The sequence below is a fragment of the Macrotis lagotis genome, chromosome X (genome assembly GCF_037893015.1).
Source record: "Macrotis lagotis isolate mMagLag1 chromosome X, bilby.v1.9.chrom.fasta, whole genome shotgun sequence".
Classification (NCBI taxonomy): Eukaryota; Metazoa; Chordata; class Mammalia; order Peramelemorphia; family Peramelidae; genus Macrotis; species Macrotis lagotis.
The window spans coordinates 47,322,024-47,444,055 of record NC_133666.1 but is presented as its reverse complement, the minus strand read 5'-3'; the positions used below and the strand labels follow the sequence as shown (position 1 = coordinate 47,444,055).

At 47.8% G+C, this 122,032-nt stretch overlaps 1 protein-coding gene across 1 annotated transcript; it reads right to left on the bottom strand.

Moving 5' to 3' along the window:
• Positions 1–11,948: 11,948 nt before the first annotated feature.
• On the bottom strand, positions 11,949–112,841 carry SLC16A2 (solute carrier family 16 member 2). Its single transcript, XM_074208619.1, has 6 exons — positions 112,517–112,841; positions 33,919–34,063; positions 29,238–29,685; positions 28,355–28,507; positions 21,713–21,941; positions 11,949–18,108 (listed from the first exon to the last, which is right to left on the bottom strand). The coding sequence occupies exons 1-6, from the start codon at positions 112,839–112,841 to the stop codon at positions 17,888–17,890; spliced, it is 1,521 nt and encodes a 506-aa protein (XP_074064720.1). The 3' UTR covers positions 11,949–17,887.
• Between the last annotated feature and the right edge of the window lie 9,191 nt (positions 112,842–122,032).

The following is a 122,032-nucleotide window of genomic DNA, read 5'->3' as shown; positions in this document are numbered from 1 at the left end:
CGCCATATCTATTTTCTTACTTGAGCCTTGACTCTGGGAGGTAGGCGATTCTCTTCCCATTTTACAGATGTCAAAAGTGAAGCCAGTAGAGATTTTGACTTAACTCAGTACAACACAGCTACTAAATGTCTGAAATGAAACTTGAACTGACTCCCAAGTCCAATACTGCAGCCGCAACTACACACAGTTCTTTGCAGTTCTCATGCTGTAAAATGAGGTGATCTTTGACATATGGAAATTGTCCCCAGAATGCATTTCTGGGTCTTAGGAGAAACTTAGTCTTATGATTTCAGAGTTTTGTTCTTAACCAGAAATCTTGATTGATCCCTTGTTTGATACAAGTGGCTCCAAATAGTCTTTTGGCCGTTTGCAAAAAATGAAATTCACCTTCAAAAGATAAACATTTACCACCACAGAGGACATTTAAAGTAGGCTTTGGCCTTTGAAGGCAATTCCCAAAGAAGAGTTTCAAATAAGAGAAGTTTCCTTCTAATTCAAATAAGGAATATTTGGATAAATATTTACCCTCACAAGGTGACTGATTTAATTTAAGAGATGCTCCTTAGATGTATCAAATGGGACTTACTTTTTTAAAAATCTGCCTCTATATTAAGGTCATATGATACCATTGAATAATGGTCCAAAATTAAAGCATGCTTAGAAGAGGGTCCTTAATTAAGAAATATAGAATTTCAGTTCACTTTGGACTGACAGGGGAGGTAGGGGTGTTGGTAATTAAATCAGGGTCAGATGAGGTGGGGGAGGGAGTATTTAGACCCAAATAGCTTTAGGAGTTTTGTTTACAGTTTCCAGCTTTTTTTCCCCCCTCACAGCAAATAAAACACAAAAAAGGTTTCAATCACATTAAGATACTAAGGATTTTTCCCTATAAGATGAGTACAAACAACTTGTCCCTCATTATAACTATTTGGTTCCAAAAGCTCGTCTTTTCTAACTTTGGTTCGTCCATGAACACAACAGCATGCAGCTTGGTTCATGTCTGCTGGGCCAGAAGGGTAAATTGAAAGGGAGAAACAATGAAAGGACCAACCCGAAGATATTGTTCTAAGAAGAGACTTCCATCTCCGGGATCCATGTCCATATTCCCAGCCCCATGCAGGGCAGATTTTCCCATGGGAACATTGAAATGTTTTGTGACATTTTGAAGGGAGGGTGACTCATAATAACAGGCTAATCCAGAGCCCTCTTCTGACCAGATTTAAGAATGGCTGCTAGCCATTCCCCCAGTTGGTAATCCAGGCTTTGTAGAATTGGCGAAAACCTTTTACGTGGGAGGTAGCTGACATGTGGTTATGCTAACTGTTAGGTAAGCTTGTTGACAAATGTCCCATCCTTCAGCAGGATGAAGGAAGAAAGCCAGCCTAGCTTCTGGGGGCACTTAAGTGGCTCAGTAGATCGAGTGTCAGGCCTGGACAGGAAGACTCATCTTCGAGTTTAAAATCTAACCTCAGACACTTATTAACTGGGTGACCTTGGGTAAGTCATTTCATCTTGTTTACCTCAGCTTCCTCATCTGTAAAATGAGCTGGAGAAGGAAATGGCAAACTACTCCTGAGATCTTTGCCAAGAAAATTCAAAATGGGGTCACAAAGAATCAAACAACTGAAAAGTGACTGAACAAAAAAACACCCATAGGTTGCTGATCCCTGACTTGAGATGGTAAGATTTTGTCACTCCTGGTGATAAAATAAGAGGGTTTTCATATTCATAAAATGACAGTTTGGTCAGGAAGCAGTTTAAATTGAGTATTTGAGGGATGAGGAGGTAGTTGGTTATTCTAAGCAATAGGGAATGGACCCTTTTGTGTGGAGAGGTGTTAGTGTTGATGGCAATTAACCATAGGGTTGTGGTTTTATGAAGTTGGAGATGGTTCCCAACAAGATAGTTCTCCCTAATGATAATAATCAACCTTTATATAGCACTTGGAAGTTTGCAAAATGCTTTCCAAAGTATTATTTGACTCTTATAACCACCCCAGGAGGTAGGATAAAATGTGTAAAACCCCATTTTACAGATGAGGAAGCTGAGGCTGACAGACACTGAGACTTGCCCATGGTCCCACAGCTAGTAAGTGTCTGAGGAAGGATTTAAACTCAGGCCTTCCTGACTCCACATCCAGGACTGTATTCACTAGGACTTGTCCTTGGCTCACTTGAGAAAGCTTGAGGCATTAGAGTGTTAGATGTGAAAGGACATCCTCATTGGAGGAACAGCGACTTGCTGAAGATCTCTAATGAAATAGTTAATGAAATAGAACTTGGATTCCAACCTAAATATGGTTCAGTCCAGTGATCCTTCCACTGTACGGCCTCGGATTCTTGGGCGTAAGTCCTCTGGGTCAAGGCTGAGGATGCAAGGAGCTCCATACCGCTGCCACCCGAACTCTGAAGCTCTTCCACTTGCAGGGCTGTAACATCTGGGCCTCCACTGCTTGAGGATGGGAAGTGCGGCCACAGAGCACCTCGAGGGTCTGACCTTGGGACTCCACCACCTTAATCATAGGGAGATCCAGCAACATTGCAAGTAGTGCTATTGTAGGTGAATTCCCACCCACTAAAGCCCTCTTAGCTTCCAGCTCCCTTGCAGGTTTATTTAGCAGCCAGTCAGCACCTACCTGGTGATGAACACAACTCTGCTCCCGAATACACTGTCCCACAGGGCCAAGGAAGTTTGTGACCCCTTGCCCACTTTGGATTGATGCCAAGCTCCCATTAGGAAATTTGAGAGGCTACTCTTCCTATTTGGCTAGACCTGCCAGACTTACTCTCCACTGTAAACAAACCTTTGATCTCAGGCTTTATTTCCTACCCAAATATCACTAAAGCTTGCTGAGGCTAGCACTAGAAACCCGAGAGAGTCCAGTGTTTTATTTCTATCCTGTATCCTTGGGAATAGCTCAGATCCCAAGAAAACTACATAAGTTTGGAGAACTGACTTCTAGTTCTACCCTCACCCCAAATTTGTTGTGTGGTCACTGCTCTTTGTTGATCATGGTTCTTCACATTTGATTCATACAGGTAATCTCAGTAGTCCCTTAAAACACTACTCTCTGCCTCAGTGTATCTTTTTTTTAAGTTTTTTTTTTTTTTACAAGGCAATGGGTTTAAGTGGCTTGCCCAAGGCCACACAACCAGGTCATTATGAAGTGTCTAGGGTCAGATTTGAACTCAGGTCCTCCTGACTCCAGGGCCGGTGCTTTATTCACTGCACCACCTAGCTGCCCCTGCCTCAGTGTATCTTAAGCTTCCTTTCTTTTCTGCTATCTTTCTGTAATTCATTCTAAAATGTGACATTTTGGGCGGCTAGGTGGCGCAGTGGATAGAGCACCAGCCCTGGACTCAGGGAGGACCTGAGTTCAAATGTGACCTCAGATACTTAACAATTACGTGGCTGTGTGGCCTTGGGCAAGCCACTTAACCCCATCGCCTTGGAAAAAACCTAAAAAAACCAAAACCCCAAACCAAAAAAATAAATAGAATGTGACATTTTGTTGCTATGAGCAGCCAAAGAAGTGGAAACCATGTGCTAAAGTAGAGGTTTAGGACTGAAGTAGCCTCTAGCCCATGGCATGGCTGGCTGCCTTTCCTCTCAGCGCTCACTAGAGGGCACTGTTGTCTAGAAAATAGATCAAAAGGCCCAGAAAACACCCCACTCGATTTTTTCAGGGGGGGTTATTCTGTTGATTCTGAGATCCAACTCCCAGTGCTGGGCCCTTTCCATTTCCAAGTCTAGGATTTTCTCACCAGGGGGATAGCAACTTTTCACCTTTCCTAGGATGCCTTCCAGTGAAGGGATGATCGGAGATCTGGGTTCAAGGTACAACTGAGACGATTTTCAAACATGGGACTTGATGCAAGTCTTCTCTGGGTCTCCTTTCTCTACAAAATGAGGTTTGACTAGATAAACTCTATAAACTCAGCTCTAAAAGTCATTAATTTTCTTGAATTTTTGGAGGTTATTCATTGCATAATTAGTTTTATATAGGATTTATCGTTTATTAAGCGTTTTTACAGATGTCATTTTAACTGTTACCACAACCGCTGTGGACAGTTCTTATTCCCATTTTACAGATGATGAAACTGAATCTTAAAGAGAAGGGACTTGTCCAAGGTCACACTTAAACTGAGCTTATAAATTCAAGATTCAGTTCCTAAAATTGTTGGGTCATGGGAGGAAACTTTTAGCTCTCATTTAGGCAAGGGTTCTTAACATACTGTCTATGGGATCTGTGGAGAGATATCAGGGGACCTGTGAATTTGGATAAGAGCATCATTTTCTTTTTTTAGAAATTGAATGTTCATTGTTTCAATATAATTGATTTTTCTTTACAACCCTGTGTATTATATACATTAAAAGACATTATTATGAGAAAGGGGCCAGAGATTTCATGAGACTGCCCCAGGGATCCATGTTATAAAGTTAAGAACTTCTGAAATGAAAAGTCTAATCCTTTCATTTAAAATTTTACTGACTTTTTTAGTTTTTTAAAAACAACTTTAATCCCCCAATATATCCCTTTTCATTAGCCTCCTCTTCTCTCTCCAGGAAAGCATACTTTGGAGCAAAGAATTAAAACAGGAAATTTTAAAAGAAGAAAAGGCAATTCAGCCAAGTTAACCAACACAGCAACTGAGTTTGACATTCTAAGGGTTCTGAATCCATAGGGGAAGAGAAGCCCCTTGGCAAAAGGAAGGAAGTACTTTTTCTCATATCTGGGGTCAGGCTTGATCACAATTTGTAGTGTTTTGGTGCTTTCCATATATGTTGTTGGCATTATCGTGTATATTATTTTCTTGCTTCTGTTTACTTCACTCTTTATCTGGATGTACAAATCTTCTCATGCTTCTCTGAATCCTCTGGGTTAATTTCTTACAGTACCATACTATTTTGTTATATCTAAGCCATAATAATAATAATAATAATAATAATAATAACTTTCATACACTTTATGATTTTCAAATTGCTTTACAAAGATCTTACTTTATTCTTGAAACAACCCTGATTTTATTGGCCCCATTTTATGGATGAGAAAAATTGAGGCAGATGTCGGTTAAGTGACTTACCCAGATGGACAGCTAGGTGGCACAGTGGATAGAGCACTGGCCCTGGAGTCAGGAGTACCTGAGTTCAAATCCGGCCTCAGACACTTAATAATTACTAGCTGTGTGGCCTTGGGCAAGCCACTTAACCTCATTGCCCTGCAAACCCCCCCCCCCCCAAAAGTGACTTGTCCAGAGTCATACAGCCAGTGTCTCAGGCTGAATTTGAACTCAGGTTTTCCTGACTGCAGGCTTGATACTCTACCCACTGTAATATTTCCCAAAAGATAACTACACCTTCATTTTACAAGATAGTAAACTGAGACACAGAGAGATTAAGTGAGTTGTAATCATTTGTAGGTAGTAAATAGAGCTAGGATCTGAACCCAGGTATTCTAACTCTAAATCTAGTGCTCTTTGTACTGTATACAGTTTCAGGAAATAGACCCAAGGAAGTTAAATGACTTATCCAAGGTCATATAGGTAGTAAAACTCAGAGGTGAGAGTTGAAAGCAAAAGTACAGTAGGATTAATGAAAGGTGTTGTTCAGGAGTAGGGAGAACTGAACATAATTAAGCTGGAATAAGTCCAGAGGCAGACCACCAGAATGGTGAAAGGCCTTCAATTGGTGCCATAGGCTGTTTTGCCTGGGGAATAGAAAGCATAGAGGGAACATGAGCATTTTTAATCCTCTGAAAAACTGTCAACTTCTTGGGCGCTGGACTTCAAGTCTGGAAATAATTCCTAACAACTCAAGCAATCCAGAAGTGGAATGCCTACTTCTGGTGGGTAATGAGCTCCCTGTAACTTGACATCTTCAAGAAAAAACTGGATGCACACTGGCTGGGTATGTTCAATCAAAACTTATTTTGGTTCTGTACTATGTCCCATGATTAGAAATCATCTGAGTCTTCAGTCTGGCTTCCCCACAGCTGTACTTTGAACTGTGAGAGCTGAATCATCTGGCTTCCTGACAGGTAGTAGAAATGGGGGAGCCCCACTTTGGTATTATGTGGCCTCTGGGCCCTGTCTTCTTTTATCATAACACTCATTAGAAGAAAGCACTTTTTCCTTGATGGACGTGACCTTGACTTGAAGACCACCTTCCAAGCCAGCCCCTTCACTCTGTTAAGTTTTCTTAGGTTGTATTTCTTATGGCAAGCTGTCATCTTCCCTTTTACCACTTGCAGAAGGCCCATCCCTTTAGCATGCAAGAAAGGCTTCTTCATTCCCCTCTGAAAATGGGCCCAGATGAGACTGTGGTCCTCTAGATGTTCTCTGAGCAGTCATGCTACCAGTCTTGGGCAGCACGTCTTTGCTCCCATGTGTCCTGTCGACTCACGTGGAGATTTCAATCCACTCAAACTGCCCAAGTTTTCTCAGACACACTCCTGTCTAGTTGTACCTCTCCCATCTTGTCCTTCTTACAGTAATTTTGGAGTCTCAGGTGCTAACTTTGCTTGTGGGTGTGTGTCCATCTGTGTCTTTTTGGGTGTGCGTCTGTATGTCTGTGTGTTTCCTTGTGTGTGTCTATGTGTCTGTATGTCTCTGTATGTCTCCTTATGTCTGTGTGTATCCTTGTGTGTGTCTGTATGTCTCTGTTTCTCCTTGTGTTTGTGTATCTGTGTCTGTGTGTATCTGTCTCCTTGTGTGTGTCTGTGTGTCTGTCTGTATATCTCTTTCTGCGTGTCCGTCTGTGTGTGTCTCTCTATGTGTGTGTTTGTGTGTATCTACCCAATAAGAGTCCTTTTTTTGGGGGGCTATTATAAAGAATTGTTTAGCAAATAAGGCATCCAGTTGAGTCCAGTCCTGTTGTAAGCGATTTACCCAAGCAAAAACCCTCTCTGGCTACTAGTGCTCACACAGATCTCGTTTTACTTGCCTCCCAAAGGAGTGGGTTCACCTTGAGGTCAGGCTAAATTGCAAAAGAAGTGCTTGGAATAGAGGCGATGTGCCCCCAAGTTAGAAGGACCCTAACGGAGATCCGCAATCCAATCCTGATTTTATAGCTAAGCAAACTGACACCCAGTTTGCCTTGTAAGCTGAGATTTGAACCCAGGTCTTTTGGGACCAAATGCAGTCCACTCTCCTTTCCACCATTGTTTCTCTGCTTGCTGTGTTCCCTGGAGTTGTGTCTTCGGAGGTTCTGAAGGAAACCTGGGGTCTCATGCTTAATAAATACAACTCAGTCGAGAGAGTTGGATGAAGCCAGTCAGTGGCCAGAGGAATCCCCTGACGTCAGATGTTCTACCAGGCAGCACCCCTGTTCCTCAGGGGTTGAGGAATCAGTACCCTGAACTGTGAGACCCTTTCAAAACGTGACTTCCCTTGGTCAGCAGGGGGAGCCTGCTAGGTTTGTGAGGAATGAATCCCCAAGGCAGACCCCTTCGGCCCTCTGAGGCCGGACAGAGCTTGTAGTCTGACAACTGAATAATCCCCATTTGATGAGGGCCCAAAGTGAGACCAAAAACCAGGAAGCATCCAATCAATGAAACGGAGATTTGTTACTATGGCAACACTTTTGGTTCATCCTAACCGCAATCAGGTCTGGTAGGGGAGATAATTAGATATAGCAGGTGCAAATAAAATAATCCTGCCAGTAACACTGGCTAATTGGCAAAGAGGCCTGTTAAGGCAGCCTTTGAAAAACCTGTGAATGTCTCGGCAGAGACTCCCCACAAACTGATTTCTTCAAATGAAGGCCCTTCTAGTCCGAAGGAGAAGAAGCAAGTTGGGGGGGAGTCACAAAAGTTGAGGAAAATGTTGATGGGAACCTGGCGAATCACCTCATCTCCCTCCTCCCCCACTTTCCTCTTCCCTTGGGCCCCCCCACGCTTTGGTGACCCTTTGACTGGAGTGGCAGTCACCAGTATCTAGCCTGTGGCAGTCAGCCAGTGGTTCATTTTCTAGACCTTGAGTATCAAATTCCCAGAAGGCCCTGGAGTCGAAGCTGAGAAGTGAGCTGACAAAACCTAAAGGGGCAATCACTGCAGAGAGCCCCCCTGCTCAGCGGTCACCACCTTGTCGAGAGGACGCTTACCTTTGATCACATCATGGTAGAGAAAGAACACTGAAGTGGGATTTGGGCAACCTGGCTATGGGAACCACGTCATCGTGGGTGAGTCGCTTCTTTCTCCTCTTGGAAATAAGGAGGCTTTATCGGCTCAAATACAAACTGGACATAAGGATCCGTGGCAGGCCCCACACGCTGCTGACTTAGCTGTATACTGTAATGTTCTGGGGATTTTGTTTGGTTTTTGACGTATTTTGGTGACTCGCCAGTGACATTTTAATCTGGGTCAGAGGTTCTGGCAGCACCTCTGGGCCCCCTAGCCTGAAGCTCCCTTCCAGTTGGCCTAGGGCCACTGAAGACCCAAACTGACTTGGGGAGGACAATCAAGGTGAGCTTGCTTGAAGCCCGGGAGCTTGGTCAGCAGATGTCCAAGTGCTTTTGGATTCTGCTGCTTACAGCTGTTTAAAGAACCACTGAACTAGAAAGGATCCTGTGTACAACTTGGAAGTGGTCAGCCCTTCCCCCAGCAAGCACCCCAGGGTGGGGGAGGGATGGAGCCACAGAAGCCCCTACTGCAGCAGCAGCTTCCACCAGCTGCACCCAAAGCCCAGCCTCTCGGCCTTGGGCTAGCCCTCTCGTCATTCCTGCAGTGTTGAAGGAGGATGTGGCTCTCAGGGACAGAGGCTTTGGCTGGCTGCACCCCCCCCCCATGGGGGATGCTGGGAATACCCTCATCAATGATCAGAGCCAGAAGCACCCTCCCCCCAATCTAGAGGCCCCTCCCCCAATCTAGTGGCCCCTCCCCAATCCAGTGGCCCCCTCCCCAATCTAGTGACCCTCTCCCCCAATCTAGTGGCCCCCTCCCCCATTTAGTGGCCCCTCCCCCAATCGAGTGACCCCCTCCCTCAATTGAGTGGACGCCTTCCAATCTAGTGACTTAGGTCAAGTGCCCCAGATCCCTGGAGCAGTCTGGTGAAGGCAACCGAACTCTTCTCAGAATTGTGTCTTTCAATGCACAAAATAAAATACGGAGGAGTACAAAAGAAACACATTCTATAGAAATTGTTACTGCAATAGTTAAAAAAAAGTTCACAGACCCTAGGTAAGAGCTCTTATCCAATCTCCTCATTTTTCAGAGGGAGAAACTGAGGCTCAGGGTGGTGGGGATTTTATTAAAAGCCGTATTACCTGGCTTCAAGTTCAGCTGACTGCTCTTTTCTTTTGACATGGACAAGTTCTGGAGTATTCCTGGCTTCAGTTTGCCCGCCTAAGAGGAAAGATGGCAGCCTAGAATGGAGGCTGAGATTGTTCCCTCTGTTGCATGCTTTCATATTGACCACCTACTGTGTGCAATGACCATTCCTTGGTCTGGCTTTTGTCAAAGAGAGAGTGGAGGGGGCATGTCAGAAGCAACCCTGTCCTGGCTGCCATTATGTAAACACTCCCAGAATGTCAGTGTTGGCAGGGTCCTTGGAGCTGTTCTAGAATCCCCAAGGAGTGGGCCCAGCTCACTACCCAGCAGCCACCTCCCTCATCTTGTACTTGTGAAAGTGAGTTTTTTACAGCCAAATATAAGCCTTCTGCATTTGTCTCTGTGTTCATCCTCATGTCATTAGATGTGCTCCGGGCCTTCCAACCCCAGATCCACTGGAGGGCCAGTAGTTGTCTCCAACAAGATGACCTCCTGGGATCTCAAACCTGTGCCATTCACTGGCAGAAGCCAGGTGGAGGTCCCCTTCTCCCGAACTCTTATTTCCAAGGTGTGTTCTGGATGTAGCATCCTTTCTGCAGCTATGTCTACCCACATTCTTTGCTCAAGTCTTACCCTCGCTGCTAGCCAATCAGAAGGAAAGCTCCTTAAATTCCTAGTTTTCTTTTTTCTTAAAGAACCTCCATTTGTCCTTTCCTTGAATCTAACAGTTCTTGCTTCTTTCCTGCTCCCCACAGTTATTACCACCCACTCCCAAGCCTAAACCTGACCCAGAGGCCCACTAATTTCTGTGGTTTGTCAAGACAGCTCCCTCCCCTCTGGCTTCATGTGGGAGGCCTCAGAGCCTGGAAGGAAAGCTTGGCAAGCACCTCCTGAGCCTATCCTGGGGCCTCTCTTCCCTTGCTATTTTCCTCAGGAGTGGGAGATCTTGACTCCCTCTGGAATAGGCTAAATGACAGGACTCTGGACAGGAAACAGATGCAATGGTTTATACTCGTGGAGAGCAGAATATGTCTAAGCTGGTGGGGGAGGGAGCAGATGGTAGAGAAGGAGATGACTCCCATGTAGCTGAGCCCTTGGCTTCTTGGTGATATTACCGGTTGTTACATACCATTGGAAGAGGATTCAAAGAATGGGGCTATCTTTTGGCAAAGGTTGCTGGGTCTTACCCAGGTGATAGTATCTGCTTTACCTTGTTTTCCCTCTCAGCGGCTGAATCAAAGAGTCAGCCCACCCCCACTCCACCCCACCCTTGATGCCAAACTTTGATGGGATGGCATTGCCCTGAAGTGACAGCAGCCTTGTTGCCTCACTGTTGCGGGGTTTTGCCCCTCTTTTCACATCTCCTGAAGACTAGGCTAGGCCTCCTCCCTTGGCAGGTGCTGCTTTCCCTGTCCATTCAATGGGCCTTTCCCCAGCTATCCTGGATGCCAGAACTCAGGATGGTACAGAGGAAAGGATACTCTGGATTTGGAGCCAGAGGCCCTGGATTCAAATTAAAGCTCCACTTCAATGACTTTACTACTGTGGGCCTCGGTTTCCTCCCCTGTAAAGTGACAGGGTGAGATCAGATGACCTCAAAAGTCCCTCTTGGTTCTGAATCTGTGTTCCTGTGATCCAACCAAGGAATAGTATCATCTGTAGTAAGCCAGTGGAGGCTGATGGGGAAGTGGTAGGGAAGCATGTTGGAGTGATACATAATGGGGGAGGGGATAAAAGTCAAGATGGGGGGCACCCATGGAGTGAGAGGTGCCGACTTGGGTTGTATTTGAAATTGGAGTGGCAGCGAGAGAAGGATGGGCTGGGAGCCTTCCCACCTCAGCGCCCAGGCCCCCAGAATGTGGAAGAGTCCTTGGAGGTCATCATGACCAGCACGTCCCCTTTTGTCTTTGGCCCAGTTGGTATACCTAGTCATTGACTGGACTAGGCCATTCACCTCTATCTTCTGCCTCCCAGGCCAGTGGACCTTCTGCCATATGGATTTCCCATCGCCACTCCCAGACATAGAGGGGACCAGGTGCATGCTGAGGGGCCTGCTCTCAGCATGACTCTCCTCCACCAGCCAAATAGGTCTTTCTCACTGCTCACTGAATCTGACCATGTACCCCCAAGAGCAGTGTAGTCTGACACCTTGAGCATGTTATCTCCCTAAGGGATAGGGAAGGAAAAAAAAAACTCTGGGGGCTGGGGACCAGGGTGGGGTAGGAGTGAGTCATGACCCCTCTGCTTCCTAGCTATGTGACCTTGAACAAAAGTTAGCTAATGCAGTGGAGAGAGAGAGAGAGAGAGAGCTGGGTCTGGAGACAGGAAGACATGAATTCAATTCCAGCTGCAGACACTTCCTAGCTGTGTGACCCCGGGCAAGTCCCTTCACCTGTGTGTGCCTCAGTTTTCCTTCTCTGAAAAATGGAGTTGGGTCCTATGGCTATTTTCTTGTGATTCTTGGTGACTGCCCTTCTGTGTAACCTATGGAGTTGGGATGGCAACATGGAGGGAGGGTGGGAATTGGCCCTTTCCAGCTCAGAATATTCTGGCTCTAGTAAGGAGAGGAGGCTTTGCTCAGCAGCTGTGGTCTGACAGACTTTCTCATGGTCATCCCAGCAGCTGGGTGGGGTGGGGTGGGCTGGGCTAGGGGTCCCTGACCCTGGCCCAGATAAAAGAGTCGAAACTCTTCCATTTATATCCCCTTGAGGCTTGGGCCTCAGCTTCTACGCCCATTCTTCCCAGGCCCAGGTGACTTGGGTCTGAGCCCATCTCAACAGCTGTAAGAAGGGACAAATGTTGCCCATGTCCCTCAACCACCCCCATGGTGGATAGAGAATCCCTTAGATAGTTGCCACCATCTAGGCCTGTTCTGCTGGGTGATGACCCCCTGAGCCTGATCTGCACTCAGGACCTCTTTACTCTTGGTGAGTTGAGGCAGCTCCCTGGCCCCCCCATGGTCATCCATCCCGAACCCCACAAAGTTCAGAGCACCAGGAGAAGGATTGTCACCTTTTAATACAATACTTGAGAGGTGCAGATATAATCTCAGACTCTTCTGAAGGGCAGCTCTTGGCTGGGGGTCAATTTGTGAGCAGTTGAGTTTCACGAACAATGTCAGAGAAAAGCTCAGCAAATTGGAAAAGCGAATCGAAGAAAAAGGAGGAACATACATGTGGATACAGAAGGCTGTTTCCAGGAAGGCCAGGCGAGAGAGCATATGGGGCAGACCTTGCCTCAATGACGTGAGAGCTTCCTCATTTAGTCCTGCTTGGGAGAGCAGGCAACTCACTCTCCGAGGGGATGACCCAGGATGAAGGGCCCAGGAGGGCTGTTGTTGGGAAGGCTGTGGTCTGACCCTTCCTGAAATGAAGGCCGGGCTGGCATTCTAGGGGAGCCGAGCAGGGGCCCAGGTGGTCCTCTGAGTGGGGCCTGCCCAACGGCCTCAGGTTGGATGAGAGGCAGAGAGGGATTTCTAGGGCCACTGGCATCTTTCTTGCCAGGCTTTGCTGCTGGAGCAAAAGCAGACAGGGAGGAACCCCGGGGCCTCATTAGAAGGCAACCTGCTATGGGAGAAGGTCAGACTAGGAAGCCAGCAGCATGATACCAGTGGGAAGCCCATTGGTAATTCCAGAGGCTGAAGTGAGCAGACCAAGGGCGGGCAGGTTTGCAAGCTGTCTTGGGTCAAGACATGCAGAGATTAGCCGTGCCCAGAAGAATCTGGGCTCTCATCCCCCTCCCAGGGATGTCCACCAGCCAGAAGAGATCTATCTTCTAAGGTGCCAAGCCTCAACCCAAAGGCACCGTTTAACCCCATGAGTGCCGGCACCTTTCTTACAGTTCTCGATGGAGCCAGCCAAGTGAGGTTACCGTGTGAGGGAGGCAGGTCTTCTGCCTTCCCAGAGATGAAAGGGAGGAGAGAAAATGCTCATAAAAATTATGGGATTCGCTAGCTTTGAAATCTAATGATTTGGGGTGATCAAACACAGACTGAGGCCTGGGGGCTTGTGAAGGGCCAAGGTGGGGGTGGAGGTGAGTGCTTGGGATTGGGGGAAGGCCAGGAAGCAGCCTATGACCTTGGGTGGTAGCTAGGAGTTGGGTGTTGAGGCTGAGTAATGAGCCCTAGCAGGCAGAGCTGGGGGGGGGGGGCAGAATTAGTCTGGCACCAGGGTCAGACAAGAAACCACATTAGCCTGCAGGGAAAATGAATTGGAAAAACCTCCCAAGGCTTTGCTTTTTTCTCAGCAGGTACAGGTAGCAGGGAGATGAGGCGTCTCCCACTTTCAATAAACTTCATCTCTATTCTCTGTGCTGCTTGGAAGAAGGGATGGGGATGGTGGTGATCTCCTCAGCCCAACCAGAGCCCCCTGTTTCAGAGCTAATCCTTCATGGTGGGGAGGGAGTATAAATGTTAGCACTGAAACAGACCTTAGTGGCCATCTTGCAGAAGGGGAAACTGAGGCCCAGAGATGACTTGCCCAAAGTCATATAACCAGGAAGTGGAAGAGATGGTATTCAAACCCAGGTCTCCTGACTCCCTGTCCTGTGCTGTAATACACAAGGTATGATCTATGGTTTGTTGTAAAGCCTACCTCCCCCATGTCATTCTCCCTCCAAGTGCCTAAAACTCCTCCATTGGCAAATCCTTCTGGAAACATCACCCCCTCCCTATATCTGGGGGCAATATATTCCATACTTAACAGCTTTCAATGAGGGTAGAGGGGGAGGCAAAAGAGAAGATAATTGCTTGTTAGTTGAAAATTTTTTTAAAAAGTTAAAAAACATTCTTAACTGAACTGAAGGTGGACCCTGTTTTTAGCCATATGAAGGGCTCTCTTTAGACCCTCCCTTTTCAGGACCTTCCAAGTAATGGCCATTGGGGGGCGCTGAGCCTCAGGGTTCAGTTGTGGGGGCACCAAGATTCAGACCCACTCTTGCTATTACTCAATCCCAACACTAGGCAGGAGGAGAGAGGACCCTCCTGACCACCTTGTGGCCCCTCACGCCCCTACCTGGCCAGAGGAATGATGCTAGGGTAGCTGCCCCAGAAGTTTCCATTTTTGAAAAGAATCACTTTTTTCCACTTGAGCTGAGAAGAAAGAATCCAATCCAAAGCAGCCCAACCCAGCCTCCTGCACGGCTCCATTTCCAATTTCCGCCCTGGCAGAGAATACAGATTTGGGGATTTCAAACAAGACTGTGGCCTCCTTGGTCCCAAAGCCAAACTTCCTGCTGTTCACAGGGTCAAGCCTGTTGCACCCTGGGAGCCAGTGCACATACCAAGGCAAAGTTTGCACATTTGTTTATTTGTCCCAAACTCCTCCAGGATTTCAGTGTCCACAGCCCGAGCAGCAGGCAGTGAGATCGGCTTCGACTTTCTGCTGAACGAGGCTCTAAAAGGCCATTTCAGGAATTCCTCTAGCCCTCCACGGCCCCTGGGACGTCTAACCCATTCTGCTGCTTCTAACCCATTCTCCTGGTCCAGCCTTCATGTGAGATCCTGGCCACTCACTAGACTCAAAAGGAATATCTTGCTTCTATGGTCAACTTTCCCCCAAGACCCAGGCCGCACATACAGATTTGGGAAGCAAAGAGGCCCCTTCCCTCACGTGACTTTGGCTGATACTGGGCAACGGGGTTCAGCCCTTCTGGGGTTCATCCAGACAGGAAGGGGAGGTTAGTCAACCACTTGCAACAGGAGAAACTGACCAAGAGCTACATTTCCCATCAACTGGGCCACTGTTGGACCAGCAGAAAGGCCAAGGGGGTCAGCCCTTTTTGTGGATGAGAGGTCAGGGTAAGACAGGTGGAGGTTGACAATCTGGGCCTAGGAGTGATCAGAGAGCCCTGATGGGTAAGTTCCTGGGTATCATAGGGATCAGGAAGTCTGCCTTCTTCCCAGGCATGCCCTTGGCAGGAAGGAAGACTGAGCATTCAAAACAAAACCTCCGTCTCTCGTTCTCTCGCTCCTTCCCTGTCCACCCTTCAGGGTCAATGAGGCCTAACAGGTCTTAGGCCTGGAATGTCTCAGTTGCTACAGATTAGAGCTAGAAAGGGACCTTTGAGATTATCTTCTGTTAAAGATGAGAAAACTGAGGCCTAGAGAGGGGAAGGGATTCTCTAAAGGTCACCCAGTGACAAAGCTGGGATTCAGAGGCAGTTTTTTTGGACTCCAAATCCAGTGTTCTTTCCATGATACCACGCTACCGGAAAAGGGGTGGGGGAGGGGGTACCTAGCCAAAGGGGCCCAGGCCCCTGGACTGGGAAGAAGTTAGGCGCCAACCCTTGTCCTGGCCAAGGCCCTCCTGGCTGCCAGTTTGTAAAGTAAAACTTCATGGTTTGGAAAACAACCTCAGTGTGGGATTGTCTCTTTCCCATGTTTGGTTGAGTGGTTTTGTTTCAGACAAGCCAGGGGCCAGAAGGAAAACTGGGGGGCCCCAAGACCCTTCCCTGCCCTCATGGCCCTAGAGGGCAGAAGGGGTAAAGGCCCCAGGGGCCCTCATTCACTGCCACACTAATGATGTCTCAGAGCACCAGCCAGCGTGGGGACACAGAGACACACACATTAAGATACAAAGCCAGAGGCCAGAGGCCCAAATGGAGAGAGGTCTGGAAGGGGCCTTGGCATGGTGTTCCAAGCCTAATGAGCAAGTCTTCAAGTGGCCCTGATGGTTCCCTTTGTTCTCCGACCAGGGGCTGCTGCCCAGGACCCGGGCAGAGGCAAGAAGCTGGCATCTGCTTCACAGAGAGAGGCCTGGGCCAGAGCTGTCTATTCCTGGCAGCTTTTGTGCCTGCATTAGCTAGGGTCAACCTCCCGCCTGGGTGCCCCTTGCTGCTGGGGAAATGCCAGCTCCCTTCTTCCACCTCCTAAGAGAAGCGGCCCAGAGAGCCCCAGGGTGGCAGTGGGGCCAAGATGGAGCCAAATGAATGTCCCCCTAAACAACCGAAGGGTAGAACAAAAGGAGTCTCCCGCCCATCTCCCTTACAGGTGGCTAGGCCAATGGGAAGTCTTTTCCCCAGAAGACTGAGGCCTAGACAGGGCTGAGAAACACTCCATGAGTTCATCTGGTTCCATGTCCCCTTTTTACAAGAGGAAACTCTTGTAAAGGGACTTGTCCATGGTTGGATTAGCTGACAAATGACCATGGGTTTAGATTGGGGATTCTTAATGGAGTTCAGTCAACTATGCCCACAGGTCTTCTTGTAGAACCAAAAGGAGAAAGTAAGAGGACCCGAGGCAGAGTTCTGAGGTCAACTTAGATTACAGAAGTTCAATTGTCTCCTTGGCAATGATCTCAATTAACTCTAGATTTCCCTCTTCATGTTTACGGAATGGGTCCAGCCAGGGGATGAAATAAATGATGGCCACAGCATCGCCTGTTTCTGAATAAGGATAGCAGAGGCCTAGGCCTGTGTTCCCCTTGTGAAGGCCAATGTGAAACAGTTTGGAACAGCTAGGCTCCCCTCACTTGCTGAGCACCCCAAGGGCAGCAGGTGATGGGTCCCCACCAGGTCCAAGCATCGTTGAGCTGGAGAAGAGAGGCAGAGGAGGTCTTCCCAGAAGACTGTCCTCTCCCCCTGCCCCTCCCCACTTCAGATCAAACTGTGGGATCCAAAGGGTCTGTGAGGATCCACAGTCAGAGAGTAGAAACAATGCCTGTCCCCAGCTCACCCCATTCTCACCCCTGGAAAATGTGGTTTGAGGAATTCAAAGATTTAGAACTATATAAAATCTCAGAGATACAAGGAAGGCCAAACCCTGCCACCCCACCCTCCCACCCCATTCTGTGTAAGGGGAAAACAACCAAAGGGATTGTGGCTAATCTTGGTCCATACAGAACCATGGGTGCCACTGAGTGGATTTGGTGCTGGTGGGGTGGGATGGGGTGAGACAGGGCAGAGCAGGATGGCCCACCCCGTACCTTTAAGGCCTAGCACCTAGCATGGTTTCTGACTTTTAAGAGATGCTTTTTAGTTGGCTGGATCATTCCTCTGTCCCAGCCCCCTGTAACAAGAAGAAACAGAGGAAGAAGGGTGGGGAAAAGTGGAGTAATAGAAGGAAGAAGCCAGAGCCTCCGAGGGAAAGGGGACAGAAAGAGAGCGAGCTAGCCAGCCATCCAAGCTCTCCCAATGCTGTGGGCAGAACCACTTAGAAGGGACTCCCAATAGCTTGATGAGAGGTGGCACTCAGGATCATGGGATACCCTAAGTATTCAATGACAATTGAATTTGCCTCCTCCCCACTACTCCCAAAGATAGATGGACAGTGTGGCTGATTTGACTTGTCAGCACTGGGGGCCCTGGATGTGCCCCAAAGGCTCCTGGGATCAAAGGGTAATTTCCACTCTTGGCCTCCAAACTGGGGTCAGAATGTTCTAACACCTCTCTGACCTCAGGGAGAAATTAGAAAAACCCTGGGGAGAGTCCAAAAGGCAAGAGCAAAGCACCATAGATGATTTCCATCTCGTGGCGCTGGAAAAGAACAAGGCGTTGAATGGGGAGGACTGTCTAAGGGACACGGAGCACCTGAAGGGGTACAGGAAATGCCTGTGGCCGGGTCACAGGAGAGGGACTGGAGACCAGAGGGCAAATGCCAAGGGGAGGTAGCAACAGGACAGGAGGTTAGATGTGAGCCTCTGTGGCAGGGGCCCCGGGCAGTAGCTCTCCATTCATGATGGTGTCTGAGGCAAGCATCTTGTCCTTGCTGGAGTCCATCTCCTGCTTCTTGGGCATTTTCCGATGAAACAGTGGGACAAAGAAGAGGATGATGCCTCCGATGATGGGGGGCACACCGGCAAAGTAGAAGGCCACGTGGTAGTTCTCAAAACAGTTGTAGAGGAGACCTGCAAGATCCACCAGAGATAGGGTTTTTGGCCTCCCAGGTGCCCAGAGAGCCCTCCATCTCCTCCCTGTAGGAACCACATCATTTGTTCAGATGCCACATGGACCAGAGCCTCAGCAGGAGGTTTGACTTGGGGCGGGGCACATGGGATTTAGAGAATCCAGACTGGCAGAGCTAGAAGAAAATGTCAGAGCTGGGAGGGGTCCTAGAACAGGGAATGTCAGAGGGGAGAGCAACTTCAGAACACAGAGCCTACATTAGATCGTCAGAGCTAGAAAGGAGCTTAAAAGGGGGCAGTGCAGTATAGTGGTTAGGAAGTTAGACTTGGTTTCAGGAAGATCTGGGTTTAAATCCCACTGTAGACCCGGGCTAAATGACCCTGGGCAAATCAGTCAATCTCTCTGTTGTGTCTCTGGTTCCTTATTTGTAAAATGAGCAGAGCAAAGCCTGGAGCAAGGAAGGACCTAGGCAATTTGGGGACTACCTGGAAAAGCTCGGGTCAATCAGCCCAGACAAAAAGGAACTGAAAAGGGGAAACGCTTTCCTAGAGGGGAGGTTGATGATGATGCCAAACTCCAGTCTATAATGGAATAAGGTTGTGGCCTTGGGTCAATCCCAGGGCCTCAGTCTCCCCTCTGTGGTCTCTGGGGAGCAGGCCTTCCTCTAGCTCCCATGCACCTCTTCCCCTTTTCTCCATTTATGAAAGAGGAGACAGCACACCCAGCTTCCAGGTCTTAAAGGGAAGGGCTGCCAGGATTGGCTGGGGAGCTAGCAAGTGGTCACGTGATCACTTGTCATTTCCATCCCCCTCCAGCCTGATGTGGCCTCTGGAGGCCTGACCGCCCCACTCCCACTCCCACCCCCACCTGCTGTCACTTGTCTACAGGTAACAAAATGTTCTGTTCTAAGATGACTGGGGAGCAGTTGAAGACCAGATCCCAGCAGCTTATTAGCTGAGAGCTGATTACATTCACACCTCTGATACGGTTTCTGTAGGGATTCCTGGAATTCTCTGACTCACTGTCTCCCCTTCAGTACATGAGTAGCCTCTGGCAGCTTGTGGTCAGCTGTGGACACCCATCACTAACGAGAACATCTCTTTATATCCTCCCTTGTCACCCCCCCCCCATTTCCAGGGCCCAAAGAGTTGATCTCCCCTTTCTGACCCAAGTTCAGATCTGACTGCAGGCCCTTCCTAACTGTGCAGCTCTGGGTAAATCACTTAACTTCTGTCTGCCTCAGTTTCCTCAACTGTAGAATGGAGATAAAAGCAGGGTTGCTGTGTGCATTGGATGCAACATCTTTGGAAAATACTGAGCACAGTATCTAAAACATAGTCAACTCTTACTAAAGTGCTCAGCTCCTTCCTTTCTTAGGAGAGTGGCAATGGCCTAAGTAGGACCAGATTAGACAGGATGGCTGAAAGCAGAGGCTGCCGTGAAGAAGAAACTGGATCCTGGCTTCTTGCCATCTTTCAGGGCTTATACCCTTTCCTGATACTACTCAAGAGACCACATGTATTAACTCTGGGTCCTCATTTCAAGTGAAAACTCTTAGCATGTAACGGGAGGGAGTGAAGTGAGCCAGGAAAACCTGGGCTCTCCCAAGTCTAGAGCTCTAACCACTACCCCATACCATCTAAGTCAGGGCTGTCCAACCTTACTTTTACAAGTTTTTATTGAAGCAATAAACAGTATACTTTGATTTGCCATTTTAATGAGAGCTCTGCAATAGCTCAGCTTCGTTTACTAAAACATTTAATAAACCCACAGGTGGCTGCATAAAATTGTCCTGCAGGCAATATTTTGGGCAGTCCTGCTCTATGTGATAGCATCCTTCCTGGCTCTGACAATCTCTGCTCTCTATTCTAAGGTCTCACCCAGCTCAGGTAGTCTGTCTTGGGAATGGGTAGTTAAAAAAATCAGCATTCAAAAACTTTTCTTGGGAAAATCTCTTTCCCTCTCTGGACCCCAAACTCTTTCCTCTGTAAAATAAGACTAAATGATCCTATCCAGGACACCTGTGACTGCCTGGATCCTAATGGCCCTCCCAGTTTACACATTCCATTTCCTAAAATCCTTGGAATGGGCTCTGCTTTTGTGTATGAGGTCAGTGAGAGGGTTGAATAAGACTGTCCCTATGGTCCCTTCTGCCAGGGTGCTTTGAAGAAGGTGTTCTGTTTTTGTCTCCTACCAGGTGTTCTCCACTGCAGGATTTCCCATGCAATGAATGCCTTTCTGGGCCTTAGTGTTATAGGGAAATTCTGGAATATCACTGTACCCCTTTTCCTAATACGACTCAAGAAATCACCTGCATTAGGCCTGGTTCATGGCCTGCCCCAATGAGGCAGCTTCACAAGCCCTATCCAAAGACCCAAGGCTGTGGCTTGTTCCACATCTCTCTACATTAGCTGTGTCTATGACTACATACATTATGAAATCAGTGGATACCAGACCTATGAATGGACTCGTTCCAAAGGCATTCCCTTCTTCTATCCCCCCCATATACCTAAAAACTAGAAAGAGTCTCAGAAGACTCTTCAAAATGTAAAGGATCTGTGATTTCATCTGGGTGGCCATACCATCTACCCATGCATGCCATAACCCATCTACACCTTCACAAATACAGCCCCAAATATTGGAAATGGACATATACCCATGTTAAATTGCTTGCCCAGCCCCTTTTCAACCCTTTCCTCAACAACGCTCTCTGATAAGGAGCCTTATCAGCAATCATCTCTTCCTGCTCCAGAATCTCTTCCTCTACCTCCCCCACCCCTGAATCAAGGCCATGGTTTAGGCTTCTTGCCCCAAGTACAAAAACTGTTGAGTACAGTTCTGCTGGGCCCACAGTTGGTGACTGGGCAGTCATTCCAGCAAGGCAGACTTGAGACCAAGTGTATCTGGTCCTGTTTCCTCTCTGGCCACTATTGAGTAATTAGGACATACAACCAGCTTCTGCTTTCTCCCCCTCCCCTTTCTGCTATTCTGCTATTTCTGCTATTGAATAACCAGATTTTTCTGGCCCTCTTTATATTCTATCTATTCAATAGTTAAATGTAACCCCAGGTTTCCTCTGGGGCCCTGCTGCTATATAGTCAGACCTTCAAGAAGCAGGGAGTTATCTGGGTGGGGGCTCCCTACCTCCCTTTGCCAGTACAGATCTCCAGGCGGCCCTGCCTGAGGAGGTGATTGGAGGGGTTGGAAGGAACCCCAAACACAGGACCCTTGGGGGGCAGTTTTCTCAAGCTGAGCTGGACCTGGTTCTCCCATGCATCCCCTACAGTTCAGCCTAAACTGGGCAGGAGTAGATGGCCTGGCCCTTGGGTTTTGGCCCAGCTCTGGAGATCTACGGTCACCCTTGGACTGGGACGAGGTGTTGGAGGAGGGTTTTAGGTGATCAAAATCCACATCCTTCAGCCTGCCTTCTAAGAATTCTGATATGGTTTAGCTATAAATGGCAGGATTGCGAAGGGCTTCCCAGCATGTGCCAGCATGGCTGAGAACACGTAGTAGGGTAAGAAAGGGCAATAGATCCTAGGCAGAATCAACCAGATGGGCCCGAAAACTACCCCACAAGCACCCTCTCTGTGTGGGCTACCTCACCTGCTAGGGGTGGCCCAGCGGTCATGGGCAGTGCCATCATGCCTAGGAGGTAGCCAATGGCCTGAGATGCCTGCATGGGCCCAACCAGTTCAAAGGCAACAGGCGCCATGATGGTGGTGAAGAAGCCATCACACAGACCAAGGAAGAGGCAGACGACGATGAGGCCACCAAATCCCTTGCACAGAGGGATCATCATACACATTAGGCCCAGGAGCATAAAGGCGATGACCTGGAGAAAGAAGGAAAGAACTGGGTCAGGCAGCACAGGTAGCTAAGAGTCAGGGGGTCAGCTTTAGTTCCCGACAAATTATCAGAAGCCTCCAAGACCTTCCTCCCTCTGAAATCCTTCTAGTCCTAAAATTCCACTGGCCTTGACTTTCCAGTGCTTTCTAAAGGTCCTTCCCATTCTATAGGTCTATGAGTGTATCTTTTGAATGCTAAATGAGGAGGAGAGGGAAGGAAGAAACGAGCATTTCTTCATCTAGCATGTGCCAGTCACTGTGTTAATTGCTTTACATACAGGATCTCATTTGACTATGATGGCTATTTTAAAAAACGGCTGAAAGATATTTAAGGTGGGGCTCTAGTCTGTGTTATATCTGGTCATTTTTTCCACGAGATCTCTGGGCTGACTCTCATGGCTTCTAGAAAAGAATTGATGAAGTGCCAGGGCCCCCCCCCCAAAGCTTCTGCCACCTTTGGACCTTGACAAGTGCATTGTCTGGCTCAGCAGGCATTTTGGGTCCAGAAACACCCTGGCCAGAGCTTGGCACTTCTGGAACTATCTTGGGAAGTTGGGTGGGACCCTCTCCTTCTGGTTTTGGTGGAGGCCAGGAGTCTCCTATGAAAACTGGTAACCAGAGAGAGCTGATGGGAGTTCTGAATCACTCAAAGGAAGCAAGAGCAAAGTCAGCTGGTCAGTCTGACATTGCTCTTGGGCTGGACAGAATGTCCCTGGAGCAAAATCCAAGATGGCGGTGGCCATGGTTAGACAGTACTTTCTGTGGAAAATACTTGCAGGGTATTAGTGCACTAAGTGTTAGTCCAGAAGAGATGCAACTGCCAAAAATCATGAACTCTCTCTTAGGTTACATGAATATAATGAAGCATAATGGAGAGAGACACAGACAAAGACAGAGGGACAGAGACAGACAGAGATAGAGAGACAGAGACAGAGTGAGAGACACACAGAGATACAGACACGCAGAGAGAGACAGAGACATAGAAAGCAGAGAGACACACAGAGACAGACACAAAGAAAGAGATGAGTAGAGAAACAGACAAGACAGAAGGGTGAGAGAGAGAGAGAGACAGAGAGAGACAGAGACAGAGAGACAGAGACAGAGAGACAAAGAGAGACAGGCAGAGGCTTGCTCTTTGCCCAAGTCAGATCGCATCTACTATCACGTGGCCCACTCTGGTCGCCTTCTTCATTGGCCAGCTAGAGTCTGTTTAGAAGAAGGCATTAAGACCAGGGAGAGGAAGAGCCCATGGCATAGCTTTGGTTGGATTAACTAGACATGTGTAACCTGGCAAAGAGGGAACTTGAGAGGGGTGACCTAGATGAAGTAGGAACCTGAAAGAAAACTTGTTTTTGGCTTCTGAGGGCAGAGATGGGAGCAATGAGCTCGAGTTTTAAGGTCCCATTGTATAGGGGAGAGAACTGGCCTTAGAGTCAGGAAGAATGGCATTCAAATCCCACCTCAGACACTCCCTTGCTGTGTGATCCTGGGTGATTCACTTAACCTCTTTGTGCCTCAGTTTCCTCATCTCTAAAGTGAAGGAGATGGCAGTTGTTTCCAGATCGGAGTCTTTAAGAGGAGGATTCTAAGTTAATATAGATGAACAAGCTCTGGAGAATCCCAGGTGCCCCATCCTGGAATGAGGAGCCTCTTAAAGAGGAGTGAGCTTTCTGTCCTTGGAAGTACTCAAGCGTAGGCTTTCAATTTCAAACCTTTTCAATTCAAGCATTTCACCAAGCCCGGCCCTTGTCAGACACCCTAGTAGACTAGAAAACAGACAAAATAGGAAACAACCCCTGCCCTCAGGGAGCTGCTGTTCTACCATTTTATTTTTTTTTTAGGTTTTTGCAAGGCAAATGGAGTTAAGTGGCTTGCCCAAGGCCACAAAGCTAGGTCATTATTAAGTGTCTGAGGCTGGATTTGAACTCAGGTCCTCCTGACTCCAGGGCTGGTGCTCTATCCACTATGCCACCTAGCCACCCTACCATTTCCTTTTCAGGGATGCTTTAGAAGCAGGGCAGTGCAGCAAATAGAGCCCCCAACTGGAATTCAGACCCAGTCTCAGACGCTACCTATGGAATCCTGAGGAAGTGACTTAACCTTTGCCTATGTCAGGCTACTCACGTGTAACCTGATGGAAATGATAATACCACTTACCTCAGGATTTTTGGGAGGAGAAATGTGATGGCATTGGTACTTTGCCAAACTTAAATGCTAAGTGCTATTACTATGACCGCCACTACTATCATTTCTTCTGCTCCTACTACCATTACTACCACCGGTACTATTACTACCACTACTAGCAGTACCGCTACCACCATTATTAGATCCACTTCCACTCCTCCACTACCAACTACTACAAGTACAACTCCAACTCCAACTCCTCCTCCTACCAATATTACTACTACTACTACTACTACTACTACTACTACTACTACTACTACTACTACTGTAGTTGGCTGCTGGTAGTTAAGCTGAATGAGCTGTGAAGTTCCTTCCTGCAGTGAGATGCTTTTGCTCCTAATTGCCTGTCTACCTCTTAATAAGGACATAAAGTGCATGTGGGTGTGGTTGTCATTCATGGCCAATCTGCCCTTGGGAGGAAGGCTCCCCAGTGTTCTCCCCCAAGAGGGCTGCCTCACACTAGTTTCTTAAGGGAGAATAAAAACCATTTTCATCTCAGGTCTTTGGGTCAGCCTGGATAGCAGAGAAACTGAGGTTAAACTACCAAGTCATCAGGGCTGGCTAAGAGTCTTTTCTTTCTTTCTTTCTTTCTTTCTTTCTTTCTTTCTTTCTTTCTTTCTTTCTTTCTTTCTTTCTTTCTTTCTTTCTTTCTTTCTTTCTTTCTTTCTTTCTTTCTTTCTTCCTTCCTTCCTTCCTTCCTTCCTTCCTTCCTTCCTTTCTTTCTTTCTTTCTTTCTTTCTTTCTTTCTTTCTTCCTCTCTCTCTCTCTCCCTCTCCCCTTCCTTCCTTCCTTCCTTCCTTCCTTCCTTCCCTCCTTCCTTCCTTCTTTCCTTCTTTCCTTCCTTGCCTCCTTCCTTCCCTCCTTCCTTTGGAGTTAAGTGACTTACCAAGGGTCACATAGCTAGTAAGTGAGGTCAAATTTGAACTCAGGTCCTCCTGACTCCAAGGACAGTACTCTGTTCACTGTGTCTCCTAGCTGTCCCTAAGATCATTCCTTTAAGCCTGGGATGAGTACCTGACTTTTCTGGGCAGCACAGTGACTTGCCCAAGGACACAAAAGTCAGTCAGCAAGCATTTATTAAAAGGCAGGCACTAGACTTGGGCTAAGCATCCAGGTTCATTTGGGTGCCCCCAAGGAGATGGAAAGGGGAGGTAATGATCTCTAGGAAGATCCCTCCTCATGCCCAGGGGCATCCTCTCTTCCCAAGGCTCTAAACTCTGGAGGGGCTTCTTGGGTGAGAGTGTTGGGAAGGGAACTCAGGCAGGCCCACCTCCCAGCAAGGAGACAGGTGAGAAAAGAAGAGACATGCCTATCAGCCAAGCCCATTAGGTCAATTAAGAGTTAATATCATTATATAACACAAAAGGCCTCATTAACTGACTTTAAAGAGTGTAATTACTGGCCCATTGTGTTTGGCTGCCTCTTAACATCCTCTGAGAGGCCTTGCCAAGGTTCTGAGATGAAACATCCCTCTTGGAACAGAGTGAGGCCTCAGCTCCAGCCGACCCTGAGGATCCTCCCAGGCGGCACACATGTGGTACAGGGCTGGCCCCAGGCTGGGCATCCCTGGGGGACCCCTCCCCCAAGGCGGAGGAGCCCAGCACTCCCCATCCCCCAGCTGCTGCAAAGGGCATGGAGCCTCCCTCAGTAAGGCCTCACTTGGAAGAAAGAAGGTTCAGGCAGTGGGTCTGGTCTAATTGGGCCAATCTGATATCATAGGAAAGCCACTAGATGGGGAGACCCTGGCTCTGCTACCTACTGGCTGTGTGACCATGGCCAGGCAACTGTCCTCCAGGCCTCCATTTCATCATATGTAAAATGAGAATACTGTTTCCTGAACACCCTATCTCCTAGGATGCCTATGAGGCCAACATTCTGCCAACCAGAAGTACCACAGGGATTGTTTTGATGGGATTTTGGGGGGACTATGATTTCGTCAGTTAAGAGGACCTTCTGTTGTAGAGTCCCTCTACCAATGCTTTTTTTGCAACTATTTTGCAAATTATAAGGCTTAGATGCAAAGGTTCTTCATTTGAGGTTCACAAGCTTAAAAAAATTATTTTACTATATTTGGCTTCTTTCATAACCTTGTCTATTTTATTTTATACATTTAAAAACATAATTCTGAGATGGGATAGGCCTCCACAGGCTGCCAAAAGGGGTCCAGAACTCCAAAAAGGGGAAGAATCTTTGGGAATCCTGTAACTGAAAGGATAAGTGATCTGGAATCTCTGATCTCTGATCTCCCATGATCCTAAAAACTAGAATGGGCTAAGGGCAAGGCTTGAGCTCATCTTTGTAGCTTCAAGGACAGGGGGGCCTCTACCCTCTATGTTATGCTGCCTCCCTAATATTGTTAATGAAATCCTCTAATTCTAACAATTTTGCTAATATAATTAATTCATACTTATAAAATGGGGCCAGCAGTACTTGAACTAGCACATGGGGTCATGTAATAGAAGGCAAGGCACGTATAACTTGATTTCCTTTCCAGCATAATGGAGTGGGGATTAAGAGTTTAGTAATGATGATGATGACAGTAATCAATGTCTTGCCATCCTCAGCAGGGTTATGAGAATCTAAAGAGACACAGTTGGATTTCATTGTATTCTGTGATAGATATGACCTCACAGGGAGCTCTCTTGTTTTAAGGGGTCATTATTTATTTATTTATTATTTAAGGGATTATTTCTCCAGGCAAATGTCTATTTGCCTAATATTTTATATCTGTTCTCTTGGTTGTTTCTCAGAACAGCCCATAAGATTTTGGATAGGTCCTTCTCCAGCTCTCTAACCCAGGGCTATTCCAGCTTTGGCATTCCAATCAAGTCTCCCCGGGGAGACTGGGGGACCACATCTTTTTCTGGAGATCTTTCAACATTTGATTTGAGTTCAGAGGAAATAGCTCCCAGGGACATTGACGCCAGACTCCTCTGACCTAGCAGGTTTCCCGGAGAGAGAGAGTTGGAGGCCTGGGCATCTGGCATCTATATCCCAAGAGGTAAACTTTGGGGATGGGGAGGACATTAATGCATAACCAAGAATTACAACTAAGGGCAAATAGGGAAAACACAGGTGAGCAATGGAAAGGAATGAACTGGACTGGACTCCTGCGTCCAGCTCAATATGCCAGTGGGGGTCCCGTAAGCAATGACATTCAATGCTTTCTCTTCCAAAGCCCCCTTTAGCCCTGATAATGCATTTTTAAGGCTCCTATCTGACATTCTAAGGTTTCAGCTATGACATTCCATGTCCCAGTGGTCCTCCTAATCCTGTCTTTCCTTATTCTAAGGCCCCTCCCAACCCTGACATTCCATGTCCCAAGGGTCCTTCTACCCCTGACTTTCCACATTCTAAAGCCCCTCCTTATTCCATGTCCCAAAGGTCTTTTGGCCCTGTCTTTCCATGTTCTAAGGTCCAAGGTCCCATCCCAGCCATGACATTCTCTGTTCAGTCTGACCTTCCCAATATTAAACTCTTGCCAGTTCTTAAACTGTTCAAAGATTCCTCTCACCTCTGACTTTTCATGTTCTAAGGACCACCTCACCCCCAAGCCCTGACATTTTCAGTTCTAATAACAGTTTTGTTTGAAATTTATCTAACAAACACTTGAAGATTTACAAAAATTCACATAGATTGTGTTATTTGAACCTCCACCAAATCCTGTTGGGTGAGTACTGCAGAGATTTTACTCCTGTTTTACAAATTAAGAAACTGAGGCTTTTTGAGGGAATGTGACTTGCCTACAATCACAGGGATAGAAAGATCTGAGCTGGGATTTGAGTTTCCTGCCTCCAAGTGAGGCTCCTGATCACTGGGGAGTCAAGACAACTCTGATCCTTGTGTCATCAGATGGAGAGACTGATAATAGGAATTATTAACAAGAAGTTTCTTTGAAAGAGTGCATGGAGGCTTATTTCATTTTTATACTCTCCTGGGAGGTAGGGAGAGATAGCAATCATTGTCTCCACTGAATAGCCCAGACACCTGAGGCCTCCAGAGATGGAAACCATTGTCTAAGATTCCACAGAACCTCCTGCTGTTTGGCTGAGAGAGGAGCTCTAATTGCTTAGCTACACAGCCTCTCCTTGTAATAGCTGGGAATCTCCAAAGAGAGTCATACAGAGTCTGTGTGTGTGTGTGTGTGGGGGGGTACTTTCCTCCCTTCCCCACTCCTGTTCTTCCCAGCCTGCCCCAATTCCTCCTTGGTGGGCACCTGTAGGTAGATCTTCTTCAGACCAGGAATGGAGTCACTGATGCGGCCAGACACCAAGCGTCCGATGCCCGAGGTAGCCCCGATGCACACTAAGAGGACCCAGGTGTCCTTGATCATCTTCTCCCCGGTGAACTGCTTGTCCACGTACTTCATCTGAAATGCACAGCCCAGCCCCCAGCCCCAAGAGGAAGAGAGAAACTAGATGAAGCCACGGTGGACTGATGGACGTGGCTCCCACCTAGCTTTCTGGGGCAGACATCCTAATTCCTGGCCTGCACTTTGGGGAAAATGGCCTTGTTACAGGACAGGGAGCACATTCTGGGAAGCCCTCCCTCATCCCCACCCTATCCGGCCCAGCTCCCACCTCTGGTTTTTTGGCCACCCTTGTGGGAATTGACCCTTGGGTTCATTTTAAGACTTGCACAGGAGAAGGGAATTGTGACTGATGCTGAAGGTGGGGAGTCCTCTAATTATTCCTTCCAGTCTCCTCCAGCCTTAGCCCTGGCTCCTTTTTCTCTATGAATCTCAAAACCAGTTGCCCCTCAGATGACATCTGGTACAACTTGTACCCGAAGGGGAGTGCCCTTGAATGCATCTAGCCTCACCCTGAAGATGGTGAGAAAGGACCTCCTAACTTCCAAAGGCAACTCCTTGGCCTGGGGACCAGATGGAGGTGGTTGGTGCTTCTAGCTCCAATTCTTGGGCCCACTAGGACAAATTTCCTCCTTTTCCTTTTTAGTTCCAAATCCCAGGAGACCAAGATCATGCCCTTCCCTAAATCTCCACTTGGCCCCCCAACCCTGACTCCTTCCCTTTGGCCCAACCTGAGACAGCAGCCTGGTTCTGCCAGCCCCGAGAGGCAAGTTGGAAGGAGATGGCTCACCAAGTGAACGTAGGGGATGAAATAGCCCAGGGCCGCTGTGGCGATCCCGAAGGCCCAGATGCGATAGGTCCTGTGATAGAAGACCCTCATGTTGCAGTAGCTGCTCAAGTGGCCCAGGCACTGCTGCCGGAGGCTCCGACCCAGTTTGGCCCGGGGGTTGTGGGTTGTGGGCAGGAGGGGTCGATAGGTCAGTGACAGGAACATGAGGATGAGCATGAAGATGCTGAGCACCTGGAGGGTGTGGGCCAGCTTGATCTTGTCCCCCAGGATCTTCATCAGGAAAGGGAAGGACATAGAGAAGAGACTGCTGGCGGCAGCGACCACCCCATTGGCCAGGCCCAGGCGCCGCTGGAAGTAGTGGCCCAGGATGACCAGAGAAGGCTGGAAAGCAAAGGAACTCCCACAGCCAAACAGGATGCCGTAGGTGAAGAAGCGGGCCTCCAGGGAGCTGTGGAGGAAAAAAGATGGGCCTCTCTAGGTCTAGGTATCTGGGACTTCTCTGGCTCTGAGGCAATAGGTGGCCTTCCCTTATTCTTCTCTTTCTGCCCTCTGGCCTTCCCCTCCCCCTTTTCTTCACTCCCCACTCGGAATCCAAGGGGCCACTGGCTGTCTACCTCTCTGCTCCCACCCTCATGCTGAACATAGCCAGTTCAAGGAGGGACAGATAGATGGGAGTAGGGACAGCCTTCCTTTTTAGGGCCAGAGACCATGACTGTTTGTGGCCTTGACTTGGCTCTTCTACTGCTTCGCTATGTGACTTGGACTAAGAAATGTGAACTTTCTGGATAGTTCACTTTTGTCCTTCTTAAAAATGAGAAGCCACATTGAGCAGGTAAGGCCACACACAGTTCCAACAAGATTGGAAAAGTACTACCCTGCAGAAGGGCCAAGGGGTAGTCCTGAGGGTAGCTGGGAAGACAGTCATGATTGGAGGCAGAAGGGGTGAGACATCTAATTGCCAGGAACTAAAGAACAGGAACTTACAGATGTACAACTAGAAGACCATTGAATTCAGTTCCATTTTATGGCTAAAGAAACTGAGGCCCCAGGAGGTTAAGTGCCTTACCCAAAGTCCTATGGCTAATGTTTGAGGTGGGATTTGAATCCAAGTCTTCCTTACTACAAGTCCAGTGCTTTAGTTGCTACAGTGTACCGCCTCTCACAGAGCTGGGGTTATGGTGAGTTGGGGTCTTTTGTGTTCAGGTCATCGGAGATCTACTTAGCAGAAGCCATTCCATTCCCATGACTTAGGGGCAGCTCAAAGCTCTCCTCTATTCCCCAAACCATTGTTCTTCCCACTACAGCCCATTGTGGAGGTCAACTTGGTCAACCCTTTGCCTCTAGATAGACCTTACCCACTCAGATAACTTGTCTGGGTTTTTTTCAGGCCATCTAGAGATGATTGAGCCACCCTTCTGGACTGCTGACTGTTGGAAATGGAGTCTCCACCATAGCACTGAAGTGGAAAGGACCTTAGTATTGGCCAGTACTGGAAAGGGGGCAGAGGAACTAACTACTAGCATTTTCATGGCAATCATCACCATAGCGCCCCATCCATCTCCAAGCATTCCCAGGACAAGACTGTTGATGCAGGCCAAGTGTGAGAATGAGATAAATCTAAATGTCACTGGACCCCGTAGATACTGCCAGAGTGGACATGGCAGGAACCCTTAAGATAGTGCCAAGTCAGCAAGTTAAAAGCCCAGATTTCTGGGACTCAGTTTGCTCTGTGTGTCCTCTGAGGAAAAGTTTGGGGCCCCTGAGCAGTGATCATGGTTGGGGAAGGTATCTAGAACATACCCACCTGCATCCCCAGCCCTGAGAGAATCAGCCCTGGAGGTCACCATTCAATAAACTTAGAGGTTGGATAACCTGGATGAGAACTCCCAAGTTCATCTAGATCTGTCCCTGACTTAGAGAACTTTTCACACCCCTTCCACTATTCACCCCACTTCCGTGCCATATGAAATGACTCAAAAGCTTGAGTGACACAACAGGAAGGATGGACTTGGGCCTCTTGCCAAGCAGCTAAAACCATTTTTTCATGGACAGTAAAGCCAAATAATCTGGCCATTGGTGTAAAGGAAAGAACACTAGTTTTGAACCAAGAGAACCTGGGTTCAAATCTCACTCTGTTATTTGTTGCCCATAAAGTGAGGGAGTTGTATTACCTGGCATCGGACATCCCATGATTTCTGGCTTTGATGACAAATGTGTTCATAAGAAAAGCCAAATCGTGGGGCCTTGGGACAAGACCCCTCCAATCCCCAGTTCTTGCAGGGGGCAGCAAGAGGAAAACAATCCCTGTCACTGTACCCCACCCCTATTATTGAGCTCATGTGGACTGGAAGGGAAATGGGATCCTTATGTGCTTAATTTGTTTATACTTTGCTCAGTCTTACAAAACAGTTCAAAGCCCCTCCTCCATTCTGCTGATGCCCCAGGCCTGACATTCCACTAGGGGCACAAGAGGCTGGCTGCTATGGGGGACCCAAGAGGGCTCCAGGCAGCTGCCCATCCCCAGGGCAGGCCCCACAGGGTTTTCCCCTTTTTTCTGTCCCAATCTGATGGGATGGTGCCAAATCCTGAGTCTGAGCTTTGCTGGCATGTCGGGTGGGAGTTCGGGTGGGTGGCCGGAAATGGTGGACTCATAAAAAAACTTGGCTCACCCTCAGAGGGCCCAGGACCAGAAAATAAATGTGTGTGTGTGTGTGTGTGTGTGTGTGTGTGTGTGTGTGTGTGTGTGTGTGTTTTCTTAAGAAACAATGACTATTCTTGAGGCTTTCTTGAGGAAGGAGATTGGTTGGGATGGAGAGATGAAAGACAGTATGGTACAGTGGCAAAAATATTGGAGTCCAAGAGAACTGAGTTCAAATCTTGCCTGCTTCTTCCTATCTGTGTGATCTTGGACAAATCCTCTCCCTAGTCTGGGCCTCATTTTTAACTATGAAAACAAATGGGTTTGGATTATGTGAACTATTTGGTTCCTTCTGACTGTGATGTCTACCACCATATGACCTCTCTCATTGGCTCTTGGGTATTCAGCTCTGCCCACCTTTCTCTTAAATCATTGCCACCATTCCCTCCATGTCCAAGCAGGCTGAGTCTTACATCTGCCCAGACTGATGGAGGGTGATGGATGCCTACATAGAATCCCACAGACAACCCAAGGAAAGACCTATTGACTTGACTTCTCTATCAGGTATACCTCTGAACAGGGAAGGCTTTGTGAGCCAGGAAGCCTCTATCTACTGCTCAGGGATGACTTGGGGTAGGGGTGGGCCATTGTTCCTACAGGAGAAGGACAAATCGGGATGGTAATGGACTGCCATAAAATGATAGAAATCAGGTTTTGTCATTTTATTTGTTCCTGGGGGCTAGCAGAAGCTAGTTCTAAGGGAAACCTTCTGTCCAGTGGGAGCACTTAAATAGTGGCGAGGCCTCCCTCCTTGCCTGGTGTGTTCAGCAGAGATTTGTGTTCCTGTGGGAGTGGGGCAGATGGGTTCTGGGGCTGATCCCAGTGGGTGATCCTGTTCAATATTCCTGTCCCTTCCTCTTTCCTGCTGAAAACATCTGGCTCTCACGTCATCCACGCACGTAGGTGGCAATTTGAGAGGCCTGTCAGAGAGCCAGGGAAATGAGAGAGCCTTGAGGTGAGTTCACCTCTTCCCAGGGCTGACCTGCCCTTGAGAACTGACTCAGAGGCAGAGAAACTGGGTTCCAATGGTGGCTCTGTTACTTCTGGCCTGTGCGGTCTTGTGAGTCCCCATTTCCTCTAGGAAGAGTCTTCTGGCCTTCTCGCTCATAGGAGCTTTATGATGACATGGAATGAGGTCCTAGAGGAGGCGGTATGGCCCACTGGAGCAAATCCTGGTTCCGGAATTTAAATTCTGGCCTTGCTCTGGCCTGGCTGGACAAGTCATCTTATTCAGCAGGTTCTCGGGACTTATACAAACTAAAGGATTTGGACTAGAATTGGGAGACTTTAATCTAGAAATATAAGTAACTGCATTTCGATGCAATCAGTTTCCTTCATTGTTGTTTATTTTATGCATTTCCAATGGTCTCTGGGAAGGGAGTCCAGAGGGGTCACTAAACCACCCGAAGGGTCTGTTACATAAAGAAAGTTAAGAACCCCTGGAATAGAAAAATCCCCTAAGGTTCTTTTTGACCCTAAACCTCCACGAGCCTGTGAGTCTGCCTTCTGTCTCCTGTCTCTCACCAACTGACTGCTTGGGCACTCCCAGTAATGCCTATGGTGGCAGGAAAGGGGAGGTGCCACCTTGGGTTGTGTATGAGAAGGGCTTTCAGCCTTTCCTCCCATGTGTCTTGTCCTCTCCATTGTGGCTTCTCTCTTCCTAGCCATCAGTATGGGCTTTGAGTGTCAGTATGGTGATTTAATCTCTCTGTGTCTCAGTTTTCTAATCTGTAAAATGGAAACAATAATACTTGTACTAGCTACCTCCCAGGACCAGGTTATACTAAACCTTAAAACACCAGAGAAATGGATTATTTGACAGCTATAGAAAAGTCAGAGTTCATGGGAGAACCAAAGACAGGGAAGAGGGGCACCCCAATTTAAGCCAAAGCTACTCTTACTCCCAGGACTGGCCAGGGAGAGGGATGGAGGGGGTGGGGAAGGGAAGGGACAGGGATTGAACTTGTTCAGTTGTGGTCTTACTTGGTAAAGGAACTGGTGAGGAGGCCGATGAAGGCGACAGCTGCCCCGGCCGTCGCTGGGATTCTGCAGCCCATCCGGTCAGTGAAGATGCTCACGATGGGGGAACACAAGAAGATCATTCCCATAGCCAGGGCTCCAACCCATGCTGCACAGAGACACCAAGGAATAAGGACCCCTTGGATTGGCTGAGCACCTACTGATCGGCCACAATTCTGAGAACATCCTCCATAGCACCCAGGCCATCCCTCCTCCTCCAGCCTTCTTATAGTGGAGGATGCCAAAAGCCCTGAGAGAACCACCCAAGGCCTCAAAAACCCCAAGAGGCCTACCAAAGGCCACATGGCAACTTAGTGGCAGAGATGGAGCTGGGACCCTGGCCTTCTAGATGCCAGTGAGTGAGAAGCCAAACTATCAGCATATTCCATCCAAGATCTTTCGCCCTGGTACTTTAGGGGAAGGAAAAGTTGCTACAGGATAACAAACTCAGAACTAGAGTCTGAACTCTTGTTCCAACACTTGATCAGTTTTGAGGTTGTGAGAAAATCACGGGGCCATAGGATTTGGAACTGGAAGGAACCTGAGAAATCATCCACATTCGGTGTCGTAACTCTAAAAGTAGAGGGTTGGCCAGATGATCCCTAAGGTTCCCTCGAGCTCAGAAACCTCTTCTCCTCAGACCGTTAGCAGCTCGCCTCTTTCTGTTCTCTCTTCTCCAGGCTACATAATCTCCGTTCCTTTAACTTTTCCTCCTCGGTTAATTGCCAGCCCTATAATTATCTTCCCACTTTCCTCTGAATGCATTCCAAGTTTGCAGTAGCAGCAGCAACAACAACAAGAAACACTACTCAGCGTCTGTTACCTGAGCGGGATTGATCTGGAAATTATGAGGCCGGGTGCAGGAGTTGGGTTAAGACTGACCGAAACACAATGAAATAGCGGGATTACTTCCTGGTCCCTCAAAGCTCTGTTCCTCCTTGTGGCCTCCCTAGGATTATGCTCAGTTTACCCAATGGTTAGCTCATGCTTCAGATGTGAATGAGGCCAGTCTTAAGCTGGAGCCCCACGAGGGCCAGTTTCTTTGGCTCTGCTCCCTGGCTACCCCTTGTTGGTTCTTGTTCTTCATTATTGAAGAAGACCAAAATGATATCGCTATGTTGGAGACATGTTATGGTGTCTCCGACTGTGGCTGATCAGCCCAATAAGAGCTCGGAATGCTCTAGCACAGTTGGGGCACAGAAAGGCCATGTGAATGATGGATTCGCTAAATTTTGTGCTTCTTTTGAGCTACTATAATTCTGCTTTGCTTAGAGTATACAGCACCTTCTCTGATGTGGGTATGACATGCTGGGGGGTCCTTTGCCAGTGTCTCCCAAGCCTGGCTATCTTGCCAATATAAGGACAGTAGGCCCCTGGAGAGACTAGGTGAAAGAAAGAATGGGCAGGCTATTTGGTTTAATGGAAAGTTCACTGTATTTGTATTTCAGCTTTGATATTTCCTAAACAAGTGGTCTTGGGTAAATCACTTTCTCTTAAGAGGGTCTTAATTTCTTTGTCTACAAAAATGAGAGGATTGGACTAAAGAATATTTACAGAAGTTTCCAGTCTATATCTATGATTCGATGATTATCAGATCCATCACGATTGGCAAAAACAGTCCCTGATAATATTTTTTTTCATGGTTTTCCCATCATTCACTCCAAATTCAGAGAAGAGCAACTAAGCAACCCTGCAGGATGCCGACTGAGGAGTCTCCAGGTGCTAACACCCTCAATTCTAGAGATACGTTGTAATTATTTTTCTGCTTGTGTTGTTTCCCAGTAATCAAATGTAAACTCCCTGAGGAAAGGAATTGTGCTTTCTTGGTCTTTGTATTCTCAGCAGCTAGCACACCCTAGGTGTTTATGGTTACTGAACAAATGACACAAAGGATGGTGAGACAGCACAAAACTCCCAGAGTCCTAGAGTATTACAGCTGGAAGGAGCATTATTGATGGTCTTCTCCAATCCTTCTGCCTCCTAAGCCCCTATCTTACAACTCCTTGAAGTATGAATGTGGGGGTCCAAGTAATAGGTATGAGAAAGCTGAGGGAAAGTTCCCTTGTGGAAAGAGAGGAAGGATCAGAGAAAGCTTCTTGGAAGAAGTGACGTCTGAGTTGGGTTTTGTAAGCTCTTCAACAGGTGGAGACATGGTAGGGTGAGTCCTACTGGGGACCATGTGAGTAAACTAATGGCTACAACTGGAGATGGAGAACAGACCAACCTGGCCAGAACCTTTAATATGGGAAGTAAGAGCTAGGTAGAGTAGAATTAGATTGTGAAGGGCCTTGAATACCAAGAATAAGAAATGATGTTTTAATAAACGATGGGCACCCTTTGAAGGATCCATATTTCCAAAGCTTTCCTTGACAGTTAACTCTGAAATGACCCATGTATTTTCAATGGGAAGATTTAGTGGGTAGAGGAGCATCTTGAAAAAAATTCTCCTGCATGTTAGAGTGCAAAGGTCATTGGCCTCAGGGTCAGAGACCTAGAGTTTGAGACTGGAGTTTGAATCCCAACTTTGTGACTTAATAACTGATGCAGAGCAAATAGATGGTTTCCCTCCTCTGAGTCTCAGCTTCTTTATTTCTTCCACCATCAAATGGAAGGAGCAATCTAGATTCTGATCCTTAAGGTTCCAAATCTCATGATCCTTGGGTACTTCCAGCCCCCCTTCCCCAACTGATTCCTGAGTGAGGGCCTCATTCTTGCCCTATAGAATTCTTCCCCCCACTTTCCCTGCCCCCTTAGTTCTTGAAGATGGGCTATAAATTATTTTCCCACATGGACACTCTGGTGCTCTTTCGTCCAAGTCCTTCAGAAGAGACCCTTCTCCCTGGCCCATCGGGTCCTGGAATAAGGTTCTCTGAGGGTTGGCAGGGAAGAAGGGGGAACCTGGCTGGAGCTATTCCAATGTCTGCATTCCAGAGCCAGCCCCGGAGAACATTCACCATGGGGGCCTGCCTGGCCTACTGGTTCTGCCTTAGGCCCCTGGCCTGGGGAGAGACTCGCAAAGTCTTTGCACTCCAGTGTTCAGTGTCTTACTCAGGGGCTCCTTCACACACACAGACACAGACAGACAGATCCACTCTCTCTGTCTCTGATTCTCTGTTGTTCTGTGTCTCTGTCTCTATCTCTCTGTCACTGTCTCTCAGTCTCTCTGTCTCTGTCTGTCTGTCTGTCTGTCTGTCTGTCTCTGTCTCTGATTTTCTGTTGCTCTCTGTGCCTCTGTCTCTCTGACTACCTCTGTCTTTCTGTTGTTCTGTGTCTCTGTCTCTATCTCTCTGTCACTGTCTCTCCGTCTGTCTCTCTCTCTGACTCTGTGTGTCTGTCTGTGTGTCTGTCTCTCTCTCTCTCTCTCTGTCTCTCTCTCTCTCTGTCTCTCTCTGTCTTTCTCTGTCTGTCTCCATCTCTCCTTCCTCAGGCCAAAGGCAGCACCTTTGAAGTTTCTGGGGAGACCCTCTGAAAAGAACCCAGGGATGCAGGAGGAGCAAGATAAACTTCCCTCCTCCACCTCCCCACTCCGCTGCCACCAAAGGACCACTCCAACTTAGAGAGGGTTTCAGGCCTCAACTATTCAAAAGCATTCCTCTCCTGGGGGGGTGGGGGGTGGGCAGGGGCTGATGCTTAGTCTCACTTAAAGGAATAATGGAGCAAGGCCAAAGAAAGATAAGGGAGACAGCCTGGAGGGGGAGGGGGGAGAACCAGGGAAGGAAGGAGAGAGGGAGAAAAATAGAAATGGGGGGAGAAAGGGAGGGGAAAGAGGAAAAAAGGAAAGAACAGCAAGGGATGGAGGGAGAAAAAAGAGCAAATGGAGAGAGGCAGAAAGAGAGAGAGAGGAAGGAGGGAGAGGGTCGGAGCCAAGGGCAGAAAGGAAGGAGGGTGCTGTCTGAAGGCCTGGCCTTAGGAACAAGGTGCAAGCAGGCCCCAAAGAACAGCTAATAGGATTAAGTGGGCTGGCACCAAGTGCAGCCATCCAGAACAGTGGTGCCCCCCCCACCCCGTGCTGCCCAGGAAAGTGGATATTATGTATCCAGTGGTGCTTGCCCCCCTGCCCCCCCCAGTGCCGCCCTGGAAAGTGGATACTGTGTATCCAGCAGTGTTTCCCGACTGCCCCCAGCTCCACCCCTAGAGGCCTGGCGGGCCACACGGGGAGAGATTACTAAAAGTGGAGGTGAAGGTGGGAATGGAGGGGCCAGGGCACCTCTGCCCAGAGGAGGGTCCTCCACCCTCACACCCTCCGCCCCAACCAGGCGCTGACCATTGGATCTGAGGAAGCCAGCAGGGACCTCTCTGGGGGCCCAGAAATAATTAGTGGGGGACCTTGAAAGCACCTGTGGGAACACTCCCTGGGGGACAGGGAGTCAGCCTGTGGCCCTGAAGAGGCCAAGCAGACACCCATGGGCTTCTAGGGGCTATGACATCAGTGTTTTGTTTGTGCTTCACTCTCCCTTGGGACCCTGAGTTGGGGAGAAGTCTTGGGATGGGGTCTAGTGGAGAATGAATGAGTTGGGTGTCATAGGTCCTGAGTGTGAAGACTTCCTCTTCCTCACTTTCCCTTTCTTGGCCTCAGTTTCCTCCAGTGAAGAGTTGGACCACAAGGTCTTTGGGAACTTTAGAGTAGGCAAGGTCCTTAGAGACCCCTTTTTTCCCTTTCCCCCCTTTTTTGTTTTGTTTTGGGTCTTTGGTTTTTGCAAGGCAATGCCCCCAAGATCACACAGCTAGGTAATTTTTAAATGTCTGAAGTCAGATTTGAACTCAGGTCCTCCTGGCTCCAGGGTGGGTACTCTATCCATTGCAACACCTAGCTGCCCTGGCCCCTTCTTTCTCTAAAGGAAAAAATGAAGCTCAGAGGCTAAGTGATTTGTCCCAAGTCACAGTTCAAGGAACCAGACAAGATTCTAGGTCTGGGGACAAATAGGCTAGACTCTAGGCTAGAGGAGAACGCTTCTGGGACTCCTTCCCTTTTAATTCTACCTTATGGGAAGAGCTGGAAAGAGTCCAGGAAGGCAGAGAGAGCATGGAATGTTCCTGAGATGACAGAGGGTTTTGGGGGTCTCTAGAAAAGAGCAGAAGGCCCTAGACTTGCCTCCTCTAGCTGTCTGCTCCCTACTCTCTCACCCCACCCTCATATTGCCCTAACTCACTCTGCCAGCAGCTACTGGCTCCATATTCAAACCTGGGGTACCAGGAGGAGGGGTCCTGACCCAGAGCCAAGCATGCTTTCATCTAGAGATCTTGGAGTTGAGTCTCCTCTCTTGGCTCAAGGACTAAGGGATTGAGTCATTCCAAAGTGGAATGAGCAGCAGCAAGTTCCTCATGTCAGCAACAGTGTCTTGAGCAAGTGCCCTACAATTGGAGTTTTGTTTTTCCCCAGTGGATGAGCACATTGATCTTGAATGGCCCTCCTCAACCTTCCATAGCTCCCCATTAAGACAGGCATTGAGGCTTCTGCCCCTCTTCTCCACCAGTCTGGTTCTACTGCTTTGTCTTCCACCACTCCCTCTGCTTCATCCAGATCAGTCTCCTCATTGACTCTGAGCACAGCCTGGCCTCTGAGTTTTGTTCATTTTCCCTTGCCTCCTGTTCATCCACAGCCCAGCCACTCTCCACGGCTCAGCTGACATCAAACTTCCTTCAGCAAACAGTGTGGTGGAGTGTTCACTACCAGGCTACCAAGATGTTTCTCCAATCTCCTTTTTTACTTCTCCCAGCCTTTTGCCACAGTTTACCACCATCTCCTCCAACTGAGATACTCGCTCCTTAACTGACTTCCATTTTGCTTTGGCTCCTACTGGATCCTCAGTCTCCTTTGCTGGATCCTCCTCTTTTTTCCTGCCTCCTAAGTATGGATGTCCCCCAAGGGTCTGCCTTCAGCCCTCCTCTCCCCTCTTTCCACTTGGTGATCTCATCAGTTTCCAAGAGTTTCGTTATCATCTCTAGGCGGATGACTTTGAGATCAATTCGTCTACTTCTCTGTGTAGACCCAGTCTTTCTCCTGAGCTCCAATCACATAGCACATATCACTTGGACATCTTGTAGGCATATCGAGTCCAACGTGTTCCAAGGGAGAATCACAATCTTTCCTCCCAAATCCATTCCTTCTCTAAACCTATCCAGTATCGCTGATGGCGCCACCACACTTCCAGTCACTCGGGTTCAAAACCCTGTAATCATTCTTGATTTTGTATGAATGATTTTTTCACTATCTGTTCACCTCATAGGAGCTTTAGCTTCTTTCAGAACCCAGCTCAGATGCCACTTCCTACAGGAGGCAAGGCCCAATCCTCACCTGCAAATACTGGCACCCACTCTCCCTCTTGAAATTATTTTGTATATGCTTTTTGTTTAACATACATTCAGTACATACACAAGGAAGCTTCCTGAGGGCAGGGACTGTTTCATTTTTGTCTTTGCATTTCCACTGCCCTGCCTATGGCTTTAACAGACAATTGTAAAATTGAATTAATGCAAATCAAATAAGTGTGGGGAAAGAACAGTGGGATGGGAAGAGAAAATATCTGGATTTTCATTACAATCACTAAACTATAATACATTTTATAATAAAATTTATGAAGAGCCTACTATGTGCCAGATCCTATGCTAAGCATTTCTGTTCGTGCTTCAGTTTCTTCATTTGTAAAAATGGAAGTGTTAGAAGACATGATTTCTAATGTTCCAAAGGTTTTTTTTTTCCCACTTTCATTTCATTTCAGCTCCCACATTCTCCACTCTCTGTTCCAAGTTCCCTTCAGTTCTCCAAAGTAGGTGTGAGGGAGAAACTATACAGGAGCACAACAAATTTCAGAGTTGGGGGGCCCTCTAAGGCATCTGATGCCCATAGAGGCATCCCCCACTGTAACATACTAGACAAATGTTCATCTAGCCTCTAACTGGCTACAGCCAGGGAGGAGAATTCATTTCCTCCCAATAGTGACCTGTTCTCTACTCTTGGACAGCTCCTGTTAGATTTTCTCAAGAGGATGCAAAACGATCGTTTCTATACCTTCCACCCATTATCCTCTAGGGCCAAGGAAAAGAAAACTAATTCCTTGTCTAAAAGATGAAATTTCAGATAGTTAAAGAAAATTCCATCTCCTACCGCTTCCCTGTGCTGATAGGTACCACCTCCTTCCAACACCTCTCTAGGGTTGAAATTTTATCTGTAGCCTCCCTAGTTTGTCTTCAGGCTCTGTCCCCTATGCCTGAATCTCACCTAACCCAACAGACCTGGGAGGAACAAAGGAGTTTCCAGTGACTCGTTCAAGGTCTTTCAGCACAGCCAGGATAGAATGCTTTGGTCTTTTTTCCAGACTGTTGTCCCTAGATGAGAACGAAGGGACAGTTTGACTCAAAGGAGGAAGAGTTCAATGGGTCTAGAAAGGCAATTGGGAGCCAGATTGTAGAGGGCCTTAAATGCCAGCTTAAGGAGCTTGTCTTGTGTCCAACCACAACGGGGAGCCACTGAAGGTTGTAAGTAGAAGAGTGATGTTGTCACACTTAAACATTTGTATAATATTTGGGCAGCTATGTGAGGGATGAACTGAAGAGGGAAGAGACTAGTGTCCAACAGAAGGTTATTCCCATAGATCAAAGGAGAGGTAAGAAGGCTCTGAATGAGGTAGCGAGGAGATGAATATATATATATATCATGTAAGGAAGCTGACAGATTAATTCCAGTGAATTAATCATGCCGTCTTCAGATTCCTCTTTAAAAACGGCAAGGCTAACCCTTTAGCTGGGAAAGAGTTTTTCATCTGTATTGCTCCCTGGCAAAAAGAATAGACTTGCCGGAGAAGCCTGTAGCAAAATAGAGAGAAAGGTCTCCAAGAGGGGAGCTAGGGACTCGAAGACAAACCTTATTCCTCTCACATCAGGGGAGCTGTCAGACATGGGAGATCCAGGCCTGTAACACTCAGACTAGGTCTAGGGCCTTCTCTGGGCAAAAGGGAAGAGTGAGGCTGAGCAAACAATCTCACTTCTCTGCGCCTCAGTTTCTTCCTCTGCAAAATGGCTAAAGAAGCCTCATCCCATGCAGTCCTAAGGATGGTGGTGAACGACGCTTTGGGTAAACCTTAAGGAGTCTCGGCAGAGTGCCCATCATACAATTAGGCCCAAGTTCTTGGGGGCTGGACGATGTCAGTGCTTTCAGCCAGAGAAAAATCAGAGTGAATTTACCTTTGGATTCCCTCCCACACCCCTCTGGCCCCTGGTGCATACCTTGCCTTGCCCTCCTGGTTACATAATTGAAAATTATCCTGAAATGATTCTTTTCTAGGAAAGGAGACAAAGAAAACTGAATAGTTTTAAGAGAAGGCCTCCACATTTCCCATACTGTTTTCATTGTTTTCAAGATTCTCAGAAAGCGGAGTTAAAGACTTTATCCACTTTAAAGTGGATTAGCCCCAGTGCCTGCATCCTAGCCAAGGCCTGTTCTGCCTTTCCCACCCCCACCCCTGCCTGGTCCTCTCCTGCCTGGTTTCCTCCTGCCTGGCCCCCTCTTGCCTGGCCCCATCCTGCCTGACCTTCACCTACCTGATGCCCTCCTGCCTGGCCCCCTCCTACCTGGTTTCTTGGCAGCCTGGGAACAGTTAGGGCTTGGAACAGAATCTGGGGCCTGGGCACTTTTTTGTGTTGAGGGGGAGAATGGGCCTGAGCTCTCCTTCCTGATTTTTTCAGACACCCCCCAAGGATTCCTCATAGGGTATTGTATCCCTCACTGCACTGGACCCCGTTCTCTTCCCCCTCCTCCCCCTTTCTTTTTTCCCCCACATCCCCTTGCCCATCCCCACCCTCTCCCAGCAAGAATCAATTCTCTGATCAGCTCCATCTCTTAGATCAGGGTTTTTAACCCTGGGGTCTGTGAATTTAAAAATATTTTGATAACTGTGTTTCAGCATGACTGGTTTTCTTTGTAATCCTCTGTATTTAGTTTCATGCATTTAAAAACATGACTGAGAAGGAGACCATAGGCTGACTCAGCTGCTTCAAAGGCTCCGTGGAAGGGAATAAACATTTCTAGACCACCTCCGATGCAACAAGCACTTGCTACAAATATGATCTCATGGGATCCTCACAGCCCTTCGAGGGAAGTGCTATTATTATCCCCATTTTACAGTTGGGGAAACTGAGGCAAATCACAATGATTATTTTTTTCAAGTGAATTGCCCAGGGTCACCCAGCTAGTCAGAGTATGAGGCTGGATTTGAACTAAGATCTCTCTGTCTCTGGACCCAGGGCTCTATCCAGGGCACCACCAGCTCCCTCAGAGATATACAAAAAGGTTAAGAACCTCTGTCTTAGATTGTGCTCCCATATTTTAATCCTTCATGAAGTCCTAAAATTGACTTTGACCCACTACACAGATAGAGACAGGTCTGCATTTGTTATGAGAGAAGAGGAGGGTCTGAACTACAGAGGTGGGTTTGAATAGAGAGGAAGGGATTCTTCCCTAGTCTATCCATGGAAACTGTGGGGCAGGGGGCCTCTTTCCAAATTCCAGCAAACCCCTTTTCCCTACCCCAGGGGGTAAGCCTAGAGAAGAGATCTGGGAATACAAGAAAGATCTGGCAAGGCAGAGTCCCTAGTCTCCCAGAAGGCATCTAAAGGCAAGAAATCTGGACAATTTTCAGGGACATTTTCCCAGGAGGCTGCCCTCTTCTCCTGGCTGAAACTGTAACTATCACCCTCCAAATTAGGATTAATGTCAAATCACACCAATGAATCCCTCAGGGGTAATGAAGTGAACAGAAAAGGTTAGATGGGTCTTTATGATAATATGTAGTCTCTTCCATATCAGAATGCAAACTTCTGGAAAGCAGGATCCCCTTAATAAATAAATGCCTTTTCATCCATCCATCCATCCATCCATCCATCCATCCATCCATCCATCCATGACATCTGTGGATCCCACAAAAATCTTGAGTGCACAGATTGTTATCTCCATTTTACAGATGTGGAAACTAAGACCACATGGCTAGTCACCAGTAAGCTCTGGTCTTCCAGTTCCAAATTCAATTTTTTTCCCACTAGATCACTCAGAGGAGTAGCTAGGTGGTGCAGAGCACTGGCCTTGGAGTCAGGAGGATGGGAGTTCGAATCCAACCTCAGACACTTGCCACTTACTAGCTGTGTGACCTTGGGCTAGTCACTTCACCCTGATTGCCTCCCATCCAGGCCCATCTCCAGGCATCCTGATTCCTATCTGCTCACTGGAGCCAGATGACTCTGGAGGAGCAAGTAAAGCTGGAGACTTAGCACAGCCCCCACTCCCCCAAGTCCAATTCACTTGCTTATCATCACATCCCCTCCCTGGTGTAATGGTCTTCCATAACGAAGGCTGAACATCATCATCCTGTCACACAGAACACTGGACCAGCAGTCACAGGATTTTAGAGCTGAAAGGGGCCTCAGGAGAATGCCAACCAAGTGGTCATCCAGGTGCTGCTTGAATACTTCTTCTAGAAATAGGGAACTCCTCACCTTCCCCCTGAGCCCCCCAATCTGTTTCACTTTTGGATAGCCGTGATTCTTCCTTGCTTGGTTTCCTGCTCAGCCCCCTGCTTTGCTCTTGGTTCTGCCCTCTGGGGCCAAGTCACTCTTCCAGGAAATAGTCCTTCAGACCCATCTCTAAGCTGTCTCTGTCCAAGGCCACCCACCCACCATGTAGCCTGCATTGGGATGGCTGCCTTTGGGCCTGTTAAAACCCACTTGAGGGGGTTAGGAGTGGGAGAGTTTCCTTAAGAAGTCTCTCGATTTCTGGGACCATACCAGGGCCAGCTGGGAAATGGCAGCAACAGATGGGCTCTGGGAATTCAGAGTGGGTGGGAGCGGGGGCGATTTCTCAAGCGTCAGCCTGCCATCAGCAATGGTGCTGTCTGCCAGGCTGGGAGGTAGAAACAGCAACACTAAGAGACCCGCCTCCTCAGTGCTCCCTTCCCCCCTCTCTCCCCCCCCTTTTACCATCCACAGCAGCTGCATGTGTGATGAGTAGGCCCCTCCTTCCCCCATGGGAGGGGATGGACAGGCCTTGTCTGCTCTTCCCAGACTCCCACATCCAACACCAGCAGCTTGACAGCATCAAAGGATTGTGTGGTTTGGAGCTGGGAGGGACCTTAGGGATCACTTACACTGACTCCATTTTACCCAGGAAGGACTGGAGGTCCTGAGGGAGCATAATGATGGGCCCAGGCATATCCCCAAGCTTCCCATGCTCCCACAGTTACCTCCCTCCCAAAATCCCAATAGCCATCCCCCTGGCTCCAGGCCTTCCTTTCCTGTCTTTCCCACAATAGTATTTACCGTTTCTACTATTTCTATGGCACTAATGGAATGATTAGTGTCACCAAGAGGCAGCATGGTCTTGTAGAAAGAACATTGGCTTCAGGGACTTTGGGCAAGCCTCTTCTCATTTAGGATACCCATCTATAAAATGGACTCCATGATCTTTCTAGCTCTAGGTCATATTCTCCTTGTGTTGCAGCTGGGGAGCATGAATTAACTCTCTATGGGTGGTGGGGAGCTTCTCACAGGGGGGTCCTGAGTCTCCTCCATGAGATCCATAATCAGTCAAAAAGAGGCCACTCCATTATCCACACCAACTGGATGAAGAAGGCCGAGCGTAGTGGCTCTTAACATTTTTGGCCCAGGACCAGCAGACCATACATGTGTCTGAACTTGCCTGTCTTTATGAGTGGAAGCTCCATAGAGTGAGTGGCATACCCTATGAAAGGAAGCTGAAATGGGGGCCCATTGAATTAGCCAGCCTTGCATCTACTGGGGACAAAGACTTCAAACAGGCAATGAGCCAGGACCTGAATGGAACAGAAGAGAATGAGTCCGGTTGCCTTGGGAAAATTACACAAACTCTTGGCCTTTTTGGTGACTGCTTTTTAAAAAAATTTTTTATTTCTTTAAGGCAATGGAATCAAGTGACTTGCCCAAGGTCACACAGGGCAATTATTAAATGTCTGAAGTCATATTTGAACTCAGGTCCTCCTGACTCCAGGGGCAGTGCTCTATCCACTAGCCGCCCCAGGTGACTTCTTGATACCTTTCTAAACCCAATGTTCTCTCATCTTTGGGTGGTAGTGAGTCTGGGAATGCCAGCAAAATCCAAAAGATTAACAGTGCTGTTAGATTGACTCATGTTGACTGGAAGGAATGCAGGAGCCCATCACCAATGATGAATCTGGGGTAAGCAGATGGCAAATATTTAAGGATGAGTGTAATTGGACAAAGAGGTGGATTGGTCATCTAGCAAGAATGATTGGTTACAGATGGCTAACTGGAACGCTGCCTTTAGGAGAGATGAATGTACTGGTGAGGAAGGCAAGGAGGGCAGTCTATGGAGGATTTCCTGGGGCATGGGCAAGAATCACATAGGATGAAGAGAGGATGGTGTGCAATCTGTGCTGGTGAAGGGATCCTAAATCCAAGAGTGAGAAGGGATTTCTCAGGCCATCTGGCCCAACCAATAACTGACTGAAGGCCACATTTACAATTTCCCAAAGAGTTGGCATTTAGTCTGAGCTTGAAGACCTCTAGTCTCTGCAGGGTCTCAAGGTAACTTTTCTACTTTGGGTCACCTCATCATTAGAAGGTTTTGGGGGGACACTATCAAATTGACCTCTTTGCAAATAGATGAAGCCACAAATGACTTCTCCCAAGGTCACTCAGGTAATAAGTGGCAGAACTGGGGATGAGGCTGCTCCTCAGCCCCAAGGTCATGAGATGGTCTATGTTAGACACGAGTCCTTCTTGAAAGAACTCTTAGCTCTCTCACATTTATCATCTCTTGATCCTCCCAGAAGCCTTCATTTAATAGACCCAGAAGTCCTATTTTCATCCTCCCACACTCTCCATCAGAACCCAGGCCTGTTCCAATTGGTTACCTAACTTCTTTCTGTCATTTCCACAATAGCTTTCAAAACCCTAAGCCCCAAGGAATAACGGAGACTGCCAGAGGGCAACTGTCCCACTGCAAACACTCTGGTCCTCCATTTTCTTTTTACTTGGTCTGCTAATAAAAATAAAACCAATTCCCATTTCTAGGCCTCTGAGAGGTTTACAAAAGGTTTTCCTTCACCAGAGCCATGGGAAAGAGCCCATACAAACTTGATTATCCTCAACTTTCAGAAGAAAATGAAGCTCAGAACAGAACAACAGTTTGCTCTGGTTTCCACAAGTAGCAAAGCTAGAAATCAAACTCAGATCTGATCTACCAATAAAGTGCTCCTTCTCCTCTGATTCCCTCCTTTACTCCCCTTTCCTTATTTGTCAGCCCCTGGAAAGTTAGGGTTTCTCTTGGAAGTTGTTCCCCAAATTCTTCACACTTTTTTGCTTTTCTAACTTACATTGATTTTCTCCCAGGGCCCAGGAACCAGCCCTGCCATTTATTAGCTGGGGGACTTTTGTTAAGTCACTGAACCCCCTTGTGTAGCAAGTAAACTAGTGTCTGAAGTATCTTCAGCCTCTATTGTCCTGTGATTCCAAGTCCAAGAATGAGCCTCCAGCCTGTTCTCCCACTGCCCTGAGCCTTGGTTTCTCATGTGCTGTAAAGTGGAGATAATATTACCCAAAATATCTACCTCACAATAATGTTATGCATCTTGTAGACCTTAGAGGGTCAAATATATGTTAGGCATCACTATTCTTTTTTCTTTCTTAAGTTTTGACTGTAGGCCTACCTTCTGTTTTGGGGGTTACCTGAGGAATGTTGCAAACATTCTGGGAGTCTGTGAATTCTCTACCCTCTGTAGGCCACCATTGGCCAGACACACCCTGCACTCCCTGTAAATCCCTGAGCTCTATGGGCTCTCGAGGCCTTTGGGAGTGGCTGAGCTCATTGGGTCAAGGACTGGGGCAGCCCAAGACGGACCTACAGACAACCCGACTTGGGAAAGAAGAAAGGACTCCAAGGGCATTGGTTCTCAGCTTTCCTGGGAGAAGTCCTCTGTCAGTGGGTATAGATTCCACTACCAGTCTCAGTCTCCCTATAGAGCCACAGAGAAAGAACTGGGCCTACACAAAGAGAAAAGCCTAGATCCTTTCCCCTTAACTTAGTCATGTTCAAGGCTGACAAGGGCACCTTAATCAGCAAGGAAGAATTTCTTTGACCGTTAGCCCTTCTTAAAGGGCTTCAATTAGGCCCTGCATCATATTAGAAAAGCCATAGGCTGTATAGCTGAAAGGGCCCTCAGTGATCTGGCCCAATCACCTCATCTTACAAATAAAAAACCCAGAAGACCCTCCCATTGGCTACAACTTGGGCCTAGCACATCGGGAGTTTGTTGACTGACTGACTGACTGGGCAAGGATCAGTTTCCATTTTCAAGATTCAGGTTATGTAAATATTGATGGAAAGCAGAATTTCCAAGCCTCTTGTCGTGGGCCCATTTCTGCATATGGATAACAAAGGGCCTATGGTATTGTTCAATGCCTTAGGTCTTCTTTTAGACTCTAAAACGCAACCAGCCTCATAACAGGGAGCAGCTGCCATTCAGATACTTCCCAGGGTGCTTGGAGTTCACATATTGCAGCCACATGGGAACCCAGCAGCTCATCTCCCAGGCTGAGTCCCTCATTGATTGATTAGGTCATTATAGTCAGTGACCAAAATTTGACAAATCTGGCCCACAGAGGTGGGGGTAGGGGTGGGGTTGTTTCCTTTGTGTGGCAGGGATCTTAGAAGTTAGCTAGTCTATACACTCATCCTACACAGGAAGAAAGTGAGCCTGTAGCCAGAGGCAGAAGACCCAAGTTTCAACCTCTTAGCATGTGCGTGATCTTGGGCAAATCACTTCCCCCTCAAAGACCCTCAATTTCCTCATCTGTTAGGAAGATGGGGACAATCATCTTTGCACTGCCCAACTCACTGGGGTGTTGAAGGAAAGGAATTTGTAAACTACAACGCCCTATGGAAATATCAGCTACAATAGCCATGACGAGGGTAATGGCCTGGATTCATATAGCACCTTAAAAAAATTCTTTTTATCATGGACTTAAATATCAACAAACATGAACATTTCCATATACAACAAAGACAAGAACAGAGGATTGTATTCACTTGGCATCCTTCTTCAAAGAAGCTCAAGTATTTTCATGTCTATTATCTCACATTCTCTCAACAAAAGTAGCCATCCCATGTTACAGATGAGGAAATTGAGGCCCAGAGAGGTGACATCCAAGATCACACAACAAAGTTAATGGTAGAGCCAGGAGTGAGATTCGGTTTCCTGGTTCCCATTACAAAGTTTTATGAGCTAGATCATACAGCTTCCTGTTTCCGGAAGTCTGTCTTATAAATGGAGGGCGGCTCAAAGCCTTGTTGCAGGCTACATATACAGAATAAAGGTGGGAACTTGGGACAAAGGGTTGAGGTAGATGGAGATAAGGCATTGCCTAGGAAGGACTCCATCTGAGATTTTTTTTTAATTTACAATTTTTTTTTTCAGATAACAAGTATTTATTTTCTCTCCCTTCCACCTCCTTCCCCTACATTGAAGGAAAAAAAAAGCTACCTGGGATTTTGTTCTTGCTCTCCCTCATTTGCTTGGAAAACAAAAGGATCTCAAAGAGTTGAAAAAAACGGAGTTGCCTCAGATCCAGATAATTCTTGTGGCGTTTCTTTGGCAGTGATCTCCCTGAAATAAGTTTGGGGGCATAAGATTCCAAAAGAGGAATTAATTGGGAGTTGTGAGGAATTTCTAATTCTAAATCAGATAGATGTCCGGCATAATATATTCCAACTTGGTTCTGGATCCAATAATTTCAAAGACAAATGAAACCCCTTAGCTGACTGACTAGATGTTCAGAGTTTCAAAAGCGCTAATCCTTGAAGGAAAATCTCTCCTTCCAGAGGGGGAAAAAAAGGCAACCACAGCTAAGATTCTGGAAATTCATAGATCTCCCTCTTTTTAGGAGAAAATAGCTGAGCTTCCCCCCCCCCCCCAGTCTGTTACTAGTATGTAAAAGACCTACCTGCTTCATTTAAAAAAAATGGAACTTAGACTTCCGTGTTCTACGCTAAAAAAAAAAGAGATGGTACAGTATAACTTCTTATGGTGAGGAAGTATCACCTCAGTAGAGTTCCCCAGTCAAAGCCAGAAGGTAGAAAAGAGATAACCCCACAAATCCTAACTCAACAGAGGGACATCAAGCAGTCACATCTCCATATAAACAGCATTACACAGATACAGTCTCAGAAGAGAAGGCATTGTAGCTCCAAGATCAGAATTGGGGAGACTGAGGAAAGGCCTCCTGTAGAAGGTGGTATTTGAGCAGAATCTTGAAGAAAACCAGAAGAACAAGAGTCAGAGGTGTGGAGGAGAGCAATCCATGCCTGAGCAAAGGCCTGGAGATGAGAGACATAGGGCCCTGTGTAAAGAATAGTTAAGTAGACTAGTGTAGCTGGATTGTAGAGGACACAGAGGACAGCAAAATATAAAACTAAAAACGGAAAAGCTCAGCCTCTGAAGGGCCTTATCAAACAGGGGACTTTATGTTTAATCCTAGGGGTATTATTAATTAAGGAGTCACAGTTTATTGAATAGTGGGGAAGACATGTTCAAGTGAAAGCAGTAGGAAAATCAGTAGAGGATGGATCGTAGTAGGGAGAGACTTAAGGCAGGAACACCAACCAGCAGCTATTGTGACAGACCAGGTGTGAGGTGATGAAGGCTTCTAAGTAGGGTCGCAGCCCTAGGAGTGATGTGAAGGGGCTGCACACACATATCTGGAGATACATATTCACATCTACATATATATATATATATATATATATATATATATATATATATATATATATATATATATATTAGTTACAAAAGCTGAATGATAGGCCTTGGTAATAGTTTAGAAATGGAGGGGGTTTGTGTAAGACACCTAGATTTTGAGCTTTTTTGTGGTTGGGAAGATGGTGTTGCCCCAACAGTTCTAGAGAAATTAAGAACATGAGAGGGTTGAGGGGAAAGAGAATAAGTTTTATTTTGGGCATGCTGACTTTGAGATGACTGGATTATCCAGTTAAAGATGTTATAAAGGCAGCTGGTGGTGTGAGACTGGAGCTCAAAAAAGAGGTTAGGTTTGGATTGTCTAGATTAGGGAATCATTTGTGTAGAGATGATCACTGAACCCATGGTGGCTGATGAGATCACCAAGTGAGAGAAGTATAGAAGCCAAAAGCAGAAGGCCCAGGCTAGAGCCTTGGAGACACCAAGGAGAATGCTCAGTGGAAACAGGGTGAGGGCATCACCAGAATCTTTGGCAACTCTAAAGCATCAGAGAAATAAGTTGCTCCTCAATTACACATGTTCTCCATTCATGTGCTGTCCTATGTATGAATACTGCCCATATATGGCACATAGATATGGAAACTGGAAAGGCCCTCAGAAACCAGCTCATCTAACTCCCTCATTTTACAGGTGAGGAAACACATTCCCAGAGAAATCAAGAGACTTGCCCAAGACCACACGGGGAGTTAGTGTTAAGTCCTGAACACATATATTTCTGAAGTATGTCCTTCATGTATGTGATAGTATATTATAATGAAAAAGGCCTTAGAATATATCATGTTAAACCTCAAAGAGACCTGAAACACAGAACAAGTAATGTCAGAGCTGGAAAGGATCTTAGACTATAGAATGTGAGTGAATGGAGTTTAAGAACATCTTTTGGGGTTAGGAGAGATCTTGGAACATAGACCTCAAGGAAACATTAGTGTATAGAATAGAGAATATCAGAGCTGGAAGAGACCTTAGAACCTAGACTATAGATCAGAAAGCTGGAGAATGTCTGGTCCAGAGGCCCCATTCTTTAGAGGAGTAAACTGAGTCCCAGAGGTATTCCTTCTACTATATTACAAATCTGTCATATAGACCAAATCAACAACTCCTCTTCTTCCCCTTCCTCAATCCTAACCAATTTAGAAATGAACATAATACACAAATGAAGAAGAATAGCCAATATTTATATAGTCCTGATATATGCTAATGCTCTAAAACTATTATCTCATTCAATCCTCACGTTAATTCCCATTTTATAGATGAGCAAACTGAGATTAAGTGACTTGCCAGTTGTTAAATATTTACTAGCCTGTTGTTGGCTGGTTGGGGTTGACCCCAATCTAAGGCTTTTTGCTCAGGGATTCTAAGACATATATCATCAAGGCCAAGACAAGGATCCATTATGGGGTAGGGTCAGGACAGGAAAGAGTGTCTCTCCTTGAGCTGAATTCCTCACCTCATGTCTGACGAGGACCAACTGGTTTGTGCCACCAGCTCCATCCTGTCTGACCCTGTCTTCATCACCCAGCAGAAGAGCCTGCTATAGGTTAGTCATTGTCCCCGGGAGGGTAGGTAAGGAGAGGTCATAACCTGACCAAGGCAGTCATATGATATGAACTCCTCCACCCTCCCCACTTCCTTCAGCCCTTCATAAACACACCTTCTCCCAATAGTTCACTGTTGCTGAATGGTCATTACACAATTGTTGGTTCTGTCCTGAGTGTTAATGATTACATAAAGAGGAGGGATTCACTGCAGCCTGTGGCATCTGGAATGCCCCCCCCCCAACAGCAAAGTGTCCTGTATGACCCAGACAGATCTCAGGTCCTTCAAGGACCAAGACAGGACTAGGTCTAAGCTCAGTGTACTCCTTCTAGATAGGGCATATCAGGGCATGGGAGCCTGTAGAGGGGAAGAAGTGGAAACAGGAGCATCTGTAGCTAAGCCCACCCATATCTAGTTCCTCTTTCGGGGCACTTGCTAAGAACAAGACAAATGTCTTTCTCCAATACAAACTCCAGACTTCTACTTTTGTAATTTTCCTGTATTACTCTAACTATGCTATTCTCTATTCAGAATCCTTCCATAGCTCCCTAGTACTTCCTTAAGTAATCTAGAAACAGGTCAGCTGGGTCTAGAGCACTGGGTTTAGAGTCGGGAAAACCTGACATCAAATCTGGCACTTCCTAGCTGTGTGACCCTGGGCAAGTCACTTAACCCCATTTGCCTCAGTTTTCTCATCTGTAAAATGAGGTAGAGAAGCAAGTGATAAACCATTCCAGTGTCTTTGCCCCTTAAGGCCTACACAGTGCTTTCCTCACCAGAAACTTGAGTAGGAGACACAACTGAAAACCAACAACTAAACAAAACCTAGAAACCCTTAACTCTGGCATTCAAGACCCTCCACAATCTAGCTCCAGCCTACCTATGCACACTTATTTCCTAACCCTTTCCTGCACAACTTCCATGTTCCCATCAAGCTGTAGACTCTCACACTCTCTCTCCAACCTCTGCTTTTGTTCACATGGTTCCCTGTGCTTGGAACAGACTCCCTATCATGCCCTGCTAAGCTTAACTCATATGTCCATGAATCCTTCCTTGTTTGGTATCAGTTGAAAAAGCTGACCCTCCTCTCATGGCACTTTGGACTTGAATGAATGAATGAATGAATGCATAAAAAGCATTATTAATCACTTATTGTGCTAATCACCAAGAATCCTAAGAGAAAAGTAGGCCCAGTCTTTGCCCTCAATGACCTTCCATTCTAATGGAACCAAACACAACACGTAGGAAGACTCCACTGCAGGGAGGATGGAAAGGCCCCATGGTCTTTAGGGTAACAACAGCAAAGCAGATGCTCAGGCCTAGTCTTTCAGGCCTTTTCCACTGATAAAACTCTCTCAGTTTCTGATGCTGAACCACTGGGTGATGCTAAAGTCTTGGGGACTTCTTTTGCCCTTGAATCAAGGTAGGACAGCTTGTATAACTTGCCACATAAATGGAATTGAATTGAGGAGGGCCCAGAAGAGAGTGCATTAGGCCCTTGTAGGAGTCAGAGGCAGAGGGTTGGGCCTAGAAGCTCCCCAGGAGCTGGGGCTCCCAGTCTCCTCGGGATCCGAGTGCGATGTGCGTGGTCATTCCCCATACATCAGCTCTACATTAATACTAATAACTAATCTTTCCGTGACATTAAAGAAGAGGCCTTACCAGCTACTTTTCCTCTGTATCCTGCAGTCCAAAGGACTCTAGCATTTGCTTTGCAGCTGGAATAGCTTTTATATGTGTCCTCTATCCTATTCTAAATAGGAGTTCCCCAGAGCAGGGATGGTCTCAGTTTTCGCTCTGTATCCCCAGTGAGCTTTTGGTATGATGCCTCCTTTGCCCACAGTAAGTAAATAAATGCTTTTTCATTCACTCATTGCCCCTAAGGCTTACAAAGTGCTCTCCTCACCAGAGCCCTGTGGTGGGGAGGAAAGATTGCCTCATTTTTCAGAAGAGGAAACCAAGGGGAAAAGGTGTGATGTTCCACAGCTATTAAATGGGGACTCAGGTCATCTTCCATTACATCCGGCTACTTTGGTACATCAGAGCTAAAGAATTTCCTAGAGGACGCAGCCAAAGCCCAATGGGGAGGAACATCTTGCTGGAGGTCCCCAGCAGGGCAATGGCAGGGCCAGGCTCTTCCTACTGCACTTCCCTGCCTTCCTGATACATTCTGTTCCTCTGCAATTCTGGGCCACAAGCCTTAAGACGTTTCAGGAGGGTAAACTCTAAGGACACACTCTAAGAGCCAGCTCTATTTCAGAGAGATTACTCTGTCGGGATCTGCAGATGAGGTAAACGGCAGGGCTCCCCTGTGTACCTGTTGTAAAGAAATTCCTAGACATTCTACACTCTCAGGCCTGGGCTTGTTTTGCTTAGGTAGTCTTGCCAATATGTTCAGGGCCCCAAAGAAATCAGGAGGTAACATTAAAAAACATCCCAGAAATCCTTATACTCTTCCTGCTGAGAACCCTAGAGTCCAAGGGCCAGCACATGTAATTTTAGAGGTGAAAGGGCCCTGGGAACATAGAGGTAGCAGGTTCTTGCCTTGCCTGATCTAGGAGGGGAAGTCACAGAGGCAAGACTCTGGCTCCTATGGGACATGAAGAAAGGAGATGGAGAGGAAAAGGGGGATCTGATATTTGAAGATGAGCCTCATAGCATGTACCTGATGAGAAGGGGAAGGCCCTGAAGTTAGGGCAGGGACACTGGTGGGAAGTGGTGAGGGTGGGTGATGACCGTGAGATGGATTCCAGAGGAATCACAAAGGCTGAATGGCCAGGGTCTAGAGACTCCAAGATGGGGAAGAGGGGGGAAGGAGTGGAGGCCACCTGGGAAGTTCTGATCCTAGAACCAGAGCCCCAAACCCTGGGTCCAGTAGTTTCTATCTCCTCTGGACTCTTCTAGATACTGCCAACTTTCCCACCTCAGTCTATGCTGAGGCTGAGGGACAAAACAACTGTGCTATGGATACCCTCTGTAGAGCATCCTTAAACTGAGGGCAGTTCAAGAGGGAGGTAACAGCTGCTGCCAGTGGCCCCAGCGTTGGCATCGGCCTCTCTCCTACTCCAAGGCTGCAGATCTAATCAGGGTGAGTTGAGGCCTGGTTTCTCAAACTGACCCTCATCCTGTGGCTGTTTACAGGTGGGAGGTCCCTTCTAGACACTGTCTCAAAGAGTAGACTAGACCTAGGAAGTTTGGAGCTTTCCCAGTGATCTTCATCAGTGTTCCTCAAGGTTCTGTGTATCCTTGGGGAGAGAGTACATCAAAGGACTAAAAGGAATGACTATAAACTTTGCATCTTTGTCTGAGGCGTATGTAAGAGAGAGAGGGAGAGAATCAGAGATAATGGGATCCTGGTGGTCAACGGCATCCCATCACTAACATCACTCTACTCTGGCCATGGAGGCGAGGCAACGGACAACCTCAAGGCTCAAGACTGATGATGCCTGGTGCTGGGAATCTTTGGCCAGAGTAGCAGGTACTTGGAGGGAGACTTGTTCTCTTCCTCTCAGTGTGTGGCATTCCCTGGAAGGGGGTAGGGAGGGAGGCATCCAAAGCTCTGGGGAAGGAGAGCAGAGAGAAGCAAAGCAGACGCCGTCTGTTGAGACATGTGCTTTTTGGAGGGGGCGTCCTCAGCCTCGCCAAGGCAAACTCCTTCAGAAAGAAACATTTGACATAAAAGATTAATTACGGGTTGAGCCTCGGTGTTTAGTGGGAAGGAAACTGGGCTGGATTCAAGTGGAACTTTCAGAGTGGAGCGCCAGGCTGTAACAGGACTGGGGCAGAAATGTGGCATCGTGGGAGGTGGGCACCAAGCCCCATGACCTCCTCTCCTTGCCCCTTTGGCTGGGAAGCTTTATTTACCTTTAAGAGAGGAGAGGTGTTTTTTCCAAAGGGGGCATGGGTACTGTTTGATTTCCTGAGTATTCAAACCTCCAGACCCTGGACCAAAGTTCTTTCAATCAAGAGGAGGAGAACATGCCCGGAGGGGCTAGAGGGAGATGGGGGCAAAGATGGGCACAACTGATGGAGTATCAGGTACTCACCACCATAGGGACCCTTCCTAACTCTACCTTCATAGTACCTATGCTCGTCTGACTCTCAGTGCTGTTGTCATGGGTACAGATTAGTTCTGAACAGATTGTATTATCCTCTAGTCTGCCCATTTGCTAGCCCACCCCCATCTTGTCCTGATGCTATCTGCCTTGCTGAGCCAAGATCTCCAACTGAAGATGAGTAGGAGGTCCAAGAGTACCTCTGAAGGGTCCAAGGAGCCTCTGGCTTATCCCTACTTAGGGTCATTGGAGAGAGTCTATGGGGAGATAAGATTGAAGTGGCTTGCTCTATGAGGATAGCTTCAGTTCAAGCATCCCTTAACATTGCTCACCTCCCAAAGGTTAAAGGCATGGCTTACAGAGTATCCTCTTCACACCATTTCACTCAAGTACTTGGCAACGAGCATGATGCAGTAGGAAGAGTGCTGGAGTCAGAAGTTCTGGGTTTAGATCTTACCCATGTTGTTGGTGGTGGTGCTGGTAGTGGGGGGACCTTGATTTGTGAAGAGTACTAATGATATCAAGGGGGTGATGTGTTGATTTGCTTGGGAATTGGATTTAAGTGAGGCAGACTTGGGTGAAGTTGTCAGCCTCCCTCACTCTTCCAGAGTCATTGAATTCCAGGGGCAAGATAAAAGTCTTGACCTTGGATACAGTGAATGACCTTGGGGTCTTCAGTGTCTGACCAAGCTCTAAATATAGCACCTGCTTCAGTTGCTTTCAGGGCCTTGGACAAATTCTTCCCATTTGCTCATTCCACCAAGGGGAAGTTTTCACCTGCTCACTGAAGGATCTGAGGCCCTCAGTTGATCTCCACCTACATGGTTTTATTGGTCTGTGACCACAGCTTCTTGGAGTCACAGGTGAGAGTTTGGTGACAGGTGGACACCAAAGGCGGATGAACAGCCCACTTATCATCACCTCTGTTATCTGTTAGCCATGTGACCTTGAGCATAGTGAGGTTGGGTCTCGTTTTCCTCATTTATATAAAAGAAGGACTTAGGATACATAGTTTCTAAGGTGCTTTATAAATTGAAATTCCATGATCCTAGAGGATCATGATCACAGGATCACGGAGGAATCTAGAGAGCATTTAGTCCAAACTTCCATTTCTTTTAAAGAGAAAAGGCAATTGAGGTCCAGAAAAATGGATGTGATTAGCTTAAGGTCACCCATCCAGAGATGGATCCTCTTCTCAAAAATGTGAAAAATTCCCAACTAGCTTCTCAACTAACCTATACCCCAGCTGGCCTAAGAAACAGCTGGAGACAGATGCAGAACAACTGGAAAATCACAGGGCTAGAATGAGGTACTTCCTGCCTTCTTGTAGATTTTCTTTGGAGACCTTGATATGTTTTCTAATCTAAGCAATGGGGGATGCTTCTTTGGGACTTTACCTCCTACACACATACAAACGAAAGGTGTGGCCCAGGGAAAGCAATATTATTGGCCAGTGACCATGTTGTTAATCCCCAAGGCCACTTTAAACTGGATTACAAACACAGGCCCTGAGGAAGGAAATGCTTGGCCCTCAGCAGAGAAAGAGACTACCACGAGCTAGAGGCCTTGTTGAATTCTCAGATGGTCCCAATTCTAGGCCAGCCAAGACACATGAATGAGGCCCATACTGTGCCGGACACTGTGCAGATGCAAAGATGCCCCAAAGCATGCACATGCTCTGGCCCCCGTCCTCCAGGAGTTTCCATTGTATTTTGAGGGAATACAACATGGAAACAGATAAATGTATGCATGAGTATTCCGGGGGGTGGGGGTGGAGAAGGCTAATTAGAAGGCCTTGGAAAGGCTTCACTTCTGATGTGGCTCCAGACATGAAACGTCAAAGCAGCTAAGAACCGTAAGAGCCCCATCTTAGGAGGCAAGGCATTCCAACACACCATGTTAGCTTGGGCAAAGCTATGGAGGATGGAGATTGAATACTAGAGAGAAAGAACAGGGACCGGGTTAGTTTTGTTTAAATATCTAGTATGTGAAGAGAGATCATATGCTATAGGCCTGGAATTACCGGTATGGTGAAGAGAGAGATGATGAAAGACTTCACCTGTCAAATGGAACAGGAGAATGACAGGGTCAAGTTTGTGATTTGGGCTGTGGTTAGACCAAGGATAGTTAGGAGAGGAGAGAGACTAAGGCAAAGTTCAATTAGGAGGTGGGAGGCAGTGGAGTAAGAGTGTGGGGAGAGAGAATGGGTTAGATATAAGAGGGGTTGAAACATAATTGTCAAGATTTGCCAAGTGATTGGCCACGGGAGAGGCAGAGAGAGAAAGAGAAGACTCTAGTATGAATGCTAGGTTGAAAATCTGATGGTTAGGAAAATGGCAGTGCCCACACCAGAAGTACAATTGGATTGGAGTGAAGGGGGGCTGTGCTAAGTCACCAGACTCCCTTTCTTCTTCAGAGCCATCTGAAGAGCAGATATGAATCAAGAGAACTGGAGATGGCCCTAGATGTGACACAGGTAAGTGACTTGCCCAAGGTCACACAGCTAGTAACTGTCAAGTGTCTGAGGCTGGATTTGAACTCCTGATCTCTTGTCTCCAGACAAGAGCTCTATTTATTCCAGTTGTCCTGATCCATATCTTCTGACTGACCCAGGTGGCTCTGGGGGAGAAAGAAAGCCCTTCCTCCCCTTACTCAAATTCAATTGACATGCATGTCATGGCATCACTTCTCCTGATGTCACGGTCTTTTTCAAGAATGAAGGACAAAAAACCATCAAAACAGAAGTAGAAATGTGGAGGAGGTTTAGAAACAGATCATGAGCTCTGTTTTGGATCTGTCTGATTTTGAGATGCCCACAGGGTATAGGTGAAGCTGTCCAGGAGGAAGAGAAGGTGACTGGTTGGATAGATCTAGGAGTCATTTTCCTAAAGATGCTAATGAAACCTGAGGAGATTGTCAAGAGAGATGGTGTAGAAAAGAAGGGAGGAGGACTCAGGATGTCCTATCTAAAAAAGGATACAGCATTTGAATTCAAGACTCTGACCCCTCGCCCTGAGGGTTCTCCTGTTCCTTAATGCCTCTGAGCCCCAGGTCTGCTGGGGGAAAGAAGAAAACCCCTGAGCTTTCTATCTTCACTATCATTCACTTTGCCTGGCCTTTAGGCTAGTTCGATTCTTCTAGCTTTTCATGGTGAAGTTAAAAGATCACTGAAATGAGAGTCAGAGGTCCACTCTTTGAATCCAGGCTCTGCCCTTTGTCAGCTAGGTGACTCTGGACAAATAATTTCCTATCGCTGGGCTTCCGTTTCCTCTACAATGGTGAAAATAGCTGTACCACCTGCCTCTTGGGATTATTTTGTGGTTGTGAACAGCTTGGAACTATCCAAATGGGAGATGTTATTGGTTCCTCTCCTAGACCTGAAGAGTTGGGGAAATTCCTCTATGAGCTTCAGTTCCTTATTTGTGCTGTGCTGTGTGCGTGTGTGTGTGTGTGTGTGTGTGTGTGTGTGTGTGCATGTGTGTGCGTGTGTGCGTGTGTGTGTGTGTGTGTGTGTGTGTGTGTGTTGGGAGTGGGGATGGTAATGAAAGGTTATACCAAGTGAGTTTTTTTAGGATCCTCTTCATCTTTAATAGTCTAATTCCTCACTGAGCCCAATAACTTGCTTCTAAGTGACAGATAACTAAGTGACCCCTTAAAGGGTTAGTCCTAATGGAAAAGAAATAGGAGACTGGGGTGACCCATGGGGATGCTGGCTTATTTAGAGGAAGGGGTGTGCTGAAGCCCCTTCCATGACTCGAATGTCAAATTTTTGGAACATTTCCGACACCTTGGAAATTTGCAAATCAGAGTTTGATTTACTGTTTTGTTCATTGTCTAGACTTCAGTAAGTGATGGAGAAATTGTTCATGATTTCAGTTTAACCTTGGAAATGTATCATGGGGATATTCCCTTCACTCTTCTCCTCTAGTGCCAGTTGTTAAACATTTTACTAGCAGCCCCCTTTCAGGGAGAAGTCATGCAGGTGAAATGGACAGGGGAGTAGACAATACCTTCCACTCCTCCAGGCAAACAGCCAGTCCCTTCCATTCTTACTGCAGAATGGAGAATGCTGAAGTGCATTGGGGATGAAGGGAGTGGAGGGCTAGGAGGGACCCCAGAGGATATTTGGTCCCACATGTACCTGAACAGCAATGACATGGAGTATTTAGACACTTGAAGAGAGGAAACTGGTAGAAACCATCTCTGGAGCATGCCCCATAAATTGTTCATGCAGCCTCTGCTTGAATACCTCCAGTGAGGGGACGCTCACTACTTCCTAAGGCAGCCTTGTCCACCTTAAGATCTACTCTTAGGTAGAGTTTGGGGGTTTTAAGGTACCCGGAGTTGAAATTCACCTTTCTGCAATTTTGTTTTTTTTTCTCCACCCAAGCAGAGTCAACTTAAACCCTTTTGCACATGGTGGCTGTTTTAGGAGACAACTCTCACACCCTGGCTCCCATGCCCCACCAGGCTCAACGTCCTTCATTCCTATGAATGATCTTGAATCCCCTGATGGCTGAGTCTCTAGGCCCCTCATGATACTGACTCCTTTCCTCTGGACCATGGCCCTCTTCATTTTTTGGATTTCGACATGACTAGACCAGGTGACAAGAAAGAGGTAGGCCTGAGGAGAACCTGGGAAGCTGAGAAGGGAGTGGGGAAGGCAAGGAGGAAAAGAGAGTATGAGGACTGGGCTTGGCTAGGCTGACAGCTGTGCTAGCATGATGCTGAAATTACATTTCCAAGTCATTAAAATGAGTAATGGGGGGAAGGGGAGAGTAGGGAGATGAGGGTCATATTTCCAAACAGTCATGAAACTGGAAGGTCTAAAATATGTTTGTGGAGGGGGAAAAGTACAGTTGTGATGTCTACCCTGGGGCCCAGGACACACTGGCCAGAGGGCAGTGGGGCAGATGTGTGGGTGGGGAGCCAGTCTTGGCTGCCATTGCTCTCCATATTGATAGCCTGCTGTCCACTGTATCTTCACAGCAGGGACAGTAATAAATGTCTGAATGGCTCCACCCACATTGGGGAGAAAAGAGCCAGAATTCTTTTCTTTCCTCTTTCCTTGAGGTATCACAGGGCCTCAACCAGAGCTAGAACCCCAGCTTCAAGTCCTTTGTCTACTAGTAACTCACCCGGACCAAGTCCTTTCCTTTCTCTGAGCCTCAGTTTCCTCATCTGTAAAATGTGGATATTTGCACAGATGACTTCCCTGAGATGTTTTTTTAAAGCAAAATACTCCATAAACTATCATCCTATATTCAGCAATAGTTGAATTTACAGCTTGGCTCTGTCCCTGGGTCAGATGGTGAGAAAACCACAAAAATGAATTGATATAGTATATTCACACAAGGAGTTCATAAATGAGTCTCAGTTTCCCTGCCTGTAAAATGAAGGTCTTGGAATAAATGATCTCAAAGATCTCTTCTGACTCTAAAGACAACAATCCCAGGCCATGTTCACAGATAACGATTATGAAAATTGAGAGTACAGAGGGGACATAAGAAGGCTTTCAACTGATCTGTGATCAGAGGAGGGAGGGATCACTTCTAACTAGGGGAAGAAAGAGACTCCCTTCCTCAGGCCAGCTAAATTCAGCCCAATATGACAATTATCCCTTCTCTTTCACTGAATATATATACTTCTTTTTGCTTTGGAGCAGTCACTATCTGGGTCTCCCTTGCCTTCTGGTGGGGGGGCAGATACTCCACTTAGTGCTGTCAGAGATCCCATTCTTCCCCTGGCATCCTTCTCTGATGCTTCATTCGGATGCCCTGAAGCCTGCAAGTCTATGGCTGTGGGGCACAAACCAGAGAGGTCTGGACTACAAACCGGAAGAGCCAGACCTAGTGTGGTTTAACAAGGGCTTTGCTTAAGGCACCACAGCTGGGCAAGCACTCCTGCTTTCTCTCCTGAGGGTAAGGACTTCATACACCCTTGTCTGCCACCCCCAGTGGCCATCACGACTCCCTCTTAGTAAATTCAGCCTTACTTTTCCTTTGTCCCCCCAATCACCCTCTTCTTCCCTTTCTAATGGACTCTCTGGAACTTTCCTCTATTATGAAACTGCCCATTATCCTTGATCTCTTCCCCTCACATTCCTTCTTTCTTCAAATGCTTCTAGTTTTCTCTCAAAGAAAACGATATCTCTTGCCATCACAATGAAAACTGGAGGATCCTTCCTTCAAACAGTCTCTGACTCCACCCCTCCCCTGGCCAAGATAAGAAGTTGGGATCTCCTTGTTCCCTCTGGCACTCTCCCTCTTCCCCAAAACTTCAGTCTCTGGCTCATGACCTTCCCTTCCTCAACCCTTAACCATCCTGCCTCCCAATTTCCTCAGTCTCCTTAACTTCCCTGGCCTCTGTCTTCAGTCTATCACAAGATACAGAGGGGACTGCTGACCACCCCCCTGACCTCAGTCCCTCCAGTCTCAGAATCCTTAGTTATAGCTCTGGGGCCTAGGGGCTGACAGGGTCTACCTTCAAGGACCAGTCTTTAGCCAAGAGAGGCCATTCAGGAATCAACGTCCAAAGGCATCGAGGGGAAGGAGACCTCACACAGATGACATCAATTATGAGACATGGAATACAAAGTTCATGGTAGTTTTTTCCCTCCATCAGTGACGAGTCCTTCCCCGCCCCCCCCCCCCAAACAGGATCAGAGCCATGTTGTGGCCAAGCCACAGAGTAGCTGGAGGCTGGGCCTTCTTTTTCTGATGAATTCTGTTAGCTTCACCCACCTTACAAGAAAAGCCCAGCTTCATGACTGCCTGCCCAAGCCAGGGGGCATGGAAGACCCTCCTAGGCCAAGGCTCCAACCTGGCAGAGAAACCAGTCTTGGGCCTGATAGAGCTTACATGTAGAGGTTACTGTATAACCTGCCCCCCACTTCTTCCCGTACAATGACTATTCAATGACCTTGAACATTTTCAAAGGCTTCATTCAATCCACTTCTCAGGATCTGGCCCACTGGGCCAAGCTCTAGAGTGCCCAGCAAGATCTGGCACCTGACCCAAATTCCCGGAGGAATGTTGGGACCTCCCTGGGCCTGGGATCCTGGGGGGTGGGAGGACATGAAGGCGAGGCTCCAGTTCATTACCCAGTGAGTGCTCTTCTGTAGACTGGCACTGGAGGGGCCATGCTCAGTTGGAAGAGTTCCAGAGGCCAGATGTCCCAGAGGCCCCAATGACCCAGGGTCCATACAGCCTTGGGCTACACAGAGCAGTGTCATCACAGATGATTTGAAGCAGGGAAAGAAGGGACCTCAGATCAGCTAGTCCCACCTCTTCACATTATAGAGGAGGAAACTGAGGCCTAGAGAGGGTGAGGGACATGTCAAAGTTATCTGGGGGGCGGGGAAGCTGAGCCAAGTGGTGTAGTCCTGAGAGATCGTCAGTGATGAACCTCCTGTCTCACTTTCAGTTTAAGTGTCCAGGGCCTACTGTGTACCAAACCTTGTGAAATCTCCTCAGCCCTCAGCATCAGGGAAGAAGACATGGGTTCCAATAAAGCTCATTAATTGTGTCACTGCCATTCTACTTAAATGTTCTGAGCATGGGGTGGTCAGCCAGAAGGAAGAAGGGGCACCTGAGCAAAACCATGAGGGGAAGACTTCAATGGGCATAGATAAGTCTGAGTCTCTAGGATCTAGGCCTATGCAAACCCAGGGAGTATGAGACGGGGATGAAAGGGAGCCACCAGCAAAGCCATCCACACATGACCAGAGCTGGTCCTGAGCCTTGGCATCTGCAAGGCTCTGTATCCCTAGGCAGAAAGACCAGAGCCCCCAGACTCTCAGAATGGGAAGCCCCAGGAAACAGTATAGCTTTAGAGAGAACTCAAATAAACCCAAGGGTTCCAAGGTCCCCAGCACTTTGACCTGAGACACTACAAAGGGCCCTGAAGAACCAGCTCTCTGACTCTCAAAGACTGAGGTGGGGCTTATTCTGGGAGGTGGAGATCAGCACAAGAAGCCAGGAAACTGAGTGAGACCAGACAGGGCTGGTTGCCCCATCCAAAACTCCACCCAGGGCAAAGCCTGGGCCATACACAAAACCCCAATTCAGAAACTAAAGTTGGAGAGATGAGGAAATCAATGAAAATATCAACCAGTATTAAACATTCTTGTAAATCTGGAGGTCCCCCAAAGAAGACACAATTAACTCTATAACAAATGCAATCATATACTCAAAAGAGAAAGTGAATTTTTCACAAGGGTGACATGAATATCTAGCAGAAATTATACAAAAGATAAATGTGATGTAAGTTCTGAAGGAAAGAATTGGAAAGAGTAAATAGCTTTGAAGAGAAAATGGAAAACCTTATTCAAGTAAACTTGGATACCTGGAAAATGAAACCAGAGCATAGAAATCAATGACTCTGTGAGACAGCAAGAAATATTAGATCAAAATTAAATGATAGAAAAAAAACAGAAGAAAATATAAGAGACTGGGTGTAAAAAGCAACTGACCTAGAAAATGAGTCAAGGATAGGTAATTTAAGGACTCCATGAAGGCTGTGATTTAAAAAAACCCAACCACACAACAAAAATGAAAAGTATCAGAACAGAGGACCAAGTGAAGATAGAAAGAAGTCATTGATCATCTCCTGAAAGGAACTCTAAGAGGAGAAATGTCTGTAATATCTTATCCCAATCCAGAGCTTCCCTGCTTCTTTCATCAAAGAAAAAGTACTATAAACATCTAGAAAAGTCATGGAGAGAGTCAGAAAACTGTGGTTCTGCTCTCAGCTCTGCCATAGGACTAGCCCTAGAAACTAATATCTAACACTCTTAGAGTCAGTTGCTTTTTCATGAAATGAGACAATGAGGAGCTTCGTGGCATCGGGGAAAGAGTTCTGGATTTAGGGTCAGGAGCCCTGAGTTCAAATCTTGACTCTGCTTCTTATTACCTCTAGTAGTATAGTAGTATAAAAGTCAAATTCTGACTCTGTTTCCTTCTTCCTATGGTAGTATAAAGGTATAGATCTTTAAGCAACATTTCTTTCTGGACCTCAATCTCTCCATCTGTAAAATAAAGGGGATGCACTAGATGACCCAGAGTAACTTCCAGTTCACAGTCTGAGCCTATGACCATACTAAGCCAGTAAAAGATGAGCCCAAGCCTCTCTTCACCTCAGGCCAATCTGATCATCCAATTACCAGCAGGAGTTAGTTTAGTTAACAGTTTCCCAGGGATTCCCATGGGGGAACCAGGAAAGTTTGCTTTTCTCTCCTGAGATTACAACTGAGCTCCAGTGAGACTGGGGGCAGGGTTGAAGTGCTCAAAGCATCCCTCGGTTGAACTTCAGCCTGGGAGCAACTGGGACATAAGTTCACCCAAGTCAGCCATGGGAGGGAGGGGACTCTCCCGTGGCTGAACATCCGCCCCTTGGAGTGCTCCACTTTGGAATCAGTAATGTACTTCCTGTTTTGAAACACTCTCTAGGCCCCCGAATCTCAGGAGAGCACATCCTCATATTGTTTCTGTCAGGATGGGGACCCCACAGGAAGCTTTACCTTTTATTAACAACCCGAACAGTCTGTTCTGAGGCAGCCTGCTGTCCAAGTGGGACACAGCCCAGAAGGCACACCCAAGGCTCATCCTTCACTAGACATCTTGACTTAGATGATGATTCGAATGGGAGAATCACAGTCGAATTTCCATATGCTGTAGAGACTGCCAGCATAGTCTACCTTCTATCCACCCATCATCCCACAAGGAAGACAATGAACCTTCCAAGCCACATGGTGGGGAGCAGGCAAAGAGATAGACATTGCTTTGTGCATAGGCTAGCTGCTAAGTTATGAACCCTCCTAGGCTGCACAGACACTGTCTACAATGGAGCTGTCACTAAAAATCTTGAAGAATGCAGAGCTATCTATACTTTTCACCCCCCCCCATCCTCCAGGAGGGGCCAATGTAGACCCAGAGAAGAGAAGTGATTTGTCCAAGGTCACACAAAATTTGAATACAGGTCCTTATGCTCTTCACTATAGACCAACCAACAGGCTCTTGCAATAGTCTAGGCAAAAAGTAATGAGGACTTGAGTTAGGCTGCTGGTTGTTTGAGTGCAGAAAAGGAGCCATATATCCAAGGCATATATAGATAATGAGATAGATATAGATAGATAGATAGATAGATAGATAGATAGATAGATAGATAGATAGATGTAGCCATAGATGTAGATAGAGACATAGATGTATAGAAATGACCAGACTTGACAGTAGCTCAGATATGTGGAGTGAGTGTGAGTGAGGAGATGAGGATGATACTGAGGCTGGGATGACTCAGAAGATGGCAGTAATAAGTAATAAGATAAGTTGCGGAAGCAGGAGGATTGAGGAGGAGATAATGAGTTAAGATTTCTTTAGGAAAATTCCATTGGTAACTAAGTGAAAGAACTGATCTGGGGAGGGACTTGGGACAGGGAGACCAACCAACAGACTATTGGAATTTTCTGGATGAAGGCCAATGAGGCCCTGATCTTGGGTGGTGGCTGTGTGAGTAGTGAGATGGTGATCACTATTTCCCCATATGTCAAATGAGGTGGTTGGATCCAATGGCAGAGGCATAACCAAAGCAGGGCAATTGGAGTTCTTAGCCCTGTTCTCCCTCGTTCATCACTTCTTAATGACAGCTTTGGTCTTTGATTCCTTCCAGAACTGAGAGTATATATGAGCCTCTGAAATGGCAATCTAGAGACCACAAAGCAGTGGGAAGTGGCCACTCTGGAGTGGGAAGAGGGGGCATGGAATACCCCAAGTAGTTGCAAAGGGAAACAGATGAACTGCCCCGATGAAAGACAGAGCCTGAATGCTGTAAGGCAAACCCAGGGCCCCCCAGACACTGGCCACCCCTGAGTGGGGTCAGTCCATCAGAAGGGGCTGCCGGGTGTGGTGGGTACTCTCTGTGCCGAGCCTGGGGAGACCCTCAAGGAGCCTACATTCTAACTGGAAGCCAATATGCACATAATGATGTGCATATCGAGTAGATAAAGTATAAATAGGTCATCTGAGAAGGGAAGGGAGGCCTCCAGGATCAGGTGAGATTGGAGCTAAGTTTTGAAGGACTTCTCGGGGAAACTGAGATGCTCAGATGTCAGGTACAAGAACATTCTGGGTATGAGATACAGCCAGTGCAAAGACAGAGTGGGGAGATCAAGTCAGGGGAATGAGACAGGCTGGGCAAGAACTCACTGGGAGTGCAGCTAGTTGGGGGTGGAGTGGGGAAGAGAAGCTAGCACATTATCTAGATACTTCCTCTTTAATCATTCTTTCTGACTAGATGGGAAGTAAGCTAAGTTACTTGTTGGTGAAGGACTCTGAGTATTCATGGTGGCCTTGACATGTGGGTGCCCTGGAGCAAAACCTTGCTCTCCCCAAGCCCTAGACAGAGGGGGCGTGGTTGATTGCAAACAAGGCTTGGCTTGGCATCCCAGCCCCATCACTTACTACCTGTGTGGTCTTGGGCAGGTATCTTTTCCTTGCTGGGCCTCGATGTCTCTTCTGTAACATAAGGGGGTTGGACTAACTAGATGGTCTCTGAGGTCCCTTCAAGCTCAAAGTCATATTTCTAAATCCTCAAGTGGGCAATGGGATGTAAGGCAGAAAGACAGGCCCCAATTGATCTCTGCCTCATTCCTTTTCACTTAAGTCCAGCAAAGTTCACTGCTAACTTCCCTGACCCAGCATTTGTTGACTCTAACATTCCATGAACACTGATCACGGATCGACCTATACTGCTATCTTTTCATGGATTTGTGAACTCCCCCATTAGAATGGAAACTCCTTGAAGGTAGGGATTGCTTTTTCTTTTTCTTTATATCCCTACAGTCTGGTATGCAGTAGTCACTTCCTCCTTGCTAAGATCATTTTCTATCTATCTATCTATGTATCCTTTTACATACAGGTTTCCTTGCAGCTCCTTGAGGAATGGAATTGATTTTTGTCTTTCTTTTGAATCCCCTCCCTTAGCACACAGTGTTTGCTCAATAAATGGCTGTTGATTGATTTTTTTTAATGTTTATATATTTATTATCTCTCCATCTGCCCAAAAGCTCCTTGAGGACAGGGCCATAGGATTTCAGAGGGAGAAAGGAATTTGGTGATCTAATACCTTAATTTTCCCCATGAGGAAACTGGGGTGCAGAAAAGAGAAGTGACTTGCTCCAGGTCGCACAGTTATTTAAGCGTAGAGATGGTGCTAGCATTTTTCAGATGCTTTTTATATACTACATCGACTCCCATATGTTCTAGTTCCTTGTACCCCAGTCCCACCTTCTGCCATGGAAATAGGTGTTCAAGAAATGCTTGAAGATGAAGGTGGTGATGACCATTTCAACTTTTGGGGGTCCTGGTCACGAGGAGATGACACCAAGAGTCTTAGGTTCCACTACTTGTTAGCTATGTGGTCCTTTCTCCGAACCTCAGCTTTCTCATCTGTCACGTGGGAATAATGACCTTATCTCACAGGGCTGTTTTCGTAAACTTTAACTTTGGAAAAATGAAAGTTGTCCTTGTCCTTGCCCTTGTCAACTAGTCCTCCAGTGCATAACCTACCCCTACTACTATAAAATGCACAGTTCCTCTCGGAGAGTCCTTCCAGCTCCAACATCCAGTCCTGTCAGGGCAATCATGCTGCTGGTGTGCTAGCAGTCAGATCCATCATCACACTATCATGATAATGGGTAGCTGGCAACCGAAGCCATTCCTTGTCTTTGGAGAGAACTTGAAGAATGTTTAAAGCATTCTGCCATTTCATTCTCCCTATTTTTCCCAGGTCAACTATTCCATCTGTATAATGGAAGGTAGAGGGTCCATAGTAGAGGGGCATTCTACTGGGGACGGCTCAGGGTCTGCCTCCATCCTTCCTAAGCAGGGAATCAGGAAACTTAGCCTGAGGGGGTAGGAAGGGGGAGGAATCTGTGTCTTACAGAGCTATGGAGTGTGTCTATGGGGTTGGCCGGGGTGGGGGGGGCGGGGGATGATAAGACTTTGAAAAGTCTTTAAACAGAGAATGTCAGAGTTGGAATTGGCCCTAGATTAGAGAACTCCATTTCACTTTAAGTGGTGAGCAAATTTGCTCACAGAGGGATTCAACGGTGACCATGAAGAGCAGCTATGTGGCCTTTAAGATTTGCGAAGGTTTGCATCCATTGTTCGGCATCCATGATCTCATTTGATCCTCACAACATATCTGGGAGGAAGGTTCTGCAGGAAAGTGACTTAGTGGGGGTCATATGAAAACAATGAAACCAGATCAGAGCAGGGTTAGTGACCCAAATCACAGTCAAAGCAGTCCCCCACCATCCCATTCTTGGGACTATTCCAGTTTGTTCTTGTTGGTTTTCAACTGTGTCTGATTCCCCATGACCCTATTTGGGGTTTTCTTGGCAGAGCTACCTGAGTAATTTACCATTTCCACCTCTGGCTCATTTCGTAAATGAGGAAACTGAGGCAAACAGGGTAAAGGGTCACACAGCTAGTAAGGGTCTGAGGCTGCATTTGAATTCAAGTCTTCCTGACTCAGGTCTACCCACTAAGCCATCTAGCTGACCCCCACAGGCACTAGACAGCCCCAAATAGAAGGTGAGATGAAGTGAGAGAGATGGGGAGTTGTGTATTTGGGATTGGAGAGAGATGCTATGTTGAACTCAGGGCATGTTTTGCTTTCATTTCTTTTTAAGCGACTATTCTTGATAAAGCTCACAAAGGTGATAAAAGGTTGGAAGCAGTTTCTCCTGGTGGCACCTGGGCTCTGCTGCCCCTTGATCTCTCAAGTCAGACCCACCTGGGTGTGGTTGATCTTCCCAAGGGTCTATCCCTAACCCTTTGGGAGAGCAAGCCAGAGCGCCCCTGAACCAGACGAGGATGTCCGGTTATTTCTGGTCAAGAGGACCTAAATAGTTCTCATTCCCAAAGGGTTGGGAGGGACCTGGCGAGGGGAAATTCCGATGTTTGTAGGTTTCTCGGATTGTGCCTTCCCACCCCTGTCTCCCACCTCAGGTCCCCATTCCTGTCTAGAAGAAACCTTAAGAACTCAGTAGAGGATCAAAGAATTAGAGCAGGAAAGGCCCTTAGGTCACTTAGTTGCAACAGTCTTATCTGACGGATGGGGAAACTGAGGCCTAGAGCAGGCAAGTAACTTGTTTTATATAACCAGTAAAGTCACAGAAGCAGGATGCAAACCCAGTTCCCTTTAACTGCAAGCCCAGGGTTCTTCTGACTGTACCCTACTGCCCCAATACTAGCCCTGTGCTCTATTCGTGAAGAGAAGGTTCCATTACTCAGAGAAGGGCTCAGATCTGCTGTGCCTAGTCCTAACCAAACTCCAACACTATTGAGACTGCTGACTCTAAGTTCTGCAAGAAAACTAATACATTAGCCCTCATCTCGGCATGTGAGTCCATTTCTAAATTTCTCATGAAAGACTTGGAAAGTCAAGATCTCCCAAACCCCTTTCATCAACAACCCCCCCCCCCCCAGCTACTTTTACCCTACGCCTTCTTCTGCAAGTCCAAACCTCACTGTGGGCTGGACACTGGCCGCAGTTAAACCCCCTGCTGTTGACATCTCCCTTGACTCAAGAATGGTGCAATAAACATGGAACGCACTGTACTGTAATCCATTCCCCACCCACCACCCCTCACTAGCATATTCATAGTCTTCATACAACATCAGAGTGGGAGGAACCCTAGAACCCAGAGTGTCAGGAAGTCCTCAGAAGGAGCCCTAGAACCCAGAGGGTCAGGAGGTCCTCAGAAGGAACCCTAGAACCCAGAGTGTCAGGAAGTCCTCAGAAGAGGGGATGTTGGATCTGGGAGGAACCCTAGAACCCATAGTGTCAGGAGGTCCTCAGAAGAGGGGATGTCAGAGCTGGGAGAAACCAGAGAACCCAGAGTGTCAGGAGGTCCTCAGAAGGAACTTTAGAACCCAGAGTGTCAGGAAATTCTCAGAAGAGAGAATGTTGGAGCTAAGAGGAACCCTAGAATCCATAGCATCAGGAGGTCCTCAGAAGAGAGGATGTTGGAACTGGGAGAAATCCGAGAACCCAGAGAGTCAGAAGAGCAAATGTCAGAGCTGGGAGGACCCCGAGAACTCAGTGTTAGATCTAGGAGAGACTGAGTAGTATAGGACCTTAAAATAGAGAATGCCATGGAATGGAAAAGCAAGAGGAGGGCAAAGAATGACTGAGCTCAGAGGGCCCAAGGAAGTGTTGGAAGGCAGACAGAATACAAGTCAGAAGACCTGTGTTTAAGTATTTGTCCTGATACTTACTCTCTAGCTATGTTACTTTGGACAAGTCACCTCCCTTCTCTGGACCTCAGGTTCCTCCTCTGTAAAATGGAGGCATTGAACTAGCCAATATCTAAGGTCTCCAACATTCCTCATTTTCCAGGAGAGGCCCAAAGAAGTGGAGGGAGGGGGCAGCCCTTGAGCAAGTTATGATGGGAACAGTAGAGCCAGACCCTGGGACCTAGCTCTTGTTTCTTCCAGCCTGGAGCCCTTTCTGCTACGTCTCCCCCCTTCTCCCCCAACCCCATGTTTCCTTTCACTCTGGCTAGAGTCCCTTCTCTCCACACCAGTGGGAGGGAGGGTTTCCGCTCAATGCCTCCTGGGGAGGGGGCAGGAGAGATGGCGAATCCAGCCCCAGGGTGGTCTGGGACACTAAGAGCCAAGGCTTTGAATCATATCAAGCTTTTCCATCTCTTTATTTTGTTCAAGATTCTGAGACTCCAAAGCCCCGGCAGGATGTTTGTGCTCCTCAGTGGTAACTGAGCCTGGGCAAGAGGCAAGAGGGAGCCGGGGATCAGAAAATTACCTCTTTGCAAAAGTAGGTCACCATGTGCATGGCTTAGCTCTGCATGTGAAGGGCCCGCCAAGCCTGTCCCAGCACCAGTGACCTCTTTCAGCCTGCCCCAGTAGAAAGGAGGATGGCATTGGAGGCAGAGGCTGTGGGTGATAATCCTGACTGCTACCTGTAGGGCTTTGACCAAGTCACTGCACGTTGCTAGGCCTCAGTTTCCTCAATTATAAAACAGGGAAGGGATCCCTTGGACCTCTAACTCTGTGGTCCCAAGTTTTATGGTTGTTGGATCACCAGCCTAGCTTTCTTCTGACTCCCCCTCTCTCAGTGGAAGCCCCTAGTTGGTAATAACTTGGCCCCTCCAACCTCATCCAATCTTTTGCCTTATACTTCTCTGATGGACTTACCACATATGCTATCTCTGTGAATCTATCAGCTCCAGGAGGGCGGAGAACCAGACTTAGCTAAGCTTTCTGTGGGTAGCTGGGTGGCACTACAGTAGATAGAGTGCCAGGTCTGGAGGCAGGAAGACGAGAGTTTAGATCTAACCTCAGACGCTTACTAGCCATGTGACACCCTGGGCAAGTCACTTCATTTGGTCTGCCTCCATTTCCTCATCTGTAAAATGAGCCGGGGAAGGAAATGGCCAACCACTCCAGTATCTTTGCCAAGAAAACCCCAAATGGGGTCAACAAAGAGTCAAATACCACTGAAAAACAACTCAACAACATCAAGCTTTCTATCGCTGCCACTGTCTAGCGCAGTGTTCTGTATACAGTAGGAGCCTAATGCCATTTTGTTATGTATTTCTATTTAAGAGTGAGCACTGGAATCCTGATCTTTAACTGCTGTCAGCCTTGGTTCCGCCTTACTCCTTGGCTGCCCACTTGGCTTCTAGATGTTGGCCTTGCTCTGGCCTACAGCAGAACAAGCTGGCCCCGTCTTAATAGACTCACTCTTTCCATCCTGATATCTGTCCAGCTCTCTCCTGGTCCTGGTTCCCATAAGTAAGAGATCCTGTCCTGCCCTAGTCCAGAGTCCTGACATTCTTCCTCCTCTGGCTGGCCCCGGGGAGTGCTGGCCATCAATGTATCTTGTCCCTGCCCCGTAGTTGAAGTTCTAAGACTGCTGAAAGGGAATGGGGATGGGAAGGGTTGAAAAGGGTGGGGGAAGGGGAGAGGGTGGTAGGAAGGGCACTTCCTTGGGACTCCAACCTTAATTTCAAATTCCAGCTCTTTCTGGGTTTTGGTTGGCAAGTCCTCCTGGGTCTCAGTATCCCTCAATGTAAAATGAAGGGTTTGGTTCATTAAATTCTAAGCACCTTAAAATCCTATGGCTGGAGATCTGGTAATCCTAGGAGGAGTCTTTAATGCTTAAACAAAAGGGGAAAAATTCATGGAGGGCATAGACCAATCGACTAAAAGGCTCTCCCTTCGCAGGAGTATACTCACAAGAACAACAAAACCAGGTAATATTGACTTCCCCTAAAAGTCCAACCCACTTTGCCATCAGCATCTTGCCTCTTGGAAGCACCATAGGCTGCTGACATTAGAGGCAGAAGAGATCTGAGAGATCACCTAGAACAATGGCCTTGTTTTCCAGGTGAGGAAACTGAGGCCCACAAAGGGGGACAGGACTTGCTAAGAAGTAGCCAAGCCGGAGATTTGAAGTCATCTCCTTTGTTTCTATCAGCCCTGGGCTCTTTCTACCATACTGCTCTTGAGAACTTCCCTCCAGGGCTGACCTCAGTTCTGGGTAATCCCTCATCAGGATCCAGGGAAGGATCTCACGGGGCCATCAAATGGAGGAGTCGGGGGAAGAGAAAGCCCAGATGGAGAGGGATAACAAGAACCCAGGCCCAGGTCCCCAGCCTGGCTTCCTTCCCCCATCCCGTTCCCCAACAGAAGGATCCCTGCAACATTCTCCCAGGCTTCTAGCTTTTTCAAGTTTTGATTTCACATGAAAAACCACACATGTACCAGTCGGGGAGACTTAACAAGCACATTCTTGGGCGCTGACTCACAGGTTGGGGTGGCAGAGGCAGCAGGGGGTGGAGGGGGGTAGTGTTGGAAATTTGAAAATACCAGCAAATAAATGGAGGCCAATAGGAGACTACTTGATGGGAAGAGAAGACACATCATCAGCTTTGTGCTTCCAAGGGAACACCTGGCTATAGACCCAGAGCCAAAAAGAAACCAGGTAGTGAGTGGACTGAAAGGACATTGGGTTCTTGCTACACACTGCCCTCCAGACTCCCACCTGGCCCCCCCAAAGCCATGCCGTGTGTCCTACAGAGGCCTAAAGATGCTTGCATACCTCAAGAGTGGTAGACTTGGACATGGGAGAGTTGCCCTCCCACCCAGGAAGACTCTACCAGAAAAAGTTCTGCCAGGTTCTACTGAGTCAAAGACTTCCAGAACAATGGTGGTGACTCTGTTGTCTGGGGCCCAGTCGAGGTAGGACAGGTTAGTTCATCACCAAGAAATGGGTCCATCAGCAGTAGAATGTCTACTTCATAAGAAATTCTTTGATACTAATTGCCAGCCCATGAAACAAATGAACAAAAAGTTATTTAAAGTTAAAATATGAGCTGTTCCAAGGGCTTTTCTGGATCAGAGGTTTGACATCTTTCATTCTAAGGACTCATCCTGCTTGGGTGTTCTCAACAGTCTTGTTGGACTTGGAGTTAGGAGCGATCTGGGTCCAAATCCTGCCTCTGAGGCTTACTAACTGGCTGACCATGAATATGTCTCTTCAATTTCCCCAAGACTCAGTTTCCTCATCTGTAAAAGAGGGGATGAGTCTAGCACGCCTGTCTCTCACATGGCTGTTGATATAGAAAGCTCTGCTATGAACCTAAAAATACTATGTAGATATTGGTACCAGTCACGAGGGTCATGATGATGATAAAAAAGATGTTCTGAGGCATGTCTGTGCTCACCCTTGGGAGTCTTTGTGCAAGGCGGCTCTTCCCTCAGGGGCCTCAAGGAGGAGGAAGAGACTAAGGCAGCCAAAAGCTGAGCCCAGAGATAAGATGGGATGAGGGCGGCTAGAGGGGATGGAGTAAGGTGGGGAGAAGCTGGGGGAGGCAGGAAGAGAATTGGACTGAGAGGCAGTAGGACCCAGGAGGGAAGCAGTAACCTCATGAATCAGACTTCTAGGCCTACTGGCCCACAATGCTGAGGAAACCTTGCAAAATCCATTGCTGCCTCATGTACGACCAGGTTGAAAGCGAAGTGTATGTGTGTGTTGGGCGGGGGAAGGATAGGGGTGGCTGGGAGCCAGAGATGATGGCTGGGGAGTGTTGTACAGAGGGGAGCCTTCTCTGTTCAGACAGCTGCTGGGCTCGGCCTCCTGCCAGCTGGGAAGAGGCCCACAGGCACGGGAGGTAAAGGCTCTTTTCTAGCTTTCCTTCTCTAGGCTAAGGGTGGCAATGAGTGCCAACAGAGCCACAAAGCAACTTGAGAAGAGATGAGATGGAAACTGTAGACCTGCCTCAAAGTCTACCACTCAAGAAACTGCCACGGCTCCCTATTGTCTTTAGGATCAAGTATGAATTCTCATGTTTGGCTTTGAAAAACTCTTCATCACCTGGTTCCCAGACTACATTTTTAGCCCCGTTAGGCACAAATCCCCTTCCTGCACTTACTGGTCCAGTCACGCCTGCCTTCTTGTTCTTCCTCTTGCACCATCTCTCATCACCCATCTCTGGCCAATGAACACCCTCCTCACTTCCACCACTTAGAATCCCTTGCTCTCTTCCAAACTCAGAAGGTGGGGCATGAGTAGACTCTTCCTTGCTACTGGGGCTGTCCCCTCGATTTGTTATGAAGAGACATACATATAAGATATACGGGCCATCTCTCACACACTGGCCATGGGATCCTAAAAGGAGCGAGGAAGGTGTCCCCCTACATTGGTAAAAGGGATTGGCAGTGGACTTCATCAATTACATCACAGGGCCAGGAAACAAGTACACGGATCACGTGTCTCTGGATTGTGTCTTCCATGATAGAATGTAACCTCCTTGGGATCAGGGACAGTTTCATTTGTGGATCTGTATCACCATGGCCTAGCTCAGAGGTGGTCCTGAATGGGTCCTTAATATGTGACTATTGATTCATGGAGTTCTAGTAAGGTGGGTGGATGTAGCAAGGAGCTAGGCTTGGGAGTTGACTCCTGAGTCTTTGGATACATCTCTTTCCTTCTCTAGGCCTCAACTTCCTTGTCTGTAAAACCAAGTCTTGGACTAGATGATCTTGGAAGCCCCAGTTTTAATGGACCTATGGTCCTATGATCATGCTCCCTCCCAGTTTTTACATTCCATATTGTAAGGACCCTCCCAGCTTTGGGGTTCAATGTTCTAAGGTCCTGATTCGTCAGGAACATGTTATGAACTGGTGTTTCTTTCAATTCCCAACATTCTCTATTCTGTGTTTGAAGGTTCCTCCAAGCCCTGACATTGAACATGGTGGAGACTGTTGGGGGGCAGGTAGGGGGTAGAGCGGGCATGGGCTTTGGGACCATTGTACACGTTGAGCTTGTCCTACATAGGGAGCAAGAGAATACTGCTCTCCAGGAGCCCTCCCATGGGTTGCCCTGGCCTTTGGGGATTGGGTGTAACCCCCAGACCCAGAACAGAAGGAGAAGAAAATCTTTTTCCACTCTCTTTTCAGGCAGCTAGCTGGGGAGAGTGGGTGAACCCCTGTGGTCAGCCTTTGCTGAGAGCAGGCCCGGGTATGGGCTCTCATGTTCCTTATTGTTCATAATTATACTAATTATAATTTGACATCCAACCTTCCCGATCCATAATCATGATGACCTGAATTTATCAAAGGTCGTGTGCCAAGGACCTCCAAGCATCTCACCCACGTTGTCTCATCTGAAGCCATTATCTTCTGTCTTACAGACTGAAGGGACACTGGGTGACTGGGTGCAAGACTCACTTTGATTGATAGAAGTTGAGTCTTTCAGACTTCCATCGTGGGCCAGGATCTCTGACCCCTCTGTTGCCCTGGAAGTGTGAGGATAAGGGTGCACCACTTGGATTTGCCAGGACATCTAGCCTAGGCTAGTTAGGAGAAGCAGTATAAGGGAAAAGAGACACACAGAAGGGAAGTGACTTGTCCAAGCTCACTGCCTCCCTTCTCCTTCCTCCTCCATGACCTAGCCTAGCATAGAGCTGAGTACACAGTGTGTGAGCCATAAACACTTGTTGATTGATTGACTGACGAAATATGACCCCTCCTGTTTTTATCCCCTCAGGGCTGTTAGGTCTGTTTGCCAGGGTGACAGCTGGTTAATCTGAGAGACCAATCTGTGCTTAATGATAGTACATTTTGCTACAGTATTACCTTAATTTCCAAAGAGCTTTGTGGAGAATACTGTTGGATGATAATGTTTATCCCCATTTTCCCAATAAGGTCATGGAGGACTAGAGAGATCAAGTGGCTTCCTCAAGGTCACCCAGCCAGGATTAGCACTTGATTTCCAGTCCAGTAGTCTTTTCATACCAGTACACTGTATGGGAACAGGGGTTCTAGGGAAGCATTGTGCTTTCTTCAAAAGAGAGAGTTACAATTCCAGGCCCTATGTTGAGGGATGCAGAGAGACATCCCACATGGGTCTTCCTTCATTCTGTCTACACTCTCCACCCAACTCCACATTCCTGATCAGTGACCTAGGTGTGGAAAGCAACCAGGAAGAAGAAAATCACCCATCCAGGGAGCAGTAATTCCAAGCAAAACAGCTGGGGGATACTGGTAGCTGCCTGGGCAAGAGCCTCCCCAAACTATTCTTCCACTTCTGGTCTCTTCTTCTTCTCCAATCCAACCTGTCAATGCTGCCTGAGAAATTTCTCCACAGGATACCTCTGATCTTGTAGTCTCTCTCTCTCTCTCTCTCTCTCTCTCTCTCTCTCTCTCTCTCTCTCTCTCTCTCTCTCTCTCTCTCTAGGTTTTTGCAAGGCAATGGGGTTAAGTGGCTTGCCCAAGGCCACACAGCTAGGTAATTAGTGTCTGAAGCTGGATTTGAACTCAGGTCCTCCTGACTCCAGGGCCAGTGCTCTATCCACTGTGCCACCTAGCTGCCCCTCTTGTAGTCTCTTATCCAACATCCTCAGTGTTCCACATTGCCCACTGGGAAAGAGTCCAGATTCCTTAGCTTGGCACCCATGGTCCACTCCCCATTTTTCCAACCTTATATCATAATATGCAGGATCACAAATGTTAGAGAATCTTGAATTTGTTTACTGAAAGAACTAGGGGGCCAGAGTTGGACCCTTTGGTGTCCTTCATGTCACCCTTTGTCCTTCATCTTTGTGTAAGGTTGACCCTGAGACATGTGGCAGGACCCTCATATGCTCCTCAGGAAAGTCTGAATGACCCAGAACACCATGACCTTCTAGATGGGCTGTGGGCCTGGGGGGGGGGAGGTTGGAATATGAAGAGAGTCACAGTTAGGAGACCCAGCTTCTATGAGTCTTTACTAAGCACCCACTATGGGCCTGGACTCATTATGGAAAAGATGGTTTGGATCCACTCAAAGTCTCTAAAACAAATGAAGCAGGTGGTGTAGACCATGGAGCAAACAAAAGACTCAGACAGGAGTCAGAGGAACTGAGTTCTAGTCCTGGCTTAGCTATGTGACCTTAAGTAAGCCAATTACCTTTTGTGCCTCAGTTTCTTTACCTATAAAATAAGGCATCTAGACTAGATGACCTCTCAGGTCTTGCTAGGATCAATATTTTATAGAATTCTATGACTCTGTAAGTGTCTGTGGTTCTGTGAGCTGAAAGTGGATGTCAAAGGAACTTTCCAGTTGGTAGTTATGATGGAGTCAATGAAGTCAGACTGAAATATGCATAAGAATGATAATAAATGAGAAGTGAGACTATTCAGTGTCACTTCTCCTGGCAAAGGGGAAAGAGCACAAGACCACAAGCCTTTTGGGGTCTTGCTCTGGACAGGCATGTCTCATTTTATTGCTCTTTGATTTATTGTACTTTGTAGATATTGTGGGGTTTGTTGTCATTGTTTTAATAAATTGAAGATCTGCGGCAACCCTGGAGTGAGCAAGTCTATTGGCATCTTTTTTCCAACAACATGTACTTTACCTTGTGTCTCTGTGGCCCATTTTAGTTACTCTTACCAGATTTCAAACTTCGTCATTATTATCACATCTGTTTTGGTAATCAGTGATTTTTGATGTTACGGTTGTAATTGTATTGGGGCACCATGGACCAGGCCCATATAAGCCGGTACATTACATATGTTGTGTGCGTTCTGGCCATTCTACCAACTGGCCAGTCCCATCTCTCTCCCTCTTTTCCAGCCTCCCTATTCCTTGAGACACAACAATATTGAAATGAGGCCAACAAATCACCCTACAATGGCCTCTAAGTGTTCCAGCGAAAGGAAGAGTCAAAAGACTTGGCAAACTCCATTGCTGTCTTGTTTTAAGAAACTGCCACAGTCACTCCAACCTTCAGCAACTGCCACCCTGAGAAGTTGGCAGCCTTCAACATCGAGGCAAGACCCTCTACTGGCAGAAAGATTACAACTTGTTGAAGGCTCACATGATGGTTAGTATTTTATTTTTAGCAATAAAGTATTTTGAATTAAGCTATGTGTGTTGCTTTCTTAGATATAATACTGTCACACACTTAATAGACTGCAGTATCATGTAAACATAACTTTTATATGCATGGGGAAACCCAAAAATTCTTTTGACTGGCTTTATTGCAATATTCACTTTATTGTGGTTGTCTGGAACTGAACCCACAAGATCTCCAGGGTATGCCTGTATCTGTGTGAACTTGGCCAAGCTGTTTCCCTTCTCCAGACCTTAGTTTCCTCCTTAGTACCACAAGACACTTGGAACCTGGTGATTTCCAAGATCTTTTCCAATTCTGACATTTTGTGATCCCCACAGGTCCCTTCCAGTTCTGACATTCCATGTTCTTGGTCTCCATATTTTAACCATCTCTGTTCTAAGAGACCTCCCAGCTCTGCAAATCCTTCTATTCCAAGTTCTCTCCTTGTTCTGATATTCTCTCTTCACATCTGCCATTTTCTGGGTCCATCCCAGCTGTGATATCCCATGTTCAAAGCTCCCTAAATCCTAGTGCCACTGAAAAAGTGATGGATTTTGACCCAAAAGTTTGGGTTCAAATCCCGGCTTTGCCGTTTACCACAAACCCTTTCCTTTCTCTGTGCCTCAGTTTCCTTCTCTGTAAAATAAGAAACTTGGATTCAAAGACCCTCCCAGACTCTAAATCTATGTTCTTTTCATTCATCCACCACTCTCGATCTTCTCAGAGCAGGCATCATGATTCTCTTAAGCTGCCATTGAAATCATGTCTCTCCAATCAACCCCAGATGATAGAGAAGTGGAGTTTTCTCACTGTTCCAAATAGAGGTCCTCCTCTGGCCTCTTTCCCACCTTGGCAACCCCAGCCTCGCCAGCGGTAAGATCCTGCTCCTGTTCCTGCCAATATTCATTCTAATTGGAGCCAGTGTTCACCCACTCCTATTTTCAACATGGGACACCTCCAAGCCATCAGAAGGATTCCACTTCTGTTGTCTCAGTCTCCTCCCAGGGTCTCCTGGATAGAAGGACTTTCCAGTGCCCAAGGATGCTACCCCTGATTCTGATTGCAGCATGCCCAAGTTGGATCCTAGGGTTCAAAACAGAGCCTGGTAGAGAGACCAGAGACCTGGATTTGCATCTCAGTTCTGACACAGACTTACTGTATCACCCTGAACAAGTCACCTCCTCTCTGAACCTCTCCTGGCAAAAATGGGGATACCACTCTGTATATCTTCAGGTATGACATCAATGTGGATTATTGCTGTTGACATCAGAACTGCCCACTTTGATTGTTTAGTGTTATCTAGAGAAGCAGGATCTGAGTCCAATAAATCCTCAAGGTCTGACAACGGGCAAGTCCTTTGACCTTCAGTTTCAGATGAGAGTCTATAAAATGTGGGGCTATAATATTTTCATTACTTACTTCCTAAAGTATTGGGAGAAGTTATGAATAACATTCATTTCTGTAGAACTAGAAGGTTTCAAAGGTACTTTCCATGCAACACCAGGCCCTCCCGCCATGAGTCTTTGGTATTTCCCAGTTAGCCAACTCATCATCTCAGTTGTTTCCTGCATTGGGCCTCTCAGAGTGGTTAAGATAGAGAAGAGACCACATTTGCCCTCCTGCTGGTTCTCCTCCTCACTCCACCCTCACCTGGAGACAAACTCTTGGCCCACATGAAGCAGACAGTCATGCCAACAACTGGGCGTGCTGGGGCTCATGGGCCTGTGATGAAATTTGGGCCTGTGACGCGGAGGATAAGTTACGACGTGAGTGTAATGGAATGGCCTAGGGATTGTGTGCCCCGTGGCCCCAACCTGCCCTTTTCTGACCCAGTTCTGACCTTTCCTCTGCATCAACAGATGAAATGGGCCCTGGGAAACAGGGTACCAGGTGGATAATGGAGCCCCAAGCCTGGCCTAGGACTGTGAGTTTAACAAGGTTGGGGAAGCTTTGACCCTGTATATGTCCCCATTGGAAAAGACAGATTTGGAAGACATGTAATAAATAAAGGTGCTGCAATAGAGAGACTCACAGAGAATGAGGAGCAGGAACTGTATCCCTATTCTGTACATGAGCAAGTTTTTCAGGGCTTTTTCTGGGCTTAAGCCCAGTATCCTTAATAAAGACCTTTCTGTTTCTAGGGAAAGGAATAGCTTAGGGATTCACTGAGGGCTAGACAGAAGCTTTGAGTTCTAGCACCTGTTTCTATACCAACCAATCTACATTGTGTCACTAGGCAAGTGGCTCTCCTTTTCTGGGGTTCAATGGCCTTACTTGTGAAATAAGTAAGTTGGCAGAGGTGATCTCCTTTCTGTTTTCTCCAATATTCCCTGTTCAAAGGTCCCTTCTTAACACTTCACATTCTAGATCCTCTCCAGGTATTGCTGTTTCATGTTCTAAGCTCCCTCTGGGTTTTGACATTTGATGAATCTATGATGCTAAATATATAGGTTTAAAAACCCACGTACACTTAACATGGGTAGTCCTTGCATGCACATGGTTTACATTCTAAGTAGACATGATAAAACTTGAAACAATATTACAGGTTCCTGATTGAGGGTCAAAGGACCACACACATGAAACATGATCCACGCCAAGCCTCAAGAGAACATGATTTGCCCAAGTCCCACGACGGTAGATGCTTTCTAAGTGTGTAGGCAAACCAATGAGCCAGGGAGCAATCACAAAAAGTTTAATATGCTACAGTTTTAAAGTTCATGGTGCCAAGGCCTGAACAATTTTTACTATCACATATCAGAAGGCAAAGGAACAACAACAGGGTGTTCACAGACTTCAGAAGGTTTCTTGGAAATACCTTATAGAATGTCAGCTCTGAAAGGGAACTGCAAGGCGATCTCCAATGAGGACACGGATCTTAGGAAGTAGGGTGGCTTGTCCAATGTCACCAGAAAGTGAGGCAGCTTGTCCAAGGTCATCAGATAGTAAAGCGACTTATTCAAAGTCACAGTGATTGAGTCAAGATGGGAAGCCCAGGTTCCTAATTCCCGGTCTGGCATGCATCCTACCATAGCAAATAGCCTCCCTATACGTTAATAACAAGAACTCATCATGGGGAAGGCCAGATCAGTTAGATGGGGTGGCTGGTAAGTGGCAACTCTGGGTTATTGAAGAAAACTTTGCTAAGGAAAGTGGGTATTAAATTTCTTGGGCCCTCCCCACATGGTTATTCCCTTTTCTCCATCACCATCTTCACTGGGCATCAGCCTGCAATCAAAATTCCAGTAGCCTCAACCCAGGACGAATTCTAAAATCTCTTAGCTGAAATGGATGACATCTTATCCTTCCCACAGTTAACAAGGACCTCTTCCATCACATCCCCAACAAGTAGTCATCTAACCTCTCTGCTTGAAGACTCCTAGGGATAGAGAATTCACTACTTCAAGGCAGTCTGTTCTACTTTGGAGAGCTCTGATTGGTAGGAAGTTTCCCCTCTATATTGAGCTAAATTTGCCTCCTTATAACTCCCCCCCCCCCCGCCACTCTTGGTTCTCTCTGATAGTGCCAGGCAAAACAAAGCTACTCCCTCTTCTATGTGACAGGCCTTCAGATATTGGAAGACATCTCTCATTTCCCCCCAAGCTTTGTTTTCCTCAGGTCCTTCAACAGATGTGGCCTACCACCTGTGTGACTTCATGTGAGGCACTTATCTGGACCTCAGTTTGCTCATCTGTAAAATGGGAGGTCTGAACTTCTGAGGTCCCTTCTAGCTGTGAGTTCATTTCTATGAGGGTTTTGGGGGGGATTCTAAGTAGAAGAGTGAGAGGCTTAGGTTAGGTGGGAAGGGTATGGCTCAAGGGCAAAATCGGTTGCCAACTCTAGGAGTTCCCCTTCTCAGGATAAATCAAGGCCCTTTCAGTCAGCCTAACCACAGACTGCTGGCTCTGGGCCTGTTCCAGCAGGTGACCTAGTTCGAGGGGTATGTAGCTGAGGGAATCAGAGAGCTGATGAGTCCCACCGGGAGTTACAAAGCATGCCAAGAGGGATCCTGAAAAGCAGAGCATAGAATGCCCTTGGGCACCCCCATCCCACAGGGAAGAGAAGTCACTGGCTCCTGGGCTCTGCAGAAAACTGAAAGGTAATGGCTGTAGCTGAATGAGGAATCTCTTCAGGTAGGACCCAGCCAGGGAGTAGAGGGCAAGAGACCCGGCTACATACACTGAATCATCCATAGGTGGAGCTGGAAGGCCCTCAGAGTGGAGGAGAGCAGTGTTGGTGAAGGTGCTTGGAACAGAAAATGGCAGGGACCTTAGAACAAGGACTGTCAGCAGTGAGGGGCTTAGATCCGGGGATGTCTGAGGCCATGGGGAGCTTGGCACATGAAATGTCAGGGCTGAGAGGGGCCTTAGATCTTCTAGTCCAATCCATTAATTTTACAGAGGAAGAAACTGAGGCCCCAAGAGAACATGATTTGCCCAAGTTCTCCCAGGAAGTAAATGGTGGGATGACTTGAATCCAGGTCTTCTGACTTCTAGCCAGGGCTCATACCCTACACCAAACCAAAAACTGGCAGGATGCTATTGAGCTCCAATTTTGGGCCACCTTGAAGCTGAAACCTCACTACTTGTGGCACCCAGAATAACCCTTTAAAAGCAGTTGCAGGTGGTGGTAGGGGGTGAGGGGAAGAAGGCAGGGGGCCAGACTTGGGCAGGGTGAGGCCTGGCCTGCAAGAGCAAGAAGCATGTCTGATGAGGTGGGCGTGCAAGAACAGCTCCCAGGGGCTGTCTTGGAGCTGGATAATTGACAGGGGAGGTATTTTTCAACAGCTGTCATTATGCTTGCATTCAGGGCTGGTGGGACTGGCACGATGAGAACAGGGCCTCAAATCCCCAAGACAAACAAACCAAAGCCCAGCCCAGGTCCTGGCTTGGGGTTACCTGCAGCTGGTTAATCCACCCGGCACAGAGCTGATCCCACCAGCTCCCGACTCATGGGAGAAAAGGGAGAAGCTCTATAACCGTAACACCCAGTTAGTTTCATGGTACTTTCTGGTTGGCAAATGCTCCCCTCCTTCCCTGAGGCTACATGCTCTGGGGAGTTAGCACAAGCATCCCCTCTCCTTCACAGAGGAGTTCCCCGAGGCCCAGGATTGGCCTCAGGTGTCTGCTGAGCTTCATGGAGCCCAGATTTCCTGACTCTTCTCTCACTTTCTCTCTTTTGCTCTGTTTCACTTACTACATGCCCCCACCCAGGCTCGTGAACTGGAAGGAAATTTAGGGATCAACCATTCACCCTCTTATTTGACAGAGGAGGAAACTGAGACTCAGAGGGGAAGCCATTTGTCCAAAACCCAGATAAAGGGTGGAAGAGACCAGAATAGAACCCATATTCCCCTGACTCTGAGTCCAAGGGTCTTTCCCTTCTCCTACCTTGCCTTTTTCTCCTCTTCAGAGACTCTGCCGTCTCTAAAAAGTAAATCAGACAGGAGTCATTCCTGTTCCCCTGTTTAGTCCTGAAGGGAAACCGAGGCACAGACATAAAGGTTGGCTTCATATGGGCAGAGGGGAGAGGGAAAGGCAGGTCCAGATAGAGTGTGTATGTAGTGGTGCTGGGGAAGCTGATGACTAGGCTGGTTGGAGTGGTGGAAGGTTCTGAAATGAAACTATTGTGGTTTAGAAATATTTTGGTTTTTTTTTTTAATATTTTGGTTTTTATTTAGAATAAACAGAGGTGAGTGACCAGGGAGTAGAAGTCACTGTTACGAGTGTCTTTGGAAAAAAAGCTGCAAGAATTTTCTTTCTCAAGCTTAGTGATGTCATACATCGGTAGGTAGTGTTTATGTGGACAGGAACAGGTAAGGTATCGACTAGGGCTGGTAATTTACCAAAGGGGAAGAATGACACTCCCATCCTAGGTGCCATCTTTGACTGCTCCCTCTCTCTCATCCTCCAAAGCCAATCTGTCAGTTTCATCTTTGCTATATCTACTTGGCGCATGCCCTTCTCCTTCCCACCCTGGTGCAGGCCCTGCTTCAATTAGCCCAGCTGGTTGGTCTCCCTGTCTCCGGTGATTCCCCATTCCAGTGGCTTCACGGGCAAAGCCATCTTATTAAAGCACAGGTTTGACAACATCTCCCCTACTCTCACTCAACAAATTCCAGGGGTTCCCTATTACCTCTAGGATCCAACAGAAAATCTTCTCTGACTTTTACAATCCTTCACAACCTGCACCTCTCCCTTTTCAGGCTTTTTATGTCTCGCACCATGCCCCATTTCACATATCCTGAGCTCCAGTGACAGGGGTCTCCTTGCTGTTCTTTCTACCAGGTGCTCCATCTCTGTTCCTAGCTATTTTTGCTTGCTGATACCAATGCCTGAATTGTTCTCTCTCCTCACTTTCACGCACTGCTGCCCTAAAGACCTCAGGGGAGATGCTTCCTTTTGGGATGACTGGGAGCCAACCATCCCTCCCTGTCTTCCCACCCTCTCAGATATGATTTCTCTTCTTTGTGACAGAAGACTCATGAGCTCCATCAGGAAAGACTTAAGCTAAAAGGGAAACTGGTATCTTCTGCTCCTTTCAGACAACCAGTCCCCCCACGCACCTCCCTATCTCCCCCAGGAGTCAAGTGTTTCTGTAACTCACTAGCTACCTAATGAGCTCCTCCGGGATTTGGTTTCCTTATCTGAAGGTAGTGTTGGAGTAGTTGATGAGTACTGAAGCTGAGTCGAAGGCCCCAAGTTAGAATTTCAGCTATGCTATATACAAGATGTTTTATCTTGGGCAAATGATGTGCCCTCTCTGGGATTCACTTTCCTTATTTTATGGTCTCTTGTAGGAAAGGCCCTTGTTGAGGTTAGACTCCCAAATTCCCATTTTGATAATACACAAAGAGTTCCAAAGTACTTTCCTCACAACATGGTTTAAGGGGAAGGCTCTGAAAATATTACTCCCATTTCGCAACTGAGGAAATTGAGGCTTCAAGAAGTTAGGTGATTTGCTTCAGACCACAGAGCTATGAATCATTGGAACCGAGACTTGATTCCAAGTCTCCCCATCCAAAGTCGGGTCTTTTCCCACTCACATGATGCCGCTCACCAAGTGCTGAAAGTATGTGGTTTGTTCACTGCCAGATTGCATCCTGCCCCCTCCAGTCCATGGAGAAGATGGACTGTCAACAAGGGGTCCCATGGAGACTCAAGCATCCCCTCTCTAAAGCTGTCAGAATGTTTGGGAGGTATTCTCAGGCAAGGGCAAAGGTAGGGGGAAAGAAAAGCCAGTGATGGGGGTTCATGGAAATCATCCCCATCTAACTACCTTGGGTGCTCTTGGAAACCAGACCAAATACTCCACATTCTGAGAATTCTGGCTCATCCTGAGGATTGGAGAACATCCCTTTGCCCCAGAAAAGTAAGGAAGTGAGGGTGTCAAAGCTAGTGCTGGGTGACAGTAAGAAACAAGCTCATAATTTAGTAATTTATGTCTCCATACAATGCCTATGCCTCTTCTTCCCAAGTCTCTTGTGGGCACCCAAGGGCCTTTCTCTCACTTTTATCACCTCCCATCTCTACCATGGTTGAAGGGAATCCCTGTGGACCAATCTCTGTGTGGTGACAGAAGGGTGGCTTTGGGTGGGCAGGGCCAGTCCTGTCTCAATTAAAAGAATACTTGGACTATTCAGGTCAATGGGGAAATGGTTGGCCATAGTCTGTAGACAATGGTTTCCGTTTGTTCACTGGTTTCTAAGTTTGGGATTCACTACACATCCCTATAACACTACAATCCCATGAAACCCATGTGACAAGGACAGCAGTCATATTTTACGGGAAACCAAGACCCCAAGAGAGTATGGGACTTGTTCAGGGTCACTTAGCTGACAATGGAACTGGAATTAGATAATGATCAATGTAATGTCCATTTGCTAGTAGAACAGGGAGAATAGGGCCTTTCAAGAGCCAGAATTAGAGAAGAATTGGGAGGAGCCTTGTATACACTGTGCCTAGGACCAAGCAATGGCATTGACCCAAAGGCATCAAGAGGTATTGGGGATGACTCAATTAGCTATTGGCTGACTGTGGCAGCACTTTTAGTGGGGAATATGAGGAAGCCAAAAAGTGATAAGGAGTTAATGGAATCTGAATTCCACTGAGTCCAAAATATTGAATGAGTAGAGGCAACACAAGGGGGGACGGGGAAGACACGGGTTGCCATTGTGGCATCTGTGTTATTGAGGTTAGGCCTCTTCCCTTTGTGTCCAGGATACATGAACTCTATGTGACCTACTCTGTCTGATGGACCAAGGAAAGGGAGGATAATAGAGACATCACATTGCCCAGGAGTAGAGGACGGATGGGAAATGATGTGCCATCAGAAAAGGAAGTGGTGACAAATGATGTCTGGGCAGAGATGAGGTAGAGAGAGAGCTTCCAAAAGAAGCCTAACCAACTTGCTGGTGTTGCCTCCAGTAAGCCAGCCAGGAAAACTCCCTGCTCAACCTCAGTCAGCAAATGCCCAAAGCAAGCTGGTCTAGCCAGATGACCCCTCAGAGATGCATGACCCAGAGCCCTCAGGTCCTCCTTACTTCTTGGACTCCACAGCAGTTACTAGATAACCCTATCCAGGGGGTATGGCCCAGACTTCCCTTTCTTCCCCAAGTTTGTAACAGCAAGCCCTCAGGTGTACCAGCTTCTACTCTATGCCAGGGGCCAGACCGGCCCTGTGACTGGTCAAGAAAAGGTTGATGGGGGTGTGTGGGGATGGCCTCTAAGGAGGGTCATGGGTAAGTGAAAGCAAACACCCACACAGTCCTGATGTCTCCAGTTCTGCTGCCCTAGCAGCCTCCCCCGCATCGGCATGGAAGGTAGGGACAGCAGCTACCCAGGGCTCCTCTTACTGGGTTTCCTCATTTGCCAATACCAAGGAAATGTTTCCTGTTTTTACACTGGGAAAGAGTTACACACAGGCCGGGCCCAGAGCCCAGAGCTGGCTCTTTCCTGAGGTCCAGAAAGCTGCTCACCTGGGACCTCGAGCCGGGAGCCCAGGTCTGGGGGAACCCAAGGGAGCCTGGGGGAGCCCATCTCTAGTCCAAGTCACCGTAGTTCCTTTACTCCTACACTTAAAAGAAAGAGTTCAATGGGAGGGAGAACAGGGTTAAGAGCCAGGACTCAGATTTGGCATTACATTGGCATCTCCTGGGCTCTCTCTCCAAGCTGCCTGCCACATGGCTACCCAGTCTTGAATGGGCTAGAAGAGAATAAACACCATATCATAGAATTGAAAGCTGGATGAGAAACTTGCAGATCATTGGGTCTAACACTATGGACAAAATTGAGACTCAGAGAAGGAAAGGGACTTTTCCAAAGTCACACAGCTAGCCAGTAGCAAAGAACGGGAGATGTAAAGACCACTGCTTAGGGATGATGGGAAGTGAATTACGGCTTTAGCCAGTGGGTCAGACTGGATGCCCCCCTGGAGGGATGCCCAATTCTACATTTCTTTGAAAGGATATCATTGTTGACTGTGAGGAACTCACAGTCTGACAAATGAGACAATGTCAATTCATGGGGCCTTTCCAACTGATCTACAGATGGAAACTTCACTGTGTTGTTTCAATACAATACAAGTTGGAAGGGCTGGAAGAAGGGAGAGATTGGGGTGGGCAGGAGTGGTCAGGGAAGGCCTCATGGAGAGGAGGCCACTGAAGGAGCCTTGAAGCATAGGGTTGGATTTGTTGAGATGAGAACAAAAGGGAAACAACATTTGAGAAATCTTGAGAACAGCAAAACAGGCTTGGAGGTTGAATTTAACCTTGGCATTAGCAGGGAAGACAATGAAGAGCCTCATCTGATGGGAGCAAATATTACAAGTTGAGAAGGAAAGGGGAGATCCGGTTCTATAGGTGGGTGGGGCCATATTGTCTAGGGCCTTGAAAGTCATACAGAAATGATCAGATGTAATTTGCTAGTCAATAGGGAGTCATTTTAGATTCTTGAGTAGAGGAGTAACCCATTAAGAAGTATCTGTCTGAAACTGTCAAGGTTAAAATTTCCTCATCTGTAAAATGAAGGTGTTAGATGATTTTTAAGTTATCTTCAAGTTGGAATATTTGGGGATTTTAATGATTCTTCCAGCTCTAATAAGTAAGGATATGCAAGTCATTCTCTTTGTTTTCTGTCCTACGTGACCTTCTGGTTCTAACATTTTATGTTCTAATGCTTCTTCCAGAAATGATAGTAATGACATGGAAGTTGTTCTCTTGTTTCTGGATATTCTGTCTTAAGGTGAATCTCATCTCTTGTCAGATGAAGCCCTGAGGGCCAGTATATCTACATCTCCTTTGTTTAGACAGAAAGATATGCGGTAGAAATATAAAATGTGAATAGTGGAAGGGCCCCTAAAACAGAAGACATAGGAGTCCCAGATCTCTCTATCCAGCCCAACTCTGGTCTGACTTGGCCAACTGTTTGCTGGACAGCTCCACCTGAATGTCCCACAGGAAAGGGAACAAATATTTCTTAAGCACCTACTAAGCACTAAGCATTTTACAAATATTATCTCATTTGATCCTGGGAAAGTCAAACCCAACACGTCCATAGTGGAACTCATCACCTGCAAACCTTCCCCTTTTCCAGACTTCCCTGCTTTCATTGCAGATACCACCAGTCTCCCAGTCTCTCAGGTTCGAAACTCTGGAGATAGTCCTGACTCTTCTCCTTCCTCTACCCCAGTCTCCTGTTCTGAGGTCCTGCTCCTTTATCTCCACAAGGCTGGGATATGCTTACTTCTCCCACATACAAAGATGGGATGTGGATCCTGCTTGAAAGATAATGATAATGACTCCTACTGCCACCTCTAAAATGCTTTAAGATACTTTGCCTATAGTAACCTTGCCTAGTAGTGAGTATTCTCAGTCCTTGCATCCATTGAACAGATAAAGAAATCGACAGATTTGGAGAGGTGAGTGACTTGTTCACAGGGACCCAGCTAGGAGGTAAGGAGGGCCAGGATCCAACCTTGGGTCTCCCAATTCCAAAGCCAGACAAGTGTCTTTCCAAGGACATCAAGAGCACTCCCTAACCTGAGGCTACAAGGTGGTTGAGCATGGACTCCCTGGCACCCATTTCTCCTCCTCGGGCTGAGGTCCTCCATTAGCTCCAATGCTTGGCATCCCTCAGCTTACTCAGAGTGAAGCTTCCCCCTTCGCTCCTAACACCCATTGTTTACCTAAGACTTTAAGAAATAGTCGGATTAAGAGCTGGCGAGGGCTCAAGAGGCATTGTGGGCATTGTGACTGTTGCTGTTCCCTTGGCATCCAGAACCAAGTAGAGGAAGAGTGTGCATTGGCTCTGTAAGCAAGTTTCAATTTCTTCCATTGCCAACTGGCTGAGTTGGACTAGATCTCCAAGCTCTCTCTCATCTCTCATACTTGCTGATTTTCTGTTCTAAGGACCTGCCCAACTACCATCCCCTGTTCTAAGGTCCCTCAAAGTCTAACATCTCCTGTTTTAAGGACTTTCCCAACTCTGCCATTCCCCATTCTAAGGTCCCTCAAAATTTAACATCTTTTGTTCTAAGGATCTTCCCCTCCAACATTCCCCATCTTGACTGTATTCTATGAGTCGTCCTCAGACCTTTGAGAAGCCCCTCCTTCTGAGGCACACAAAGAAACTAAGACACCCAAAGAAGACCCTATCAAGGAGAGATGAATACACATTAGAACTCACAGCAACCAAGACTGAATCCCAAATCTGAGCTGTGAAAGGAAGTAGGACTGAGACTTTTTGAATAGGTTGTCTTCTTCAAAATAGCTTGACCTCTTAGGAATGAGCCAGTCAACCTTGGGAATGGTGACTGACCCTGCTGAAGTGGGAACTCTTTGCCTCTAGCCAGACTGGCACCCTCTCCATTCTGGTTGGGCATCAAGGAGCATACATAATGATTTGCGAGCTTCCCTCCACCCTCTGTGCTCACAGTCATCCTGAGCTAATGCTCCTGAGCCCAGATGCCAAGAACTTCTGCTTCCAGGAACCAAAACCCAAGTTATTTCCAGGCTGAAAGTTCAGGGAGAACTTGGCATCTTGGTGAATCAACAGGAAATAAATTGCACAGAAAAGGAATAAGCTGAGGGTTCTAGAACATAGTATGTTAGAACTAGGAGAGTTCCTAAAGAATGTGAGATCTGGAAAGGGTCTTAGAACAGAGAATGGCAAAACAGAGAGGGACTTTAGAACACGGAATATCAGAGCAGGGAGGGGACCTTAGACATCATCTATTCCAACCTTTCCCTTTATATGGGTAAACAGAGGCCCAGAGAAGGGAAAGTACTTTCCAGAGCCTGGCCTAAAAGCCAGAGATTCCATGTTTTTCATGCCCAACTTTCATGAATCTGGACTCCAGTTTCTCCTAAATGTGTTACACATGGGCCAGTGCCTATTTCCATGGCTGGATTAACTGGATTTTTCAAAAATCATCTTGAAATGCCCCCGTTGCCTTGTAAACGGAGCTATAAATACCTTGCACATGGTATAGCTGTGGCTTTATTCGTTCTGGCTGTCAGCTAGCTCTTCGGGACAGCTGAGCTGGGAGCCATGCTTCCTAGACATGTGGATGCCACCAGCTGCTTTGATTAGGGCAACCACCAGCATTCATCTTCAAACAGTTGGGGAGGGGATGGGAAGGTGGGGAAAGGGCCCAGCAGGGGAGCCCAGGCACCTGTCATCATCAAGTCCCAAAGGGTGTGCAAGTAGTGGGAAGAACAGGGAATTTGGAGGCAGGAATCCTGGGTTCCAACCCTGGCTCGTCCGCTCACTCACCATGTGGCCTTTTGGACAAATCCCTCTGCTTCTCTGGCTCTCAATTCCCTTAACTCTAAAATGAGTTTTAACCAGATGATTTCAGAGTCTCTTTCAGCTCCAGAATCTGAAGGTCCTTTAGCTTTCATGGTCTCCTGGTTAGTCTGGTGTCTCTGGGCTGTGAAATGTGTTTGCTTATATGTAGGGGAAGAAAGAGAAAGAGAAAGAGAAAGAGAGAGAGAGAGAGAGAGAGAGAGAGAGAGAGAGAGAGAGAGAGAGAGAGAGAGAGAGAATGTATACCTGGACATGCTAGCCCCTACCTCTGTATGTATATGTATGTTACATGTTCACATTTCAGAATGGAGTTACATGACTGTATGCATATATATATATATATATAAATGTGTGTGTGTGTGTGTGTGTATGTGTGTGTGTGTGTGTACACGAATCCAGAAAGGTGGGCAATGCTCAAAGGGACCATGGAATTCAACACCCTCATTTGACAGATGAGGAAACTGAGGCCCAGGGATGCAAGGTGCTTTGTCCAAGGTCACACACATCCAATGAATCAGAGGCAGAATCTGAACCCAGGTCTTCTGACTCCTAAACCAGTGTTCTCTGACCCTATACCTTTCCTTCACTTGTTAGCTAAAGCTTCTGGCAAAGAAATTTCCAAGGCTCAGCTTCTTCAGCTAGCAAATGGAGATAATGATCCTTGTGAGGATCAGATGAGATAATAGATATGAAGAGCTATATGGAAATGTCATCTGTGATGATAAGGAAAATGACTGTGATTGCCAGCAGGTTCCCATGGCAAGGAGAGATAAATGATAGGGAGGAGACAGGGAGGCTCCCAGCCCTACAAACCTTCGGGAACTGGAGAAGTGAACCTGCTCTTCCTTATCCTGCTCTTGGGAAAGCTGCCTTACCTCCCTGACTCTGTTTCCTCCTGATCTGTAAAGAATTTTAACAATGGCGATACCTGACATCCGGTCAACACTTTAAAAGGTTGTAAAGTGCTCTCATTTACGTTTCTCAGCCACTCTCTCAACATGGAGACTATGGTTGTTATCGCCACTCATTTGATACAGAAGGAATCTGAGGATCAATAGTTAAGTGACTTGCCCATGGTCTCACAGCTAGGAAGGATATGAGACAGGATTGGCCTACTTAATATTACTATGTGACATGGTCCCTGCCTTCAAGGAGTTTACCTTCTAATTGGAGAGACAACAGGTTCTTGAATAGGTAAAAACAGTCTATGAGGATAGAGGTCCCTTGGGATTTCATCGGGATAGTGAATTCTGGAGAAGAAACTTCCTACACTCTTCCAGGTTGGCACCTTATTGACAACTGATAGTCTTAAACGGAGCCCTGGAGTGTTGAGAAGTTGTCGTTTACCCAGGATCCCCAACCAATATTTGCCAGAAGCAGTACTTGAATTTATGTATCCCTGGCTGTGAGACTGGCTTTCTAGGCACAGGACACATGCAAAATAAATGCACAGTGCTGAGAGCATGGCACTAACACCTAGGGGGATCAGAAAGATCCTAAACAAGGAAACAGCAGCAGATCAATTTGTTTGTGGGTAGAATGCTTAAGTAGAAATAATGGGTCATCAGCCTAGAAAGGTAGGCTGGAGTGAGGTTGCAAAGATCTTGAAATGTCAAGCAGAAGCTTTTCAATTCAACATGGAAATACTGGGAAACCACTGGAGTGTGTTGAGTAGAGAGAGACATCAGGCCAACACTTGAGAAAATCTGGTTTGGCAAGAAGATGGCTGGATTAGAGTGCAGAGGCATTTGGGGTCCCAAGGCCAATCAGGAGGCCTTGGCCAGGTGAGAGGTGACACAGGGTCCGGACAAGCGTGGTTGCCATTTGAGTAGAGCAAAGGGGTCAGATGTTGAGGAAGTAGAATTTATAAGACTTAGTACTTGAAGGGGTGTGAGAGTGAGGTGGAAGGAAGAGTCCAGTAATGGCTGACTCCCATGCTGCCAATCTTGGGTGCCTGAAGAAATGGAGAACTTCTTGAATGGAAATGCAGTCTTGCCCCAAACAGCCAAACTACTTGTTGTAAGTAGCTTGGGACAACAATGGCCCATTCCCCACCTCCCACGTCAGTTGGGAGAAAGATGCAGTCTGAAGAGCCCAAAGCAGGGAAGGAGGTGGAGGAGGAGGAGGAGGAGGAGGAGGCCACAGTTGGTGGCAGTAGCGATGGTTGTGGAGCCCGAGGTCAGCCTTGGAGTTCCTCTTCCTTTCTGTGTTTCCCAGTCACCTAGTCAGACCGGTTCCGTGGGAGCCTTCCATGTCTGATGATATCACCAAGGGAAGAGGCTGACTGGGGCCAGGCAGAGGTGACTTGTAATACCCAAGATTCCCTGGAAATCCAGGGAAGGGGCAACTCTGGCACCCTTGGGCTTCAGGATGTAGTGAGAAGAACATTCTAATTATAGCTCCTAGGTCTGAGTGATAGCTCAGGCAAGTCAATCAACCTCTCTGAGCCTCAGTTTACTTAGTTGTAGATTGGATTAGCTTAGATGTGCTCTGAGGTTCCTCACTGCTCAGTACCCCATCCCCTACTCAAATTGGCCCTGACCATTAGACCCACAGACCTGAAGACATCTCACTCTGCCCCTTGTCTTTCCATAAGCAGAATCTAGGTCAGGGGAAAAATACCCTGACTTGTGGGAAACACAGCTGCCCTGTTGTTCTGCACATGGCTCACTGGGGCCTTGCTGAGCTAGGTGGCTCAACGAATGATAAACGCAACCTGAAAGACCCCAGATCACCAATTGGACAGTCAACTGATGAGCCAACTCATCCCCTAGATGCTCTTGGGAAAGCTGCCTTTGTTGTGGTCTCATCAGAGCATCCCAGGATAAAAGAGGGAGACAAAGGTCCTTGCCACAGAGAATATCACAGCTGGAAGGAACCCTTAAAACATACAACAGGGAATTCCAAAACTGGAAAGGACCTTAGAACAGAGAACCATAGATTTATGGAACTGGAAGGGACCTTAGAACAGAGAATTTCAGGGCTTGGAGGGACTTAAAGGACCATCTTATCCAACCTCCTCATTTCTCAAGAAAGGAAACCGGTTCAGGGACCTCTTTGACCACCTTCAATCCAATAACCCAGAACTTTTTGTTATTTGTTCTTCAGCAACACTGGTTTCGTGCTTGAGGCAAGTGGGGTGGGGATTTCCCTCGTCCTCTTAGCTAGCTGAGCCAATAGGCTCAGTTTCCAACTGGGAGTGCAGAGGTGGGGGCTGTCGGAGCGTTAGAGGCCACTGGGCCAGAGAGGTGGCTTGGCAGGCTTATCTCTTAGGGAGAGAGGCATAGTGTACATTGTAGTAGGTTGATTTATTTAGGTCCAAAGTAGGCACCCTGGTTTCTCTAGACTGCAAGGACCCCAGGCTCACCCAGCCTGGAATTGGGTTGTCAATAGTTAAAATTCACAGACATGTGCACACACACACACACACACACACACACACACACACACACACACACACCCCTTTACAGATGTGCAGAGCGACAGACTAGTTTGAGGATCACAGGTTTCACCAGCCCCCCTGGAGCCCAGAACCTTCTAGAATCCTTGATACGAGCTATAGCCTCCCAGGGGAACCTGGAAAGACTCGGATGGGCAATTTGCTCCTCTATAAAATGGAGATAATGATGCTTCCTATAGTATGGGTTGGATTGGCCAGCTGCCAAAGGCTTTCTCAGCTATCAAATTCCATTTCTGTGAAAGTGACCAGAAGTGAGAGATCCCTGTCCACTCAGAGGAGTCCAGGAGCCCATCGCCTGCACATCTTACTATTCCATGGCAATGCTTCTTGAACCCTGGGCTGGCCACAGAAGACCGGAGCCCTTTCTGTCATTAGTTAGCTCTGTGACCTTGGCCAAGGGAGGCCACTTTTCTGAGCTTCCTGCTCCCTCCCTTTACTGGCTCCCAAACAGCTCTTTTCTCCAAGTCTGAGGACCCAGTACTTAATAGAGAATAGGCCTGCCTTCAGTTCTAGGCCTTCTCCCAGCTGCTCACTTTGGGCCCCTGGAGGCTCCCAGGGCCCGCTTTCTCTGCATGTTCTTTCAGAGAACTCCCTTCAGGCCCTCTGGGCTTGGTGCCAGAATACCAACCCATTCGAGTAGAATCACAAGAGTTAAAGTTGGAAAGGCTCACAGAGATGAGCCATTTCAACCTTTGCATTCTAGAGAGAAGAAAAACAAGGTCCAAAGAGGGCAATGGGCTTGCTCAAGGTCATAGACAGAGTTAGGACCCGGATTCCACTGCAGATCCCCATAGCTCAGAGCCAGAGCTCTGACCACACACCACTTGAAGTAACAGGTGCTGGGCAGGGTGTGATTTCATCCTCCGCTGGCACACTTCTCATTTCCTGGCTAAGTGCCCATTAGTACCCCTGGGCCCCTGGCCCCTTCCCCGAAATATCCCTACGCCCACTTCCAGAGCTTCTCCAGGCCCCTCCCTTCTCCTCTCTTGGTCAGGCAGTGTTGGCCCAATGGGGAAGGATGACTCACTAGGCCATGTGTCTAATCTGACTGCTTCTGGAGAGTGTCCAAGCAAGCACCTCTCCCAGAGGTGCTTCTCCACTTAGCTGAAGCTTTTAAGGCACAGTTCTTGTATCAACTCCTCTGGATCTCTCCTGAGGAATTCCTCTGGTAAGAGCCCTAGATTTGAGACATGGTTCTCCTGCTAACACACTGTGTGCCCCTGAGCCTCAGATCCCTCAATGGATTGAGGTTGGGGGGCCGGGAGCAGGGGGGCATGAGATTCCAGGATATTTAAAGTCATGGAGACTGCAATCCCATCATCTCCCAAGAAGTCAACTGGGACCACTTCACTCCACCCTCATGATGCCCATAGGATTGAGTGAGAGGCTCCAGCTTTGATTTCTAGGCCTGCCACTAAATGGTCATGAAATTCTGGGGCTTACTTACCTTGGTTTGAATTTTCACAGTGTTTCTCCCAAATATAATGTACAACATAAGCAGGCCAAGTGTCCTCAGCCCCATTTTATAGAGAGGAGACTTTGAGGAGAAGTAAATCGTCCAGGGTCGTATTGCTAGTAAGTGGTAGAGATGGGATTCAAATTCAGTTCTCTCCCCATCTCCAAGTCCTTGGAGACACTTTCCATGACATCATCCTGACCTCTTATTTATACACTCTGGGCCTCATTTTCCTTATCTCTAAAATGGACATGTTGGACTCAATGATTTCAAAGCCCCTTCCATTTCAAACTCCTAGAATCCCATGAGTCTCCAGGAAGGTTGCCATGGCTACTTTAACACCTCTTCATCCTTGTGTGGCAGAAAAGACCCTGGAGTTTCGAAGTCAAGGGGGACCCATTTTCTGATCCTAGCTTTTCTACTGTAACTCAAGTCACTACCCTCTTCTGGGGTCCCTTTCTTCATGGTCATGTTCAAGCCAACTTCTTTTACAAAGTCCTCCAGAACTAATCTACACCATAATCATGGCAGTAGAGAAAACTTTCAGGGCTGGGAAGCAGAAGGCCCAGGGCAGTAGATAGAGGGCATCAGGTCTTGAGTTAGGAAAGTCTGGGTTCAAATGTGACCTCCTGACACTTACTAGCTGTGTGATCCCAGACAAGTCACTTAACTTCTGTTTGCCTCAGTTTCCTCATCTATAAAATTAGGGATAATAATAACACCTGCGTGGATCAAATTGAGATAATAATTGCAACACAATTAGCATAGTGTGCCCAGCACATAGTAGGGGTTGGAGAAATGCCAGCTGTTCTAGTATTTGCTCTACTCTTTGCTATGCCATAAACATTCCTTCCATGGCTAAAACAATGAAGAGTTGACCTCGCTGATTTCCATTAGGCATCTTTCGGCTTGGGAAATGCTACATTCGTTGCTTCTCTACTAGACTACCCACAGTATTTGTGAGTTGGCTTTTGGTCTTAGTTGACATAGCACTTGGTTAGACAGTGTTGTTTAGGGTATGTTAGTTCTGTAACTGGATAATGAGCTCTTCGAGCAGGGAACACAATTTCTTTTCCTTATTTCTCACAGGATAATCACATGGTTAGGTACCCGGTGGGGGGCTTGAATTGAACATAGACTTTTCAATGTGTTTCATGAATGATTATCTTTCAGGCCCATGGAGATGTTGGTGAAGTACTCCAGCTTCTGCCAGCCCCGTCCGTCACCTCAAAGGCATCTGAGGCTAGATGCGAGAACAAAGGACCAATGACAAAGTAATTGAGCAATCAGGACTGAGTAATTTGGGAGCTGTCCCACTTCCAGACTGGTAGGCTAGCCCAGTTGGGCGGGCCCTTAGAATAGGGAATGTTAGGACTGGGAGGGCCCTTAGAACAGGGAATGTCAGAGCTTAGCCTTGGAGCTAAGACAATATCAGAGTGGAAAGGAAATTACTTTATGTATATGCTATTTAATTTTTCTTTCTATATTGTTTCTCCCCAGTATAACATAAGCTCCTTGAAGGCAAGGACTATTTTGTGCCTGTCTTTGTTATATTCTGCAACTAACACAGTGCCCAACTTGTCCTTATTAAATGTTTGTCAATTTAAACTGAATTGAACAAAGAAATGCTCGAGCTGATTGGGGCCTTAAAGAGCAAGCAGTCCTGCCTTCCCCTCCTCAATCCCTCCTCCCCCACACATATTTAACAGAGAAGGAGAGTGAGTCCCAAGAGGTCTTGCCAATGCCAGGAAATTTGATTTAATTTAACTTGGAAGTCCAGAACTTAAATGATGTGGAGTGCCCCCTTCCCTGTTCTACTACCATTTCCCAGAACACCTTGAGAGTATCAGGACCCCATAGCCCTTGGGGTTTATGAGGGCTCATCTTTCAGTCTGTTTCTCCTTAGGTTTGCATAAACAGTACTGTTCCCCCCAGTATTGTAGGGGGTTGATGAGCTCCCTGATCAAGTTAGCTGAAGTGAACCTTTGAGACTCTGAGTGGACCTTCCTATGGAGATCGTGAACATGCGCCCTTGGCACCTACTTGTGAGAATTGGGGAATGTTTTAAGTCTGTGCTGCTGTGGGTTTGAGGTACCCTTTCTGTTGAGACTACCTACCCCTGCCCCTTTTCTGGAGAGATGCTAAGAGCTCGGAGCACAGGCCAGAAGAAAGTTAAGATACAGGGGAGAAGGAGGTGATTAAGAAACCTGTGTGGCTGCCTCCCCTCCCCCTTGCCCCACCAGCTTATAAAGGCAGCCCAGGGGCAGAGATATATACTAGAGTTATACCTCTTTTTACCCATGAGGCCTGAGAGATTCAGGGGGTTCCTGGCCCAGGCCATGCCGTCAGAGAGATGGAGTCTATTGGCCTCCAGAAGTAGAAAGAAACATGGAGAAGAAACAATATGACAAAGATGTGGGACTTTTTCAACCTCCAGCCTTTTGGAGATATGTTGAGAGCTTTGGAACCCTCAAGCCTTCTTAAAGAGTGAAACTCTGGGATACAGGATAGAAAGAAACAAAAAACCTGATTATTTGAAAAGTGATGTTCGATGAGAGAGTCTCCCTAGCAATCCAGCATATTTTCTTTCCGGGGCAATATAAGCCTATAGGCTTATACCAGGGAAGGATGGAGACCTGTAGAGGGCTCTGGGATGGGATGACTAGAATGCTGAAGGGGATGGGGCATCACCTCCCTAGCAAACTCAGGTTTCTTTCATTGTAGGGGGCAATTTCAAGCCTTGAGGACCATAAGGGTCTAGGGGAAGGGTACATACACCTCAGTGGAAAGGGAGAATTGTTTATGAACATTCTGTTTGTAGTGTGTGTGTGTGTGTGTGTGTGTGTGCACTGTAGTATTTATAAAGGCTGTCCTTTACCTGGTGTGGATTGCTACCTTGACTGCTTGAATGGGAACTATGGACTCTTTTACTCTGATCTGTGGAAATCCAAATACAAGCTATCATCTGAGCTTTCAAAAGAAACTGTGGGTGGGGGCAAAGATGTCAAAGAGAAGATTTTGGGGAGTTCTGAAGGTTAAGTCTGGTCTGTGTAAACTTGGGGTGTTACATCACAAATTAAAGTATGAATAGCTCCCCTTTCTGGATTGTGGATGTAAGCCAGGTCCTTCCCTTCATGCATAGCTCCAAATGCACCTCTTGTCTCGATGACCCTCCTGAACAAATCCCATTTCCAACATCTCTCAACATTCTGGCAGTCTCCTTAGTCCAGCTGAAACTGGTTAGGTTGGTGTTGATGCCTTTCAATCATTGGTGTCTCCATGTTGGATTTGTATTTTGTTTGTCTTTAAGTGTTCATTTGTCCCTGTCCCTCCCTCTAAGGCTGTGGAGTTCCTGAAGACGAGGCCCACATCCTTGCCACCCGCCAACATTCATCCCGGACCTCCCTCTCCCAGCTTCCACTTGGCACCTAGCTTCGCCCTCTCCACCCACCCCCCTGTTGATGGGGATTAAGATGATAGGTTTGAAGTCTTGCCCCAGCAGGGGAAGGGCTCCCACGACTGGTCCTTTGTTCTTTGCAAAGAAAGGGAGGCCTCTTTTTTGTTTGCCCATGACTGCCTGGTGGGACCTCCCTAGACATCCACCGAGAAACATTTGATGAAAGCCTTCTTGAACCCCGCCTCCTTCTCCTTCTTCTCCTCCTCTTCTCTGTGTCCCAGCTGCTGGCTCCCTGGTATCCAGGGGCCCTCGAGCCTCAGTTTCAGGCCCGATATTCCTCAGGACCTATATCCTGTTTAGACCATAAGGAAACCCACAGAGCTCCAAAGGAGACTACAAAGGGCTTGAGGGCCCCCCCTGTGCTTGAAGACCAACAGCCCCTCTAAATATCCCTTTCCTCCTTCCCTAGTACCTGCTGTTGAGCTGAAAGTTCAGTGAGAGAACCCTGGGGAGAAACGGACACCCCAGGCCCCACCTCAAATCCTCTCCCGCCCTCTCTCCCTCTACCTTTGGTAATTTGCAGCAAAAGAACTCAGTCGTTGACATGAGTGGAGGTTTGCTAGTTCCTTGCCAAGCACTGTAAATATTTCAACATGTCTTGTTTCCGTGACTGTATTACAGTATAGACATCTTTTTTTCTTAAGTTTGCCATGTGACCTTAGACAAGTCACCTTCCTTTTAGGAGTCATCAGTTTTCTCATCTATGAGGAGAAGACATTGGACTCAATGCTTTTTTGGACCCCTCCTCAAGTCTAACATGCTATGCTCCCAGGTCCCTTCCAGTTCTGACAGTTTGGAACTCTGGATTCCAGAATGCTGAGAGTTCCCCTTGCTGGGTTTCCCAGGAGCTGAGATACAAAGCAAATACAGCCAGTCCTCTTCTGCCCTGGGGCCCCAGCTCATGTTCCCAAAGAATCCAATGGAGGAAGAGGTGGGACAATAAGCCAGGGCAAGACAAGAACAGACTGGCATAGTAGCGAGGGGGTGAAATGAGCCAGGGGATGCGCCGTGGGGCAGCAGGAAGGATCTAGGGTAGCTCCTCAGAAGAGCTTCCTCAAAGTTAGGAGGCCGAGCTTGGGTGACCATGGTTTTCAGAGCTGGAAGAGGGATCTTAACAGTTCCAGTCCAACCCCCTCATTTGAACAGACCTAAAGGGGGGAGGGAATAATGTGTTCAGTGGTAAGAAGGTAATATTTGAATTCAGGTCCTTTGACCAGATCTATATGTATAAGACACAATTCTGGCCCAATTGTAGGGAGAGGCCGTGTAACACTATGGGAGATCATCAGAGTAAATCCAGAGCTGGGAGAGTTCTTCTTTTCTGACTAAAGGACTGGGTAGTGTTGAGAGGGGTCCTCTCTTGGATCCTCGGAACCTAGCACACAGGTGCCGCATGAAAGTGGAGCCCAGGAGGCCTAGATCCTACTCGCAGCTCATTTGGGAGGGACTTTGTGGCCGTCACATCCTAAGACGGGTCACCCACATTTCTGAGGCCAGCCACAGTTTACCAAACATTTCGCCTTCTTTTATTATCTCATTTGGGTCTCCCAAGACCCCAGTGAGGGATGGAGGCAAGGCTCCATTAGGTCCCTTTTATAGATAGGGAAAAGAAGGGAAGCAGTAAGTGGCAGAGTTGGACCTGCCGCAGCCGTGGTCTTGGAAGGGAGTTCCTTCCTTCATTGCTTCATTCCTCCTCTTCCCACCCCTGAAGGTCTGAAGTGACAACCTTCACTTTCCTCACTAGGCCAGGAAAGTCCCTCTTCCACACCTCCCAAGATCCAGTCCAAATCCCCAGCGGCCAGACAGCCTCTGAGCATGAGAGGGCAGAGTTTGGGGGAGAGAGAGAGGCCAGGAGACAAATCCAGCTCTGGTTTGGGAGGTGGAGACTTGTGGAATCTTGGCTCTCAGACTTAGAAGCTGTGTGACCTTTGCCAAGTGTCTTTACCTTTCTGTTTCCTCCTCTGTGAAATGAGGCCAAGAAGTGAAGGAGACAGTCAGCAAGCGATTAAGTGCTGGGAATATAGAGAAAAGCAATGATCGCTACCCTCAAAGAATGCAAAAGAACTGTATATAAACCCCATCGCTCCCAGAAGAAGGGAAATTGAGGCTACTGTGGCCACTCCTGTTCTAGACATGAAAATGTGGCCAGAAAGGAACCCCTCTGACATGTACTTTGTGAGCCTCTGAGCCATGCCTGGACTCAGGAGACCTGGGTTTGAGGTCTGGCTCTGATACTCGTTAGAGGTTGGGTAAGTCAATTCCCTTCCCTCTGTAAAAAAGAGGGTGACATTTTTTATTCCCCAGCTCATGGGATCACAAAAGCACAGATTTTTAAGCTAGAAGGGAACTTAGAGTTCATTGAGCCCAACCCCATGCTTTTTATAAATGAGGAAACTGAGTCCGGGAGAGGGGAAGTGAGTCATTTAAGGTCTCAGAGGCATTATGAGGAGGAGGACTAGAACTCAGGTCCTGTCCCTAAGCACAGAACTCTACCCTCTCCCTTTTCCCCAAACCCTATGAGTTGGGATCAAAAAGCACCCTAGGAAAGTTCAGGTGCCGTTGTGCCCCCACATCTGGCCCACTCACGGATGTGTGCCTCTTTCTGGCCACTATCTTCCTGGGTTCGTTTTGACTCTTCTCTGTCAGGGTGGTTGGCCTTGTTCCCGGGTAGCTCTCAGCCCACATTTCTGGATTGGTTTGACATAGGAATTCAGCTGTGTGACCTTGGGCAAATCACTTCTCCCTTCATTCTTCTCATTTGCAAAATGACAGGGTTGGCTTGGATGGGCTCTGCCTATGTTCATGCTCACTGTTCTCCATTGCTCTTGTTCAAACATGATAAAATATTTCTATCATGTTTTAAAGGGGTTACAAAGTACTATCCTTGCAAAAGTCATGATAGGAAGGGCGGGCAAGAATCACTGTGCCCATTTTATAGAGTAGGAAACTGAGTGCCCAAGGGCACATGATTAGTAAATGGCAAGAGTCTGGTCTCCAGGCTCGAACACACACTAAAGCTTTGTGTTGTGGGCCTCTCTGCCTGGGGCGTGTGTGGCATCAGGGGGGTACCTACTAGAGAGCCCTGGGCTGGCAGCTCATGCCCTTGTACAAGCTGGCAAGCCTCTGTGACAAACTCAATGAAAACCTTTTCTGTTACCAAACTGACGGACTCAGTGTATGATGGAAGCATATTTTGATTCTCTTTGGCTCGTTTGTTTGTCCTTCCCCCCCCACCCCCCAAGCATGGCTAATGCAGAAATTTGGTTTGCATAACTTCATATTTGCAATGGGTTTTATATTTCTTGCCTTTGCAAGCGGTGGGGGAAGGGGAGAATCTGGAACTAAAAATAAAATAAAATTGAATTAAAAATAAAATATATAAAAAAATTAAGCTGCGATGAATCTTAAAAAAATAACATAGACACACCTTTTCCTGTGTAAAGCTGAAGGGACTGAAGTGGACCTTAAACCTAGAGTATCATTTGCTGGGGTGGTTGGACTGACCCTTGGGGGTCATAGAGTCTGATGCCATTTTGCAAATGAGGAAGCACTGACAGGAAATAATGTTGACTAGAACACCAAGCCAGATCTCTGAACCTTTGGACATTTGTTTCTTTGGGCACTCTCGCCACCATGCTGGGGCTCCCTCCAATTGGTGGTGAGTAAGATGACCAAGGTCCCCCTCAGGCACCTAGTAGCCTTCTTTTTGCCTTGCCAAAGTAGGGGAAGAAAAAGGCGCTGGGAACTTGGTCTCATTCCTCATGCTGGTGGGGCTGCCTACAACAAGGCTCAATCCAGTTAGCTGGTTGAGTGACCTTTCCCTACTCCGTAACCTGGCTTTCTGTCACCTCCAGCATCAGACAGTCTCCTGTTGTGTGCGCAAAGCCCTTCACAACTTCCTCTGCTCCCCACTTTTTAGTCTTTACACCATATCCTTCCAGTCAGTGATCCTGGTCTCCTTCCTACTGTACTCCATCTCTTGACTCTGAGAATGTTTACTGGCTGGGTGTCCTCCATGTATGGAAGACTCTCCTTCCTCATATCAGCCATCTGGCTTCCTTCAAGTCACCTGCTCTAAGAAACTTTTAAGGGATCCCCTTAATTCCCATATAGTTATTATTTCCAATTTATACTGTATATAATTTGTTTGCACCAAGTTTCATTGTGTTGTTCCTCTACCCCCCCCCCCCCAACTATGAGCTCCCTGAGAGCAGAGACCAGCTTCTGTCTGTCTTAGGGTTTAGCACATGGTGAGTCTTAATAAATGTTTGCTAACTAAAGAGTGTCTAGTTCTGGCTTCCTCCCCACCTACTGTTGGGGACCACTGAGGCAATGAGACACTTCTGACCTGTGTCTGAACTGTGATGGGCAAGGTGTTGGAGGGAGGGGGGAGGAGTAAAGAGCTAGACAAGTGGGAGTGGTATTTATTCTGGGTCATTTGTCCTGGCACTGTCCCTAGTCCTAGCTGTTACACAGGGACTAAGCAGCAAGAGAATCAACAAAAGCCAAGGGAACTATAGTGGCCCTGAATCCCTTAAGGAAGGAGATGTGGGAGCTTCCATCTTCCTAGACCCAGGATGAGTATGTGTGTGTGTGTGTGTGTGTGTGTGTGTGTGTGTACTTAGAAACTCATCCAAAGGATAGAGACAATGATGAGGATGAACTAAAATGTTCAGAGAGTCTCTCTAATGGGTGTGTTCTCATGACAATGTCCCAAGCTGCAGTTGAATAATGTGGAAACTTAGAGAGACCTGAGGCAAGGAGAAAAGGGATCATAGTGTTTGAGTCATTAAGTCCAATCCCTTCCATTTCACAGAGAGGGCCACTGAGGCCTAGAGGGAAGAAAGGACTTGTCCAAAGTCACCCAGGTAGAGAATTCGTGGCAGAGCCAGGATTCAAACTCAGATTCCAAATTCAGAGCTCTTTCCAGCACACCAAAGGCGGAGCAAGTCCATCTAGGGATTGTGATAAGCAGGAGCCGAAAAGGAACACAAGTTGGGGAGGAGAATGTCCTTCCTCCAAGGCCCTACCCTGACTCCAGGGAAACAGAAGCCAAAGCCAAAGAGATGAGTACCTGCAGGGGTTCAGAAGCACGTGCCTTCTTACCAGTGCTCAGCCCAGGCCGTGCTCCCCACCGACTTGTACATTAGCACCCACAGCTCCACCTTCAGGGCAGGAAAGCAATCATCTCCCCCCTTAGTGCTCTGCTGGCATCTGGGGAGACCAGGGGCTGGAGAGAGTCCCTAGCTTTGTCAAACTACAGTCCTCCAGATGTGATCTCCCCATGTCTAATTAGGGAGGCCTGGGAGAGACCCTGAGGTAAGGAAGTGAATGGGGAAACCTCTTGTGGCTCTAATACATTGCCTATTCCATCCTTTTGAGATGAGTCTCTAAAGATATACACTACCCCAACCAGGAAGGGCCTTAGGGCACACAAGTTGTCAGAAGTAGAAAGGGACATAAAGTGTCAGAGGCTGAAGAGTCCTTACAACCAAAAATATCAGAAGTTTAAGGGCTTTTAGAATGGAGGATGTAAGCTTTGGGAAGAGCCATTATAGAATCCAAGTCACCCTAGAAAGAGCACAGGACTTAAGAGTAAAGAACCCTGGGTGTGAATCTTGGTTCTGACACTTGTTAACATAAGTACCCTTTGTGTGTGTGTGTGTGTGTGTGTGTGTGTGTGTGTGTGTGTGTGTGTGTGTGTATCTTCTCACAAAGCCTGTTCTCTTATTGAGATTACTCCCTAAACCCTCATTCCTTTTCATGCTGAAAATCCACCTGTTGTTTGATTCAAGCCAAGAGAATAAATGGTTTTTTAAAAGGGCACTGAAGGGGAAAGAAAAGCTTTTCACCCAGGAAACTGGTGTGAGCACTGATATAAGAAGTGGGCTTCATTCTTCATATTTTTGCCTACCATGTACAATAAAAAATCATTGCTAAATGCTTGGGGGAGCTGAAAGGGTCATGGAATGTCCTATTATGTGTTGGAGAAGACCCCAGGAGTCATCCAGTCCAAGCTACTCATTTTACAGAGGAGGAAACTGACATTCAAGAACATGTCACTGGTCTAAGATCATTTGAAAAGTCAATGACAGAACCACATCTCCTGACTACTGGGTCAGGGCTCCTTCCCTTAGGTCAGAAGGCCAGAAGCTTATAAGAAAAATCTCAACCCAGAAAGCCTGCGGAGCTTGGAGATGCCTGGATTTCCAAATTCCACTTTAAAATATTGAGTTTTGAGTCACAAGAGCTAGATTCAAGTGCCTACTCCAATGCTTACTAGTTGTATAACTGGGAAAGTCACTTTCCTTCTGTGGGTCTCAGTGTCCTTCTCTGTAGAATGGGCTGTCAGAAGGATCAATGAGCAATGAATGTTACCATGTCTACCTCTGGGAGGCAAAGAAAAGTCAGAGAATCACCCAAGCACTTGTAAGTCTAGGTAGACTTTTTAGGAATCAGCTTCCCAACTGGGAAAGAGCCATGGAGACACACCTCACTGGGCTCCCCCCACCCCCAGGCCCCAGGCAGCCTGGCAGATCGTCATTCTCCTATGTGAGTGAGTCACAACTCATGCCAGGTGAGTGGGAAAGAATGTGATGTCACAGAACATACACTTGGATGCAGACTAGCAGACCTTGGAGGGACCTGAGAAGTCAGAACTCCCAGTCTCCATCCTCCCCACGCAGGGACGGATGGCTGGCCTTAGGTGTGAGGAAACTATTGGGCCTGGAGCTGGGAAGCCTGTTTCAGGAGATCCCAATCCTTTCCACCAATGAACAGAACAGTAAACCTGGAACCAGAAGCAACTGGGCTTGGATCTCTGCTTTGGTCACTTCCAAACTGTGACCCAGGACAAGTCACTCCACCAAGTAAATTGGGTATCACACTTGCAGTGACAACCTCCCTAAGTGGTTAGGAGAAACACATTTTGCCAATCTCAAAGTGTCAAAGAAATGTGACTGATGGTTATTATGGAGGACTGGGTGGTGCAGTGGAGCTTGGAGGCAGGAAGACCTAAGATTGAATACCTACACTTCCTAGATGTGTGCCTCTGATTTAACTTTTCTCAGCCTCAGTTTCCTCATCTGTAAATGACACTCCCATCCCAGGATCAAATGAAATAAGAGTTTTACAACCTTCAAGTGCCAGATACATGTTACGTTTATTGTTTGGTATTATCCTTACCCTATCCTGGGACTCCTTTGCCTTATCCTCCTTTCTCTGAGTGCCGAACAGCCTAGACCTCCCACTAGGTAGGCATTTTTTAATGGCCCTATAAAAGCTGCCTCTCATTGTGACTGGTCAGGGGTCTACAGTTGCCTAATTCTAACAGCTGCCTTTCTCTACCTTTCTCTCGGGCTCCAACTAATTGAAGCTGCTCATCACACACTTTGGCACCATCCCCAGCTCCTTGATCCCGGCCTTCCAGGACTGATTCTTCTGGCCCCCTAGGAGCGCATGCCGGACCTACCTGTTCCCAACACGTTAACTTGGGCCTTGTCCAAATAGCACTATGGAGTCCCAACTGCTGTTGCCATGTACAGATCCAGTTGGATCCCCCAGCTTATATGGGATAGTAGCTTTAAAGCTATCAGAATACCAGAGAGGCACCCCAGTGTGATGTGAAGGGCTGGCTTCTGCCTCTGCTTCCTACTGTCTGTGAGACCTTAGTCAAGTCCCCTTCCTTCTCTGAACCTCCCTCACTTTCCTCTTCTATAAAATCAGGGGGGGGGGTAGAGAAACTGATTACCAAGGTCCCTTCTGATACTGTCTCTGACAGTGAGCTGGCCATGGACACAGTGGTTTCAAGACCCTTAGCAAACCCCTTCATATGAGTCTGGTGCTTCAGGTAACTCTCTAAGACCATAGGTTACAGAGAAGGTGCCCGTCTGAATTGGTAAGAGTCCTGTCCTCATTCCGAAGGTCCTTTCCAGGTCTGGGTTATCTGAGCATGGGTGGATCAGTTTTGCTTGGACTAAAGATTATAGGACATGGGGAGAGATGGGATAGCAGCCCCATCCTCTCATTTTCTAGAGGAGGAACCTGAGATGCAGAAGCCAAGGGCCTTTCATAAGGTCACATGGGCATCAGGGTCTCAAACCTCTAGGAAGAGTGTGATGTGTTCACTTTGATTTCCCCTAAACCTAGGGTTCTGCTGTTTGCCTTGGAGTATGGGGAAGGGGAGGCCAGCAATAGTTTTCCACAGGGAAATGGTTTCCAAGGGTTCATGTTGTCACTTGGTTGGGGGGGGGGGCAGCTTCCATCCTAGTTTGGATGGCTCCAGTCTTTCTCTCCCCATTCGACCCCACAGCTGTCTTCTACACAGAGAGACCCTGTGGATACAGGGCCAGGCTCCTAACAACTGAGTGGGCGTGTTCTCTTGGGTTTGGCTCCATAACTCTTTTCTAGAGCCCCCACTCCAGAATGGGCTGAAGGCCAGGTCCCTGCCTGCTTCCCCCACACTCTGGGACAGGGCACACCCAGGGGCCAAAGAGGCAGTGCATCTCAACCCAAGGTTATCTAGGGAGATTTCAGCTGGGCAAATGAGCACAGGCTTAGGGCCCTGAGGAAGTAAAGATAAATGAAATGAAATTATAAGGCAATAAGGTTTCGAGGAGCTCAAAATAATATTGATAAAGTAGGTAACACAGGCAGGCAAGTTCTAGTATCAACTCCAAGTCCCAAGGTGCCATTTGATGTTTGAGAAAATGGAAGTAAAAGGTCTTGCCTGGGCTCATGAAGCTGGCACATGTCTGAATGGGGATTCGAACTCAGTTCTTTCCAGACTCCAAATCCCACTCCCTTTCAGTCATAAGATACGACCTCCTTATATTAGGTGAAATTAGAATCACAACATTTTTCAGCTGCAAGGTATCTCAGACATGAAGAAAAATCGGATGATCGGTCACCCTCTCCCCTATCTCCCTAAGGGGTCTTTGTATCTATTCCCTTGCTATGGGGCCAAACCCAGAGTGGGTGGTCTGACCCTGGAAGGGCCCCAACAGAGATGATGATATTGGAATCCCCACTGCCACTGGTAGCCTTCAGAGCAGGAATATTGATTGGCTGGAGGAAAATGAGTGAGGGGGGGATAACATGTAAGAAAAATGAGGAGAAAGGGGAAATGTGGTAGAAGGGTTGCTTGGCTTGGCTGGAAGATGTGGTTGTTGGAATTTTTTTTTAATTCAGTTTTATTTAATTTTCAATCCTGAAATCTCTCTCTCCCATTAAGGTGAGAAATCCTAAAGTTATCACAAGGAAGGAGTCCTAGGTTTGACAAATCGATCCCTCTCTGGATCTCTGTTCTCTACCCTTTAAGAAGCTGAATTAGAGGCTAGGCTCTTGATTTGTGTATTTTCATGGACCACTTTGGGGATTCTAGGGCCACCTGGTTATCCCTTTTCAGAATTAGGTCTTAAAACGTTAAAAGAAAAGCCATTTCGGTAAGAGGTGAGTGAAAATCCAAATTTTCTGTACAATTGTTTTCCCATCTAAAGTCCCAGACTTTCCCTGTCCCCCCTCCCCAATCTATCCACCCAGACCCCTTGTGGGTCCTTGGGCCCTAGAGTAAGAATCCCCGGTTTCAATGGTCTCCAAAGTCCCTTCCAGGCTGATGTCTAATGGTCTAAGATCTCGTGAGCTTCAAATTCTTTGTATTTTAAGGTCCTCCCAGCTCCAACAGAGAAGGTCCCTTGTTATTGGGAAGTTCTGGGACTCTCTGAAGGCTATGGAAATCCGGAGAGGGATTGCCTGGTTGCTTAGGAATGGGTGGGGGGCATTTGGCCCTTTTTGAAGAAGAGCCCGTTCTTCCTGGACTGTGAGGACCTCAAGTTACTGTAGTGACTGTTCCTCTCTGACCTGCAGAGCAGCCTCTCCCTTTTGCATCCTATCTCCTTATAGGGCCAGCAAGGAAGTGGGGCGGGGGAGTCTGTCACCCACCTATTACCTGCAGTTATGCTAAAGTTGGTTTCCCCCTCCCACCCTCCAAGCTCTCCAGAATTTGGCAGTAGAGCCATGTCTGCACCAGCTTCCCGAGTACCAGCTAGAGATAGTTCACATTTCTCTGGTACCTGAAAGGTCTTTTTGCCTCATAAGCAACTCTGAAAAGTTGTTAGTGAAGTCATTTCGGATCCCATTTAACAGATGAGGAAACTGAGGTTCAGTGAGGAAAGCCAAAAGCATTTATTTAGCCCCCCCCAAAAAGGCATTATACTGGGCTCTGGAGGTGGGGACTTGGGCGCAGGAGCTCACCATGCCAAGGGGCTCCAGCAATGGAAGAGTCAGAGCAGCGTCCAAGCTTCTAGGGCATCAGCGCTGCCCCCATCCCACCTCACTGCACAGGCCACGAGCTAAGGGTCCTTGGAGCTTTGGACTCCAGGCCCTGGCGGGCCCAAACTGACCCTTGGACGGCAGATCGAGAGAGTGGGCCAGGCTCCAAGTTCGAGGCCCTACCATGTAGCAGCCAGTCCACCCGGGGGGCTTTGGAGCAGGCCCCAGGAGCTGCGGGACTTGGGGGAGGGCCACTGAAATAGGTCACCCAGGCAGAGGCTCCTGCCCCGATTTCCCCAACCTGAGGGCAATGACATGAGCACGCAGTTTAGGCACAATGCCCTGGTGATCGGCCCTGACAGGACGGAGGGGACCCTGTCGGGGCAGCCATTGGGAGAAAGCTTGCTTCCTGGCCTCTGAGGGGCACCTCTCCCTATCTCCCCTGCTCCCATCCCCAGCCTCCAAGTTTCCCTGGGCTCCCTGGCCAAGGTCAGCTCTGGCGCCCTGCTTGGCCGAGGGGTCGAGGCCCCTCTGCGATGTGGCGGCTAGGCGGTTCAGGCCTTTGGGGTTTTCCTGATGCCGAAACCCGCGCGTGGGAGCGAGGGAGCGGGCAAACGTGAGACGTGTGTGTTTGCACCAGTGGGGGGGGGGGCTGGGACGGGGAAGAGAAAGGAGCCCTCTGCCCCCCATCCCGCACCTTTCAGAGGCTGCAGAGCCCAAGAGAGGGGCCCTCGGACAGCTCCTTCAGCAGCCCTGAACACCCAGCGTCTAGTGCGGGCTAGGAGTGCGGTGGGGGGCAAGCTGCTGCGGGAGGAGGGCGGGGTGTAGGCACGCTTTGCTTGGCCAGGGCTGTGGCGGGCAAACCGTAACTTGGGCAGCCCCCCCCCCCCACGCGTGTGTATTCACACCCAGATACACTCGTGCACATGCACGTCTGTCTGCCATGTGCCCGTCTGGCGTGCCGTGCCTACGGGCGCGCCCTCCCCCCCGCTCGGCTCCTTGGGGGGTCCCCGCTGCTCCCCTCCCCGCTCCCCCCCCCCACTCGGGATCACAGAGAAGTGGAGACGCTGGCCCTGCCCCGGCACACGCGCCCGCGCTGGGAATTTGAAAGCAGCCCGGGGAGGCGAGGATGGCAAAGTTGGCCGCTTCCAGCGGGCCGGCCGAGCCCCGGGCCGGCGGGGGCAGGTGGCGGGGGGCTCCGGGGCGCGCAGGTGGGGCGGGAGCCCGGCCCCGGAGGGCAGGGGCGCACCGCGGCGAGGGCGGGGCGGGCCAGGTGAGCGGCGCCGAGGGGGCGGCCGGGGGCCGGGGGGGGGGGTGGACACTCACCTGCCTTAAACTCTTGCTGGCTCTTGTCCCCTCCCTCCTCCTTCAGCAGCATGGTGTAGATGATCCCGAAGGAGTTCTGGATGCCGAAGATGGAGCCGTTGCACCAGGTGGCGGCGAACACCACCAGCCAGCCGTAGCCCCCCTCGGGGGGCTGGAAGCCCGGGCCGGGGCCGGAGCCGGGGCCGCGGGTGCTGACCGTGAGCTCGGGCTCGGGGCTGCTGGCCGGCTCCTTCCCCTTCTCCTTGCCCTGCTCCTCCGCCTCCGCCTCCGCCTCCGCCTGCCAGGGCCCCTTCTCTGCTCCGGACTCGGGGCTCCGCAGGGCCATCGCGATCGCCGGTGCGGGCGCTGGGAGCCGGTGGCTGCGCGGCGCGGCGCGGCGCGGCTGGGCTGGGCTGGGCTGGGCTGGGCTGGCCGCGGCTCTCGGCGCGGCGCGGCGCGGCTGTTGTTGTTGTTCCGGCTGTTATTGCTCCTGCCGCCTCCTCCCGGCCCGGCGCCCTAGCTGCCCAGACCGTCCCGCGACAGACCGTCCCTCGTACCCTCCTCTCCTCCTCCTCCTCCTCCCCTCCTCCTCCTCCTCCTCTCCTCCTCCTCCTCTCCTCCTCCTCCTCCTCTCCTCCTCCTCCTCCTCCTCTCCTCCTCCTCCTCCTCTCCTCCTCCTCCTCCTCCCCTCCTCCTCCTCCTCCTCTCCTGTCCTCCTCCTCTCCTCCTGCTTCTCCTCTTCCTCCTCCTCTCCTCCTCCTCCTCCTCTTCCTTCTCCTTCCCTCCTCCTTCCCCTTCTGCTTCTCCTCCTCCTCCTCCTCTTCCTTCTCCTTCCCTCCTCCTTCCCCTTCTGCTTCTCCTCTTCCTCCTCCTCTCCTCCTCCTCCTCCTCTTCCTTCTCCTCCCTCCTCCTCCTCCTCCTCCTCCTCCTCCTCCTCCTCCTCCTCTCCTCCTCCTCCTCCTCCTCTCCTCCTCCTCCTCCTCCTCTCCTCCTCCTCCTCCTCCTCTCCTCCTCCTCCTCCTCCTCTCCTCCTCCTCCTCTCCTCCTCCTCCTCCCTCCCCCTCCTCTCCCTCTCCCCCTGTCATCCCTTTCTCCTCCTCCTCCCTCCTCCCTCCTCTCCCTCTCCCCTTGTCATCCCTCTCTTCCTCCTCTCCTCCTCCTCCTCCTCCTCCCTGTCCCTCCTCCCCCTTCCTCCCCCTGTCTACAGCCTTCTCACCGCTTCTCCTCCTCCTCCTCCCCCGTCTCCCCTCCCCTCTCTAGCCCAACTCAGTTTCCCTCGGGCTCCAGAGGTTGGCGAGGGTGGCAGGCGAGGGCAGAGAGGAAAGGGGGAGGGCAGACGGGTCGGGTCCCCGGCCCTGCGGCCCGGGAGGGTCCGAAGCCCCGGAGGGCGGGGGCGGGGGGGGGGGGGCTGTGATTCTCTGGGCCCGGACTGCTGAGCGGGCCCCTGCCCCCCGCCCCCCAGCACCCACCTAGCCCGCTCAGGAAAAAGGGCCGCTTGGGCGTCGGACCCCACCCCTGCCCTCGAGGGGAGCCCCCCACCCCCTTGTTCCCAGGGCTGCCCCGCCCTGGCCCCGCTCTCCGGGCGGTCGGCCCCGAGCCCCCCCCCCCGAGCTCCGGGTCCGCCGGGGTGGGTGCGGGGCAGCCCCTCCTGGCCCCGGAGGCGAGGCCCCCACCCTTCGCGCCCCCCAGAGCGGCCGGGGCCTGCAAATCCGGGGGCCGAGAGGAGGCGGCCCCGCAGCGCCGTGCCCCGCCCCTTCGGGAAAGTCAATCAAGGCTTTGTTTGCGCGGAGCCCGAGCCGGAGCCCGGAGCCGCCGGGGGCCGAGCCGGACCCGGGAGGGCGGGGGGCGCGGGGGGGGGGCAGGGGCCGGGGCGACGACGGCCGCTCGCGGCCCGGCCCAGAGGGGGGCACGGCGCTGGGGGCCAGGGGGGCAGGGCCGGCGGGCTCAGGGCCCGGCGCGGGCCCCTCCCTGGGCTCCGGCCCGGGCGGGGGCGGCCCAAGCAGGGGCCAGCAGTTTGGGGAAGCGCGGGCCAGGCCGCCAGGAGCCCCGGCCTGGCTTCGTGGGCCGGGCTGGACTAGAATGGGGAGCGCCGTGCCAGGCGCCCGTCCCGAGGCCCGGGAGCCTCGGATGCTCTGGCCCTCCCCCCCCCCAGGGCGGGGGTTCCGCCCCATTGTCTGCCTTCCTCCCGGCTGTACCCCACTGCCCTCCCCAGCCGCCCGAAGAATGGGGCAGCAGCCCTTGGCCAAGGTTGGCCAGGAGCCAGGGAAAACTCCCCTGGCCATCCCTGGGCTCCTTAGCCAAAGTCGAAAGGGAAGTGGGGCAGAGATGCGCAGAATGGCCAGGGATGGCGCCCCGGTGGTGGGAGCAGCCTGGCCTCAGGGGGATCCCCGCCCCACTCCGGATCCCTGGGGGCCCTGAGGCCTGGCCGCTCGGCCTCTGGGCCAGCCCCATCTCCTGACCAGCAGAGTCGGGAAAAGGAAGTATGCCTCTGGGACACTCCCATGGCCCCTTGGGTGGCACCAGTGGCCCGCCCTCCGGGGGGGCTCCCTGAGACGTCCGCGGTCCTGGGGTCTTCGCCACTGGCCCCCTTCAGCGCACACCTCCTACCGCTACACTGCCCAGTGAAACCTCAAGTAGGCAGCCTGGCAGCTCCTTAGTGCCAGGCTGGTTGGGGGAGCTGCTCCTTTACTGACTGGGGTATTTGGGGTTCAGAGGCTCTCCTCAGACCTTCCAACCCCCAAGCCAGTTCGCCCTCGAATTCCCTTCTGACCTGTTCCCCTGCTGCGCTCTCTGTCCTCTTGGCTCAAGGCTTATGCTTAGACAGACCAAAGCCAGTGAAGACAGCCCGATCCAACTCCCCGAGGTTTCCCCCCAGCCCAGCCCACCCCACCCCACCCCAACTCTATTAGAGAAAGCAAACAGGCCAACAAATGAATCTGAAAGAGTTCACTCAATGCCACTGAGAACAATGGGACAGAGTTCAGAGACACTTGAACCTGGGAGGCATTCAGGAAGACCTGGATTCCAATCCTGCTCCAGAAACTCCTGGCCATGAGGAAGCCACCGAATCACTGGGCCTCAGTGGACTTGTCTCTAAAATGGGTATACCCATAGTCCCTCCCATGCTAGAGTTGTAAGGATCAAACGAGATGATGTGAATCGGCACTCACTTGCCAATAGAACCCTCTAGGTACAGCTCGTCCATTCTCCAGCCTCCACACATGGAAAGTCTCCCAGATAGTTGTCAATCAAGAAAGTTCCCAACTCCCCTAGAGGCAATGACTCCTGAACTCCTCACTCTCAGTTACATCTCCAAATCTTTTGCCAGATCTTGGCATTTCTACCTTCCAGACACCTCAGGCGGCTTCCTCTTCATTCACAGAGCCCCCACTCTACTTCACATTCTCTCCCACCTCTCCTTTTGGACTATTGGTCTTCCTGCCGCAGGTCTCTCCCCTCTCAAACCCATTCTCCACTGAAAAGGTGATTCCTATAGGATAGGTCTAATCTTCTACTCCTCCCCCACCAAAAAACCCCCACAACAACCCAACTGTCCCAGGATCAAGTAAAAAAGCTATTTGGCATTTAAAGTGCCTTAGAACAGGGGCCCTTCCTGCCTTTGCAGCCGTTATACACCTTACTTGCCTCCATTCTATCTATAATGTAGTTACCAGTGGCTGCTCTTTCAACACCATGTTTCATCTCCTCACTGTTTCTCCACACTGGTTGCCCCCCTCCCCAAACACATGCACATACACAAATGCACACACACACACACACACACACACACACACACACACACACACACGTGGAAGGCTCTATCCCTTCACCTGTTTCACCTGGCTTCCTTCAGGACTCAGTAAATCCCCCCTTCTCCAGTTCCTCCATCCCTTAGTACATTCCCTTGGAGGCTGCCTTCCATCTACTCCATATTATGGAGTAACCTACCAGTTACTGACATGTCATTTCTCCCATAAGGACATGAGGTCCTTAAGAGCTGGGACTTTTTGTTATGATCTTTTGGGGTTTGGCTTTCTTTGTATCTCCAGCTGGCTCCTGATCCAAAGTAGGTCCTTAATAAAGGCTTGTCTATTGCCTCTCTGATTTTGTTTTATTCTTTTCTAGAGGAAAGCTAGAATGTCATAGTGATATCAGAAATCCAAAAGTCTACATGGAATTGATTGGGAAAAGGAAATTGGGCACGAATGGAACTGAAAAAAAGAGAGATTGCAGGTAGAGACGATGTTCTCTCATTGCCCACATCAGGGAAATGATACTCATGCCACTGGTCTACCCTCCTCCACACTAATCCCCTTTCCAATCCAAAGTCCACATGCTGAATAATCTTCCTTATATATGGCTCTGATCATGTCACTTGTCTATTCACAAACATTCAGCGACTTCCAACTAAGTAAAAGAAAAACTTTTGCCTGCATTCAAGGCCCTCTGCAACTGGACTCCAACCTACTGTCTAGTCGTATCATATACTATTTTTCTTGTGCCATTGCGACCCAGTTGGTCTACTCTCCAGTCTCGGTTCTCATTTGGATCTCTTCCACCTGCACATCTTTGTTCCCACCATTCCCATACCTGGAATTCCTGGCACAATTTGTTAACTTGAACTAACTCTTCAGTCAGTAATTCCAGACCCTTCTTTATGTGACTCCCATCAACATTTCCAGCCTTCTCCCATAGTGGTGCCCAATGGACCTACTAGCCATTTGATTTTTCACTCCCCTTTTGTTTTATTTTTATTTTTTAACAAGTTTTTTTTCATTTTTGCAAGCCAATGGGCTTAACTGATTTACCTATGGTCACATAGCTAGGTAAATATGTGTCTGACGCTGAATTTGAACTCAGGTCCTCCAGACTCCAGGGTCGGTGTCCTATCCACTGAACCACCTAGCCGCCCCTTAACTCTCCTTTTGTACAGGTGATCTGTGAGGCCTGAAATACACTACATCTTCACTTCCACCTCTTAGAATCCCTGATTTCCTTCAAGACATGACTCAGGTGCTGCCTTGTGCTTGGGGACCTTCCAGACCACCTAGGCCTTGTCACTAATATACTCTCCCCATTGAAGCTACTTGGTATCTTTTTTGAATTTTGTGCCTATGTGTATACTGTAACTTATCTGTCTCTTTTTGTTTTCCCCATCTCCTTTTTGTCACTGGGGTGGGGGGGGGGGGTGAGGATCAGACAAGACCTAATGCACAATTGCTTAAGAACATTGGAGGTATTAGTAAGGGTGTTTTGGGTTGAATTGAATAACTTTGAAATCCCCACCCCTTCAGGTGCCTAGGCAGGAGAGGTAATGGACAGAGATGCTGAACTCAGGGTGGCTCTCATCTAGGGCTGTGCCAGGAGACAATTCATGATAATAAGTGCATTACAAACAAATCAATTGACCAAGGCACAAGCAGCCCACTTCCTGAGAGCTGGGGCAGTCTGGTTCAATAACCATTCTATTCTTAGAGTCGAGAAGAGTGAGGGGAAAAGATGACCAAAGCGATCCTGCCTAGCCATCTCGGTTGGCAGAAGCACTGTGGGAAAAAAAGCAGATAGGAACAAGCCATGCTAACCCCTTTAACCCTATGGTGACTGAAGCAGTTTAGCAACTTCATTTTCCCTACAGCCACAAGAAGAATTGGATGAGGGGGATGAGGCTAGCTTGTAGAGAATTTCTATAGGAGAAAGTGAGATGATTTATGGGATGTCCATTGGAGGAATGAAGAGGTAGATTGGCTTGCAGGTCATGTTCTTTGAAGAACTAAATGGGTTGGGTTGTAGATATTTTAGCATAGGAGAGAAAATCTATTAACTCCTTTATCTGTTATTGTTGATGACTGTCTATATGTGATTTCCCATTTCTTCTCTGCCTTTGTCCATCCTGGCCTTGTCCCAGCAACTTTATAGATTGATTCAACTTCCTCCAGGATGAATGGCAACATGGCCAATAGCTTGTGTGTATTTGTATAAGTGACTAACATTCTCTGCAGTTCAATTTACAACATGTGGTGATGTATTCCCTTCTCTTATTTTCCACTGGGGATAATCGATACTTGGTAGTACCTTCGTAATTTTTAGCTCTTAAAACTGTGTCTTAGGTGGCAAAATCCTTGGATACTCCAAGCAAATAGAGAGCTTGACGGAATAGTTTACCCTTGGGCCTGGGACTATCCTGGTAGGAAACAGGGTCCCTGTCCCTAAGGATTTCACATTCTCTTGGAAGGAAACATGTGTGACCCTTCATGACCCCATGGACCGTGACTCACTAGGCTTCCCTAATCTCTATCCTCCCTTCTCTTCTGAAGACTGTACAAGCTCTGCAGAAGGAGGTTAGAATCACTGGATCAGAAAGTATGTTGAGAAGAGCATGGTGTAAGAAACCTGGAAATGTAGGTGGGGTTAGGTTTTGGAGGACTTTGAAGGTCAAAGAGAGGATTTTCTATTTGATTCTGGAGGAAATAGGAAGCCATTGGAGTTACTTAACTGAGTGGAGTAGGGGGAATGATACTGTCAGATTTATGTATTCAGGAAAGTTTATTTGATAGCTGAGTGAAGGATGGACTAGAATGAGGAGAGACTGAGGCTGGGACTCCAAGCAGCAGGCTATTTTGATTACCTAGTCAGGAGGTGATAAGAGTCTGCACCAAGGTGTTATGCTGGACAAAGACTAGGAATCGTGGGGCACAGATTTTGAACTAGAAGTTGTTTCTGAGGTCACTAGTTCCACACTCTCATTTTACAAATAAGGGAACCGAAATCTGGAGAAGCATGGTGTCTGGCTCTGATTCTTCCCCAAATTTCATATATATATGACTTTTGGATAAGGATTTGCAGGAGGTTATTCATGGGAGAGAGGAAGACATAGGCAATAGGAAAATATGTGGGAAAATGGCTTCACCCTCAGAAGAAGTTACTGGGAAGTATGTTGGTAAGAGGAGGGAGGTAGAAATTCTCTTGTTATTTGACTCAATTACATGTGAAGAATGAGGAGAGGAGTGTATTTATAAGGTCAGTTCCACCTCCTTAGTATTAGGAACCTTCCAGAGTTCCCCAAGAGTAGACTGGGAAGCCTTTGGGGGTTGTGAGCTCCCTGCGGTTAGAAATGCTTAAAGAGAACTTAGTCACTTAGCAGGGAGATTATAAAGTAAGATACATCTTTCCATCAGACAGAAGGTTGGAATTGATGACTTTTCATGTCTCTCTGAAGGCAATAATTCACTTGGCAATTGAGCAGGGACTACTTTGTGGTATCTTTTCTGATTTTACCTTGAACTGTTATTTGATTTCTTAAAAGTTTGTCAAGAAAGTTGATTTGGGGCTCGCTTGTGTTGTGCCCTATAAATCAACAAGCAATGGCTCTGTGGGCTGTAGATTGAGAAAGAATATGCCCCATAGCTTCTAGCTCCCATGGGCAGAATTTACTAGCCATGGTCTGTAAGGTTGAGCTTCCAAACTGGAGACAATGGAGGGAAGTCAGCTAGTATAGCCCTGTCCAAGGTACTGTGAGGAGAGAAGAAATATATCTAGTATATGCCCTTCCTAGGGGTTGGGGGAGTGTGGAGGAAGGAATCATACAGACAGGCTAAGAAATGATTATAAAGCAAGAGAATATCCTCTGTCACTGGACCCAAGGGCCTTGACTGGATACCTACTTCTACATTTTGAAGTCATGAACCAATTGAGAAAGCTGCAAAGCTTTAGCCTTTCATTACCAGGTTTCCTGGGAGGTGGGGACCAGGTAGGTGGCAGAAAGCTGCCTCATTTCTGTCCTGTTTCCATTTAGGTCAAGGTCACTTCTGTCACCCAGAACCTTACTGACTATTCTTTTTCCATCACTATATCTGAGAACATGGGGCTCTAATCCTAGCTTCTTTCAGAGCTCAGTTTTGATGACCTTGTTGGTCTTGATGCCACAAGAGAAGAAGAACATTTCAGGCCTCTGGAACAGGAGAGCACGGAGGCACCAGGTATCTCATTAGCATGATTTCATCTAGGACCAGGGCTTGACCTCAGGCCTAACCAAGAACCAAGTGCACAGTCCATGAGTGGCATGACCTCTCAAGAGGAGACAAAAGAACTAGTACCATGTGCAAATTGATTCAGACTCCTAGGGAGCTGAACAGTAGGTATTCACTGATCCAGATGTTCAAGATGACCTTCTATTGGCTCAACCTCTTCTCTGGTGTTTGAGAGAGCAGACTGAAGCCCTTTGCCATCCCAGAACCTTAGAGGTTGAAAGCCCAAGTGCATCATCTTGTGACTAGTAAACTCTCATATCCCTCTCACTCAATTTCTGTGATCTGGAGTCACCCAGATAACAGTCTCCCTCCCTTTTAATCCTACCAGGGTCTCTCAGTTTCATTGCTACCTAGCTGCCGCAGGCTCATTCCTTTATGCTCAGGCTTCCTTTTCTCCCTAACCATTGCCCTTACTTGGGGGTATCAGCATTCATGTCTGTGTCCATTCTCATAGCCTTATGGATTTCCAATTCTTCAACATCTATAACCTGCACTTCATTCTACCTCGGTCACTCACAGGAGTCGTACTATCCATTTTTGTTCGTAAACATGTTTCAATATATAAAATCTTCTTTCAAGAATGACTTGGCTACATCCCCAAAGTTTTGGTATGTTGTTTCATTATTGCCATTTTCTTTGATGAATTTTTCTATTGCTTATAGGATTTATTCTTGGACCCACAAATTCTTTAGGATTAGATTATTTAGCACCTAATTAATTTTTAATCCTCTCTTCGGAGATCTTTTATTGAATACAATTGTTATTGGAGTGTAATTAATAGTTCTGCTTTTCTACATATATGAGGTTACTATGCCCAAGTTCATGGTCAGTTTTTGTTAGGGTTCTATAAACAGCTGAAAAATATGCATAATCTTTGTTGTTCTCCTTCAGTTATTGCCAGAGATCTATCATATCTAAATTTTCTATAATACTATTCAAGTCTCTTTGCTTGATGGGGTGACTCCTATCGGGGGGGGGGAAATGGTTCCTATGTTCCCCAAAGTGTCCATTCTGTATACATGCGGTCTTGCTGAGTTTCCTGATAGGACTTCTCTTCCAGTGTTCAGTACTTCTGATTGTGTTTTTATGCAGTCCTAGAGTCCATGAAGGAACTACTTGGAGTTTCCCTTTGATCTTTTTCCTTTCTCCAAGTGAATGATTACATGATATTCACTATTCACACTAGAAAGGAGGACAAGTAGAAAATTCATGCACAAAACTTCTTGTCCTTTTGGACAATCTCTTTTGAGATTTATTAAAGTGTGGGGAAGAAGGGAGTTGATCAGGACATTCCTGACCAATTGATGTCCTCTCCAGCTTGGTTGATGAGATTTCAGAAGGGTCAGGTAATGAGATATTAATGCGTTAAATGAAGTGCAAAGATGTTGCTATGATTTCTTATCCCTTTACAAAATCCCTAATGGAATTAGAAGGCAGCTTGATGTTGATTAGATAAACATTGGCCATGCCTGCCCCTGGTGGTGTTTAAAAAGATGATTTACCAGTTCTG

What these genes read in the sequence shown, in the direction of transcription:
- SLC16A2 (XM_074208619.1), bottom strand. Translation starts at nt 112,841, where the DNA reads ATGGCCCTGCGGAGCCCCGAGTCCGGAGCAGAGAAGGGGCCCTGGCAG. An exon ending in CTCACCAGTTCCTTTACCAA is followed by an intron (nt 29,686 to 33,918) that starts GTAAGACCACAA and finishes TTTCCTCCACAG; the next exon opens with CTCCCTGGAGGCCCGCTTCT. An exon ending in TCATCCCCTACGTTCACTTG is followed by an intron (nt 28,508 to 29,237) that starts GTGAGCCATCTC and finishes TGTGCATTTCAG; the next exon opens with ATGAAGTACGTGGACAAGCA.